Here is a 144,179-nt window from a genome sequence, read left to right as displayed (position 1 = left end):
CGATATTTTACCCCCCCAAACGGCAACAATACGATTCCCTCCCCCTCCCAGCCGAAATCGATCGTTAAGACGATCGAGGACACGATTCACATCCCTAATAAATAGTTGACTAATATGTGTACCACCCTAGAGGCTCTCTCTCTCTCTCTCTCACTCACTCACATCCATTTTGGGCATAACGCACAGCTATCGCAGTTCATAATGCTAGGAAAAGGTGTAGGTTTTGCCCGCGATAGCATGTATAACACATCATTATTCATTACCACATTTCATTTACTCCTCCAAAAATCTGCCCACCTGATGGACAGATAACGCATACGTTATAGCATTATCGCGGGCATTAGGGCCCTAATGCATTTTGTGAATGACCCTGTTAGCTAGATAAGTAGCATTTTAAGATTTATTCAGCTAAGTCCAGGCCAAACACTTTTAACATGTCATTGGGATGGTTTTCTCAGACTAAATCAGACCTTTCTCTGGAGTGGTGGCATTTTTTGAACTGGTGGTGATCTAGTCCATCCTCCTCCCTTCCTTTGTTCCGATGTTCCACATGAGAATTCAAACCTAGCAGGGTTGTCTGTTTGCTGAATTCCAATGGGGGAGGGAGCAGCTGCCTCTGTTTTTAGATTGAGAGCATGCAGTTTGCTTCCCATTCTTTTCTGAAATTTTGCAGTTGCAATTTTTAGTTTTCCTCCATCTCTCCCTCATTCTTTTTCTCTTGTACACTGATGGTTCTTGTTATGTTTATTTATTTATTTATTATTTTTTTTCTATACCGATGTTCCTGTAAGAATACAAATCACACCGGTTTACAATGTAACTACAAAAATTCGCTTAGGAGCGTTACATAGAACAGTGAGGCATATAAATATGGAATGAATTATAACTTAACGTCTCATAAACTGTAACTTATCCTATCATATAACTTAACATATCGTAAATAGCTGAAAGAACTGAGACAACATAACTTAACCAGACATTTCAAAACATAAAATGGCGTCTTAGAGGAGTGCGTGGGAGAGATAGCTATGAAACATAGTAGGAGCAAATTGACAGACTGTGTTGAACTGAATGGGGTGTCAGTTCGGAAGAAAGAGGGGAGGAATTAAGAGTTTGAGGTGGCAAGAATTAGGAGTCTGTGAAGGCTAGAGTCTGGAGTATGGGAAGGATAGCATTAAGAGTCAGGGAAGACTAGGCTGAATAGCCATGTTTTAAGTCTTTTTTTAAAGGAAGATGGACAATGCTCTTGCCTGAGGTCCGGAGGTAATTCATTCCATTGATGAGGTCCTGCTGTCGAAAGTGCCCTCTTTCTTAAGGATGATTTTGCTTGTGGGGCAAACAGGGTGTCTTTATAGGCGCTTCTAATTGGTCTGGATGAGGTATGTGGTGTGAATTGAATAGTGGTGTCGATGGATGTGAGGTTGTGTTTGGCTTTATGTATGATTGTGAGGACTTTGAAGAGGATCCTATACTTGATGGGTAGCCAGTGGAGATGCTGAAGAGTGGGGGTGATATGATCTCTTTTTTTGGTGTTGGTGAGGATCCTGGCTGCTGAGTTTTAAACCATCTGAAAAGGTTTTATGGTGTTGGCTGGGAGCCAGAGCAAGAGGGAGTTGCAATAGTCCAGTTTTGAAAGGATGATGGATTGCAGCACCAGTCTGAAATCTTGGAGGTGAAGGAGAGGTTTTAAGTTTCCGAGAACTTGTAATTTGAAGAAGCAATCTTTCGCGGTGGTGTTCACAAAGTTCTTTAGGTTAAGCTGGTTATCTAGGATCACTCCTAGATCTCTGACGAAAGGAGAGGATTTAATAGTTGAGTTGACCGAATGAGAAGAGGGTGGTGGAGTTGGAGGTTTGGTGAGGATTTCCTTTGAGATGATAAGAATCTCGGTTTTGTCACTGTTTAGGACCAGGTTGAGGGTGGAAAGTAGTTGGTTAATTTCTAGGAGGTAGGTGGTCCAGTGGTTAAAAGTTTTTTGAAGAGAGTCTTTGATCGGGATGAGGATTTGGACATCGTCTGCGTAAAGATAGTGGGATAGTTTTAGCTTTGTGAGTAGGTGGCAGAGTGGTAGCAGGTATATGTTGAAGAGTGTTGGAGACAGGGAAGATCCTTGTGGGACACCCAGGTTGGAGCGGACAGGGGGAGATTCTTTATTGTTGATCCTGACTTTGTAGAACCTGTTGGACAGGAAGGATCTGAGCCAACCAAGGGCAGGATCTTTGATGCCAATGTCTGTTAGTTGTTCAAGAAGGATGTTATGATTTACAGTGTCAAAGGCGGCGGACAGATCGAGGAGAGCGAGAAGATAAGTTTGTCCTTTTTCCATGTTTAATAGGATAGTGTCTGCTAGAGATATGAGCAGGGTTTCTGTGCTACGTGTTTTTCGAAATCCGTGTTGCGTGGGGGAGAGAATGTTGTGCTCCTCGAGATAATCTGATAGCTGTTTGTTGACTATTTTTTCCATGATTTTTGCAATCATGGGAAGGTTAGCTATTGGGCAGAAGCTAGATGGGTCTGTAGGAGATAAGTTCGGCTTTTTTAGAATAGGTTTGAGAATAGAGCGCTTAAGAGGGTCTGGTACTGATCCTTGGGATAAAGAGAGGTTAATGATATCTGAGATTGGCTTTGAGATGGTGTTTGGGATGTTGAAGAGCAGGTTAGGAGGTATCGGGTCCGAGGGTTGTGAGGCTGGTTTCAGTTTTTTTAGGATATTTTCTACTTCCAGTGATGATGTTGGTTCGAACACTTCAAGCATTGAGTTTGGTTTCGGTGAAGAGGGGAGGACGAGAGAAGGTGTTCCAGGGGGCGTGTGAAATGTGGCGGTTAAGTTATTGATTTTTTTTCGAAGAATTGTGCAAGTTCAGTGGCTTTGTTGAGTGCTAGGTCATCAGGAATGGTGGGGGGAGATGGCTTGGAGAGTGCCGAGACATATGCAAAGAGAGCTTTCATGTCGAAGATGAAATGGTGGATTTTCTTAGCAAAGAAGTCTTTCTTCATTCTGAGGATGGCGATCCTGTAAGTGTTAAGGAGGGATTTGTAGGCTGCAAGTGTAGGGGTGGATGGATTTTTTCACCAAATGTGTTCTTTTTTCCTTAGGTCTTGTTTGAGGGCCTTTAGGTATGGGGTGAACCATGGTTTTCTGTTCTGGGAGGAGGGGCATATGACTTTGGTAGAGGTAGGGCAAACTTGATCTGCAACTTTTGTGGTGATATTGATCCATGATGTCTGCGTTTGAGAGGTCGAGAGGAATTAGTTCCTTTGAAAGGTGGTAGTTGAGGTGGTCAGAGGAGCAGGGTTTTCTAAATTGTATGGTAGTTTTAGGGAAGGATTGAGGAGGGTGCTCTTTGATCTTCATCGATGTGGAGATGATTTGGTGGTCCGACCAAGGGACTGGAGAGCTGTCAGGCGTGGAGGAGATAGAGATGCCGTCATTGATGAATATAAGGTGTGGCCCGCTGTGTGTGTGGGGCAGGTAACTATTTGAGAGAAGCCAAGGTAGCTGAGTGAAGAGAGTAGCGTTTCACAGTTGTTAGATTGTGGGGAAGCAACTACATGCAAATTAAAATCTCCGAATATGATAGCTGGTTTGGTTGCGTTAATGTGTTTCGTTATCAGTTCGATGATGGGAGAGGGGTTGGAATCCAGGATTCCTGGAGGAGCGTAGATAAGACAAGATAAGATAAGATGTGTTTTGTCTCAGTGGTATGTTACCTGAATTCTGAATATTTTGGTGTGCAATTGGTTTGACATTTACAAGGATATAATGTGTGTTCAGGTTTGGTGGGGGAAAAGTGAGCACCTTGTAAGGCAGTGGCAGGTCGACATGGTTGCTGATCCACTTGTGAAATCTCCTGTTGAGCTGTGGCAGAGAGGTTTGGAGTGTGGCGGTCACCCACCAGAGTAGCCTGGGAAGCTGGGTTTGGCTGTAGGTAGCATAATATTGGATCGTGGCAGTAGCTTTCCCAGACTTGGGAAGGGGAGCTTTGCATCATGTTAAGTCTCATGTTGGCCTTGTTTATGGTTGATGTTGCTGTTTTGTGGGGCTTGGGTGGGGGCTTCAATAAACTGCAGCCATATTTGAATCTATTTGCTGTGTATTATATGTTTTTGGGAAGAGGAAGTGGTAGAGATCCAATTTGTCCCCAATGTACAAGATAGTAACATTCAATATTCTAAAAAAAAAAAAAAAAAAAATCCCTCTAGGAAAGATTAATGGTAACATACTTGACATTCTTATTTTGTGGGCATAAAACCATCTTGATTTGTAGATCTAATCTACCCATCATATTAAATAGAGGAAAGACTAATGAAAAAATGTATTACTCAGATTTAACAGCCTTTCTACATTGTAAAGAATAGTATTGTTCAATTTTTTTTTTAATATAATACCCACTTATTGTATTTAATAGCCTCGCGTTTTCACTGAGAATGAAAGCAATCCAAGAGAGATTACTTGCATAATGCATTTAAAAACATCACCAGAGTTTTCCAGGTTGATGCTATACCCTAAAATGTGGTACTAAGAAGATTTCAAATTGAAGAAGTTGGATTAGAAAGAATACTTACACTGATATAATATTCCTATACACTCATATGACAATGATAGCAATAGCTACAGGTTCCTACACCAAAATAAACAAAAGAGACAACACCTTTGTCTCTTACATCCTACAAGTTGGTATTTGGAAGAGATATGTGCGGGCCCGTGCCAGGTGCCCAGAGCCCTGGGTGACCTGGGGCAGGGCCTTGCTCTCGGCCGCACAGCCGTATTCTTTTTCTGACGACTCAGAACTGGCTGGCTTCCTGGCTGTCCCCGACTCCCCGATGATGGCGGCACCTGAAGGGGGGTGGACCAGCCCGGGGCTGGGTGAGCTACTGCCAGCACATCATCGGGCGCAGCCGGCCCCTGGCCACTTTTGATGATGTGCCAGCGGCCTTTAAGGGGCGCAGTGCTTCCCAGGGTGGCCCCTTTTTGCCGGCAACCATGATGCGGCCAGTTTCTCTCCTCCTCACTGTGCCAGCTTTAGCTTTCCTCCCTAACTCCAGCCCTCCCTTATAATTAAAAAAAATATATATATATATTTTGTTTTTTGAAAGAAGAAAAAAAGGGGGGAAGCTCTACTCACAGCTGGGCTGGTCGGATCATCAGCGGCTCCCCACCCCCACCCCCTCTTAAGGCCACTGGTTTATGCCAGCTGCTTGTGACATCCAGCAACTCCTGCAGATCTTTGCCAAAAAAAGAGAAGAAAAGAAGAACGGAGAAGAGGAGAGAGAAGAAAAGAAGCGGATAGCAGGCAGGAAGGAGCCTAGCTGCCACGAGGAGGCCATCTTGTAGACACATGGAGGAGTTGGCAAAGCTTCCCTACCCTGTGAGTAATTAGGATTTGCAAGGGCTTGAGGGGGAAGTTTTCCGCATGCAGAGAAGGGGCTGTCCAATGGAGCATGGTCAGTCTGATTGTTCACAGAGTCAGCGGACCCAATGCACACTCCGCAAAGCAGGGCAAAAAGCAGGGCTCAGAAGGATATGAGGCTGTACATGACGGACCCTGTGATACAGGAGAGTGTCTGTAATGAAGCACTCCTGCTGAGTGATGGAGGCAAACTGCGAGAGCCATAGTCATCCCGCAAGGGCAGGAGCACCACATCCAAATGTGAGGATGGAACCCCTGCAGATCCAGCGCAGTCTTTCAAGCCTGGGCAGGAGGTTCCCCTGTTGCCAGCTCGACAGCTCAGCAATCAAACAAGTGGATACATGCCGGCCAGCCCTCAGCTTCAGCCATTCTCAACATGGCCCTCCTTACAGCTCGACTTCCCTCACTGTACAAGTCTTCCCCCTGATGCAGGACTTCATAGCATCTGGCCATGTGAACCGTGGTATCCGCTCAGTAATTGGAGCATCAACCCATACATATATAACCTGATGTTACAGTGGTCCCCTGTGGGCTACCCAGGGGGTGTTCAGTGTCCTCCATTCCCATGGGCACAATGGCCAGGGCAACAAGACGGGTGCTCCGCACAGGAAGGTCGGCAGAGATCGGCCGGCACATCAGCTGCGAGCATCAGTGGTTCAACTGACACCAAGAGTAGGATGTGAAGCCACCACCCACCGACATGTGGAACCAGAGGTATAACGCCGAGAAAGCACCACTGCTACCAACGTCCAGGGTGAAGGTCCATTCATAGAAACATAAAAACATAGAAACTTAGAAATGACGGCAGAAGAAGACCAAACGGCCCATCCAGTGAGCTACTGTCAGCACATCATATTTTTTTTTCTCATACTTCTGTTAGTCTTGGCTCTTAGTAACCTTTTGGTTCTATTTCCCTTCCACCCCCACCATTAATATAGAGAGGAGTGTTGGAACTGTATCTAAGTGAATATCTAGCTTAATTAGTTAGGGGTAGTAACCGCCACAATAAGCAAGCTACACCCATGCTTATTTGTTTACCCAGACTATGTAATTCAGTCCTTGTTGGTTGTTGTCTGTATATAGATCCACTTTTCTTCATTCCCCCTGCCGTTGAAGCAGAGAACTATGCTGGATATGCATGAAGCATAGGTCTTTCTCCCCTGCCATTGAAGCAGAGAGCTATGCTGGGTATGCGTGAAGCATCGGTTTTTCTCCCCTGCCGTTGAAGCAGAGAGCTATGCTGGGTATGCGTGAAGCATCAGTCTTTCTCCCCTGCCGTTGAAGCAGAGAGCTATGTTGGGTATGTATTGAAAGTTAAATATCAGGCTTATTTGATTTGGGGTAGTAACCGCCATAACAAGCAAGCTATTCCCTGCTTTTTGTGAATGCAAATCTTTTTCCACATTTCCTCTTGCTGTTGAAGCTTACAGCATTGTTGGAGTCGCATTAACCGAGTGTATGTTTATTGAATAAGGATATTATCTTCAGGCAGTAGCCGTCATTCCCGCGAGCCACCCACTCTTCATTCACGTCCTCTAGACTTTATGGATCCACAGTGTTTATCCCACGCCTCTTTGAAGTCCTTCACAATTCTGGGCTTCACCACTTCCTCCGGAAGGGCTTTCTAGGCATCCACCACCCTCTCTGTGAAGAACTACTTCCTGACATTGGTTCTGAGTCTTCCTCCCTGGAGTTTCAAATCGTGACCCCTGGTTCTGCTGATTTTTTTCCGACGGAAAAGGTTTGTCGTTGTCTTTGGATCATTAAAACCTTTCAAGTATCTGAAAGTCTGTATCATATCACCTCTGCTTCTCCTTTCCTCCAGGGTATACATATTTAGATTCTTCAATCTCTCCTCATAAGTCATTTGATGAAGACCCTCCACCTTTCTGGTCACCCTTCTCTGGACCGCCTCCATCTTGTCTCTGTCTCTTTGGAGATACGGTCTCCAGAACTGAACACAGTACTCCAGGTGAGGCCTCACCAAGGACCTGTACAAGAGGATAATCACTTCCCATTTCCTACTCGATATTCCTCTCTCTATGCAGCCCAGCATTCTTTTGACTTTAGCTATCGCCTTGTCACATTGTTTCGCCAACTTCAGATCATTAGACACTATCACCCCAAGGTCTCTCTCCTGTTCCGTGCACATCAACCTTCCCCCCCCCCCCCCCCCCCCCCATCGAATACAGTTCATTCGGATTTCCATTCCCCATATGCATGACTCTGCACTTCTTGGCATTGAATCTCAGCTGCCATATCTTCAACCGCTCTTCCAGCTTCCTTAAATCCTGTCTCATTCTCTCCAGTCCTTCCGGTGTGTCCACTCTGTTGCAGATCTTAGTGTCGTCCGCAAAAAAACAAATCTTACCATTCAACAACCAGAGCATGACAAGAGTGGCCCCTGTGGAGGCAGAAGCTGCAGAGCAGAGCCCAGAGCAACAAAAGGGTGAGTTGTTGGGAGGGGTGGGCTCTTCTTCACTATCTCCTGGGGTTGGGGGGATGGTGGCACAAGCAGTGAAGAAAAAGAGGAAGGGAAAACGGAAGCGCGGAGACAGCTCCAGCTCCAGTGGTTCTAGTTTGACTTACAATTCTAAGAGTTCGGACTTGGAACGCACAGTGAAGCCGTGTACATCCAGGGAAGAGGTGACAAGATATTCTCCGGCGCTAATAAGTTTATCCCAGTTGGGGGAGAGTGTGTATAGGTCACTGCACAAGAAATAAGTAAACGGTGATACATTGGAAAGAAGACAGAGGCCATGTGAGAAGAGAAAGGACAAGAACGATGATCCTTCACCAGCAGTTACACAAAGGTTCCACGGAACATTATAAACTGGGTGCGAGCTTTCCTCAGAATGATGAGTATTGTTACTCTGGAAGATCCATCACAATGCGGCCCCATGCTCAGTTATGCTGACACCATCTTGGAGACTTACAGAGAATACGAAGGGTGGGCCTGGCTGAACTATGACAAGTGCTTCCGGGACTCGATGGAAGAAAATTGATTCATGTCTTTGGGGGTCGCAGGACATAAGCCTCTGGCTGAAACAAATGATGAATAAGGCGGTCAACATGGTTAGCCAGGGTTGAATATCGAAGAAACCTACCACCACAACAGCAGTTCCGATTGGGTTTGCTGGTGCTTTAACAAGTCATCCTGCTCCTTCAAGGCTTGCACGTTCAAGCACATTTGCTTGATTTGTGCAACTCCCCATCTGTACCAAGTGTACCAAGAAAGCAGCAACTGGGATTTCTGCCCCAGGGTAATGATGCTCAGAAATTTCAGAAGGCTCCCTCATCAATCAGACTTGACCAAATGCTGGACTGGCTAGCCCTATACACCAGGTGAGATGAGGTGAACAGGATTGAGCAGGGCTTCCGGGATGGATTTAGAATCCCATACCAAGGCTGTATTTGCAACATGGTGGCTAACAACACCCCCTCTATGTCGCATAACGCTGAGATCGTGCAAGACAAATTGAATGTGGAACTCGCTTTGGGCAGATTGGTGGGTCCTTTCCCCTCTCCACCATTCCATGAAATGGTGTTATCACCTCTGGCGGTGGTCCCAAAGAAGGAGCTGGGAAAGTACAGACTTATTCAGAACCTCTCTTACCCTGCAGGGTTCTCCATTAATGACCACCTGCCTCAAGAGGAATGCTCCATCCAATATACCTCATTTGACAGTGCCATATCCCTTCTGAGGAGGTGCGGCAGGGAGGTGATGACAGCAAAAACTGACATTGATTTTGCATTCCATCTTTTACCAGTTCACTCATCCAACTTCCCGCTGCTGGGATTGAAATTCCATGGGCATTTCTATTTCAACAAGTGTATGTCCATTGGGTGCTCCATGTCCTGCTCCTATTTTGAGTCATTCAGCTCCTTCTTGAACTAGGTAGCCGCGAGAGTGGCAAACATGGACAACATTATCCACTACCTAGACAACTTCCTGTGTTATACTCAGGCTTGTGGACCCTTGGGCCGACGGGAGGATGGAATACCTTGGGATGATGGTCCGTAGGTTCTCCCGTCGGGTGGCGAGGCAGGAACAGAAGGCGTGACCAGCTGACCCTCGGCACAGGAGACAGAGGCGAATGAGAAGGCCGACGAAGAGTGGTGAGATGAAGAAAGGAAGCGTGTCTTCGCCACTGGAAGTCTGTGATTCCAGCCACCACCAGCCACCACCATATATTTTCTAGGCATCAAGTTCGGCTCCGAGCGAATGATATCCAGACTTCCTGATAACAAGTTGTGAAAACTGCGAGACATCTTGGATCAGGCCACTTGAGCCAAAAAGCTCACACACAAGAGGTCCAGTCCATTTTGGGCTCCATTAATTTTGCAAACAGGGTGATTTCCATGGGAAGAGCATTCTTGCACAGGTTGTCAGCCGCCACGGCTGGGATACATTAACCACACCAATTTATCAGAACATCCAAGCCTATGAGGGAGGACTTATGCTTGAGGATTTCCTTTTTGAGTGATTTCAATGGGGTGTCCATATGGCAGCAGCCCCCTATATCCAGCTGCATCTTGGACATCCAGAAAGACGCTTCAGGAGGTTGGGGATTTGGTTTATACTACCAGGGTGCTTGGTGCATTGTGCCATGGTCCACCTCCTGAGTTGAGGTGGGGTTGACAGCAAGCATCACATTCCTCAAAATATTCCCCATGCTAGTAGCATTAGTACTATGGGCAGACAGGTTACATGATAAGTATATTGTTTTCTGGTGCAATAATCAGGCCGTGGTTTATGTGCTGAACAAGTAATTGGCAAAATGCCCCAGGGTGGCTGAGCTCTTGAGGCAGGTGGTGCTCAGTAGCCTGTCCATTAATACCACAATTAGAGTGCATCATGTGCCTGGAGTGTGCCACAGTGTGGCGGATTATTTGTCTCACGCTAAATGGACTTTATTTCGAAACCAGGTACCAGGGGCCAACAAGGTCAAACACCAGTACTGGAGCATTTATGGCACATTGAAATCCAACCATACTAGACATGCTGCAACGATCAGTGGCTCCCTCTACTTGGGATGCCTATTATAGGGGATATGCGAGAATACGCTCCTTCTTAAACCAGCACAGATGGGAGTCAGGACCTGTGTCAAATGACCTCATTGTGGCATAAGTATCAGGGCAAAGGACAGTTGATTGTCTAGGAGTGTGGTTGTGAAACAGTTGGCAGGACTTGTCTTTTTTATGGAGGCCCAGGTTTGAGGTGACCCTACAAAGGGATTTCTGGTAAAAAGGATGATGAAGGGTTGGGCTAGAAAAATTGGCACAAAAAAGAATGGGAGGCATCCCATAACACATGATTTGCTGGTAGAAATGTATGTTTTGCGCAACATATGAGACTCGGAATTTGAAACCTGCCTATTTTGCCTTGCTGTTGCGAGTGCGGGGGTATTGTCATTTGCTCTAGGGGGATTGTGAGCCCTTGGACCACGGCGTGGCTCAGGGAGGAGCCCCAAGACACACACTGTGGGAGGTGAGAGTGTTCAAGCACGGGCTGGAGCTGGAACAAGGCTGGACCAGGAACAAGACATGGAACATCAAGGACTGGAACTAGATAGGCTCAGACATCCACTGGACCTGCATGCACCAGTGAAACCCAGCAACACAATGCTACACATCTTGGAGACTGGAGAAGATATCCCAATATCAATCAAATAAGGTTACATGCTTCACTGTTCAAGGATTACTCACTTTCTATCCGTTCAACATATATGATTTTATATCGTTTCAGATTCTGAACAAGAATACCAATAGTCACAAAATATATTATGTATACAGCCCCTGAAGCAGCCCCCTGTAAAATGGCAAAACTCAGCCAGAGTTGGGCAATTATTGAGCAACTTGCCTCCATTACAATAAAGCAATTTTAAGGACTTTTCGGATCTATCCTCTTTTTGTTACCCAATCAATGATTGGATGCAGACATCCCATGCAGGTCAAGGACTCTTGACGGAAGGCCAGCAGACTGAAGCCAAAGTTGAATCCTGGCTGCAGGCGCCTCCTGCAGGTCGAGAAAAATAACCCCATGGAAAAAACCTGAAGACTGGCAAGAGTCAAAAATGAGTCCTTAAGCAGAGACTCATGGATCAAAGAAGTCTCCAGGAACAAAGCGAAAAGCTTGGGAGACCTGGGTGCAGGCATCTCCTGCAGGTCGTGGAAAAAAAAAAAAAACCCAAGCACAATAACAGATGCTCCAGAAAGGAGTGGATGATGGAAAACAACTGCAGGTACCTCCTGCAGGTCGTAAAAAAAAAAAAAAAAAAAAAATCCAGACACAAATTAAAACATTTTTGACAATTTATTTAAAATTTTTATTTATTTTTATTTATTTATTTTTATTTATTTTATTTATTTTTTTATTTATTTATTTATTTTATTTATTTATTTTTATTTATTTTATTTAAAACATTTTTGACAATGATCAGCAGAAAAAATCCAGGGAAACTTGGACAAAAATTCTTGACAAGAAACAAGGTATCAAAGGAGTCCAGAGAATGCTTGAGCCCACCACGAACACACCCACTGAACTCATGCCTTCGAATCCTGTTGTGAGCGTGGGGGTGTGGTCACTTGCTCTAGGGGGATTGTGAGCCCTTGGACCACGGTGTGGCTCAGGGAGAAGCCCCAAGAGACACACCGTGGGAGGTGAGACTGTTCAAGCATGGACTGGAGCTGGAACAAGGCTGGACCAGGACAGAGATACGGAACATCGAGGACTGGAACTAGGCAGGCTCAGACCTCCACTGGACCTGCATGCACAGGTGAGACCCAGCAACGCAATTCTGGTCTCAAGAGTAGCCCTCCGGCCACTCGGTAGTCCTTCCAGACCTGCTGCTTGGAAACAACAAATGCATGAAGCCAGAAGGAGGCTGAAGGCAGAAACAAGATGAGACGTGGAAGAATTTGGAAGACTCAGACGAGGACTCGAGGAACTTGGAAGACTCAGACGAGGATTTGAGGAACTTGGAAGACTCAGACGAAGACTCGAGGAGCTTGGAAGACTCAGACGAGGATTCGAGGAACTTGGAAGACTCAGATGAGGATTCAGGATTCAGGCACTAGTACAAGGTGAGTACTGCACTGCTGCGTGCCCTACACAGCCGCCAAGGCTGGTCGCGGACCACACCGGAAGTGAAGCAGACTCCAGACAAGAATATGGAGACTTGGAACTGGTAACATGACAAAGATTCAGGAGAGGCCTGCACCGATGTGCACCCTCACAGCCATTTGTGGCTGGTTGCGGACCATGCTGAAGTGGAGCAGGTTCTGGCTTCAGTCTAGGGAATGGACGGAAGAAGGAACAAAGAACTCTGAAGAATGGGAACAGGATTCAAGAGTCAGGATTCAAGGATTCAGAACTCGGATTCAGGAACAGACCTCAGCATTAAAAGCAAGGGCATTCCGGAGACTTGGCAGCAGACATGAAGACAGGCCTTGTGCCACGAAGCACCCTACACAGCCCCCCATGGGCTGGTCATGGACCACAACGGTGATACACCAAAAAAGGTGGATGAGCAGGAAACCTGGTAGCAGGACAAAGAGCCGAAGACAGGAAAATCTGGACTAGGACTGGAACATGGAACACCAGGAACATCAGGAGCATGAACATGGAACATCAGGACACTGAAGAGATGACGAAGGAACTCTAATGAAGAACAGGAACATCCACGAAGACCAGGAACCTCTAACATGGAACACGGAACCATCTAGACAAAGGCAGACCACGGAGGACCTTGACACAAGACAAAGGAAGCATGACCATGAAGATCCAATGCGAAGGCCCCGAGGAGAACAAGTTGAGCCCTTTAATAGGGCTATAGGAGTGACGAGGCGATGACATCATAGGGGCCGCAGGGCTTTTCCTGCTGCTGGTCCTTTAAATAAAATGCTGAGGCATGCACGTGCGCCTATGCAGGGCCCGAGGAGTGAAGCAAGTCGGCGTCAGCGGATTCCCTTCCACGAGAAGAGGATCAGCAGCATCTCCCCAGCCACATGGGGAGCCAGGGTGGACAGCCTCCTCCATGCTACAACAAGGAGACATCAGCGGCGGCATTCCCCGCTGGGGAGGAGGAGGTATCAGACGTGACAGAGCTTCCCTGCTGCACAGGAAGACAAAGTCTGCGGCAGCCCTCCCGGCCACGGAGCATGGCGTTGGCAGCGGCCAGGCCGCATTGAAGTGGCAGCAAGCAGCAGTGGACTGGGGCGGTAGTGGTGCGGTGGTCCAGGCCGTGCAGTAGCAAGGTCAGGCAGCGATGGTGATGACATCGGGCCGGGTTAGTGAGTAAGGTGAGGGAGCTGCTCATGGACCTTTCCCGTGGAAGCAAGCGCAACACTTGCATTTACATTCGCCTTCTTTGGTGCATTGCGTATAAGTGAGTTGGTGGCAGCCTCTAAGCAGGATGAAGTGGGTACGGGCATTCTTATTAAGAATGTGAAACAATCAGGTCAGATCATTAAAATCCAGTGGGAGCACTGAGAGGAGAGGATCACCGTGCTGGTGGCTGAAAGGAATCAGTAAGTTTTGCTTGGAAAAAGCTTTTTTAAAGTATTGGGGAGAAGTAAACTATTGGGTATATTATTTAGTGTGTTTTTGTATTTGTGCTTTTAATAGTCAGTAAGGTTGCTAATAAGCAGAAGTTAGTGTGTTTGTATTTTCAAACCCTCCCAGCCCTAGCTCATCTTTTAATTTATAAGCAGGTGCCACGTTCACACTAAAAAAAATAAAAATAAAAACAGGCTTTTAACTTCACTTCATGAACTTCCCATACCTTATTGAGAGCTTGATCATTCCCTTATAGGCCACTACCAGTCATATAGTGAATACACTAATACATTTAAAGGACACTAATTAGACACATTCCTACTCCCATAGCAACCTAAAACTTATCTAGGAACTGAACAAATTTGAGATGAAGGCAGTAGTCCAGCAGCAAGAGGGGGGGCCTCCCAGTCTTTTGCATCGAGTGTCACATGTATGATTTTTACCCGCCAGTGAGAAGTTGTACATGTGCATCCAATGCAAAGAGCTCCTGGAGGCTAGAGTGACAGACATGGAGGAGCTGAGGCAAACAGAGAGGTATATAGATGAGACCTTCAGGGACACAGTAGCCAAGTCCCAACTTCAGACTGGAAGCTCTGGTGCTGCCTTGGAGGAAGAAAGTGTCATGATCGGAAAGCATCAACCTGGTACAGCAGGAAAGGATCCTGTAGTAAGGACCTGCTCTCCAAGTGGTGCATTGTCCTTTTGTACCAAGGATGTGTCTCCCAGGGCTACTGCCCAGGAGGGAAGGGTTAGGTCGGCCGTCATAGTTGGTGATTCGATTATTAGGAATGTAGACAGCTGGGTGTCTGATGGGTGTGAGGATCACTTGGTAACATGCCTACCTGGTGCGAGGCTGGCAGACCTCACGTGTCATCTAGAAAGGATTTAGACAGTGTTGAGGAGGAGCCGGCTGTCGTGGTACATGTGGGCACCAATGAAATAGGAAAATGTGGGAGGGAGGTTCTGGAAGCCAAATTTAGGCTCTTAAGTAGAAAGCTGAAATTCAGAAACTCCAGGGTAGCATTCCCTGAAATGTTCCCTGTTCCGCGCGCAGGTCCCCAGAGGCAGGCAGAGCTCCGGAGTCTCAATGTGTGGATGATACGATGGTGCAAGGAAGAGAAATTCAGTTTTGTAAGGAACTGGGGAACCTTTTGGGGAAGGAGGAGTTTTTCCTAAGGGATGGGTTCCACCTTAACCAGGGTAGAAACAGTCTGCTGGCGCTAACCTTTAAAAAGTAGATAGAGCAGCTTTTAAACTAGAACAAAGAGGAAAGCCGACATTCGCTCAGCAGCGCATGGCTTGGAATGAGGTATCTTCAAAGAATACTAAAGCTCCTTTGTAGAGGTATCTACAAAGGATACTTAGAATTAGGGCATCCCAACTGGGAGGTTCCAATAATAAGAAAAGTAGTCCAAGTGCCTGTAATTAAAAACTCACCTGGGCTAAAAATTTCCAATTTATCCCTATCAATTAAAAAGCAGAATGAAAATACAAACAAAAAGCACACTTTGAAATGTTTGTATGCTAATGCCAGAAGTCTAAGAAGTAAGATGGGAGAATTAGAATGTATAGCAGTGAATGATGACATAGACTTAATTGGCATCTCAGAGACATGGTGGAAAGAGGATAATCAATGGGACAGTGCTATACCGGGGTACAAATTATATCGCAAAGACAGAGAGGAGCATCAGGGAGGCGATTTGGTGCTTTATGTCCAAGATGGTATAGAGTCCAGCAGGATAAAGTGCATGAGACTAAATGCACAATCAAATCTTTATGGGTAGAAATCCCTTGTGTGTAGGGGAAGAGTTTAGTCAAAGGAGTATACTACCGTCCACCTGGTCAAGATGGTGAGACTGACAGTGAAATGCTAAGAGAAATGAGGGAAGCTAACCAACGAGGACCTTGACTTTTACGGTCTGGGAAACAGATATGCATGGGGGGATAACCTATATGACACAGCAGATATTACCATAAGTTGCTGGGCAGACAGCATGGACCATTTGCTCCTTTCCTGCAATCATTTCTATGTTTTTATGTTTTCAGTTATTCCCATGCAGCTCACAAACACACCACTCATGAAGAAATATTTTTAGTGGTAAAGTAAGCTGGCTATGCAAACTTTTTCGCCATATATTCCAGATTTGTAAATGAGGGGAATAATGTGACCTCATCATCCCTCTATTTACATACATATGTAACCACATTTTGTTTTAACATGACTGTGATCAAACAGGAGTTTTCATTCATGCTAAACTTTTCGTGGTTAGCCCAGTTGTTAGTGTGTAGTAAAGCAAGGCAGTGTGTATGCTAATCATACCACAATTTAGTGAATCAACCACTGTGGATACTGATATGAGAAATCCCGAGTTTGATTTGCATTATTGCTTCCAACCTTCACATAGAAATCTTGATTTATTTGATGGCATATAAAAATTTGAAAGGGAAGAGTCACTCTTTTTACTCTTGTCCTTTGGGATTTATGGTACATTTTTCAATTAAAATCAAGTTAAAACATTTTTATTTCATGTCTTTAGGAATAATTATTTTCATAATATATCAAGGCAGTTACAAAAATGGCAGTGAACTACTACCAATTCTTGACAGATGTAGTCATTCCATATTACAATTTTCCCTTGCTACACACTTAAGGTGTTTATGGGAATTAAAAATATATGTACTCTGAATACAAGTAAGAAGCACTCCAGTGATAGGCACACATCAAAATCTCTTAGCTCAGCTTTATACCTCTTAGGTATAATGTAAATGGTGAAGGGGACGTAACTCTTCAAATATCAGGTTTTTATTAAAGAAAGCATTTTTTTTTTTTTAAATCAATCACAGGTGCACAGGAGGCAAAAGAAATGAGTGACATCTTGATGTCCTGTCTTCAGTAAGTCTACTCCCATGGCATTATCTTAGATGTACTTTTCATAACGGAGCTTTAATTTGCCTTGTTCTGGGTCAAACTATTGCGAAGGCTGAGAGGATGTATGTAAAAAAGGCATGCCTACTGCTCTGTAATTCACAGAGGACTGAGAATGTAAAGCAGTCATCCTTCACACGTTTCCATTCCAGGAGCCCCTTGGTTCAAAGTAGATCTACAAAGCATTTGTAATTACATATGGTGCTCTCACCAAAATAAAACAACAATCAAAATTATAGTTATTCATACAAGTCAGTGAATGCCAAGGATACAAACTAGAGTGCAATATTTTGAGCTGCTGCTTTTATGATAATTTTATTGATAGGACTATGTTTCAATAAACATACACACGGTTAATGCAACTCCAACATTGCTCTAAGCTTCAGCGGCAAAGAGGAAATGTGGAAAAAAGGATTTGCATTCACAAAAAAGCAGGGAGTAGCTTGCTTGTTATGGCGGTTACTACCCCAAACCAAATAAGCCTGATACTTCACTTTCAATGCATATAAAGCATAGCTCTCTGCTTCAACGGCAGGGGAGAAAGTCTGACACTTCACGCATATCCAGCATAGCTCTCTGCTTCAAGGCAGGGGGGAATGAAGAAACGTGGATCTATATTCATGCAACAACCAACAAGGACTGGATAAACAGATAAGCATGGGTGTAGCTTGCTTATTGCGGTGGTTAATACCCCTAACTAATTAAGCTATTTCACTTAGATGCAGTTCCAACACTGCTCTCTACATTAATGGCGGGGGTGGAAGGGAAATAGAATAAAAAAGGTTACTAAGAGCAACAGATAAGTATGAGAGAAAAAAAAAAGTGTGAAAGCTTGCTGGGCAGGCTGGATGGGCCATTTGGTCTTCTTCTGCCATCATTTCTATGTTTCTATGTTTCTATGTTAATATGCTGATAGTTTTATGTCTGTTGTTTCATTCTACTGTATTTGTGATTTTATACTATGGTTTTGGTTGTAGCACACTGAGCAATAACATGGGGAGGCAATACACGCGCTTGACTCGTCATCCTTTTCCCCCAAAAAAACACATAACACAAATATTTGGCATTGAAAATAGGCCGCAGTTTATTAACCTAACCTGAGCCCTTACAATCAATAACTTTATTAACATGAACAACATGCCTCTCCCCCTTTTGCCCCTTTTTCCTCCCCTTTTTCCTCCCCTTTGTCCGCCACCACCTCGCCCCAGTGGTGAAGTGCTGCCCCTCCCCCAATGACACCTACTCCGCCTCAAACCAGCGAAAGCAAGCTCTGACCATGAACTTTAGCCCCATAATTCACTGGCCATCCCGTGTAGCAGCCCCCCCAAACTACATGAGACACTCCCCTCCCCCAACTCCAATACACCAAGGCATTCCAATATAACCTGGGATCGGGATTCCGCCTACTGCGACATTACAACAGACTCCAACTAACACCCTCCACCCCGCAACAAACCCCAAGGGTGGGCGGGAGGGACAACTGGCCAAGTGCACCTCTTTCTGGCTGAGCCTAGTAGTTGTGGCAGGGAGCACTGCCACGTCATTAGCCTGCACTCATCAATTAGGATCTGAGGTTTGAATCCCCACTCCCCCACAGCCGTTAATCATCTCCCTCCCTTCCCTTCCTTTTCCTATTTGCTTGCCACCTCCTCTTCACTCCTCCCCTCCCTCCCCCTCCTAATCCCCCAGCCTGCCTGCCTGCCTTCCTTCCCGTAATGTTTCCCATGTTATCCCCACGGTGCTGGAGTGGCCTACCCTGCCGGTCTTTAACATGGGGAGGCAATACATGTGCTTGACTCACCATCCTTTTCCCCAAAAAAACCACATAACACAAATATTTGGCATTGAAAATAGGCCGCAGTTTATTAACCCAACCCGAGCCCTTACAATCAATAACTTTATTAACATGAACAACATGCCCCTCCCCCTTTCGCCCCTTTCTCCTCCCCTTTGTCCTCCACCATCTTGCCCCAGTGGTGAAGTGCTGCCCCTCCCCCAATGACACCTATTCTGCCTCAAACCAGCGAGAGCAAGCTCTGACCGTGTACTTTAGCCCCATAATTCACCAACCATCCCATGTAGCAGCCCCCCCAAACTACATGAGACCCCCCCCCCCCCCAACTCCAATACACCAAGGCATTCCAATAGAATCTGGGCTCGGGTTTCCGCCACAGACAAGACGACCTATGTCGATTTGTTCCCCCACTGCAGCCTCCTACCACCTGCTGATCTTCCTCTCTAACCACTCCTGCAGGGATTTATTAAAAAGGTCCATCCCCACATCTGACAAATGGACCCCATCCCCACTAAACAATCCAGCCTCCACTTCCCATGCCCATTGATGCCTCACCCAGAATCCCCCTTCCCACCTCATCCACTTTCCCATCTGCCGGTTCAACTTCTTAACGCTGTTATTCCACAGCGCCTCCTCTTTATTCTTTAAATGGGTTATAACGTCAGACCACCCTATCCTCACCCGCGGCCATCGAATCATTACTTGGCCCAAATCTTTTTTCATGCACCTGATTAAAATGAGGCATGATTTGGAGTCTATATTGTTTCCACCAAGGTGTATCAGTAGAATGTTGGGTACTCCCCACATGTCTACTCGCTCTTGCAGGAAGGGCAAGAGTTCATCCCACCCCATGCCCCTCCTACTAAACCATGCCAGTTTCCAACCCACATGCTTGAGGTCGAGGTGCTCTCCATAAGGGCATTTCAGCGCTCTTCTCTGTGCCCTGTGAATGTACGAGTGGCCCACTATCCAAATACACCCTGTCACATGCTGAACCCCCAGCCGCTCTGCAACAGAAGACACACTCGTTAATACTTGATGAGAATCTGCTAGAGAGTTAGCAATCTGATGTGAATCTGCTAGGGAGTTAGCAATCTGATGAGAATCTGATGCCTGATGGGAGGAGCAAGCAGATAGGAGTTAGCAATCTGATATGTTCCCCGTGAGGAGTTCACAGTCTCTGTTATAGTTGGGGATAGTTATGGGTGGATCCTTGGGCTGGTGGCAGATGACCACGCCCCTGGGGGAAGATCCCGAGAGGGACCACCAGTCAGGCTCAGAGTTTGGAGACAGACACACTCTAGTTCTTTTATTAAACAATATATTGAACTACCAGAGATGGCAGTAGTGATCTGGAAAGCCCGGCTGGGCTGTAGTCCCTCAGATACTGGAACAGCAATCCCTGGAGGCTGAGCTGTAGAGAAACTGAGATATAGTGAGTAGGCAGGGTATGCAGATGGTAACTCTCACACAATGTCCCAATAAAGTAGCCTTTTCCAGTACGAAGAAGGAGAGTGATTCCGTATGAAGAGCTCCGGTGCAGAGAGTAACTGATTCAGTTTGGCAAGTAACATTTCCCGGTAAGGGCTCTCCATGAATGGAGGATAATCATAGTGGGTCTTTCAACTTGATGAAGGGAATCCTCAAATATTCCACTAGACTTCTGAGAATGAAGTTGCCTCCTGCCCGCGAGTCCACCAGGGCATGAGTCTGAACCGTGACTGGTCCATAGGTCAAGGAGACTGGGAGAGAGAGCGAAGGAGAGGGTGCAGTAAAGACCAAGAATAGTCCTCCTATAGGACTTTGGCCCGTTTGTGCTTTTGGATGAATAGAGCATGTAGAGATATCGTGGCCGAGCTGACCACAGTACATGTAAAGGCCACTCTTCTTTCGAAATCTTCTCTCTTTGATAGTCAAGTGTCCATGACCAAGTTGCATAGGTTCATCTGTATCAGCAGCAGGGGTTACTGGAACCATCCGAGGTGTAGAGGCAGCACTGGCCTGTTTCAACATGGGTACCACCCTAGGCCGGATTTCCTTCACCTTGTCCCAGAGTCGTAGATCAATCCGAGTAGCTAAGACTATTAATTCATCCAGCGAGTCAGGTGTTTGGCGAGCGGCCAGCTCGTCCTTCAAACGGTTATCCAGGCCTCTTCAGAAGAGAGTCTTGAGACATCTGGGGTCCCAGCAAAGTTCTGCTGCAAGAGTTTTGAACTCTATGGCAAATTCAGCCAATGATCTGCTGCCTTGCTTCAAATCCACTAAAGCAGAACCGGCTACAGACATTCGAGCAGAGTCATCAAAAACGGATTTAAACAAGTCCATAAATCCTTCTATGTCCCACAAAATGGGGTCCTTGTGCTCTCACAAGGTAGATGCCCAAGACAAGGCCCTACCATCCAGGTATGAAAGTATGTAGGTGGTCTTGGAAGAGCCATAGGAAATAGAGACGGCTGTAAGGCAAAGTGCATGCAGCACTGGTTCAAAAAGCCCCGGGTCTTCTGGATTTCTCCGGAAAAGCAGATTGGAGCCGCCAGTGGTACAGCAGTTTTCAAAGTTACCTCCAGTGACTGACCTTCTTGGTTGGAGGTTGTGCCCCTTCTGTGTGTGTGTAGTTGATGAAATGCTGAAGTAAGTTTCTCCAAAGCGTCTTGCTGCTCCACAATGCATTGGGCCAGGCCCGGTATGGCCTGCAAAGCACTGAGTTGTGCCAGATCCATGGAGTTAGCACTCTGATGAGAATCTGCTAGGGAGTTAGCAATCTGATGAGAATCTGATGCCTGATGGGAGGAGCAATCAGATAGGAGTTAGCAATTTGATATGTTCTCCGTGAGGAGTTAACAGTCTCTGTTATAGTTAGGGATAGTTGTGGGTGGATCCTTGGGCAGGTGGCAGATGACCATGCCCCCAGGGGAAGATCCCGAGAGGGACCACCGGTCAGGCTCAGAGTTTGGAGACAGACACACACTCTAGTTCTTTTATTAAACAATATATTGAACCACCAGAGGTGGCAGTAGTGAGGTGGAAAGCCAGGCAGGCTGTAGTCCCTCAGATACTGGAACAGCAATCCCTGGAGGCTGAGCTGTAGAGAAACTGAGATATAGTGAGTAGGCAGGGTATGCAGATGGTAACTCTCACACAGTGTCCCAATAAAGCCCAGGCGCTGGATTGTATAGGCCCTTGAGGAGTGAGTACCTGGTTCCAGGGAAAGCTCAGAGAGAGAACGATGGCAACTCACTGATGTAGCTGATATAGTTGGTAGTGATGACTTCCAGGCAGAAGAGTATGTGAAGCAAGTCTGGGAACAAGGGCCCTCGAGGAGCAAGTACCGGTACCAGACTGTCACCTGAAAAACAAAGGAGAGAGCGAGGCCCCTGAGGAGCGGGTACCTCTGGTAAGTCCAAGGAAGCAGAGTAGCTTAGGTAGCGAAACCCTTGCTAACTCGATGTGTTAGCAAATACTGAGACCTTAAATATCCGTCATGGGTGACGTCATCTTCGGGGGACGCCCCTGAGGTTTGCGCCATTGCTGGTACTTCAGTCAGGGCCGTGCCGCTCGCGTGCCCCTAGGCCTCCAGGAACATGGCAGATAGCACCGTCGAGCTGGATTGGGAACACCCCAACACTTGCGGCAGAAGGACGCCGCGGCAAGCAATCTTCCCGCAGATGGAGAGGGAGGCGCCAGAGAGGTAAGGAAGGCGGACAGAGGACGTCGGGCACTGATGAACACAACAATACTCCCCGTAACCCTGGATCCCCTTCCCCTACCTATCTGCCCCGCTCCTACAAACGTACATATGCCAGAAATGCATTGAACCTCCATCGTCCAATGCTCTTAATCCTGGCGTCCGATATACCAGCTGATGCTGCAGATTTCGCCGCTCCAATCCTGAATGAGAGCTGTACCTATTCGCATCCCAAGCCAACCTGCCAATGACCAAACTTAACACTTTGCCAAACTGAAATCTGGTCAAAGGCAAGCCATCCTCGTGTACCAAAAATGAGCCCAATACCGCTGCACGCAACCCCACATATTCCTGTGCTGCCCAGACCGGACACACCTGTACACTCTGTGCTGGTAGGAGTGTAATAAACTTCCCTCTCCCTTTCTGATCTGTTTCTGATCTTGAGAAACAACATCACTGATGTCTTTCGCACTTGTACATACTGTGCTCGCAACCCGAGTTCCCTCGCACTTGACCGAGATTTTGCCACCAACTCGCTGATCCTCAGAGCTCCAAAAAATTGCTAACGAGAAAGCCACCCTAAAAAGTGCCTCCTCATACTGGACCAGCAGACACCTACCAACTGTTCCAACAAACATATCAAGTCCTCGTAACAGATTGGTCGTCTCGAATCGGAATAGTCTCCCCGTCCTCTTTGCCATCCCCCAAGTACACATAACACCCTAAAGCTTTACATCGGGTTCCCCCAACCCTTCAACTTTTGGAAGAAGGAGAATCCCGCCATCTGAGTTCTCACCGTCGCCAACGAATAGCCTGCTCACTTAGCCCCTGTACATGGGGGAGAATTTGTACCCAGAGCTTTGGGGAGGGGGGAGAGTGCAAGCGGAGGCGCTAGGATCTTTTCTGAGGATGTTAGGTTTGTAGGCATCTTGGGGGATGGGGGTACCGGGGAGGTGCGGGGGCACGATTATAGGATGGACCCTATAATCTAGTGTATTTGTCTCCTCAGGTTATGCGGCCGTCGAGTCTCCTGCACCGTCCGGAAGGGAAGCTTGGAGGGAGAAGCTGCTAATTCGGACCCTAGGATGGAAGAGACAGCTGGTGGGTCACAAGGACAGAGGAGAGGGAGAAATCATGTTCGGGTTATGTGGAGTGGCGGCAGGTGAATAGGTTATGGTGCAGAAACAAAAAGAAAAGAAAAAGGGTGTGAAGAGGAAGAGTGATTCCTCAGCAACATCGTTCAGATTCTAGTTCCACAGCAACTTCCTCCTCGGATGCTAGTGCAACAAGGGGACGGGTGGGGGATGGGGGTTAGGACCCAGCCAGGACATGGGTCATCCGGCTTTGGCATCCTTGATGGAGTTATAGGAAGGGGTTCCTAAGAAATTACGCAGAAGGATCAGGAAAAGGAAATATGTAAAAATATTCCAATTGCTGGAGGGCAGGATGGGAGGTAGGAAAGGGAGGAAGAAGGGTAAGAAGAAGAAGAGCGAGAGCGGGGGAGGTCCCAAGGTATCCAAGAACATCCTGAACTGGGTCAGGGGGTTTTTGAGGCTAGCTAGTGTGGTTGGGCATTACCAGCCCGGGCAGTATGGGGCGCTTCTAGCATATGGGGACAGCATCAGCCCAACCTTCAAGGATTATGAGGGTTGGGCATGGCTCAATTATGATGAAAAATTCTGAGACAAGATGGCAGGGAATCATTTCGTGTCCTGGGGCACACAGGATATCAACCTCTGGCTTACACAAATGACTAACAAGAGCGCAGGGAACATCAAGAGCGTAGGGACTGGAGCGATGGGTGGGACTAGCGCAGGAGCAGGCAATGTGAGTGGAAATGTTAGCTCCTTTCATGGAGCAGGGAACGCCATTAAAGGGAGTGTGGCGCAGAAAGGGGTCACTGGGAACGCAGATGTGTGTTGGAGATTTATTAAGGCAACATGTTTGTTCCCCGATTGTAAGTTCCGGCATGCTTGTTCTACATGTAACGGAGAGGTGTCCAAGTGTACACAGCCACTCAGGAGTGTCCCCACCAAAGGGGGCAAGCAGTGAGGGCACATTAGGAAAAGTGGATTCCCCGATAGCATTGGATCAGCTGGAGAGGTGGTTGCAGCGCTATCCAGATCATGAGGCAGCTATGTTTCTTTATTTAGGTTTCAGGGATGGCTTTAGGATTCTGTATATAGGACCTGGACATGGGGGGAGGGTACGCAATTCCAGGTCAGCATCGCAATTGGCAGACGTGGCCAGGCAAAAATTGAAAGGGGAATTGAGCATGGGGAGGATCGCAGGGCCTTTTCGGCAACCACCTCTTCAGAAAATGCATTTATCCCCGTTGGCAGTTATTCCCAAGAAGGCACCGGGAAAATTCCGGCTTATTTTGAATCTGTCTTACCCGTGGGGATCATCGGTTAATGATTTCATTCCTAAGGATTGTTGTTCAGTGAAGTTCGCCTCATTTGATGTAGACTTAGATATGGTGAGATCTGCAGGGTGCGGAGCCATGATGGCAAAGACGGACATTGAATCAGTCTTCAGGTTGTTGCCTATTCATCCTAGTAGCATGCATTTACTGGGTTTCTTTTTCGAGGGTCGTTATTTCATCGATCGCTGTTTGTCAATGGGTTGTACGGTGTCTTGTGCATTTTTTGAGAAGTTCAGTTCCTTTTTATAATGGGTTGCAGAGCAGTATACAGGAAATAATTTTTTTGGATGATTTTATGTTCATAGGAACCAGGGAATCTCTAGGATGTCAATGGTTGTTAGAGGGAGTTTTGCAGGTGGCGGCACAGTTGGGTGCCAATAGCAGCGGAGAAGATGGGAGGCCCTGCTACTCGAATCACTTTACTGGGAATAGAATTGGATACGGTAGAAATGGTATCGAGGTTGCCGGAAGAAAAGGTACCGCAGTTGCATCATTTAGTGCATAAGGTGAAGATGGCGACCAAGCTGACATTAAGAAAGATGCAATCATTGATCGTTTTTTTGAATTTCGCGTGTAGGGTGATACCCATGGAGACTAGGGATGTGAATCGGACTTCGGACGATTGAAAATATCAGACAATATTTTCAAAATCGTCAGAAATCAGGGGCTCCTGATAAGAGAACCCCACAATTTTGTTTTTGGGGTTCTCTTATCGTTTTGGGGGAGGGCGGGAAAAACGGCACACCAAAACAATCCATAAACCCACCCCGACACTTTAAAACTGTTCCCTTAGCTTCCCCCACCCTCCCGAACCCCCCCAAAACTTTTTACAAGTACTTGGTGGTCCAGTGGGGGTCCTGGGAGTCATCTCCTGCACTCGGGCCGTCGGATGCCACTAATCAAAATGGCGCCGATGGCCCTTTGCCCTTACCATGTGACAGGTATCCGTGCCATTGGCCGGCCCCTGTCACATGGTAGGAGCACTGGATGGCCCGCGACATTTTTAAAGATGGTGCCGGCCGTCCATTACGCCTACCATGTGGCAGGGCCTGGCCAATGGCATGGATACCTTGTCACATGGTAAGGGCAAAGGGCCATCGGCGCCATTTTTATTAGTGGCAGCCAACGGCCCCCGAGAGCGGGAGATGGCTCCCGGGACTTCCACTGGACCACCAGGTACTTGTAAAAAGTTTTGGGGGGGTTCGGGAGGGTGGGGAAAGCTAAGGGAACAGTTTTAAAGGGTCAGGTGGGTTTTTTTGTTTATCGGCTCAGGCGCAGGGAGCACTGCCACGTCATCAGCCCACACTCACCAATTAGCATCCGAGGTTTGAATCCCCCCCCCCCACAGCCATTAATCATCCCCCCTCCCTTCCCTTCCTTTTCCTACTTGCTCGCCGCCTCCACTCCTCCCCTCCCTCCCCCTCCCCCTTCCCCTCCTAATCCCCCAGCCTACCTTCCTTCACGCAATTTTTTCCATTTTATCCCTGCGGTGCCGGACTGGCCTGCCCCGCTGGTCTTTTATTTGGAAAGGTATGGATAAAGGAAAATAAATGCATTTTTAGTACAGCACATGTGGACTTATATATAACAGGGACATGCTTTTTAGCACATTTTATCATGGTAACTGTAGAAAAGTAATGCAAAATGTCAGCCATGGAAACACAGTACATCACCCTGGCTAACAAGGGTTATTTGAAACTTTTTCTTGTTTAAGATAGTCCTAGTGCTAATCCCTGAAGTAGCCATATTTGAAAGAGAATCATAAAACGTTCCATGCATACACATACCATGTTGCGCTCGGGGGTGGACCCTTGTCCTGGGGCAAGGATGGAATGGCTCCTGAAAGGGAACAGGAGGGAAATGGCCCCAGGGGGGCGGAGCACTGAAAGAGACAGAGGCTAGGTAGAGCTTCACCACTGGAAGCCAGAGGTCCCCCCGGGAGAAGCCCGTAGAGACCCAGGCCGCTTGAACTTAGGTGGGCCTCGCAGGGTCTCCTGGGAGAGTGGAAGTCCGGCGTGCCCACAGACACAGAAGGAGAGTAGTCGGGTTCGAGCTGGAGCAGGGAGAACCAGAACAGAGTTGGTGATGACAAGGCGAGGAACAGAGCCAGAATCTGGAGGCGAGGTCAGGCAGGCAAAAGGTCAATGTCCATAGGTCAGTCCGAGGAGTGGTCACCAAAGCAAGGGTCAGATACCGGAGGTCAGATGTAGTCAGGGACAAGCAGAGGTCTAGAGGCAGGCGGCAGACAGTTGAGCAGATCTGGAACAGGCTGAGGTCTTGAGGCAGGCGGCAGATAGACGAGCAGGTCTGGAACAGGCTGGGGGTTTTGAGGCAGGAGGCATACAGACAGACCAGTCGGGAACTAGCTGGGGTCGTAGACAGGCGGCAGACAGGCAGGCAGGTCAGGAACAAGCCGAGGTCAGTACCAGAAGTCAGTCCGAGGGTACTACCTGGGAAGGCAGATAGACGAACACAGGAACAGGCAGGACTCAGGAACGAGGATACAGGAACAAGACAGGAACGGAACTAGGAACAAGCAGGAACAAGCACGGAGAGAATCTAGCATACAAGCCGACCCGATTGCCAAGACAAGGAAGTGAAGTCAGGAACTTCCTTATATTGTAGATCAATCAGGGCGCACTGCGGAACCCAGGCCCGCCCTCGGCCCTACAAGTGTCGGGGCAGGCCAGGCGCATGTATGGGCATGGCTAGCATGGAGGAAGACGCCGAACCTCAGCGTGCGGCCTGGCGTGCAGTGGAAGGCCTGGCGGCAACCGCCGCCGCGGGACGCTGGGGCCTAGCTGGACTAGCAACTACCGCGAGGGAGATTGTCCCGGGACCCGCTGAGGAACTATGCAGGTGAGCGGTCCCATGCGCGGGACGGCCACGGGCGGGGCGCATAATATAACATGCATGTGATATCTCCTTTGTACCAGGGGGGGCTGTCAGAATAATATGGCAGCCCCCAGTAGAACAAAGGAGATATCAAATGAGCAGTTTCAAGATGTGCAGGTATAATGAAATAATTAAGAGTAACATTTTCAATGGATAAAAACAATTATGTTGGCTATAGCAAATTTTAATGGTTTATATTCAAAAGGGACTAACACATTTTTCTTACTTTGTGTCTATGGAGTAAATGCTTAGTACATAGGCCCCTAAATATAGGACAACTAATGCGCATGAGGTTTCCTTTAAAGATATTTTTCTTTGTTGTGTGTTTGATCCATGGAAAATTAATAAAACTCAGATCTTATATTATGAATCTGATAGGGGGCTTATCACTCTTCTTTACATGAGGCTAATTTCTTTTGTGCTATATATTATTGTTTGGATCCAATATACAGGTTTTTCTGTTCATCTAAATATTGCATTCAAGTCAGTGGTTCCCAAAGTCGTCCAGGGACCATCAGCTGATTGGGTTTTCAGAATATCCACAATGAATATGCATGAGAGATTTGCATGCACTGCTTCCATTTCATGCTCAAAGATCTCATTAACAATCATTATAGATATCCTGAAAAACTGACTGATTGGGAGACTCCTGAACATACGTTTGGAAACCACTGATTACAGCAAATTCACTCTTCATATTGACTACTTTCAAGTCATTAAAAATAAAATAAATATGCCTACCCCATAAGGATCTTGAAATAGAGTTACCTTAGTGGCAAACTGTTGAGGATGAAATTATTCAAATTTTCTGAAACCCTTATTATACTGCCTCAAAACAGATGGCAAGCAAATTGCATTAATACAATACTATATTGATGCTAAGAACCCGTTCAGTGACATTTCTTTTGTCACAGATTAAACAAGCCTAATTTCCAGCGGTGAAATGGGTGCATCATGTAGTTATGGATTATCTGTTTCTAATAATCACATTCATCAATTTTCTGCAAATGCTTTGGCACAAAAGTTGTGTCAATAGCTTTTATGGTAGACTCGTATAATTGCTAATGGTCCATGTTGATTCCTTGTGAAGCAAAATCTTTAATGATATCTCAAGCCATAATGCTTGACTTGTTTCATATTGGCTGACTATTCTGAATAGTTTATCATCCTGCTTTAGTAGCACATTTTACACCTCTGTATGTTCTTACATTTGCAGGCATTTTTCAACAGGTATATTTATTTAAGTCGTACTACATCTATCAAAGGAGGATATAATTATTTTAGTTAATTTCTCTTCCCTGGTATTTGCATTCATTTCTGGAGGCTAAACATCTGGTCATTTATCCTTGTGTGCTTGCAAGCTCAAAAATGCACAATTCAACCATATTTTTTTTGTGCAGTCAATATTTAGTACATGTATTCATGTTTTATTCTAAGATATAGCCCAGACAACTCTGATTGGACAGTTAAGGCTTTTGTAGCAAAAAAAAAAAAAAAAAAAAGAGTTGTGATAGCACCATCTCATTTCCCCCATCTTCAATATAGAAAAAAATGTGCTGGAGAAGCAGAGTTTTTAAGGGATAACTAAGTAAATTATATTGTACTCAGTGTGAAAATATACATTTAAAATTCATTTCTGAGCAAGCAATATGCAAAACAAAACATGTATTAAATATTAAAGTTGTATGACTTCTGGTTCGGAACCTGGAAATTGATTATGGTGATAGCATTAAATAAAGTTTAGAAAACAGGGACTTTTTTTTTAAGTTGAATTAATGATTTTTCAGCACCAACTATATAGGCCCACAGTTTTTAATGATGATGCACCTGATTAAATAAAAAGGCAAGAAAAATGAAAGTTCTTGGAGACATTAAAATGAATAATGACTTTAGATTTAAACCAAAAGCAATTTAGCTTTAAACATTTATATGAAATTAAATGAGCCATTGAATTTGCTATATAAGCAAGCATTAATCTTATCAAACCATGAAGACTGGAGTGTTACACAGTGACCCATTAATTCCAAATCCTAATACAAGGTCTGTTTAATGCTTACAGTCCATTAAAAAGTCATATCCCACATAATAAGTGATTTTTCATAAAAGTTTAAACCCGCAATTCATTTTTTTAGTCTTTTAATCGTTTGATAATCTCCCTTGACCAATCTGTTACTATAAATCGAACCCAGGCTGTTTTCCATTTGAAAATGCAACAACCTGAATGATTTACAGACTTTTGTTTGCATATTATTGAGCCTTACTTTTGCCTAATTCATACATCTGGCCCATGCTCTCGTTATGACATCTTCTGCCGAAATGTGCAAGTTCATCCTGCAAAGTGGAATGGCACAGTTTTTAAAAATGACACTTTATTTGATTCTTTCAGAAGCATTATGAGGCCTATTTACTAAAGCAGTTTAACATGCAATGTGAATTAAATGGCCACATTGGCAAGTGTTAGTCATCAAAACTGCATCAATGTGATTTAATGGTAATGCAAGAACTTGTTTGATGTTAACGCCCTCCAAAAAATGTACTATGTTAATAAGCCACATCGCATGCCAAGGCATTCAAATCAGTTCATTCATTTTAACCATAAAAGTTTATAGCTTGTGATGTTAACTGTTTTTGAAAGTGGCAGGGCTAATGTTCCTGCTAATGTCTCGGCCCTGAGTACCCCACCCAGTGAATAAAGGATCCTCTGTTGTTTGATGTATCCCTCCCCCAGTATCCAAGCCCAATCAGTTGGTGCTCCCCCCATCTGCAACCCCAACTTCTGAGAAGGGGGCATCAATATCCCCCTCCCCATCCCTCCCCCATCTTTCCTCCCATGTATCAGATTGATGACATCCATGCAGTATACAAGTCGTTGTGCTGGAGGTGGACCTTGGGCCGAGGTGGGGTTGACACTACCCGTAGGAGGTATCCTATGGGTCCCCACCATGAGCAGGCAGAGAGGGCTGATGGACAGAGGCCAGCTGGTGCTTCACCAATACCAGCCCTCATTCCCCTCGAGTTGAGCCTTTGGGTGCCGGGGCTGACTGGACTTAGGTGGCCTCCATCAGTGATGATCAATGGGTGGATCGAGGTAAGCCCAGAGGCAGCAACTGGTGTAGGTATCAGTCTGTACTGGACGAGGCAGAGTCCCAGAGACCCCAGTGCCAATAGGAACACATTCTGACAGAGGGCGCCTGTGCAAGAGCAGGCCGAAGCCTGAATGAACCACGTCCAGGACAAAGGCTGAAGAGGCATCTTTAAGCAAGCTGGGTTCTGGACTGGCAGCACTCTGGAAGCAGTGGCGAGCAAGGCTGAGGTCTAGATGAGGAGAGAGTCAAAGGATGGTCAGACGAAGCAGAAGTCCAGGGCTGGAGAGAAGCAACGACGTGGTCAGGCATTGTAGAAGTCTGGGGCTGGAGAGAGGAAACGGCGTAGTCAGGCAATGCAGAGGTCCGGGGATGGAGAGAGGCAACGGCATTGTCAGGCAATGCAGGGTCAAACCAGGTTAGCAATCCGAAGGAGAGATGAAGGAACAGGAACATCGGAATAAAGAAACAGGAACGAAGGCAATCAGGAACCAGGATCAGAAGACGCAACAAGTACTCAACTAGCAAGGAAACCTTTGCAAAGGCAATTTGAGAGAGCAGAGCCCGGCCTTATATACCAGAGCTTAGCTGATGTCATCATCCGGAGCCGCAGCTAGGTCTCCGCTGCGGGACCTATTAAAGGATCCGCTATGCACGTGCACATGCCTAGGGAGGGGCGCGGCATTGATTGAGACAGCGTCTCTCCACGGGCCATGTGGAGAGGCCCAATGTGGAGCATCAGGAACTGTAGCAGAGCCGGAGGCCCCAGGGGAGGCCCAAGAACGGAGCCAGCAGCCCACAGCCACCAGAGACGAGGGATCAGGTGCTGGATCACTTTGAAAGAGGTGAGGGGGCCGAGCCACGGGTCTGCTGTGGCCGGCGTGCGTAACATCAACTCCGGTTCAAAATATAACAAGGGATTTGTTCAAATATATCTAAGGCTCCCATAACTTGGAAAACACGTGAATACAAGCACAAAAGAAAAAAGTATAAGAGAAGAAAAGTCAACTCAACAATTTTATCAACTGCAGGTTTCATCTGTATCATCTGCGGTTTCAAGGATTTGTATCATCTGTATCATCTGGGTCAAGGATTTGTTTTTCATCACATCAACAGTGTACTGCCCTCAGCTCTCGATCCTAAGCTTGAGGGCCTATGCAATCAGTTAAACCTTATTCCCAGCTTCAAACACCAGACAAACTCAGTCCTTGAATACCAAACAACATTTATTTGAATAATGAACAGTTCAAATACTCATGGAATGAGAAGACATCAAGAGTAGCTACACAGAAAGGAGAGGCTGTCACAGCTGAGATAAGTTCTGTCTGGAAACTCAATAGTCTGAAGGAGGCAGCTGGAGCTGAGATAGAAGCTGTAGAATATGAATGGTGAAAAACAATATTTCTGCTTAACTTGAAAAAGGAGTCAGGAGGAAATGCAGAGAGCCCAGTTCCAACTGAAGGAAATCACAGGAAACAAATTGCCCAGGCATTCCTAGCACAATAAACTATTGAGAGCAGGCAAGAGAAAGAAGACAAAAAAAGTGAAAAGAAAAAGGAGGAATCCAATAAGGAATTTCAAATCATTCAAAAGACAACCAATCAAGAGAGAGAGCTCTCTACAACAAGTAGAGAATCCAAACTGTAAAATATCAATAAGATGAGATACTGTCCATGGGTGCACATCACCACAGGACACATAGCATATCAGAATTTTCTTGGGTGGAGAGAGTTGGCAAGATGGCGTGCTGATGGGAGCCATGATTTAGCCCTGCTCTTACCTTTTGCTTGGTTCCGATTTCCTTGTTTGCTATGCCTCCAAAACACAAGGGCAAAGTGAGGATTTTTCCCTCAATACCTACTTACTTTGCAGATTTAATCCTTCATGTCTCCGTGAGCTGGAAAAATCGGGAAGGTCGACCCTGCTGTGATGGAGAAGCATCATTTTCATTGGGGGTAAGGTTTCTTTCAGCCCCTCTGACACTAGATTGCCACTGGCTCGGAGAGATTCAGCTCCAAGTGTGCTGTTAGCATCACTGACCGATGATGTCAACATTTCAATGCCACAGGAGGGAGCACACAGAAAGCTGCGGGAGGGAGCTGTTTTGCCATTTTTACAACCTGGGAAGGAAGGAAGGAGTAACTCTAGTAATTGGCGCTTCAGTTGGCGGAGATCCCCTGATGTCCTCTCCTCCCAATGGAGTCCCTGTAACACCCGATGAGCTTACCATATCTCCTACCAAGCCAGTGGTAGTAACATTAGACACTATATGGGAACTTACTGCTGGGCTAACACAGGCTATCAAAAACTGTAAAACAAAGATTGATTTGCTTACTAATTCCTTGGACTCAAAAGTGAAGGCCCATGAAGACTTTGCAAAGTTTACATCTTTGGTTTGAAAACTGGAATGAGACATTCAAGAACTCCATTGGTTTAGTGAGGCATCTATTAAAGACAGGAATGCATTATCCAGAAGGGTTGAGGTCCTGAAAATTGGAACCGGCTCATTAATTTTCCTAAAAGTATGGGGGAACATCCTATGTTCACCTTTAAAAGATATTTGCATGAAGTTCTTCTTATACCTGATGCTGAGTTTCCCTCTATTAATAAGGTTTACTTTTTACCAGTTTTAGCAGGTGAAAGGCGTTTGCCCCAGGAGTCCAGCAAGGTTCCTTTGGATATGCAGAATTGAATACATTTTCTTGAACATTCTGGTTTAGAAGTTATAGATCATCCTTCTTTATTTGTTTCCTTAAAAGCTGAACAGGATATTAGTAAGTTAATATCTCACTACTTCCATCACTTAAATGCTTCTTTTCATGTTTCCAGATATTTCAAGGATAATGCAAGAAAGGAGAAAAGGGTTTCTTTCAATGACACAGGAAACTGTTTCTTTAGGTGCAATGTTTCTTTTGAGAAAGCCTTGTAAATGCATTGACAAAAAAGATAGTGAATGTTATATCTTCTTTATTCCAGAACAACTAAGAGTTTTCTTAGATTCTAGAGCCCAGTCGCAGTGACTATTATTGTCTTATGTATCTAGTAGTTAATGAGATTGCAGCTCTATACAGGTAAAGCCTTTTCAATTATTATGTTTCTTTTTTTAATTCTCTCCTCAGATTATATGCCCTCTCTTGTGGTATCATTAACCAAGTATTGAACCAACGATTTGTTGTTTCTTTATCTTTATTATTTCATTTCTTTCCCTTATTTTCCTTGTTGGACTATACAGTATTTCATATTTTTCTGAATGATGTGCGTATGCTTTGAAAATTCAATAAATTAAAAAAAAAACCAATTCTCCTGGGTGCAGCTGTATGGACATACAGTCCTAGGGAGCATGTGACCATAGCAGAAGGGGGTTCCATCACCTGTCCTCCCCCCCCCCCCCCCGCCCCTCCAGGTGTCATCATGCAGCCATGAGTCCTCGCTGCATATGGCTGTGACCAGCAAAGAACACCACGTCATCTGAAAAAGAGGTGGACGCCTCTCCCATTCCGTTCCCATCCCCCCTGCCCCCAGCTCACCACCCACCCATACACACATACACACATGCACACAAACTCTTGCTGCAGCTGGAGAGTCCAGGGCCAAGACAGGTGCTTCCATTAGGCAAGCTAGGCAATCAGCTAGAGTGCCAAAGGTTTGGGGTGGTTTATGCCAGCACCAGTACCACCAAAGAGACTGCTGTGCTGTGCTCTAGCCACTGCCATTGGTAGGAGGGAGCGCTGTGCTCGAGCTTCTGCCATTAGGTAAGCTGAGGGAGGGAGTGAATGATTGAAGGTTCACCTAGAATGCTTAATAAGCTCCCACTGGCCCTGCTCTGGGGCAACATTTGTTGCCAAATGTCAGTACCCCTAGCATTCTGGAGGAGTTCCCCCCTCTGATATTAAAGGCCGGCCAAAGTGGTGTCCCCCTCTGATGACACGGACACATGGGACTTCTGATGCCTTTGTGATGGTGGCAGTTTTGTGCGCTTGTGTCTAGGGGCAGGTGCCCATCTTGCCTGCACTTTCCAGCAGACCAGGACCCTTTGTTATTACCAGCAGCTTTTTTGTATGGGTCGCAGCAACACCTATTTTACTTTAAAATGCTTCCAGGTCCTTTGTTTCACTTTACTGTTTAAAATGTTTATGTATTTCCATGAAAGAACAGGGAAGGAAGGTTATTTTATATAGTAATATAGTAAACACAATGGTAGGGGAAAAAAAAGGCACAAATGGTCTATCCAATCTGCAAGATTTGTTCAGGACTGTAACTGCTGCACTGTGCCAGTTACCCACCACATCCTCTTTTTAAGTTTGTAATTGCATCTTTGTGCAGGTTACCCCAGTGCTTCATCACCATCCTATGCATCCTTTGCTTTTATCCCATGCCTTCTTGAATTCAGATACAGTTTATCCTTCACCTCCTCCACTGAAAGAGCATTCTTGGTATCTAACAGCCTTTTCTGATGCTGGTTTTGAGTTTACTTCCTTGGAGTTTCAAATCATATTCTCTAGTTTAAGAGCTTATTTTCCATTAAAAAACGTTTACCTCTGGTGCAATACTACTTCCTTTCAGGCAGTTAAAAGTCTGTATCATAGTGCCCTGCCCTGTCTCTCCTGTGCTCTAGGGTAATACATGTTTTAGATTCCCAAGCCTCATCTCATATAGCTTCTGATGTGGACCCCATGCCATTTTAGTTGTCTTTCTCTGGACTGACTCTAGCCTCTATCTTTTCTGAGGTGATCTCCAGTATTCCAGGTCAGGCTGCCGAAATCACCAAGGACCAGTAATGGGATATTGTCAGCCCCTACCCTGTGTTGGGAGGCAGAATCATTTCTGTTGGCTATGCCTCTCACTATGTATCCCAGTGTTATTGTGGCTCTAGCCACGGCCTTGTCACACTGTTTCAGTACCTTGAGATCATCAGACACTTTCATACCCAGGTTTCTCTCCTGGTCAGTGCATCCCAAAATCCTATATAGCTCATTTGGATTTTTTGCATTAAATCTCAACTTCTGTGCACCTGACCACTCCTCAAGTCCTTACTTAAAAATTACTTTTTTCCCCCATCTGTGCCTATGGGGAAAAATATTTAATAAATAAATTCTTTTGTGTCTTTTATATGAGTTAATTAGGGCTAATTGAAATGAGTTCTTTTTTTCAATTAGGCAGCTTTTGGCTGGAAAACTGACCAGTTAAGGAATACTTTTTATACAGGGTGGGCCATGGAAAAGTAGCCCGCTTCCAATACCAGTGCCACATAGGCAGGCTAATTTTCCATGGGCCACCCTGTATATGTGCTATGATGTCACCACAAAGAAGGGGCAATAATAAAAAAAAATATATTGTTCTTAATTTAATTATTACATGACCTCATTTGTATATGTGCTAAACCTCTTCCATGATTCCCCAAACAACTCTAGATTGCTTTAATCTGTTTGAAGGAATCATATAAACAATTATGTAGCTATCACATGCCGTTCACCTTTTTTTCCTCTATTTCCAGTAGCAAATAAATAAATCCTACATTGGTGCACCATTGTGAATTGGTCTCAAGTTGTTTGTCTGTTTAATGTTTCCATTGCTACTGTAGTACAATGTTCTTGATCTCAGTCATTTTTCACATTCAATGCTCTGCAAGGTTTTAGTCATGAATAGCTCTGCCTGTTACAGATGTCAGACTTCAGGTCTTTACCTCCTGCCTATAATTAGAGATAATGTATCTGACAAGAACTGTCTTTTTAGTGTATCACCAAGAGATTCCCCTGTTTGTGTTCATGGTGTTTATATTTAACTGAACTTGCTATCACATTCAGAGGTGTAACTCGATTTTTACTTATTGCATGATGGAAAATGTTAATTGAAGTCTGATCTGTAAGAATAAACTATAACAAACTGAGCTAAGGTTAGCTGGAATAAGGTCCCAGTTTCCCAGTTGAGAAAATGCTTCATGTGTCACAATTATTAATGCCATTGAAAGAAATTCGACTGGATATGAGTGATGGGAACATGTGACTTTATAGTGGATCGGTCTTAGCTGTGGGAAATTACATTTACACTCAGGGGTTTCTACACTGATGGAATATGTTCATTTTCCTGCTGAAGAAAGTAAATAATTCTAAAGGGGAAGAAAAAAAAGTTCAGCCTTTCAGGACAAGACATATTTGGTCTCCACATGGATGGACAATCTATCAGGCTGGAAATTATACAGCTGTGGATAGAGTTGGCTATTTTTCAACGGCAGCGAGCTGTTGTCTTCCAGTGACTTCTTGCAAACACAGACTATAAAACCAAACAATATCATTTTTCAGACACTTGGCTGGCTTTCCCGTAGCGTTTTGTATATCTAGTTTAAAGGCTGTTCCAAACAGAATCTTGAAGCGAGGATACGCTGCTTTGCTCCACTCTGTTCTCCTGTTTGCTTAGTCTCATTATTTAAAAGTACAAAGCTATAAAATGTACAGTCTCCTGGGCACTATGGAAATGTATCCAATTGGGACTGTGATCCTGTGCATGATATATGTTTTGCTCATTGCGTTGTTCTAGTTCATTTCTACGTTTTTTTTTTTTGTTTTTTTTTACTTCCTTTTTGAGTATTACAAAGTCCTCACTTGCTTGTTGACTGCAGTCTCCATGAAGATTTGAGATTGTAAATGGCGATAATCTGAGAAGCCTTTGGACTGAAGTGCACTAATGCATGTTCTGCTAGGGCACACACACAATCTAGTTTAACAGCTCTTTTTTTTTTAAATGTTGTTTATTTGTGTTATATATAACCAACATGATGAGAAGCATGAATAAGATACAAAACAGGCTGTATACATTCAGTTTGAATTTTACAAATTGTATTTTCTCCCCATGCACACACACATTTGGCCCTACTCATTCTCACCATATAACCTTAACTTCTTTGAGGACATCAAGTACAGACACCAATAATTGGCAAAGATACAGAGCAAACAAAGTATTTTCCCTTCTCACGATGAAAAATTGTTTCACTGATTTGAGTACTTTAAGCCATAACTGAAAATATCCCTTTAACTTACCGTATTTTCCGCTCCATAAGATGCACCTGACCATAAGACGCACCTAGGATTCAGAGGGGGAAAGTTAAAAAAAAAAATGGTGTGCTATACCGGCTCTGTTCCCGGGCGTCTGTACATCTTATGGAGCAAATTAGGGGAGTGCATAACATTTTTTTTGTCCCCTTTTCATTTTCGGGTCTGGGGAGGGCCATTTCGGTACACTCCCCAGATCAGAAAACTTTTATCATTCTCTTTCTGTGGGAACCCTCCCCCCTAAAAAAAAATCTCAATCCCAACCCTTTAAATTTAATTAACTACAACCCCCCACCCTCCTGACCACCCCCTCAAGACCTGCCAGAAGTCCCTGGTGGTCCAGCGGGGGTCCGGGAGCAATCTTCTGCACTTGGGCCGTCGGCTGCCAGTAATCAAAATGGCACCGACGGCCCTTTCCCCTTATTATGTCACAGAGGCCGACCAATGGCACCGGTAGCCCCTGTGACATAGAAAGGGCAAAGGGCCATCGGCACCATTTTGATTACTGGCAGCCGTCGTCCCAAGTGGAGGAGATCACTCCAGGACCCCCGCTGGACCACCAGGGACTTTTAGCAGGTCTTGGAGGGGTCAGGAGGGTGGGGGAATGTAATTCTTTTTTAGTTTTTTTTTAATATCTGCTCCATAAGATGCACAGACATTCCCCCCACCCACACACACACACACACACTTTTGGGGAAAAAAAAGTGCATCTTATGGAGCAAAAAATACGGTAACCGCTTGATGTGGATTAGTAATCTTTTTTCTTCATTGCATTTCATACAAGGCATTATGTTGCATCAGTCTAATCCATGAATTAAACATCTGTGGGGTAGATGGGGGGGTGCAGGGGTCTATCTGCTAAAAGACACTGCTAGCTGCCCTCCCACCTTCCTTGCGATCATAAATCAGGCAATATACAATGTGTATGCGCCTCTGAAATAGACTTTATTTATCAGATTTGGCAGGACAGAGCATTTAGAAAATAATAATAATTCCTTTCTTTAACATCCTGTCTACTAAGCACCAGTTTTCCCTAAAGAAATTCTGTATCATGGGTGGTAAAAAAAAACATGCCATAGGCCTTAGCCTGCTTTGATATAAATAATTGTGGCTAACTTACTTAACCCTGATTCTAATTCCTCTGTTCACCTCTGAAGCAGGTTCTGGCTGGAGAGCTGGAGAGTAGGGATGTGAATCGTTTTAGAACGATTAAAATTATCGTCCGATAATTTTAATATCGTCTTAAACCGTTATGGAACACAATACAATAGAGATTCTAATGATTTATCGTTATAAATCGTTAGAATCGTGAGCCGGCACACTAAAACCCCCTAAAACCCACCCCCGACCCTTTAAATTAAATCTCCCACCCTCCCGAACCCCCCCCCCAAATGACTTAAATAACCTGGGGGTCCAGCGGCGGTCCGGAACGGCAGCGGTCCGGAACGGGCTCCTGCTACTGAATCTTGTTGTCTTCAGCCGGCGCCATTTTCCAAAATGGCGCCGAAAAATGGCGGCGGCCATAGACGAACATGATTGGACGGCAGGAGGTCCTTCCGGACCCCCGCTGGACTTTTGGCAAGTCTTGTGGGGGTCAGGAGGCCCCCCCAAGCTGGCGAAAGGTTCCTGGAGGTCCAGCGGGGGTCAGGGAGCGATTTCCCGCCGCGAATCGTTTTCCGTACGGAAAATGGCGCCGGCAGGAGATCGACTGCAGGAGGTCGTTCAGCGAGGGTTCCGGCGCCTCGCTGAACGACCTCCTGCAGTCGATCTCCTGCCGGCGCCATTTTCCGTACGGAAAAACGATTCGCGGCGGGAAATCGCTCCCTGACCCCCGCTGGACCTCCAGGAACTTTTGGCCAGCTTGGGGGGGCCTCCTGACCCCCACAAGACTTGCCAAAAGTCCAGCAGGGGTCCGGAAGGACCTCCTGCCGTCCAATCGTGTTCGTCTATGGCCGCCGCCATTTTTCGGCGCCATTTTGGAAAATGGCGCCGGCTGAAGACAACAAGATTCAGTAGCAGGAGCCCGTTCCGGACCGCTGCCGTTCCGGACCGCCGCTGAACCCCCAGGTTATTTAAGTCATTTGGGGGGGGGTTCGGGAGGGTGGGAGATTTAATTTAAAGGGTCGGGGTGGGTTTTAGGGGGTTTTAATGTGCCGGTTTTGCGATTTTACGATTTTACGATTTTTCACGATTTTTCACGATATTTTACCCCCCCAAACGGCAACAATACGATTCCCTCCCCCTACCAGCCGAAATCGATCGTTAAGACGATCGAGGACACGATTCACATCTCTACTGGAGAGCATGGGCAGGGGAGAGGCTTGTTTCCTGGACTGGCTGGCAGAGCTCGCAGGGCTGGCTCTCACCATTCAGGATGGCAGGGAGATCTTGCTGGCTTTGGACCCTCCTTTTGCTTCCAGGGACACCTCGGCACAGGCTCTTGCTCTCAGGGTTTTCTCCCAGGGTTTGGGTTCAGGATTTGGGCTTCTTCAGGGGTCCATGCCTGCTCCCTTTTAGGCTTCTCGGTCCCTCTGCCAGGAGTTTCTTCCTCTTTCAGGCCTCGCTCTTTTCTGGAACCGAACTTCTTTTCTTTCCGGAACTGAACCTCCTTTCTTTCCGGATCTGGGCCTCTTTTCTTCTGGATAAGAACTTTTCTTTTTTCATCCCCCTGGCCCCCCGTCATACTTCTCTGCTGATAAATATATATAAGCTCATGCATACCCTCATGATGGGTGGAGGATCTCTTGCTGCATTGCAGGTCTTTTCTTTACTTTGAGGGGGTACTGGCAGGTCCCTACCCCCTCTCCCCCAGTTTCTTTGGGGAAGAAACTGTCACGTAGTCATCCCAAGCTGTGTCAGAGTATCAGCATTGTGTTAGGTTGTAGAGATGTGAATCGTGTGATCGATCGTCTTAACGATCGATTTCGGGTGGGAGGGGGAGGGAATCGGATCGTCGCCGTTTGGGTTTTTTAAATATCATGAAAATCGTGAAAATCGTGTAAATCGAAAACCGGCACACTAAAACATCCCTAAAACCCACCCCGACCCTTTAAAATAAATCCACCACCCTCCCGAACCCCCCCAAAATGCCTTAAATTACCTGGGATCCAGAGGAAGGGTCCCGGTGTGATCTTTTACTCTCGGACCTCCGGTGCTTGTAGAAATGGCGCTGGCGCTACCTTTGCCTTGTCATATGACAGGTCAAAGGTAGCACCTGCGCCATTTTGTTTTTTGTCCCCCGAGGTCAGGAGCGTAGGAGATCGCTCCCGGACCCCTGCTGGACCCCCAGGAACTTTTGGCCAGCTTGGGGGGGCCTCCTGACCCCCACAAGACTTGCCAAAAGTCCAGCGGGGGTCCGGAACGACCTCCTGCAGTCGAATCGTGTTGTCTACGGCCGGCGCCATTTTGTGCCGCCATTTTGCGCAAAATCTCCTGCCGTGAATTGTTTTTCCGTACGGAAAAACCAAAGGTAGCGCCGGCACCATTTCTACAAGCACCGGAGGTCCGAGAGTAAAAGATCACACCGGGACCCTTCCTCTGGACCCCAGGAAATTTAAGGCATTTTGGGGGGGTTCGGGAGGGTGGAGGATTTATTTTAAAGGGTCGCGGTGGGTTCTATGGTTGTTTTAGTGTGCCAGTTTTCCTGCCCTCCCCCTCCCCCTTCCCCTCCCCCTTCCCCCGATTTACGATTTTTTGACGATAAATCGGGGGAATTGTTATTGTATCGCCGCTCTAACGATTTTTGACGATTTAAAATATATCGGACGATATTTTAAATCGTCAAAAAACGATTCACATCCCTATTAGGTTGCTCTTCTTTGCAAAGTTGAGGGTCTGCTTGCCTGTCCCTGACATTCTGCTTAGGATCTTAAGTCATATTGTCTCTTCAGTTTCTTTATTTGCACAGGAACTGCAAATAGGCACATCTGATAACACATTTAATGCTGCTTAGAACAAGGCCTTTAGTTTCCACTCATGCAAGGGAGTTTAAAGGTCACCTGGGACTGTCAGAATTTATCCTCTTCATAGCCATTATAATTCATAACTGGTACATCATTGGTAAACAGGAGATATCGCCCTACACATCAATGTATCCACTCCTTTCCAGGACAGCAGAATTGTTTTCTTAGCCATTAATAGAGATATGGACAAAAACTACCTCTCCACTTTGTAGTCTCATATCTCTGTCATATAAATGTCAATAAAAGATCTTACCTGAGCGATCAATAGGACAGTCCAGAATCATTTCTAGGAAATTACACACTTTGTGGCCAAAAACCTTGCAGTTTGTACCACCATGCTGATTACATTTCAAAGATCTGTCATTGTCCCAAAGCTTCATTTTAATCTCCACCTCTCTAGTCACATAACTCCTATGGATCAACTTGAAATGAATTTCTTGCAGATTAGCTGCTAAAATATGTTTGTATATTTCTGAAAAGTGCTTGAATGATATCAGATTCCTCCAGCTTAATTCCCAGGTTCCTGCCCCATTTAGTGGTCAAAATAAGACACTTTTAACAATTTTGTAATTGTAAGTACCCATTATATTTAGAAGTGGTGTCAAAAAATGCTTCCACTTCCTCCAAGAACACAAGATTTTCCATTCTTCTTCTGCCCTGACTTCGGCAATAATGTCTCGTCTGCAAATATGAAAAATAATAGCAATTTGGAATGGACCAGTCTTCTTGAAGATGTTGGAAAGATAATGCTTTATCAGAGTGGAATAATTGGCCCATGCCATTTAGTCCCCGGTTAGTCCAATAAAGAAATATAGGGAAGCTAGGTCCCACGATTAAGTCCCTATTACCTGTCAAGGACAAACATGGCAATATAGATGTATTTTTGTCCTATATCCATCACCACCACTTCCATGTCTTTTTAAATGCACTCTGCCAAAATGGGATATAGTAAGAACTGATTGCCAGACCTCTAGGCAAGTGCAAAACATTAATAGGATTATACGGTAGAAAAGTCTCTTTCTGGGTCATATTTATTGCCAAGAGACCCAATCCTGAATAAATCAGAGGAGAGAAGAAACATTTTATATACTGTAAATAAATCAGGCAATGCCAATCCACCCCTCCATTTTTCTATTGACAACACATGTAAATGTATTCCAGCTCTTTTGTCATTCCACACAAATGAAGTGATTATGGACTGAAATCTAAGAATATCTTTTTGCCTAATCCATATTGGTAACATCTGTATATCTAAATATAAATCTAATACAATATTTTTGGTAAAATTACTATTTTGACTACTGTGCAGTGACCATTAAGGATAATGGAAAATTCCTCCACCGTTTCAAGATCACATCTATATTATCTAAACTTCTCCCAAAATTTGACTTATATATGAAATTCACAGAGTGTGCTAAATTGATACCAAGATATTTTATCTCCCCTTTCATCCAAGTAAATGGGAAAGGTTCCCTCCAACTATCTCTTAATGTCTCATTTAGGAGGAATGCATGAGATTTATCATAGTTTAAAGTGGAAAAAGTTCCAAATTTGTTGATTGTTTCCATGATAAAATTAAGGCTTAATTCCATATTCCCCACGAACAACAGCATATCATCTGCAAGCATGCTCAATTTGACCCTCTCTTTTCCCATAGAAATACCCTCAAATACGTCCATCTGCCTGAACTTGATTACCAGCAGTTCCAAAGTTAAGGTAACTAATAGTGGAGATAAAGCACAGCCCTGCCTTGTACCATGACCCAATTCAAATTTTTCAGATAGGGACCCATTTGTCAAAATCTGAACCCGGAGCTTACTGTACAACATTTTTATCCATGCCATAAAAAGTGACTCAAAGTTCAATTTTTCTAAGACGCCAAACAAGTAGAGATGTGAATCGTGTCCTCGATCATCTTAACGATCGATTTCGGCTGGGAGGGGGAGGGAATCGTATTGTTGCCGTTTGGGTGTTTAAAGTATCGTAAAAATCGTAAAAATCGTGAGCCGGCACACTAAAACACCCTAAAACCCACTCCCGACCCTTTAAATTAAATCCCCCACCCTCCCGAAACCCCCCAAATGCCTTAAATTACCTGGGGGTCCAGCGGGGGTCCGGAATGGCCTCCTGAAATAGAATCGTGTTGTCTTCAGCCGGCGCCATTTTGCGCCGCCATTTTGCAAAATGGCAGCGCAAAATGGCGCCGGCCATAGACCAACACGATTCGACTGCAGGAGGTCGTTCCGGACCCCCGCTGGACTTTTGGCAAGTCTTGTGGGGGTCAGGAGGCCCCCCCCAAGCTGGCCAAAAGTCCCTGGGGGTCCAGCGGGGATCCGGGAGCGATCTCTTGCCGCGAATCGTTTTTCCGTACGGAAAATGGCGCCGGCCATACGCGCCGGCTGAAGACAACACGATTCGATTTCAGGAGGCCGTTCCGGACCCCCGCTGGACCCCCAGGTAATTTAAGGCATTGGGGGGGGTTCGGGAGGGTGGGGGATTTAATTTAAAGGGTCGGGGGTGGGTTTTAGGGTGTTTTAGTGTGCCGGTTTTCGCGCCCTCTCCCTTCCCCTCCCCCTTCCCCCGATTTACGATTTTTTGATGATAAATCGGGGGAATTGTTATTGTATCGTGGCCCTAACGATTTTTGACGATTTAAAATATATCGGACGATATTTTAAATCATCAAAAAACGATTCACATCCCTACAAACAAGCAGGACAACTCCAGCTGATAAAACGCCTTTTCAGTATCCAAGTTGAGTAGCATCCCTTTCTTATTATTTCCCCATTTTGAATATACAGCTGATAATGCTTTGACCATATTTGTGGAGGAAAGCTGCCCCTTAACCCAAATGATCTGGGGCTATCAGCCCCTGAATTACAGCATTCATTCGTTGTGCCAATACTGCTGCCAGTATTTTAATATCCTGGTTAAAGAGCAAAATTGGTCTGTATGATTCAAGGTAGCCCGCATCTCTGTGGTAAAATTACCATGGCCAAGTTATGATCTGTCTAGAACCACGTGCTCTGTCTGAATGAAACATGTCTTTTAGGGGGGTAGATAGGGAGTTTCCCAAAATAGTGTAAAATTCAGGAATTAAGCTGGAGGAATTTAAAATGCAGGGCCAAACGTATCAGGCCAATTTCAGTTGTGAAATTACTGGCTGTATTTCTATCTTCATAAATGTAGCTTCCAATACCCTTATATGTTCCTTTGTTAGCCAAGGTATTTGTAAATGCTTAGAAAGCTCATTTCTATCTTCCTCAGATACCGGTCCACAATATATAACTTTTTATAAAAGGATTTAAAAGCTTCTAGAATAGCATTAGTTATCATGTGAGTTTTATTCCTATAAAAAAGATTTGTGATCATGTTTGGCTTTTACATTCCTAATCAAGTGGTCCAAGCATGTAATTTATATTTGTAAAACCAGATATTCAATCACTTGGGCTTTCCTGCTTAGCACTAAATTCAGTTCTTTTTTAATCTTACTCAAGCGCTCACTGTCATCTGGAACCGTTTGCATATGTATTTGTTTCACGTCCACCAATTGTTTATTAAGCTCCAATATTTATTATTCTCACTTTTCCATTTATGGGCACAATAAGAGATAACCTGCCCTCTTAATATTGCTTTGGCTGCATTCCAAAATATCCCTGTATCTGTTTCTCCTTATAACATTCCCAGAATTATTTAAAATACTTGACAAAATTTGTGTCATCATACAATCAAGGTGACATCCTCCATGACAAAGTAGGTGGACCACCCACTCCCATTGAGAAATGGATACATTCCATTGCTTGGTCTGTGAATGCAAGGTCCACCATATCACTGCATGTAAGCTTATCAAAGAAATTATTGAACAACAATATATAGACAATTTTTTAATAAACCTGGTGTGGATGAGAAAAATAGGAGTATTCTAGCTCATCAATATGCAAGGTTTGCCAGGCATTGAACAGATATAGTTCTTGCAATAAAAAAAAAAACTATCCCCATCTCAGCCTGATGTTTTTTTGGTGTCTTTGGGGGCTTGCGGTCAATGATTGGATTATCCATTATACAAAAATCCCCTCCCAAAATCAGAATATAATTCTCCCATCGAGACACTTTGGCTACCAAACTAGAAAATAAATTATGTGAGTAACAATTTGATGCATAAATGTTAAGCAAAATTATTTTTTTGTTGATATAGGGTACAGCCACCATGAAAATGGTGGCTGTACCCTATATCAACCCTATATATATATACCCTATATGTACCCTGTATATACATACCCTGTATGTACCCTGTATATACATACCCTGTATGTACCCTATATACCCTATACCGTACCTCCCACTGGAATCTGCCAACCTACAAGCGAGAATGGTGGATTTTTGTTAACATGGCCACCCTTTTTGTTTATCGGTAATGGACATGAAGTAGCATTGTCCCACCAACTCCAGGCACAATTTTTGATGTTCCTGATCTGTTAAATGAGTTTCTTGTATAAAAGCAATGTTTGTCTTTCTTTTGCGAAGTTCTATCGGCATCTTTTTTCTTTTTACTGGTAAATGCAACCCAACTATATTCACATAGCAAAGACCTATATCACTCATGTACGCTCAAATTCCAATGTTTTGCTGAATATAACCCCCGAGCCTAGGTTTCCTCCTGTCTTCCACTTTTATCTTAAAAGCAAATTAGAGACATCCTCTCAGGTGCATACACATAAGAACATAAGAACGTAAAAAAATGCCATACTGAGTCAGACCAAGGGTCCATCAAGCCCAGCATCCTGTTTCCAACAGTGGCCAATCCAAGCCATAAGAACCTGGCAAGTACCCAAAAACTAAGTCTATTCCATGTTACCATTGCTAATGGCAGTGGCTATTCTCTAAGGGGCGGATTTTAAGAGCCCTGTTCGCCTAAATCCGCCCGGATTTGGGCGGATTTAGGCGAGCAGGGCCCTGCGCGCCGGTGAGCCTATTTTACATAGGCTCACCGGCGCGCGCAGACCCCGGGACTCGCGTAAGTCCCGGGGTTCTCCGAGGGGGGCGTGTCGGGGGCATGTCGGGGGCGGGCCTGGTCGTCACGGCGTTTAGGGGGCGTGTCAGCAGCGTTATGGGGGCGGGTCCGGGGGCGTGGTTACGGCCCGGGGTGGTCCGGGGGCGTGGCCGTGCCCTCCGTACCCGCCCCCAGGTCGCGTCCCGGCGCGCTAGCGGCCCGCAGGTGCGCGGGGATTTACGCCTCCCTCCGGGAGGCGTAAATCCCCCGACAAAGGTAAGGGGGGGGTTTAGACAGGCCCGGGGGGGTGGGTTAGGTAGAGGAAAAGAGGGGAAGGAGAGGGGAGGGCGTTAGAGGATTCCCTCTGAGGCCGCTCCGAAATTGGAGCGGCCTTGGAGGGAACGGGGGTAGGCTGTGCGGCTCGGCGCGCGCCGGCTATATGTAATTGATAGCCTTGCGCGCGCTGATCCAGGATTTTAGCGGATACGCGCGGCTCCGCGTGTATCTACTAAAATCCCACGTACTTTTGTTGGCGCCTGGAGCACCAACAAAAGTACGCCAACGTGCCTTGTTTGAAAATCTACCCCTAAGTAAACTTAATAGCAGGTAATGGACTTCTCCTCCAAGAACTTATCCAATCCTTTTTTAAACACAGCTATACTAACTGCACTAACCACGTCCTCTGGCAACAAATTCCAGAGTTTAATTGTGCATTGAGTAAAAAAGAACTTTCTCCGATTAGTTTTAAATGTGCCCCATGCTAACTTCATGGAGTGCCCCCTAATCTTTCTACTATCCGAAAGAGTAAATAACCAATTCACATCTACCCGTTCTAGACCTCTCATGATTTTAAACACCTCTATCTTATCCCCCCTCAGTCGTCTCTTCTCCAAGCTGAAAAGTCCTAACCTCTTTAGTCTTTCCTCATAGGGGAGTTGTTCCATTCCCCTTATCATTTTGGTAGCCCTTCTCTGTACCTTCTCCATCGCAATTATATCTTTTTTGAGATGCGGCGACCAGAATTGTACACAGTATTCAAGGTGCGGTCTCACCATGGAGCGATACAGAGGCATTATGACATTTTCCGTTTTATTCACCATTCCCTTTCTAATAATTCCCAACATTCTGTTTGCTTTTTTGACTGCCGCAGCACACTGAACCGACGATTTCAATGTGTTATCCACTATACACCTAGATCTCTTTCTTGGGTTGTAGCACCTAATATGGAACCCAACATTGTGTAATTATAGCATGGGTTATTTTTCCCTATATGCATCACCTTGCACTTATCCACATTTGGATGCCCAATTTTCCATTATCATAAGGTCTTCCTGCAATTTATCACAATCTGCTTGTGATTTAACTACTCTGAACAATTTTGTGTCATCTGCAAATTTGATTATCTCACTCATCGTATTTCTTTCCAGATCATTTATAAATATATTGAAAAGTAAGGGTCCCAATACAGATCCCTCAGGCACTCCACTGTCCACTCCCTTCCACTGAGAAAATTGTCCATTTAATCCTACTCTCTGTTTCCTGTCTTTTAGCCAGTTTGCAATCCACGAAAGGACATCGCCACCTATCCCATGACTTTTTACTTTTCCTAGAAGCCTTTCATGAGCAACTTTGTCAAACGCCTTCTGAAAATCCAAGTATACTATGTCTACTGGTTCACCTTTATCCACATGTTTATTAACTCCTTCAAAAAAGTGAAGCAGATTTGTGAGGCAAGACTTGCCCTGGGTAAAGCCATGCTGACTTTGTTCCATTAAACCATGTCTTTCTATATGTTATGTGATTTTGATGTTTAGAATACTTTCCACTATTTTTCCTGGCACTGAAGTCAGGCTAACCGGTCTGTAGTTTCCCGGATCGCCCCTGGAGCCCTATTTAAATATTGGGGTTACATTTGCTATCCTCCAGTCTTCAGGTACAATGGATTATTTTACTCATAGGTCTGAAATTTCATTTTTTAGTTCCGTCAGAACTCTGGGGTGTATACCATCCGGTCCGGGTGATTTACTACTCTTCAGTTTGTCAATCAGGCCTAAAACATCTTCTAGGTTCACCGTGATTTGATTCAGTCCATCTGAATAATTACCCATGAAAACCTTCTCCATTACAGGTATCTCCCCAACATCCTCTTCAGTAAACACCGAAGCAAAGAAATCATTTTATCTTTCCACGATGGCCTTATCTTCTCTAAGTGCCCCTTTAACCCCTCGATCATCTAATGGTCCAACTGACTCCCTCACAGGCTTTCTGCTTCGGATATATTTTAAAAAGTTTTTACTGTGAGTTTTTGCCTCCACAGCCAACTTCTTTTCAAATTCTCTCTTAGCCTGTCTTATCAATGTCTTACATTTAACTTGCCAATGTTTATGCTTTATCCTATTTTCTTCTGTTGGATCCTTCTTCCAATTTTTGAATGAAGATCTTTTGGCTAAAATAGCTTCTTTCACCTCCCCTTTTAACCATGCCGGTAATCATTTAGCCTTCTTTCCACCTTTCTTAATGTGTGGAATACATCTGGACTGTACTTCTAGAATGGTATTTTTTAACAATGACCACGCCTCTTGGACATTTTTTACTTTTGTAGCTGCTCCTTTCAGTTTTTTTCTAACAATTTTTCTCATTTTATCAAAGTTTCTCTTTTGAAAGTTTAGCACGAGAGCCTTGGATTTGCACACTATTCCTCTTCCAGTTATTAAATCAAATTTGATCATATTATGATCACTATTGCCAAGCGGCCTCACCACCGTTACCTCTCTCACCAAGTCCTATGCTCCACTGAGAATTAGATCTAAAATTGCTCCCTCTCTCATCGGTTCCTGAACCAATAAAGCTATCATTTATTCCATCCAGGAACGTTATCTCTCTAGCGTGACCCGATGATACATTTACCCAGTCAATATTGGGGTAATTGAAGTCTCACACTGTAAACAGTTATAATCAAACACAACGAGGAGAATTCTCACTGAAGAGACGTCATGTAATTATGTTTTCCTTAATGTGCTATTACTGTTATACTGTTACTGTTATACTGTTACTGTAACAGTAATAGCACATTAAGGAAAACATAATTACATGACGTCTCTTCAGTGGTAATTGAAGTCTCCCATTATTACTGCACTACCAATTTGGTTAGCTTCCCTAATTTCTCTTAGCATTTCACTGTCCGTCTCACCATCTTGACCAGGTGGATGGTAGTATACCCCTATCACTATAGTCTTCCCCGACACACAAGGGATTTCTACCCATAAAGATTCAATTTTGTATTTAGTCTCATGCAGGATGTTTATCCTGTTGGAATCTATGCCATCCCGGACATAAAGCGCCACACCTCCTCCCGAGTGCTCCTCTCTGTCATTGCGATATAATTTGTACCCCGGTATAGCACTGTCCCATTGGTTATCCTCTTTCCACCATGTCTCTGAGATGCCAATTTAGGGGGTCATTTTCAAAGGAGTTACGCATGTAAATGTGACATACTATCGTAGCAATTTTCAAAAGCTATTTACTCGAGTAAAGTGCACTTACTTGAGTAAATCCTATGGACAATTCAATGGCATATATTGTAGCAATTTTGAAAAGCCCACTTACTTGAGTAAAGTGTATTTACTCGAGCAAAAACCAGTTTTGCTTGAGTAAATGCTTTTTAAAATCAAACCCTAAGTCTATGACATCATTCACTGCTATACATTCTAATTCTCCCATCTTACTTCTTAGACTTCTGGCATTAGCATACAAACATTTCAAAGTTTGTTTTTTGTTTGTATTTTCATTCTGCTTTTTAATTGATAGGGATAAGTTAGAATTTTTTAGCTTAGGTGAGTTTTTAGTTACAAGCACTTGGACAACTTTTCTAATTATTGGAACCTCACTGTCGGGATGCCCTAATTCTAATGCATCATTAGTATCCTTTAAAGATACCTCTCTCCGAACCATGCGCTGCTGAGCGACTGTCGGGTTTCCCCTTTGTTCTAGTTTAAAAGCTGCTCTATCTCCTTTTTAAAGGTTAGTGCCAGCAGTCTGGTTCCACCCTGTTTAAGGTGGAGCCCATCCCTTCGGAAGAGACTCCCCCTTCCCCAAAAGGTTCCCCAGTTCCTAACAAAACTGAATCACTCTTCCTTGCACCATCGTCTCATCCACGCATTGAGACTCTGGAGCTCTGCCTGTCTCTGATGGCCTGCGCGTGGAACAGGGAGCATTTCAGAGAATGCTACCCTGGAGGTTCTGGATTTAAGCTTTCTACCTAAGAGCCTAAATTTGGCTTCCAGAACCTCCCTCCCACATTTTCCATTCACACTCCTCATACAATCCCCACACTACCCCGAGCCTCACTTTTTCCTTCCTCAAACCTTCAGATACTCCCATCTCCATCATCTCTCAGCATCATTCAGGAATCTTCACTTCTTCACCGTCATATGCTTTCCATGGAATCTCTTGCACTCAACATTGACATTCCCAAACATTGCAGCATTAACAGCTTTTTTAACATGTTAATTAGCTTGCAAAATGCAAAACTCTATGCTAATGAGGTAATGAAAGGCAAAACTATGAAAAAACTCATTATCCCTTAGTGCACAATAAAATAATGAATGCTAAAATGAACAAATGTGAACATATAGCTGTTAACGCAAAAAAAACCCAAGGAGATGTAGTTTTGTGATAATGATCTGTATAATTCTGTAACTAATGCTGGGAAATTACTGCTAAACTCATTTGTACATCATCAACATATGCCATTAACACAAGCTAATTAATATGCATTAATGATTACCAGATCCTTATCCTCCCCCTGCCATAGAAGTAACTGAGTACCTCAGAGAAGGTGGTGGTCCTTTCTGTTCTGTTTCACCCTTGTACTTTATTTAAATAATATGTTAGCAGTTTGTATTTAATATCCTTGGTCCCCGTTCGATGTAACCCCTGTTCTATGTAATGTTTTTCAAAAAAGTTGTTTTGCTGTAAACCGATGTGATATGTATTTTTACATGAATGTCGGTATAAAAAAAGTTCAAAATAAAATAAATAAATGATTGTCAATGAACTTTAGTACATTGGCTTTTGAGTTAACAAAACTAGCTGCCACTATATAGCACAATGTCACATGTTTACTCTAAGCGCAGATCATGATATACAATACAACCATATTCAGTGACTGTCTTAATAAGTAGGACCGACCTAGCACCAAGCACATTGCTGGAATTTATGTAACATGAACCCTCTATATTCACATCACAGTTTGTTTTCTGATTCGTAAATGACGATCAGTTGTCTAAGAGTTCATTCCTTTTTGAAGATGGTGGTTTGGTGATGCAGTTTTTTTGCTACTGTGACAATTCAAGCATGGGTTTTAAAACTATATGGAAGAATTTAGGCTTTAAACATTTGGAGCAGAAAAAAAGATGATGATATACATTTAAAAACAAATGAGACTGAAATTCACTTCCATTTGTTTCAACAAAGGTGAGTTGTTCATCTCAGATGCCTTGGAAACTCAAATAAAAATGCACTTCTAAATCAGTTTTGGGACAACTGAAAGATGTGATGTGATAGCTGTTACCATGGTAGCAGAGTTTCCAGTCTCCCTGCAACAAAGCAAGAGGTCACAATATTGCTAATGTAAAATGAGAGATTCATAAAAATGTTATCGACTGGATGTTCTTGTGACAGAAATAGAACTTAAGAGACCATAGTTTTCAAGTGACTCCTGCAGCATGATCTTCAATGGAGTTTAAAATTAATTCCATTTGACTTTCAAACATTCATGCTAATGACATGAAGCTGATGGCAAACTACTGACTTCATCTGGAGTCCCCATGTTTCCTACCTACCTACTACTTATACCTCTATTTTTACTTTTGCTACTCCACCATTAATGATTCTCTGTGCTTGTCCCAAGTTTCTTTTAATTCCATTACCATTTCTGTTATCCACCACCTCCAAAGGGACACTGCTCCTTGTGCCAGACACCCTTTCTATGGCTACTGTTGAAAACAGGATACTGGACTTGATGGACCCTTGGTGTAACCCAGTAGGGCAATTCACATCTTCTTAAGGGATGTTTTTCAAACTGTCCACACTGGGGCAAAGACCACAAGTACTTTTTAACCTACAGGCTTTGCACTGGTTTTGAAAGCAAAAACACACTCATACTTTCTCTTTGATACAATGCATGCACAGTAGGTTGCACCTGTTTTGTTTGCGGGTAGATTTTTTTTTCTGAAAAAGCAAGCAAGAGATTTGAAAATGCCATCTATGCACGTACTTTTCTTCCTCCAACCTAAACATGCTCCTGGAAATGTCTTCTTACAAGATGGCTAAAAGAGAGTGCATTGTTCTGCAATGCGTGGACTTTTAACTGCATTGAGGGAAGGCAGATTTCAGATGTTGTTGTGAGTGCAGGAGAGTGCGGTTGCTTGCTCAAGAGAGTGAGCCCGTGTGCAATGGCACAACCCCAGGACAGCTCCAGGGTACACACCATGGGAGGGGAGCATGTCCAGGAACTGCCTGAACTTAGAACATAGCTTGGACTTGCCACATGGATTGCTCAGACCCCGGAGAACTTGTGGGCAAAGGAGTGAGACCCAGCAATGCCATGCTGGTCTCTGGGGTAGCTCTCCAACCACTCAATAGCCCTTTCATATCTACTGCTTGGGAATAGCTTGTGAGTCAGGACAGACAATGGCTGAGGACACAAGATATAGAATGCAAATGAAGGCACTGGAGATGTGGATTGCAGACAAAGGCACTGGAAACTTGGACAAGATGAAGGCACTGAAGGCGACTGGCACCACTGCACGCCCTACACAACCCAAAGGCTGGTCGCAGACCACGGCTATAGCAATGCGAGCATCGGCTAAGGAACAAAGACAAAACAGAGGCCCTGAGGGTAAATGGCACTGTTGCACATCCTACACAACCCGAAGGCTGGTAGCGGACCACGACTATGGTAATGCAGGCACCAGGTTCAGAAACAAGGACAAGACAGAAGTTTCAAGAGCAAATGTCACTGCTGTGCGCCCTACACAACACAAAGGCTGGTCGCCGACCATGGTTATAGCAATACAGGCACAGGGCTCAGGATCCAGGTGGAAGCTGGAACAAGACTCCGAAGATCGGGGACTGGACAGGTTCAGGAACTCATATTCAGGTTCAGGCTTTAACATCAAGGATGGACTTCCAGAGACTAGATCTAGATGCAGAAACAGGCTGAAGACACACGGACTGTCGAGAGACCAGAAACATGGAACAAAGGACATCGAGGAGCTCCCATGAAGACAAAGGCCTTGAAGAAGCAAGACTGGACTACTGAAGACTACTGAAGACTCCTGGAGGGTGAGCTGGAACAGGACTCCAGGAGCAGGAACTCCTTGCGAAGGCAAGGATCAGCAGACTGAGGAGCCCTTCTTAAGGACAAGCAGGCTGATATCATCTGAAGGGGCAGCTGCAGAGTGGCATCGAATGTAGAGGAGCAGTGAGATGGTGGTGCTTCCAGCCACATGGAGGAGCGGAGATAACGGTATCCAGCCACGCTAAGCAGGCCGGCACAATGACCCTGCCACAGGGAGACAGCCGAATGGCTCGGCACCAACAGGTGGTCGCTGAGGAAAGCAGCACTTCAGGCCACACCAGCAACTGGCAGCGTTCACAGCATTCCCTGCCGCGGGGAGAGAGCAGAGCTGGTGTCCAGCTGGCAGGGAAGGTGAAAGGCCATGCGCTGGCTTGTGCTGTGGTGATATCACAACAGATGTTTAAGCAGGTAAAATGCTTTCTACCCATGCAAATTGCTTTAAAATTGTCCTCTAAAGAACAGTGTACTATAAGGGCCTGAGGTTTCTGATATTCTACTCCCAGAAGTTCAGTTTTGAAACCCATGATGTAAATAGATTCCCATTACATGCCTATTATACAGTCTGTATAATAGTGATATGAATTAGCTGAAGTAAAATTATTTTTGCTGCACTGTCAGTATACCATCCCATGACCTGCTAAATAGTGCCAGTTATTCATTACTGTCCATTAATGTACACACCTACTAAATCTCCTAGGATACAGCTGTTTATATGTAGATAAACAACTATACATTTAGCAATGGTCCTGAGTGCTCTGGTGGCTTTTTTGTTTTTATTATCACATTCATATTTCTCATTTGTTCCTAATATATGTCAGATACTTAAGTTCATGTACATCTAGCCTTTCTTTCACCAAGCGCTTGACTAAAAATAAGTCTTTCATTTTTCACTGTGATAAATGAAATAATAAGGAATATTTCTTTATCCATAGCTAGGAAGTTCTATTAGCAAAAATATGATGTAAACTAAAAACGTTACCAGCAGTATTAGATGCAGACAATATAGCATATTCTACTGTGTAGTCTTCCATGCCATTGAAATTAGGAATGGGAAACCGTGTCCGAGCCCCAGCCAACTGATTTACACTGTCCAATGGCGTGCCATTGCAGCAATAGACTATCACAGCTTTATTAATTGCTTTATTTATTTTTATCGTATGAGACAATAAGATTGGGAATCTACATCCTTATATTAGTATTTCTGTGTGGAACAGGACCTGAAACTTAACTGACCCTGCTCCCAAGATCTGACTTTCATATGCAGATATGAACAGTTTTTACAAAATATTCAAGCTGAAAACTAACAGGCTTTGAAGAATATATGTCAATCTTTGACATGCCTGAATGTTGGCACAAACCACATGCATTATGCATTTCATGTAAATGTCATCCACAACTCAAAAATAATATTATGTGTTTTACAAAATGAGTATTTTATTCCACCATAGTAATTTATGTGCTTGCAATGTTTTGCTGTAGTGAAATCCTAAATATTCCCTCAAACTATCAACATTTTGGATCAAAGAATTATCTGATTGTGGCCCATTGTTTTTCAAGGCAATTAGAATGGTATACTATCTACAAGGGCCTAGATAGCAGATGTGTAAAATAAAAGACAGTTATGAAATGTTAATATTTTTCATGAAATTTTAAATATCTCTGCTTGAAGTCTAGATTGTAAAGGCAGTATGAGGTTATTTAGTATCCAGATATCCAAGAAAGAAATAAAAGAGATTGAAAAGGGCCAGGTTTTGTTCTGCCTTAGTGCTGTACTATAAAAATTGGTAAAATCAGGGTGGTTTTCCAAACCTAAACCCTGCTAGTAAGCCATGTGCATAATAAACCTAATGCATAATTTGGTAAAATTTAAGAAAAATATCCTCACTGCACAGGAGAGGTCTGGATGACTGTATTTCAAATTAAGATAGAGGTATAGCGGCAGATGCTGCATATTTAAGAAGCACTAATTTAAAAACATATCGACCTATTATGCCTACTTCATGACCATTGTTAGAATTCTGATGGAGAGACCATCATATTGCATGACTATTAGCTCAAAACTCAGTTCCACAGTCTCTCTAAATTTCATATACTATGTTGATCCTGTCCAATAGCCAACATAGGTCCCATATTTTGAATGTATCTACTTCAGTGGAATCTTCAAATTTTCTGGATATCTGAATTGTATTGGCTTACAGTCATGGCTTTTCTGCACATTAATACAAACAACAGCCATTTTATTTATTTACTGCTGGATGCTCATTTTAAAGAACTAATAAAGACTGGAGAATTTAAATAAACTTGCTTGCGGATTGGTGGAAGTCAATTGTATCTTATTCAAATAATGCTATACCAGTGCATAAACACATTTTTACAGATTTAAGTTGGACAATCATACAGTGCATTAAAGCATCTGCCAGGAGAGGAGATTTTGAGGCCTGATTTAAATTATTTCAAACAGTTTTGGATTTTGACTGGAGGCGTTCAATGATAAGGCGTTATTTGAATATTTCTTGAATGTAGTTGTACTCCTCTTTAAAGTAACTGAAAAATGGAATTATAAACCATATAAATAAATAAAAGAGCACAATGCCATGGAAATGAGTTTTGAGCTAACAGGTGTGCAGCATTCCAATAATCGTCATCATGCATAATAGGTGGATACTTTTTTTTAATTAGTGTATATTATAATTTTCCGCTTATGTGGTTGAATACAAGTAGCATATTTAAGAAAGCCTTTTAAAAATGAAGTTCCATTCTAAATGTATAACAAAGGGGTTAATCTTCAAAATGTTTACCTGACTTCAGAAGATAGCTGGGTAAACATCTCAAGTGAACATTATTTTTCCCATTTATCAGCTAAAATTGCCTTCCCAGATTCACAGGGTGAACAATTTTAACAGTTCAAAAATAGTTTCACAGGAGGCTCTTTGATTATTAGAAAAGTGGGGTGAGTAGTGGGTTAAGGCTTTGGAGGGGCCACTTATATTGGGTTAGGAGTCATGCCATGGAAATTCAATTTAATGCAGCCTACTAAGGCTGCAAAAGTATCTACACCAGTCAAGGTACAGTTACCTGCAGCATTAGGAGGGTCATGATAAGAATCTTAGGTATGTTTTAATGATTAATAAGGTCATTTGCATTTTTTTGTTATTTTCATGCACATTAATGTTATCAACCATTTCCTTTTATATTGGCTGCCATTCTGTAAACCTGAATATGAAATGAAGCCAAAAAATCCTGGGGTAGAGAAGGAGAGGTAAATTTAGATCTTTCTTACCTTTGTATGAAAAGCAGAGTTTCCATGCAAAGCTTTAAGCAAAATTAAGTGTTTTTGGTCAGGCTATAATGATAATGCTAGATACTAGCAAGTTTTACATTCTGGAATATTTCTTCCTGGTCTTTGTGAGCATATTAACATCCTGTATTATCTCATACTGTAAGTATATGTGTTGATTCATCATAGTCAGAGAGGTGCTTACTGAACTAATTGTATGCTGCTCCCTTCCCAAAAAGAATGACCCATCAGCTCATAAAACATAATTTCCTTTGGTAGCAAACACAGCCAGGCTCTTTGTACAGACGGTCAGAAGCAATGAAAAATCTATTTTGCTGGAAGTAGTTTCCTTGCTTGGAGTATAGGTAAAATGGTGGATATGTAGTAAACCATATAGTAGACATGCATTTTTATAGTAAAGGACAAGACAACTGTAACTTCTTTACATATTCATGAATCAGTGGGTAATATACATGAACTTAAAATAGAGATAAGGGCACATCTCAGCCAAGTGACTGAGCATTTATTTTGCTACCTATTGAACTTGGATTATTACTTTTATAACTAGAGAAGCTGATGTAGTGCCATATACACAATACAATGTAATGCCATATAGCTATGCCTCTTATTTAAGTAAAAATATACATTAAGTAGTAGTATTGCCTCATTTTAATCGCAATAATTAGGACATGGTTATTAGTATGTCAACATTGTTTCTTGGGACCCAATATGCATCCGCTTATCAGATAAGAACATAAGAACATAAGAAGTTGCCATGCTGGGTCAGACCAAGGGTCCATCAAGCCCAGCATCCTGTTTCCAACAGAGGCCAAACAAGGCCACAAGAACCTGGCAATTACCCAAACACCATGAAGATCCCATGCTACTGATGCAATTAATAGCAGTGGCTATTCCCTAAGTAAACTTGATTAATAGCAGTTTATGGACTTCTCCTCCAAAAACTTATCCAAACCTTTTTTGAACCCAGCTACACTAACTGCACTAACCACATCCTCTGGCAACAAATTCCAGAGCTTAATTGCCATTGAGTGAAAAAGAATTTTCTCCGATTAGACTTAAATGTGCTACTTGCTAACTTCATAGAATGCCCCCTAGTTCTTCTGTTATCCAAAAGTGTAAATAACCGATTCACATCTACTCATTCACTGATTAAATGGACAAATTAGATTAGACCAGGGGTGCTCAAACCAGTCCTTGGAGTCCTCCCAGCCAGTCAAGTTTTCAGGATATCGCTAATGAATGTGCATCAGATGTATGTGCATGCTACCTCCTATGTATGCACATATTTTTCATGCATATTCCATTAGGGTTATTCTGAAAACCCGACTGGCTGGGGATTGTCAGAAGACCATTCTGAGTACCCCTGGATTAGACTATATTGTCCTTCCCAATGAATTAATCAGTTTGTGTCTGTACATTTGAATTGGGTAACTGATGTTGAAACAATGCAAGTCTTTTAATACCTTGTTCTTATTTATTCTCTCCTGTATTCCAGCTCCAAAGTAAAGTTAATAGTCATGTACTCCAGTATGGATATGGATCAGGAAGATTTAGAAGTGAGGAATCATCTGAAAAACAAAATGACTTCCTAGAGAATTATGATCCTTAAAACTCTTCAGTTATGCGGGAGTGTGATAACTTGGCAATAGTGGCTTGACAAAGAGCCAGAAGGAATAAGGAGGCAGACTCTGGCTGTTTCTTTTATGTGCAATCTATTTACAGTGAAAGAAAATTCAAATAAATAAATGCAGCTCACCTTAAGTTCAGGTAGCACACAGACCACACATAGAAGGTCCTTGCATAGAATGGTTTCCTGTCTACTCCACGGAGCTTCTCAAACCCTTCTAGGCCCTGTTTTCTCATACACTGGTGAAGGGCTCCTCCCTTCACCCAGGAATCCTTATGGGTGTGGATCTTAAGGAAGACTGGGCGAGACAGCTGTGCCCAGTCCCTTAAGGCGGTCTGAATGAATTTCCGACAGCCACCCCCCTCAGCTTACCCTTATTTGGGGGAGTGCCTACCTGTGCTAGGGACACCTCTCAGTATAGGAAATCCACATTGGTGTTTTCCTTTCCTGCCTTATGTTGTATTTTATAGTTGAAGGACTCTAGGGCCTCACATTGGACTCCTTATTTCTATTTACCTAAGGAGTGGCTTGTGGTCCATTATGAGCATGAACTTTCATCCCAGCAAGTAGTAGCACAAGGCCTCCTTCTAAAACTTTTGAAAAACTCCTTTCCCGTGGCATCTGCTTCTGGCTAATATAAGCCACAGGATGTTCTTGGCCATCCTTCTCTTGGACTAAGACTGCTTCCAAGCCTACATCTGAGGCATCAGTCTGCACCATGAAGGGACTGGTTTGGAGCATAATGCCTCTTTCAGAGCCAGGATGGCCTTACCTGCTTCAGCTGACCACTGGACCTTCTCTAGTGCTTTCCTCACCAATAGCCTTATGAGAGGCTCCATTTTCTCTGAATAATTGGGGATAAATTTACTATAATACTCCGTGATGCCTAGGAATCTCTCACTTTTACGTTTGTTTGTCAGACTGGCACCTGAATGAAAGTCTCAATCTTACAGGTCTGCGGATGAACCTTGCCCTTCCCCAGGCTGTAGTCAAGATATTGGACTCATTGAACCTCCTAAGAAACACTGCTTAGGGCCAGACAACAGTCCTGCTTTTCTCAGACTGGTTAGCACGGCCTGGATTTGGCTTAGGTATGTCTTCTAATCTAAGCTGTACACCATGAGGTCATCCAAATAGGCAGCTGCGTACCCTTGATTTAGGCAGAGCAGGTGATCAACTAAACACTGAAACATTGCAGGGGCACCATGGAGTCTTAAAGGACAATGAACTGGAAAATTCTTCCGGGTGAGAGAACACAGTCTTCACCATCACTGCTGGTGTGAGAGTCACCAGCCAATACCCTTTTATAATGTCCAAGGTAGAGAAGAACTGGGCTGATCCCAGATGCTCAGTCAGCTCATCCACTCAAGGCATCAGGTATGTGTCAAGTTTTGAGACCTCATTGGCCTTTTTAAAATCAATAAAGAACCTTATGCTGCCATATGGCTTCTCTCCAATACACCGTTAGACTCATCTATGTCCCCAAGCTGATGCATCTCCTTCACTTTGGTCTCAATGACTCAGGATCTGGCCTTGGGAATCTGATTAAGTCATTGCTACACAACAACTCCAGGAGGCATAATGATGTCATTCTGCAGCAAGTGTGTACATCCTGGTAGGTTCAAGAAGATTTCCTTATTTTGCTTCACCGGCTGCTTTAAGTCAGCTGTCGGTGCAGTGGAAAGCTGCTCTCCTAAAGGAGTCTGGGTTTGGTCCACTTCAGTTCGACCTCTGGACCAAACTCTTCTTCTTGTACCACTCTACACATCCGTGGACCCACTTCTTCAGAAGGTTTATGTGGCACATCAGTGTTTTCTTTCATTTATCATGAAGGACTATTTTGTAATCCACGGGTCCTGTTTACTCCATAGAGTCCTTGCCAACAGGCTAATAGCTTGCTTTCTGAAGGACAAGTAGGACAAGAATGCAGTCCCCAGGCTGGAATACATTTTGGACCGTAGGGCGATTATAAGCTCGGGCTTGGGTAGCCTAAGCCTTCCTAGGCACAGGCAGGCCACCAGTTTTTTTAAGGCAATCCTGCACTCAGAGAATGTAGTCCATGAAGTTCTTCTTAGAGATTTTGTCATCTTCCCAAGTTTTCCAAGCTATGACCAAAATTTCTCTCAGCCTTCTCCCATATAGTAATTCAAAAGGGACTACAAATTAGAAACAAGCATGCAGACAAAACTGAAAAGGAAAACCTGAGAAACCAGAATCTGTGAACACTGGAATACTGAAGAAAAAGCAAAATTCAAATATATAAGAACTGTACGTTCCCAAAGATGGCATATTCCAATCGCTGAAAAGCAAAATAATTTTTTTACCTTTGTTATCTGATCTTATTTTTCTAATCAGTCCCTTTTTTTCCCCTTGTCTGTCTTTTTCTTATTCCTTTTTCATGGTCTCTTTTATTGTGTTTCTTCTCTCTCTTCCTGTCTTTTTTCCTTTCTCCTTCATACACACACACACACAGGCTCTCTCTCTCTCACATACACACAGGTACCCACTCCCTCACACATACAGGCTCTTACTCTTACATGCTGTATTTCACACACATGCTTCCATTCCTACAAACATAACACATAGGCTTTTACTCTCATATGTTGTCTCTCACATGAAGACTCCCATTCCCCCCTACAGACATACACAGACTCTCACTTTTGTTCTCTCACACATACACAGGCTCTTACATGCTCTCTCATAAATGCAGGCTCCCATACCCATACATACGTACAATTACAGGCTCTTACTCTCACATGCTCACACACAGATAGGCTCTCACATGCTATATCCCATTCCCCCTTACAGACACAGAAACAGGCTCTCACTTTTACATGTTCCCTCATACTCAGCTCCATATTCCCACATAAGCACAAAGGCTCTCACATGCTATCACATGCAGGCTCCTCTTCCCATTTTCATACATTCGTGCACACACAGACTCACTCATGCAGGCTACCATTCTCACACAAACACACAGGCTCCCACTTTCACATACTCTCTCTTATATTCACGCTCTCACTCCCACGTACACAAGTTCTCACTCCCACATGTTCTCTCTCTCGCACATACCCAAGTTCCATTCACCCTCCCCAAGCCTGGCTCCCATTCACACACACACACACCCCCAAATAGACTACCATTCACACATCTACCCAGGAAGGCTACCATTCACACACATACACACATGCCCAGGCAGGCTACCAGTCATACACACCACTAACCTCACCCAGGCTACTATTCACACACACACGCACACACCCAGGTAGGCTCCGATTCTCACACATATACACCCAGGCAGACTAACACTCATAGGCATTCACACACGCACACACACACACACACATATACACACACCCAGGCAGGCTACCAATCACACACACACACACAAACACAAAACACAGACAGGATTCCCATCAGGAGCAAAAGGGGGGGCCTGTTTTGCTGCTGCTCCTCGTGTGCTGCCCACAGTATTCAAAACTCACAGGGCTAACATATTCTCTATACTGATCTCGCGATGCACGAGATCAGCATAGAGCATTTACTGGCCGCACGTGTTTTGAATGCAACAGGACTGCCTCACATAGGGGGAGCAGGAGAACCGGCACTTTCTGGTGAGGGTTTTTTTTTTCTTCAACCACCAGCTTCACGGTCCTACTCATCTTCACGGCTGCCAGAGGGAAAGAGTGCACTGGCGGCCTCTTCCTATTCACGGCCACCGATGGGATGGATCCACCAGCAGCCTCGTGGGCCTGATCCACTTATCGGCCATTGGTGGGATAGGATCCACAGCATCCTTGTAGGTCTCAACCTCTTCTCAGCCGCTGCTTCCCTGGATGTGCATGCCTGGAGTGTCTGCTGTGACCCTGATAAAATAGACTGGCATTTATTATGAGGTTTTTTTTTCCTGTTTAACTTATCATTAGAATTATTTTGGTTTTTAATTATATTCTCAATTTCAGACGAGATTTTTCTCTATAACACTCTATATTTTCCATTTTTCATTGCTTAGTCATTTGATTTTTAGATACTTTTGAGCAACATCTGTTTACTGCAGTGATACCATGGACAGCATGATTTGAAGTATGATTAATTCTTCTGTTTTATTTCAAATCTTATAAGACCACAATAGCTCCTTAATTTAGAGAAGAAGTGTTTTTCTGGGTTCGTGGGAAAAAAGCTGAAGATACCGGAAACCTCTTTGGTGATTGACAGCTCTTTTTCACGCCCTTTCTTTGATTTAAAGCCCAAAAGAAACTGCCCGGGGTCAGCTAGCATTTTTCCTGACCATGGATCAACACGATGCAGGGAGATGAATAATGAGTGCTATGATAACAGTAAGTTTTGAGATAGCTGTTATTTAAATGTACCTTGTTATGTATAATTTGCATCAGTCTGAATTTTTTATATCTCCCAACATTGGCAGCTTTTCTCCCACATCATCTAAAGCATTTTTCCTCTTATGACGGTGTGTATATTTTGATCATTTTAGTTTTTCCTTGTTGCCAAATGTAATTGATGTGTGCTTAAAGAGCTCTTGGTCATTTCCCCTATATTTGATGTATATTTTTTTGCAGACATTGGGGCTCTGCTGATCCCATTTTGCTTGTGCCCCCTTGAAGAAGGAAGAAAATATTGTTTGACAAACTTATTACAATGATGTGGAATTAATTATATACAGCATCCCTCAGACTTCTACACAATAACTCTACAGATAAATGGTATTTGAGTTATTTATACACTGCAAAAACTGTTTCAATATATATATATAAAAAAAGGGGAATATGGAACTGCACAATAGTGGATCTTTACTTGTGCAATTAAATTCCAGAGTGACATGATTAAAAAATCAATGCACTTAAAGGGACAGCATTTGGAGCCCTAAATGATGTGTTTTACACAGTGCAATATGATGGTCATTCTTTCTATCTAAAAATTTAGTATTCTTTTCACACATCTTTATTTGATCAAGTGAGATTGTTTTTTGTATTGCTGTGAACCTGTGACAGGGCCTCTCTTTTTGGGCTGCTGGGCAATGCTGTTTGGTAGGGATGTGAATCGTTTTTTGACGATTTAAAAAAATCGTCCGATATTTTTTAAATCGTCAAAAATCGGTACAGTGCGTGATACAATAGAAATTTTCACGATTTATCATGAAAAATCGTTACTCTCGTTAGTGTCCATTTGGGGGGAGGGTGGGAAAACCGGCACACCAAAACAACCCCTAAACCCACCTCGACCCTATACAACTAATCCCTTACCTTCCCCCACCCCCCCCGAACCCCCCCAAAATTTTTTACGAGTACCTGGTGGTCCAGTGGGGGCGCGGGGACCGATCTCCCGCTCTTGGGCCATCGGCGCCATTTTGGCTGCCACTCAAAAATGGTGCCGATGGCCCGATTAAAAAAACCCCACCCGACCTTTTAAAGATGACCCCTTAGCTTCTCCCACCCTCCCGATCCCCCCAAAACATTTTTAAATTACCTGGTGGTCTAGTGGTGGTCCCGGAAGCGATCTCCCATTCTCGGGCCGTCGGCTGCCACTCATAAAGATGGTGCTGATGGCCCTTTGCCCTTACCATGTGACAGGGTATCCGTGTCATTGGCTGGCCCCTGTCACATGGTTGGAGCACTTGCTGGCCAGCGCCATCTTTAAAGATAATATCCGGCGCCAGATATTATTATGTTTATGCCTCGCTACCCTATTGTTTTTCGTTGATTATTGTATCACTCTCCAGTTGTTATCGTTATAATATCTTTCCTGTCTTCCATCTCCCATGTTTTCGCTCCCTGTTTAATGTAAATTTACCTTCTACATGGTTGTTAATTGGTTTCCCCTTGTTCTATTGTAAACCGGTACGATAAGACCTCGTCTTGAGTATCGGTATAGTAAAAGAATTTAAATAAATAAATAGATAAACAAATAAATAAATAAATTATATCATGGAAAAAACAAACACTGTTACATATATTCATTAGACTTTGCAGTTTTTCTTACAGGGATATGTTTGTGGATGTAGAGCAGAAAGATGGAATTAATCAAGCAGTCTTACTATTGAAATCAATCAGGTTCAGATTGCAACTTTAAAGAAAACTTCCTTGTTGAAATTCATACATGTAGAATGGGTGCTGCATGGCACATTTCTTATAAGGATTTAAGTACATAAAACAAAAAAATTATTTAATGAGAAGATCTGACAGAGACCCTGGTCTAAAATTTGTGCATTTTTAGATCTTTATGGTATGTACTTAACCATTACCTAATGTTCACTTTACCTCCACACATAAAACTATGGGTTGTAGTAGATTTAGTGATCAATGGTGTAAAATGGGATTTTCTTTAAGCTTTGGTGATATCATAGGAGAAGATCTAGTAGTATAAAGGGTAAGACTGTGAAGAGGGAGGGTCTTTGTTTATTTTTGTCTTCCTTTTGCTTAGCTCTGAGTTGAGCTGCTGTCTGCTTCCCTGGTGCAGAAACTAGTTGACGCATCATCTTCCATGGAAGAGTTACATTACATAACTTTACTCCTAGGTTAAGGCCTAGCTATCTTTGGAAGATTCACTACGAGGAACTGTATGGGGACACCACCTAAGAGCCCAGCCTGCTTTTGAACTCTCATGATTTAATCACAACTTCCGATGCTAAGTAAGTGATTTTTTTTTCATATGAATTGTACTGGATTATCAGGAATTAATTTCCTTTGAGGAGGGACCTTTTGTGGTGCTGCTAAAGTGTTGGATTTGCTGCTGATTGTCTGCTTGACTGTTCAAATCCTATGTAAGTGGAACTTGTGAAGACACTCGGTGGGGAAGAGAGGCAGTATGGGTTTATTAAAGTAATAGTGACTGTGTACTCTCTGCATCAACGACAGCAGGTGGCAGGAAATTTGAATCAAACAGTTACCAACATGGGCCCTGAACTTGGTGGTCGGTGAAACAGATAAGTATGGGAAAATAAGTGTGGGAACTTACTGGGCAGACTAGATGGGCTGTTTGGTCTTTTTCTGCCGTCATTTCTATGTTTCTATGTAATTGAGAGCATGGTCTGTTCACCACAAGGGAGAAGTTGCCCTATCCAATAAGAAGAATCATTGAAAGAAGCTTCTGGAAGCCTGGTCTACTACACCATCTGCTCAAACATTTTTTATTTTGAATTCACAGCACAGTGCCAGGAAGGATCTGAATCTCTCAGCATATGGTTTTTATTTTATGTATCCCTAGCAGGAATTACATGTCTGAAGAAGTTCATTTCTACTAGACAGAATCCTGAATTTTTATTTTTTGTCGGGGATGCCAGTTTATATAAGGGATGTGCTTTTATTTTCAAATGATATGAAAATGCCAAAGAAACAAACTGTTTTGTTTCATATTATTTTAAATTATAAAAGAAATGCTAACACTATTTCATTTTTATTTTGTTTGTAGTGTGCACTATTAGCAAATAATATGTACTGTTATTTGCTAACAATAGTCTTTCTGTCTACAGGTATTCCTGGATTCACAAGACTTCTAAATCTGCTAAGTTATTGTGTTGTCTTTGGTTTATGGATGGGACAGATTCAACTTAAGAAAAAAAGTGTGGAATCTAGACGACTTTTGTAGTTTGGAGAATAAAAATCCCTTTACTTCTGGCTTTGTATTTATTGGGGGGAAGGGGCTGGTTGAATTGATGGCCATAAGACCATTGTGCTGAGGCAGAACAGAAATTTTTTGTTTACAGGTATTCTTGGATTCAGAAGGCGTCCAAAACTGCTAAGTGAACATTTTGCTGTTTAAATTATTTTAGATCCAATTATAGAAGTTGTGTATAATTGCATTATTGTGTGCCTTTGGTTTTTGGAGGGGACATATTTAATTTAAGAAAAAAAGTGTGGAATCTAGACGGCTTTTGTAGTTTTGTAAAAGTAATAAACTCCCTAAAGTTCAGTGGATTAGATAAACTCACAATGGGCCGGATTTTAATAGCTATGTGCATGAGTAGATTTGGGCGCGCAACCCGGCGCGCACAAATCTACGCCCGATTTTATAACATGCGCACGCAGCCGCGCGCATGTTATAAAATCCGGGGTCGGCACACACAAGGGGGTGAAAACTAGTGCACCTTGCGCGTGCCGAGCCCTAGGGGACCCCCGATGGATTTCCCCGTCCCCTCCGAGGCCGCTCTGAAATCGGAGCGGACTCGGAGGGAACTTTCCTTCGGGCCCCCCCCCCACCATCCCCTCCCTTCCCCTGTCTAACCTGCCCCCAGCCCTACCTAAATCCCCCCCTACCTTTATTTTATAAGTTGTACCTGCCTCCAGGCAGGATTAGGTTGCATGAGCTGGCCGATGGCCACATGCCACACCCCGGCATGTGGCCATCGGCCACACCCCGGCCAATGGATCGGCCGGGGTGTGGCCGATCCCGGGCACAGCAGCAAATGGCTTGTGAAAGTATTGTGAATAAGTGTAACCAAAGTAAACTTACTTTTTCTTTCTTTCAGCCCTCTCTGCCCTCCTCCAGAGGCGCGCACCGTGGCTCCCCTGCCTCCCGGGGGCAGCCGGCGGCGAAAGTGGCTTCCAGCGGCCCCCGCCGCTACGCACGTCCGTAGTGCACGGGCACTCAAACCAGTGAAAGCACATGAACGGGCGTGCGTGACATCACGGCGTACGTTCATACGCTTCGCAGGCTTGAGCGCCCAAATTGACGGGCTCCCAAGTCAACGAAAGCACATGAACGGGCGTGCGTGACATCACGGCGTACGTTCATACGCTTCGCAGGCTTGAGCGCCCAAATTGACGGGCTCCCAAGTCAACGAAAGCACATGAACGGGCTTGCGTGACGTCACGCACGCCCGTTCATGTGCTTTCACTGGCTTGAGCGCCCGTGCACTACGAGCGTGCGTTCATCCATCTTCGCCGGCGGGGGCCGCTGGAAGCCGCTTTCACCGCCGGCTGCCCCCGGCTGCCCCCGGGAGGCAGGGGAGCCGCGGTGCGCGCCTCCGGAGGAGGGCAGAGAGGGCTGAAAGAAAGAAAAAGTAAGTTTACTTTGGTTACACTTATTCACAATACTTTACATGTCGAGTCGCTTCGGGAGGAGGGGATTTTAGGTTTTTAGGTTTTCTTTTGGTTAAAGTTGGGATCCACTTTCTGGTACCTGTCAATTCAAATGTCATTTGAAATGACATTTGAAATGACAGGTACCAGCGCACCCAGGATACTGTATAGGCGCTGTATAGCGCCTATACAGTAAAATGGATTGCGCTTCATGGGCGCGCGTTGGACACGCGTTGGACGTGGCTTGCATTTGCATGCCATTTAAATAGTGTATCGAGCGGTATGTGATTCGAACTGTGTGTGCAGCAAACGCGGGTGCGCCTGGCCCTAACGCACGTCTTTCTACCGCACCTTACTGTATCACCCCGAATGATGGGAAGCCAGTGCAATTCTTTAAAAAGAAGACTAGAACTCCCTTACTCTTTACAATTGTGCAGCCCATATGCCCTCCTCCACTTGCACAGAGCATTCAAATCCCAAGAATGAATAGATTACAGTGGGCTTTGGTAGGATATGACCTGTGATGCAGAGACACTCATTCTCTCGAGTGACACAAGTACAAAATGCCTTCTCTGTATTGGAAAATGAAGAAGGCCTAGCAATGGAGACATAAGTAGAATCTGAAAGGAAAGAAGAAACCCAATGCACATAGCAAAAACCATAAGAAAAAGCTCACTGTGCTGGAAACTGTAATCAGAGGCACTAATTTGGGAATTCTTTTCAAGAAAAATAATTAAATGCCTTCCAGGATTTTCAGCTGGTATTAATGTAAATCTAAATCAGATAGTCAATGCAATCAATAAAAAAAGTAAGGATTTCGAAGTTGATATCATCACCCATCTGGAAACCAATGACCTTGCTAGAAAGAGCATCCAAGTAGTTCAGAGACATTTCCAGACTCTGGGGAAGCAGATTAGACACATGGTGAAGACTATTGCCTTTTCATGGAAAAAAGAAGGAAAGGCTAAGTCATATAGATAATAGGGGTGTGCATTCAGTCCCTACGTATTGGCAATCTGCAACGGATGTTGCCATATTCGTTGTATTTGTGGGGAAATGAAACATATCACGATTCCCCATGAATACACAAATCTTCGCCGAATTATTCGGCCGCCTAAATAAATCAAACCCCCCGCCCTCCTGACCCAACCAAGACTCACCAAAACTCCCTGGTGGTCCAGCAGGGGATCTGGGAGCCATCCCCTGCACTCTCACACCCTCGGTGCCGGTTTCATCATGGCACCGATAGCCTTTGACCTACTATGTCACAGGGGCTACCGGTGCCATTGGTCAGCCCCTGTCACATGGCCATCGGCGCCATCTTGTGCTCCTACCATGAGACAGGGGCTGACCAATGGCACCGGTAGCCCCTGTGACATAGTATGGGCAAAGGCTATTGGCGCCATTTTGATTACTGGTAGCCGATGGCCCGAGGGCAGGAGATCACTCTGGCACCCCCACTGGACTTTTGGCCAGCTTGGGGGGGCCTCCTGACCCCCACAAGACTTGCCAAAAGTCCAGCGGGGGTCCGGGAGCGACCTCCTGCACTCCGGCCATCGGCTGCCAGTAATCAACATGGCGCCGATAGCCTTTGCTCATACTATGTCACAGGGGCTACCGGTGCAATTGGTCAGCCCCTGTCTCATGGTAGGAGCACAAGCACAAGATGGTGCCGATGGCCATGTGACAGGGGCTGAACAATGGCACCGGTAGCCCCTGTGACATAGTAGGTCAAAGGCTATCGGCGCCATGATGAAACCGGCACCGAGGGTGTGAGAGTGCAGGGGATGGCTCCCGGACCCCCCGCTAGACCACCAGGGAGTTTTGGTGAGTCTTGGGGGGGTCAGGAGGGTGGGGGGTTGTAGTTAATTTTAATTTTAGCTGGGACACGAATAGAAATCGCCATATTAACGCATCGGGGCGCCATACAGCCGAATGCAACGTATCTGCTCCCCAAAGAATCTGAATCCCAAATGCAATGTATGGCGTCCCTCTGCACATCTCTAATAGATAACGTCAATGCATGGTTCAAAACTAGGTGTAAGGAAGAAAGTTTTGGAGATATTGAGGGCTGGGGCTGTGTATGGAACAGTAAAAGCCTCTGTCTCTGGTAGGAAAAAAGATACTAAGTGAAAAATTAAAATCCTATGCCATAAGGCATTTAAACTAGAGGGCGGGGTGGCAGAAGGAAATTGGAATGTCATTCTCGACATCTCCACAAAGTCGGTGAAGAAATCAACAAAAATCAGCAGAATAGAGCAGAAACATTGTCTAAGAAGACCAGCAAGCTGGAAAGCTATGATCACAAATGCTTATAGTCTGAGCAATAATATCCCAGACCTGCAGGATCTAATGGCGTAAGCAGACTTGGACATTGTTGCTGTTTCAGAGACATGCTTCACAGAGTCTCATGATTGGGATACGGCCATCCCAGGCTATGACTTATTAAGGAAGTACAGAGAGGACAGGAAAGGGGGAGGAGTAGTTCTTTATGTCAAAAACAAAATCCAAGCAACTGAAATGGAAGGGACATGAGGTAGGGAAGAAGCATTATGGGCCATCCTAAAAAAAGAAGATGGTGCTTCCATTTACATTGATGTGGTGTACAGGCCTCTGATTCAGACAGAAGATCTAGACAGAGATCTGATCAAAGACATAAAAAAGGTAGGAAAGAAGGGAGAAGAGTGCTCATTGGAGATTTTAATCTTCTAGATATAGACTGGAGTATCCCTCTGCAGAATCTATAAGAAGTAGTGAGATAGTGGATGCCCTTCAAGGGACTTTGCTCAAACAAATGGTAATGGAACCCATGAGGGAGAAGCATACTTGAACAGGTGCACACAAATGGGGATAATGTCTCTAATGTCTGAGAAGGTGTACCAGTGATCATCAGAAGCTACGGTTCATATTGCAAATAAGATACAGAGAATTCGCCTGGAGACCCGAGTTTTGAATTTCAGAAATATGGACTAAGAAGCAGATCAGACAAGTGGTCCATACCAGCTTTTTTAAACTGCACACATTGGGGCGGATTTTAAAAGGCGCGCGAATAGCCTACTTTTGTTTGCGCTCCAGGCGCAAACAAAAGTACGCTGGATTTTAGTAGATATGCGCGGAGCTGCTAAAAACCTGGATCGGCGCGCGCAAGGCTATGGATTTTGTATAGCCGGCGCGCGCCGAGCCGCGCAGCCTACCCCCGTTCCCTCCAAGGCTGCTCCGAAATCGGAGCGGCCTCGGAGGGAACTTTCCTTTGCCCTCCCCTCCCCTCACCTTCCCCTCCCTTCCCCTACCTAACCCACCCGCCCGGCCCTGTCTAAACCCCCCCCTTACCTTTGTCGGGGGATTTACGCCTCCCAGAGGGAGGCGTAAATCCCCGCGCGCCAGCGGGCCTCCTGTGCGCCGGGCCGCGACCTGGGGGCGGGTACGGAGGGTGCGGCCACGCCCCCGGACCGCCCCGGGCCGTAGCCACGCCCCTGTACCCGCTACCAAAACGCTGCCGACACGCCCCCGAAACGCCGCGACGACCGGGCCCACCCCCGACATGCCCCCCTCGGAGAACCCCGGGACTTACGCGAGTCCCGGGGCTCTGCACGCGCCGGGAGGCCTATGTAAAATAGGCTTCCCGGCGCACAGGGCCCTGCTCGCGTAAATCCGCCCGGTTTTGGGCGGATTTACGCGAGCAGGGCTCTGAAAATCCGCCCCATTGTGTGGTCTCAAGTATCTATTATCTAATGTGGATTTTCTTTTTGTTGTACGATCTTTAATGATGCCACTGCTAGACTATTGCAATGCAGTGTGTTATGGTCTTCCTGCTATCTCTTTGCGTGTGTTCCAGCTTCTGAAGAATGCTGCTGCACATTTGATCTCAGGCACTGCGATAAGGGATCACATTTGTTCTACCTACACTGGTTGCCTGAAGAATCACGTGCGACATATACAATTGTTATGTTAATTCACATGTTCTTGGCCCTGGATTCTTTTCTTTAGGCCAATTGCTTTTAAAGGATCTTCACAGCATGGTTTTTTTATGTTCCATCCATTTTGCCTGTGCGTCTTGCTGAGACATGCAAGAAGGCATTCTCTGTTGCGGCTCCCACTATGTAGAACTGATTTCCGCAAGACCTGCATTGTTAACGTACCAAAACCTTTAAGGGGCTATTGAAAACATACCTCTTCAGACTGCCTTTTGCCTGATTAGTTGGTCACATTTATTTTATTTTAGATTTTAATGAGATTTCTCATTGATGTCATTTATGTTGATTGGTTTTTATTTTTTATGTTTTCCTGCAAAGGCCTAAACCTCTGGCATTAGAGGCATATAAATAGCAATAAATAAATAAATGTTATTATGGTACTAAATTGAAAACAAAATTTTAAAAAATGAAATAAAGCAAAAAAAAAAAACCTCCCCTCCCAAAAAGAATGAAATAAACTTTTGAGGGCTGCACACCTCCAGTTTATATTTCATAGTCTTTATAACTGATCCAGAAGTGCCTTATCTTGATGCTCATTTAATGTACAAAGCAGACCAACACTAAGGGGTAGATTTTAAAAGGTGCGCGCTGGAGTAGATTTGTTCATGCAACCTGGCGCGAACAAATCTACTCCTGATTTTATAACATGTGCATGCTGCCACGCGCATGTTATAAAATACAGGGTCGGTGCACACAAGGCTGCGCAAAATCGGCAGCCTGTGCGCGCCGAGCCGAGCTGCCATCCTCTGTTCCCTCCGAGGCCGCTCCGAAATCGAAGCGGCCTCGGAGGGAACTTTCCTTTCGGCCCCGCCACCTTCCCCTCCCTAACCCACCCCCCAGCCCTAACTATTTCCCCCCTCTACCTTTATTTCACAAGTTACGCCTGCTGAGGCAGGCGTAACTTGCGCGCGTCCCCCAGCTGCCGGTGCGCCATGTTCCGGTCCGGGGGCTGGTCCGGAGGCAGCGGCCACACCCCCAGAACACCCCTGGGCTGGAACCACGCCCATGACCCTGCCCCGGAACTCCCCCTGATGACGCGCCGGCCTCGACATGCCCCCCCAGGAAAGCCACGGGACTTACGCGAGTCCCGGGGCTTGTGTGCGCAGGGGGTGGAAGGGGCAGCTTTTCGGGGGTTACGCGCATATCTTACACACATAACCCTTTGAAAATCTGCCCCTAAGACTCTTGCTATAAACCAGGGGACTTGAAAAAATTTTCCTGCATGTCTTCTAATGTCTTCTCATTCAATTCTTATTAGATCTATCAGAGACAACCTCTAGGATTTTTCTATTTTCACTTTGCATTTTGTCATATATACAGGTCAGCGGGATCTTGGCTCTATGCAGAGCACATTAAAGCCCCATTTAGCTATTTCACATACTGCTCTTTGACCCTCCAGTAGATGTCACTATACTTGACATCCTCCCCTCAGGGACTGTGAATGCTATCTATACTAATAAACGAAGCTTGACCGACGTGCCGCAAATGCGCAGTAGAGACCAGCTCTACCGCGCATGTGCGGGCGAGCACATCGGTCTGAGCCAGCGTCAGAAAAAAAGAAAAAACAATGGCGGCGTCCAGTGGCAGCGGCAGCGGCGTTGGGTGGTGGCGTCCGGTGGTAGCGGCGGCGGGTGGCAGCGGCATGGCGGCATCCAGCGGCGGCGGCGTTGGGTGGTGGCGGCGTCCGGTGGTAGCGGCGGCGGCGGGAGGCAGCGGCGGCGGCGGCATTGGGTGGCGGCGGCGGCGTCCGGTGGTAGCGGCGGCGGCGGGTGGCAGCGGCATGGCGGCATCCAGCGGCGGCGGCGTTGGGTGGCGGTGGCGTCCGGTGGCGGCGGGTGGCAGCGGCGGCGGCGGCAGCGAGGGAGGACAGAGAGAGGGAGGGACTGAGTGAGAGGGGAGGAGAGAGAGGGAGTGGGACTGAGTGAGAGGGAGAGGGAGTGGGACTGAGGGAGGGAGGGAGGTGGGAGGGAGATAGAGAGGGAGTGGGACTGAGGGAGGGAGTGGGACTGAGGGAGGGAGTGGGACAGAGGGAGAGTGGGACAGAGTGAGAGGGGGAGGGAGTGGGACTGAGTGAGAGGGAGGGGGGGAGTGGGACTGAGGAGAGGGGGAGGGAGTGAGAGGGAGGGAGTGAGACTGAGTGGGAGGGAGGGACAGTGAGAGGAGAGGGAGGAGTGGGTGGGAGGTAGGGGGTGGAGGGGAGAGAGAATGAGGGGGAGGTGAGAGACAGAGGGATGTAGCCCTTTTTAACGGCGGTGGCAGCGAGGGAGGAGAGAGAGAGGGAGGGACTGACAGAGAGAGTGAGGGACTGAGTGAGAGGGGAGGAGAGAGAGGGAGTGGGACTGAGTGAGAGGGAGTGGGACTGAGTGGGAGGGAGGGAGTGGGATGGGAGAGGGGGGACTGAGTGAGGGGGGAGGGAGATAGAGGGAGGAGGGAGATAGAGGGAGGGGGGAGGGAGGGAGTGGGAGGGAGTGGGACAGGGAAGGAGTGGGACAGGGAAGGAGTGGGACTGAGGGAGAGGGGGGAGGGAGAGAGAGGGAGGGAGTGGGACAGAGGGAAGGAGTGGGACTGAGGGAGAGGGGGAGGGAGTGGGACTGAGGGAGAGTGAGTGGGACTGAGAGAGGGAGGGAGGGAGTGGGACTGAGGGAGGGAGGGAGTGGGACTGAGGGAGGGAGAGAGGGGGGAGGGAGGGAGTGAGACTGAGTGGGAGGGAGGGACTGAGTGGGAGGAGAGGGAGGAGTGGGAGGAGTGGGTGAGAGGGAGGGAGGTAGGGGGTGGAGGGGAGAGAGAATGAGGGGGAGGTGAGAGACAGAGGGATGTAGCCCGTTTTAACGGGCTTAACGGCTTGTCTATGTATAAACTAAGCTTGAGGTGGCATCTATTGGGGACCATGCTGTTTGCGCTGATGTAGCTGTGGTCATGAGGGGGCTCTGTCTGTTCCACAAATGTGTGCAAAGCCACGCAGCACCAAAAACCACAGTCAGTGGGAGGCAGTGGGACAGCAGTCCAGAAGGGACTTCTGTAATCTAAGACACAGGAAGAGGGCAAGGGGAAATGTGCTGGATGAATGAGTGCTGTGGTCAGGCTGGAGAAAGGGGACAGACTGTGCTAGGACTGAGATAGAGAAAAAGTATACTAAGCATCTCCAATCTCACATATGCCCCATTGCATTTGGTAATGGGTGTCAGCTTACTCTGTTTACTCAGCTGTGGAATCTGATAAACATGAATGGAGACGAAATTCGGGCCAGTCTGCCCTCCTGGGTAGCACTGTCGGGTATTGGGTTAACCTAAAGGACTTGCTTCTTAAGAAATTTTCTTCAGCAGCATGCTGTTTCCAGAATCTTAGAACTTCATTTTCTTTTGACTTACTGTACACACATGGAAGCCCAAAATAATACTGTATCTGAGGCTGGATAACTGACTATAAATTATTCAGTCAACTGATTTTATCATGGAGAAAAATGTAAATCACTGTTATACCGAGTTGCTATCCAGAAGTGTTCTGTCACACAGCTATTTTAACCTTGACGTGCAGAACTCAGATTTGGTTCTCTTTCCCTGATGTTCAGATGTGATAGGCAAAACCCATCCTTTAAATGTCTTCGTGGAGATATTTAGAGGAAGATAATGTCTCTGCATGGTGCTGGGTAATACCAAAAGTCTGTTCTATTCCAGTCTTGTGATTAGCTCCTCATTAGCAAAAGTCAGGCACCTTCATAGTAAGAGGTCGTATTATCATCATGGTAATTCACTCAGGTTCATTTTTCAATATACTAAATGTATTCCGCTTCTTACAGATAATAAATCATCTCAATGAGTTGACACAACTAACACTTCTGTAAATGTCTTTTGTTGCAATCAAAACAGGTTTTTTAAGCAGAGTTTCTACATTTTTTTTATATACTAGAGGAAAAATTACTTTCACAACTAGTAAACATAGTAGAGAAGTTATGCCAGGCATAGATTAAAACAAAGTTACTTATAATGCACAGATTGAGGACATAGACCATGGGATGAACAATAAAGGCATGCATTTATTTGAACATTAATAAAGGCAGAACCAGTTCTTAAAAATGAAATTCAAATGGCTGTGTTTTGACATGTATGCCTGCTTCAGGTGAAATTTTTAAAAATTATATAACAGGATAATGCCATAAAGAATGCCAGTCTCTTTCAAAATAAGTCTATGGTATTACTTTTTCCAAACTTTATGTACTCCTTTGATTATAGGTCGGAGACCTTGAGAGAAGGGGGGGGGGGGTTGGAGTCAGCTGGCAGAGCCAGCTTTGGTTTCACTGGTGTGTGTTGTTAAGGTCCCGGGCCGTGCCCCGGGACCTACACTTACCATGCGGCCGGTCCGGCCGCAGGAACGCCTTCCTTCCGGCCTCCCAGGCCGGAGACGCGGCCCTCCGCGGCGTCCTCCCTGCAAGGGAGACGCCGGCGCCGATCTGCGGCTGGCCCCGCCCCCTAGGCGCGCGCGTACCGGGGCTTCAGCCTTAAAGGGGCCAGCACGGGAAAACCCGGGAACAGCCCCTGATGATATCAGACGCTGCCGGGCCATTTAAACCCAGCAGCTGCAGCTGTACCTCGCCTTGCAACAAGGTTCCCTCAGGTCCCCTGAGTCTCCAGTTGCTGCGTCTGGACATTAGATCTTCTCAGCTGACTTCTGGCTTCTGACCTGGCTCCGTTCCCTGACTACATCTTCAGCGTCCGCCCCTGGCTTTGGTTTGTCTTCTGACCTGGCTCCGTTCCCTGACTACGTCTTCAGCTTCCGCCCCTGGCTTTGGTTTGACTTCTGACTTCTGGCTTCTGACCCGGCTCCGCTCCTGGACTCCAACTTCGGCTTCTTCCACCACCGGAGGTATCCGGTACTCGCAGGCCCAGAGGATTCTCCTAAGTCCCAGCGGCTCGGGCTCTCACGGGCTCCTCCCGGGGGAGCCGCGGGCTTCCGAGTGGGAAGACTCTTCCAGCCTCCTGGGTCCAGCCGTCCTCTTCTTCCATCTCTCCGGACGCTGCCCGGATCCTTGGTCGCATAGGGTCCCGCCTAAGTCCAAGAGGCCCGGGTTCCTACGGGCTCCTCCTGGGGGGACCTCGGGCTTCCAGTGGTGAAGTCTTCTCCGGAGCCTCTTCAGCGCCGCCTCCCAGCTGTGACGCTTCCTGTGGGTTCCCACAGTATTCCATCCACCGTCTCAGCCGGCCCAAGGGTCCACAACCGTAACATGTGTGTGTGTGTGGGGGGGGGGATAGGGAATTAGGTTGGATAGCCTACTTGGCTGTAATTTATTTTAATCTAGCACTGCTTAATTAGAATTAATCTTTGAATATAGCTGATTAAGTTAAAAATCTGGGAACATATTCCTGAATAATTTGAAATGTATGTTGACTGTTGCCAGCAGAGGTGTGGACACTTAGCCGAGGTAGGGTTAGCACTACCTGCCGGGATGTCCCACAGGTCCCCGTCGTCTGTAGGAAGAACTGGTTGGAGCAGGAACCTGAGCTGGACCTTCACCTGTACCCACCCTCGTTCCCCGCAGGTTGCGCCCTTGGGTGCCGGGGCAGACAAGACTTAGTTGGGGTTCCTGATGAAGAAGATCCCCACGAAGTCAGACAAAGAAGAGGTTGGCCAGGTTCTAAGTGGGTAGAGTCCAGGAATGTACAGAGGTCAGAGGCAGGTGGCAAGCAGGAAGAATTCGGGGGCGTTCTGAGGTCAGAGACAGGCGGCAGGCAAACAGAATCCAGGGGTGTTCCGAGATCAGGACCAAGACAAGCAGGACAGGAAGCAGGGCAGGAACACGGAGGCAGGAAGCAAGGCAGGGGCACAAAGCAGGATCTCAGGCGTACTCTCAGCAGAAGTTGCTCACCAGGAGGAACCTGTTGCAAGGCAAAGCAGATGGCCAGGATCAAACCCTAAATAGGACGCCGGTCCTGACGTCACTTCCCGGAGCCAGGGCACTTCCTGGTCCCAGGTCCCTTTAAGAGGTGGGGTGGGCGCCTGGAGGCCCGCCCACGCACGTGTCTGTTTGCGTCGGAGCCCCGAGCGGGGAAGGCATAATGGGGGCGACGCTGTGGAATCGCTGCCGAGGGACTGGCTGTGCCGGTAAGCGAAAACGGCTGCTTGGCTGCGCGGCCGGCCCGCGCAACATAGTAATATTCAAAGAGAGCAGCTTAGGTTTCAATGTTATCAGTTTATGTATACCCAGGTATCTTTATTCATCGATATTCAGCAGAACGTTTATCCTGTTGAATATCCCAAATAACTTATAAGCTTTACCTGGATCAGTTATCCAATGAATGCTTTTTTGAAAATTGATCTTGTAATGCTTATTTCAGTTTGCCAAATAAACTAAACCAAAATAAATATTAAACAAACGGAAAAACAAATTTTACAAAAACCTTTCAAATGAAAAAAAAAACAAACTCAAAACAACAAGAACTGGAAAATCAGGTACCAAAAGTGTCCTTAGGAGTCAGGGAGCCAAGCATCTGTCCAGAGGAGCCTTAACCCCCAGGAAAGGAAGTGAGGAGATCCCAGAAGTTTGTAGCAAGTAAGGATTAGCGACTCCCTCATGAAATCTCAGCCCCTGTTTTCTGGATTTTCAATACTGGAAGACTGTAAATGCATCTTTCCTGATTTGATTTGCTTTTTGTAAAGACTTATTTTTGGAACACCAATACTTTGTGTCTTCTTTGGGTCCTGAAGACGTAATCCTTCCCCCCATCAGAGGATCCATGACTAAGCCCTTGTATTGAGTGTGCAACCCAACTTCAACCTTCATCCTACCAACTGGGGTCCAATTGGACCCAACACACTAATGTGCTTCTACTATATAAACACCAGAAATTCTTTTCAGCTGCCATTTTAGGAATTTGTCACTTAGCCTATGGTAAGTCTGATTCAAATTTTATTCTAAGCTATTCTACTTTTTTCTTCCTACAGCAGCTATTTATTATTTGGGGTCCAAAAAGACCCCAGGATTTGCGACTTTCAATTAATCAATTTTAAAAATGTATAACTACTGATTCTTTGCATTTTCAATGATTCTTTGCATTTTCAGTCGGTAAAAATGTCTACAAGAGGGTCTTCTAGGCAGAAATATTCTCGGTATTCTGCAGTTGTTCTGAAAGCAGTTTTCGAGGATGACTCTGGTTTTGAAGATACAGACAACTCTGATGATGAGGTTGATCACATATCAGAGCAATCGGAACACAGTGACACCGAATCTGGTTTTCCATATCGAAATATGTAAAATATGAAGGTTAAAGCTGTACTTGGAAGAGGGGCTGCATTATATTTTTTTTCTGAGCCAGCAGATGGGTATAGTAATAGTTATTAGCCAAGTAAAGGCGTTTGTGGGGGGGGCGGTGCTATACACTGTTACCTACAAACACATTTACCACTTGTGCCAGATGGTATGTCCCAGAATATGATGAACCCCTCTTTTTAGTGCTGTAGTAATGGTGCCCACACAGATGTGCTTTAGAGCTTTAGAGCAGTGGTTTTCAATCTGCTCTTCTAGTATAACCTAGCCATTCAGGTTTTCAGGCTCTCCCCAATGAATTTGCATGTAACTAAGTCACTACCTGCAAATATATATATCTAATGCATATTGAGGAAATCCTGAAAATCAGACTTGATAGAGAGAGTACTCCAGGACTGTGTTGAGAGCCACTACTTAGAAGGAATGTGCCAGTTTGAAGCTGGGCTTTGTTATGTACAGTAGCATGTGTACTGAGTAGACAGCATATTACGCTTGCTGCCCGTGGGAGGCCTACGGCGCGGCCCTCTCACCTTCCCAGACAGAACTCAGCGCTCTCCTCTCCATCATTGGCAGCAGTTGGCCACCGGCTCTGACCTCGGGCCCCTGCCAGTGTCCCTGGTCCCGCCATGCTGCCTGGAACCTCAAGCCAGGATTCCTCCTCTGGACAGGTCTCTCTGCCGGTTCTGTGGAGAGATGCCGCTGAGTGCGCCGCGCCCCCTCCTAGGTTTGTGCATCCTTGAGCCTTTTAAAGCGCCTGTGGCGGGAACCTGGCTGTGGATCCAGATGCTGACGTCACCACTCTCAGCGTACATAAACCCAGGCAGTGCTCCTAAGCGTTGCCTTTGCAACAGGTCCCTTTTCGCTTGCGATACGGTAGGAAAATGACCCCATTAGATTGTAAGCCCTCTGGGGATAGGGATATACCTACAGTACCTGAATGTAATCCACTTTGACGTGCTGAAAAAAGTGCAAAAAGTGGAATATAAAAAAATCTAAAAGTAAAAGTAAATCTAAAGGTCTCCTCGGTTCCCTGTTGATCAACTACTCGTTGCCTTCAGAGATTCATCTCAGCCTTGTGTTCCTGTTTCCTCGTTATTCCTGGTTCCTGTCTCTTCGTTCCGACCCTCCTCCTTGCCTCAGATTGACTTCACGGACTTTGACCTTGCTTTGCCTGACTCTGCCTTATGACTATCTCCAAGTCTGACCTCTGCTATGCCTAAGATACATATAACATCACATGGGTAAACCACAGGTATAATTCTATACGAATAACTATACAACCATATACCTGTATATATTTCAACATCAATCTTTATTTATCATTTGATTCACTTTTTATAATTTAAGACCATAAACATTTAAAATTAAACCAACACTCATCAATCATACCACATTCACACACAAAATGGTAATATTGCACCAATAATAATATTGCACCTATCTCTAATACAACATAATGCCTATTACTAACATATTAAAATACATTCATATATTGCATATATTTATTTATTATACAATAATTATCAATTTGTATTCAAATCTATTTATTTATTTTTTATTTATTTATTATTTTTATATACAGACATTCATCTCAATTGAGATATCACACCAGTAGGCTATTTAATCTATTATTCAGATGATATTTATAACAAACAAACAACACCAGCACTAGGGGTGTGCATTCATATTGAACATAAATGTAAAACGCTACTTTTTTTTTTTTTAACTTAAAAAAGTGATAAGACATAAACGATCGGATTTCCAACTTATTCAACATAGCTATGTTGAATAAGTTGGAAATCGCGATTGTTAATCCAAAATAAAAATTTAAACCCTTCACCTTCCTTAATCCCCCCCCAAAGACTTACCACAACTCCCTGGTGATCCAGCGAGGAATGAGGATGCCATTTCTGAAAGCCTTTCCGAGGAGCACGTGACGTCGGCGCCACGTCAGAGTGACGTGGCATCACGTGATTCCCTGCGGGTTCGCGCCGGAACGCTCGTTCGGCCCAAAAGGAACTTTTGGCCAGCTTGGGGGTGTCAGGAGGCCCCCCCAAGCTGGCCAAAAGTTCCTTTTGGGCCGAACGAGGATCCCGGAAGCGACCCCGTGGGGAATCACGTGACGTCAGCGCCACGTCGCAGTGACGCGGCGTCACGTGATTTCCCGCGAGTTCCCTCCGGCACCCTCGTTCGGCCCAAAAGGAACTTTTGGCCAGCTTGGGGGTGTCAGGAGGCCCCCCCAAGCTGGCCAAAAGTTCCTTTTGGGCCGAACGAGCGTTCCGGCGCGAACCCGTGGGGAATCACGTGACGCCGACGTCACGTGCTCCTTGCAAAGTTGGTCAGAAATGGCGTCCTGACCCCGCTGGACCACCAGGGAGTTGTGGTAAGTCTTGGGGGGGGGGGGGATTAAGGAGGGTGAGGGGTTTAAATTTTTATTTGCACATATGGACATATACTCAACTCATTGAATTCTGTTTATGTCCATATTGACCGCAAATGGGACCCCCTTTGGACATATGGACATATGAACTTAAACTTTTGCTCTGCACATCCCTAACCAGCACTACACATTTTACTTCATTCCTTTCCCAACAGATTTCTTGAAGCTTTCTTATTTAGTTTCTTCTTTTCGTGTTTAAAGCTCCCTTTCTTTTTTTCTATTTAAAGCTCCAGACGAGAAGCTCTCGTTTCACCCAGATGGTTTCCTCAGGGGATCATTACCAAATCATTTCTCGTTCATTTTCAATATAGGGAAACTCTCTGTTGTACATACGAGTGTTTATTTAATGTGCTGTCTATTATAAAACATAATCATGAATATTAAGATCAAATAGCAAACGTACTAAAAAACGCTATTTATATCAAATGATACATTTTCCCAGTCACCATCCCTAAATTTCTTACAATTTTTTCACAGCATTCACCTCATAAATTTCTCTGTTCACCCCGTTTAGTATAATTTATCCAGATTCTTCCAACCAATGTATATATACACAACCTACCAATCCGCAAAAAATAGCATATCAAATTACCAAAATTTCAAAAGCACATCTGAATCACATCTATTTATTCTTTACCTAAGTATACTAACCTTGCAATTTAATTTACGATTTCACATCCACTTTTTTTACTCCACACTGCTCACTTTGCAAGCCTTCGGTTTAAATGCCTTTGAATACTTTCTTTAGTATACCGTCAAATTTCACGCTAAGCCTTATCTAAAACAAATATAATAAACCACTAGGGGTGTGCATTCGTTTTGAACTTAAATGTAAAACGCAACTTATTTTTTTTTTAACTTAAAAAAGTGATGAGGCGTAAACGATCGGATTTCCAACTTATTCAACACAGCTATGTTGAATACGTTGGAAATCGCGATTGTTGATCTAAATAAAAATTTAAACCCCTCACCCTCCTTAATCCCCCCCCCCCAAGACTTACCAAAACTCCCCAAGCTGGCCAAAAGTTCCGTGAGGGTCCGGGAGCGGACGTGCGGGGAATCACGTGACATCCACGTCACTCCGACGTGACGCCGACGTCACGTGGTCCATCGCGGTTCCGCTCCCGGACCCCTCGTTGGACCCAAACGGCACTTTTGGCCAGCTTGGGGGGGCCTCCTGACCCCCCCAAGCTGGCCAAAAGTGCCTTTTGGGCCCAACGAGGGGTCCGGGAGCGAACCCGCGGGGAATCACGTGACGCCGCATCACTCCGACGTGGCGCCGACGTCACGTGATTCCCCTCGGGTTCGCTCCCGGACCCTCGTTGGGCCCAAAAGGAACTTTTGGCCAGCTTGGGGGGGCCTCCTGACCATGTCCAAAAAGGATACCCGCTGTTGACTAGTATTGAATTCAAAAGATAAATTTTCATCCAATGTATTAATCCATATCTTAAATTCGTCCAACCTTGCACTAGTACCAACAAATATACAAAAGATATCGTCTATGAAATGTCTCCATACTTTTATCTCTCCCCAAAATTGTGAACCATAAATAAACCTACTTTCAAAACTAGCCACATACAGACATGCTACCGATGGGGCCATAGAAGATCCCATCGGTATACCTTTTATCTGATGGTAATACTGTCCTTCAAATTGAAAAAAAATTTCTTTAGAGCTGCAGTGGCTAACTGAATCAACAAGCATTTTTTCTTATCCGAAAAATCAGAGTTGTTTACCATCTCTTGTACAATTCTTACTGCTACATCCTGCGGAATGTTAGTATATAATGAGGAGATGTCTGCAGTAACCAACCACCACTCATCCTCTATATTGTCATACTGCTCCAAAGATTTAATAAAATCCGCCGAGCCTTTAACATAGGAAGGTATTTCTTGTACTTTAGGCTGTAGTAAATGATCAATATATTTTGCTGTGGGTTCAAATAAAGATCCTATTCCAGACACTATAGGTCTACCAGGTGGGGATAACAGACTCTTATGAATTTTGGGTACTACATAGAATACAGGGCATACTGGTGAACTTTCATAAAGATAGTCCTCTCTGCGACAGGAGCCTCTCCTTTCCAAGTTGTATTTGGGAAACAGCCCAAGCCACCATTACCACTCCCACTGGCAGTGCCCTCGCCGGCAGCTCAGCTCACAGCCCAGCAGCTCCACTCACTCTGGAACTCCACTCAAGCAAATTTGTGACGTGCAGCGGATGCCACGGAAAAAGGCGCGGAACGCCATCGTCACAAGGCTCCACTCTTCAATCCTGGAGATCGAGTCTGGGTGAGCACTCAGCACATTTGTCTCCGGCTTCCTTCCATGCGTTTGGCTCCCAAATACATAGGACCCTTTGTCATCATGAAACGCTTGGGTTACCATCAAGCTTAAAGATACATAATATATTTCATGTCTCACTACTAAAACCACTAGTACTCTCCATGTTTCACGCAAACCACCTGAACCTATGTATGCAGTTGCTGATGAAGATCCCATTTACCAAGTATGGGACGTTCTGGATGTCAAGTTCCATCACAGACGGTAGGAATATCTGCTCTCATGGGAGGGCTTTGGTCCAGAGGAGAATAACTGGGAACCTGCCTCCAATATCTTAGATACATTTCTCCTCCATCACGATCATTCAGGCAAACCAGGGCTCCCACAGGCAGCCGTGGTTGGGCCTCCCTTCCCTTACCCCTGGTCGCCTATGCTCCCTGCTATCTTCAGAACGCTGGATCAGGCCACGCTGGGGCCTTGCCGCGGGGTTGGGCCTCCCTTCCCTTACCCCTGCTCGCTGGTGCTCCCCACTGTCTTCAGCAAGACAGATCAGACCCCGCTGGGGCCTTGCCGTGGCGTTCTCTCCATGAGGGAGATGCCACTGAACTGCGTGTTTTTGGGTCTTCATGCCACTTTTGTGCTCCTTAATCCATTTATCATTGCCTTTTTTTTTTAATGCATCCTTTTCTGCTTCAGTCCCTTTTCATGGTGCCTTAGGATATTCATGCCACTCTTAGTGACATTCTTACTGTTCCCCAAAGGCAGCATGAGAGGAACAGCACATATGTCAAGTGTGATAAGAGGAGCAAAACAGCAGCAAGAGTGATGACACCCCAAGGCTTTAAAAGAGGTCACCTCTGTGATTGATATCCACACATGATGCTCTTGCTGCTGCTTTGCTTCTCTTATGGTGCCTTGGAGAACTCCTGCCACTTCTGGTACCCTTTTTCTTATTTTTGATGTCACTTGGTCACAGTCTTGGTGCGTTGGAATTCTCCTCCTTCTGATGATAGCTACCTATGCTTCATTAGAATTGATTAGAAAACCCCAATTTTGAAGCTCAAAATAGGATAAATTGCTTCCCCTATTGACTTTAATGGGAAATGAAAAAAATGAATGGAATAAATAGATTAAATTTTTTTTTCGTTTCAAACAAAAAATGAATGTGATCTACAAAATAAATGAAATGAAAATGTAACCTCTGCACATTCCTAATATACGTACTGACAATAATTTTCAAATCAATGTAGGTGTGTTAAGAATGATTATCATGCCTAGATTGTCCAGAGCATGGAGTGATTTTCAAATATGATGGAAAGCTTGCAGGCTGATGGAGATTTTGTTCCATGAGCCAGCAAGCATATTGTCAAAGAAAAACACCTATGGACTTTCTCTTCAAAAATGTGGCTCTGGCTAGACCCATGAGTGCTTCAATAGCCATGGGCTTTGCACCTGTTTGCAGCAGGAGTTGCACATGGGGGAGGGAGGCATCAGGCACAATACCCCACATCATTTTACATCGTGACTGGTCTGCCAGGATTAAAAAAAGAAAAAAAAAAAGGTTTTGTTTGCCACGATTAAGTAGTACGTTATCTGGGTACTTATACCCATATAGCTTTAAAACCTAACCACTTATATTCAGACATAGCCAGTTAGGTTTTAAAGTTATTTGATTACAAGTAGCTGGATACATTCAGGTGATAATATTTCATGGGAAGTTTATCCTGCTGAACATTTGGCAGAAGTCATCCAGCATTTCCTTTGCACTGCCATTAGTTATTCTCTTGTTGATGTCTACTTTTATTTCCTTATCTGATATTCTTGTTTTTTACTTCTTCACTCAGTCTCTCTATGCAGGTCTTCCTCATAGCTTATTTTCAATGTATAGCAATGGAGTAGTTATTGGGTCACTAGAGCCAGATGTGCTAAGCATCTTCCTGTAGTCAAAATGGGAAAACCCTCTGCACACCTGTCCCTAGGATAGTTAACTGAGGTAAGTAACAGCTGCAATTAAATTCCATGATTCACATTGGAATTAACACATAATGAGAAACACATTTTTTCTTTCTTGAAGATATAGGTCAGACTTTATTTTGAGCAAACTCAAAAGTCAGTTCATAATATTACTGATTTTTTTTTTATATCCACAGGTGTACAAATGCTGACCTCCCCCCCCCACACACACACACACTGTTTATGCTTAATGTATGCTTTCACATCTCAGAATTTCACTCTACGTACATTTAAGAATCAATGGAAGTTGAGAGTGCACCGTTTTGCTGGCCTAATAACACTCATCATGATGCACAAAAGAATCCAGTTTTCTTAAGACCTGGTTCAGCATAAATAACTCTGCATTACTGGATTGTCCCAAGAAAGCACAATTATATTTCTTTTGACTTTGCTACCAAATCTGTAATAATCAGCTTGCAAGTTTGCCTTTTTGTTGAGTTGTCAGTCTTCTCTTGGACATTTTGTTAAGTCGGATGATAAGATGACAGGAGATCTGGTGGAAAAGAATACAAATAGAAGTGTGTGCATATGTGAAATCCTGTTTTACGTTCGCATGCCTCCTATTTCAGTTCCTTTGTTAGCAGGAGAGGCAGGACCATACCTAAGGACCATGGCTGTCAGCATTCATTAGGACCAGTGCTTAATCTCAACCGACAGCATCAATGACGGAATCAGAGCTGGGAGTTGGCAGCATTTCAGCCGAGGGTTCTTCTGAGCTCCTGCACACTAGTTCAATAAATAATCCTACTGGGAGACACAGGGAAAAGTGTTTTGAATGATTTTAGCTGCACGTCACTACAAGGTTGCAACAACATGCAGCGATGCGCCTACTGACTAATTCCGCTGTGTAATGTTGCAACACAGATTTTAGTTCCATAAAAGCATGTAGGCCTCTATTTACATGCAAATGGATGCTATTCATGTGTGAACCACAGCAGGGATGGGCTCTGCCAGATGGAATGATTTTGGGTTGAGGCCAGACAGTTTGCTACAGTCTTTGAGGAAAATTTTCAACAGCATGCATAACTCAGCATGTAAGTCAATACATCTAAAGTTAAGCTTGTGTTATATAAAATGTGCAGCTCCTGACACACAGTTTATAAAATAACATATATCTGCATCTGAAAAGTACATGCATTCATGTCAGTACACTCAAATGTTTGTAATGAAATGGTGTGTGCAGTTTTTCTAAATATTTTATAAAAAGTACGAGCATAAATCTTATGCATTAAATAATTGTAACATATGCACATAAGTCTTTTATGCATGGAGGTAGGTATTTTATAAAGTTGGTCTGATGTATGTGCATATCTTGCTTATGAAAATACCTGTGTGCTTTCTCCCAAGCACAAGTTTGCTGAGACCTTCTCCAGTTCACCCTCACCCTTCACTACTTGCTCTAGACTCTCCAATGCGAAAACTGCAGACAAAAAAGATGTCAGATGTAATATATCCCTGGCTTGATTAGCAGGTGTAAAAGCATACATATGCACATACTACGTTTCTGAAATATATAAGAGTGCACATTTTTTCCAAACCCTGCCCTGGAATGCTGTCTTAATGCCTCTTTGTATGAGCATACTTTTCTGTGTGGTAGAGACTGCATGCGTGTACTCCAGCCCTTCTGAAAATCTGCTTGTTGTGCATAGAGCCCTCTCACGATAAGCTGATTTTTACAGGCACAACCTCAAAATATGTCTGAAAATTGACTCCTATATTCAGACATAAATAGCTGAATGTTGGGACTGGCAATATTTTTTTCAAAAAATGTCAGTATCTGAATGATTTTGATCCTCAAGTGTTCTGCTGGGTGAGAATAGAAGATAAAGAGTACTTGTATGTAGAGTTGTGAAAGAAATGCAAAATGATATTTTGTATTTCTTGATGTGTGTTTCTTCTTGTATTGGTAAGAGATGAATAGGACTCCATCCACCAAGAAGCCTTTGCTCAGGTCCTGCCAGCCCCGGCACCCAAGGGCTCAACCTGCAGGGGACGAGGGCTGGTAAAGGTAAAGGTTCAGACTGGTCTCCTGGTCCTGCACCGCCTACCAGCTACAAGCACCTTCCAAGGGTCTCCCCTTGGTAGTTCCAACTGCTCTCAAGCTGGCTGAATGGTCCACAAACCCAACACGTGGTCAACTACTCCAACTGATCAACCATACTTTAAAGAATCCTAATACTTGGAGATCTGGATGCGGGCACCTCCTGCAGGTAATGGGATCCAGACAACTGAAGAGGAGAGACAAGCAGCAAAGAAAAATAAATTGGCTAAAAGCAAGATATTAAGTGTCCAGGAAACTAGGGGCAAAAATTCTGGGCTAGAAACGGGTTATCAGAGTGTCCAGGAACTTAAGGCAAAAATTCTGGGCAAAATCAAGGCTAACAAAAATGATGTTCAGGAATTGGAGCTCGTCACAGGCACAGCTCACCGAGCTCATGGCTTTCTGATCCTGTTAGGAGCACGGAGGCACGGTCCTATCTCAAAGGAGGTTGTGAGCCTTTGAATCATGGCGTGGCTCAGGGAGGAGCCCCAAGACATACTACGAGAGGTGAGCAGGTACAAGCACAGGCAGAGCAGGAGCAAGGCTGGGCTGAAGACAAGGTGAGGAATATCTGGAATTGGAACAAGGCAGGCTCAGCCCTCCACTGGACCTACACGTACCAATTAGACCCAGCAACACAATGCTGGTCTCGAGAGTAGCCCTCTGGCCACTCGATAGTCCTTCCGGACCCACCGCTTTGGAATGATGAGTGCGTGAGGCCAGACGGAGGCTGAGGGCAGGAACAAGAAGACTCAGACGAAGACTCAGAATATTCAGAAGACAGACGTAGTCTGAGGATACTCGGACTCAGACAAGACTCAGACGACTCAGGATACCCGGAGGACTCATAGGATTCAGGTTACTAGGAGGTCTCAGGCGAGGATTCAGGAGAAAGTACTGGGTGAGTGCTGCATCACAGCGTGCCCTACACAGCCGTCCATGGCTGGTTGCGGACCATGCCGAAAGCGAAGCAGACTGCAGATGAGGCAATGGAACTTGAAGCCAAGACATGACGAAGATTCAGGAGAGGCCTCACTGGGGCGCTCTCTACACAGTCTTAGGCATGGATGGAAGCAGGCACAAGGAGCTCCGAAGACCAGGGGCAGGATTCAAGACTCAGGATTCAAGACTCAGAAGCTAGGCATTAAAAACAGGAGTCCTCTGGAGGCTTGCGCTGCTGACGAGAAGAAGGCCTTGTACCACAAGATGCCCTACACAGCCCCCATGGGTTGGTCATGGACTATGATGATGGCACACCAGGAAAGGTGAACAGAAGAGGGACCCAGGAATTGGATGAAGAGCTGAAGACGAGACGGACAGAGTAAGGACAGAAACATCGGACATCAGGAACATGGTACCTCTGGACACGGAACATCTGGACATCTGGAAATGGAACATCTGGACATCAGGAGAACTGGATGTCCGGAACATTAGGTGCACGGAACAAGCGACGAGAGCGCTCCGATGAGGGACAAGACCAGAAACATCAAGGTGAAGAAGCTCAGAAATACAATGATCATGGAACAAAGATCCATGAAGGCACAGGAAGACCACGGAGGACCTGGATCGGGAAGAAGACCACAGACACTGTGAAAACTGGATTCAAAGGCACTGAGGAACTGAGGCTGGGCCAGGCAAAGACTGATGACATCACTGGAGATGGCCGCGGGGCTTTTCCCGCCTCTGGCCCTTTAAGAGGAGCGCGCCTGCCGCCTAAGAGGAAGCTGAAGACATCAGTGGTGTCCCTGCCGTGTGGAAGGCCAGACAAACAGCAGCGACAGCGGCGGCCCTTCCTGCTGCTCTGGCAAGGATCCCGACAATGGTTCCAGCCGCATCGAGCAGGAGTTGTAGCAGTCCGGACAGCGGCGCTAGGCCACAGAAGAAGAAAGGCTGGCATTGGCGTCCAGCGAAAAGGTAGGGGACTGCCTGCGGGTCCAGCCACAGGCAGGATCCTAACATGGTGACAGTATCTTAAATGTCCAGGTAGGTGCCCACCTGAGCATCAGTGATCATCAGATGGTATGGTTGGATAAAACAGCCAAAAAGAAGGGAAGTCCCACAAAGGTCAAGGTTCTGGATTTCAAAAACACAAACTTTGATAAAATGACTACATACCTTGAGGAGGAGCTAAAAGACTAGGAGGAAATGAGTGAAGTGGAATAACAGTGAGCCAATATAAAAGGAGCTATAACAAAGGTGACAAACATTTATGTACAAAGAGTGAAGGTAAGAGAAAAAGAAAACCAATTTGGCTCTCCAAAGTAATGGTTGAGAAAATAAAGACATAAGATTGACATTCATAAAGTACAAGGGAACTCAAAAAGAAGAGCACAAGCAAGAATATTGGGTGAAGTTAAGGAAAATGAGGAAAGAAATCAGGATGGAGAAATCTCAAGTAGAAGAAAAGATCACCATACTGACAAAACATTTTTCAGATATATTAGAGAAAGGAGGAAGGCCAGAGGAAGCATTGTAAGATTGAAAGGAGAGAAGGAGCAAGGTATGAAGAAAGATGATGAAATCGTAGAAGTATTCAACAATTACTTCAGTTTGGTTTTCATTTTGGAAGACAGTGGAGAAGGACCATTGCTGTCTAGCAAGAGTGCAGATGAGAGTGGTGTAGATACATCCCCATTTACAGAAGAGAGTGTTTGGGAGGAACTAGCAAACTGAAAGTGGACAAGGCCATGGGGCTGGATGAGATACATCCCAGGATACTTAAAGAGCTCTGAGAAGTGCTGGCAGGACTGCTGAAGGACCTATTCAATAGATCCTTGGAGACAGTAGTGCCACAGGACTAGAGGACCGTGATTGTGATCCCACGTCACAAAACTGGCAACAGGGAGGAGGCTGGAAACTACAATCCAGTTGGTCTTACCTTGGTGGAGGGAAAATTAATGGAGAGACTGCTTAAGGAAAGGATAATGAACTATCGGCAATCCAATGGGTTACATAAAATGAAAAACCTGGGAGTGGATCCCAACGTGGTGGATTACAAATTGGCTGACTGACAGATGCCAGCGAGTAGTTGTTAATGTACATGTACTGATGAGAGAAGAGTGATAAGTGGAGCTCCTCAAGGATCTGTTCTGGGACCAGTTCTGTTTAATATCTTTGTGAGTGATATTGTGCAGTGATTAGAAGTTAAAATTTGTTGTTTTGCAGATGACACTAAGTTCTGCAACAGAGTGGAGTAGAGAGAATGAAAAGTGAGCCAGGAAAGCTTGAGAAGTGGTCAGATGTTTGGCAGTTGGGATTCAATGCCAAGAAGTACAGAGTTATGAATTTGGAGCATGACAATCCAAAGGAACCATAGTGCTGGGGGGAAAATACTGACATGCACGGACTGGGTGATGGTATCTGATGATTTGAAGGTGGCAAAACAATGCAACAAGGTGGTGGCTAGGGCCAGAGGGATGCTGGGCTGTATAGAGAGGTATAAACAGCAGGAAAAAGGAGGTGATAATGCCACTGTACAGCTTAGTAGTGAGGCCTCGTCCAAAGTACTGCGTTCAGTTCTGGAGAACTCATATCAAAAAGAATAAGGGCAGAATGAGGTCCAGAGAAAGGCAACCAAAATGGTGTGGGATCTGCATGGAAAGCCATATGAGATAAGACTGAAGGATCTTAATATATATATATCCTGGAAGAAAAGAGACAGGGGAGATATGATACAGACCTTCAAATACCTGAAAGGAATTAATGATGCACAAAATATCACATTTTTTCTGATGGAAAGGAAGCTGTAAAACAAGAGGTCAAGATATGAAAGTCCAAGGGGTAAGCCTTAGGAACAATATCAGGAAATATTTCCTTACAGAAAGGATGGTAGATGCACGGAATGCCCTCCCAAAAAAGGTCACAAAGACAAGAATGGTAATGGAATTCAAAAGGGTGTGGACAAACCTAACATATAACATTACATAGTAATGATGGCAGAAAAAGACCAAATGGTCCATCCAATCTGCCCAGCAAGCTTCACATGGCAGTAACTGCTGCTCCATGCAGGTTTCCCCCATGCATTCTGGTAAGGGTAGCAACTGCCACTCCGTGCAGGTTACCCTCATGCATTCTGTTAAGGTAGTAACTGCCGCTCCATGCAAGTTACCCCTATGTTTCTGTTAAGGGTAGTAACTGCTGCTCCATGCAGTTTACCCCCATGTTTCTGTTAAGGGTAGTAACTGCCGCTTCGTGCAAGTTACCTCATGTTTCTGTTAAGGGTAAAAACTGCCATTCCATGCAGGTTACCTCCATGCATTCTGTTAAGGGTAGTAACGGCCACTCTGTGCAGGTTACCCCATGTTTCTAAGGGTAGTAACTACCGCTCCAAGCAGGTAACCCCCATGTTTCTGTTGAAGATAGTAACTGTCATTCTGTGCAGGCTACCCCCATGTTTCTGTTGAAGATAGTAACTGTCATTCTGTGCAGGCAACCCCCATGTTTCTGTTGAGGATAGTAACTGCTGCTCCGTTTAGGTTACCTCCATGTGTCTGCTAAGGGTAGTAACTGCCACTCTGTGCAAGTTGTCCCCATGCATTCTGTTAAGGGTAGTAACTGCCACTCCTTGCAGGTTACCCCCAAGCCTTATGCTAAGGGTAGCAATAATTAAAATCCAAACCAAGCAACTGTCAAACCCATTACAAAATTACTGTTAGCAACGTTTATACAGGGTGAGGAACCTTCATGATAGTTCAGACAATGCTGCTTGTACATGCTTTGCTTTTGGACTTGGCTGTAGAAGCAGTCCTGTGTTTTATCCCTAATGTCTGCATAAAAGTCAAAGCTCAGTGTTGGATGTCGCCTGAATTCAATTACTCTTTTTCCCCTACCTTTGAAGCAAAGAGCGATGTTGCAGTTGTATCATAAGCATTAAAGCTAAATGGTTAAGGGGAGTAATCTCCTTGCCTTCTGTTAAGGGTAGTAACTGCAGCTCTGTGCAGGTTACCCCCATTCACCCTTTTCTTCATTTTCACCTGGACCGGATGGTATACACCCCATGGTTCTGAAGGAACTCAAAAATGAAATTTCAGTTATATTAGTTAAAATTTGTAACCTATCATTAAAATCATCCATTGTACCTGAAGACTGGAGGGTGACCAATGTAACCCCAATATTTAAAAAGGGCTCTGGGGGTGATCCAAGAAACTACAGACCAGTTAGCCAGACTTCAGTGTCAGGAAAAATAGTGGAAAGTGTTCTAAAGATCAAAATCACAGAACATATAGAAAGACATGGTTTAATGGAACAAAGTCAGCATGGCTTTACCCAGGGCAAGTCTTGCCTCACAAATCTGCTTCACTTTTTTGAAGACGTTAATAAACATGTGGATAAAGGTGAACCAGTAGATGTAGTGTATTTGAATTTTCAGAAGGCGTTTGACAAAGTTCCTCATGAGAGGCTTCTAGGAAAAGTAAAAAGTCATGGGATAGGTGGCTATGTCCTTTCGTGGATTACAAAGTGGTTAAAAGACAGGAAACAAAGAGTAGGATTAAATGGACAATTTTCTCAGTGGAAAAGGGTATACAGTGGAGTGCCAGATCATTTATAAATATATTGAAAAGCATGGGTACTAGGACCCATGCTTTTCAATATATTTATAAATGATCTGGAAAGGAATACGATGAGTGAGGTAATCAAATATGCAGATGATATAAAATTATTCAGAGTAGTTAAATCACAAGTGGATTGTGATAAATTGCCGGAGGACTTTGTGAGACTGGAAAATGGGCATCCAAATGGCAGATGAAATTTAATGTGGACAAGTGCATGATGATTCATATAGGGAAAAATAACCCATGCTATAATTACACAATGTTAGGTTCCATATTAGGAGCTACCACCCAAGAAAGAGATCTAGGCTTCATAGTAGATAATACATTGAAATCCTCGGCTCAGTGTGCTGCGGCAGTCAAAAAAGCAAACAGAATGTCAAGAATTATTAGGAAGGGAATGGTTATTAAAACGGAAAATGTCATAATGCCTCTGTATCGCTCCATGGTGAGACCGCACCTTGAATACTGTATACAATTCTGGTCGCTGCATCTCAAGAAGATGGAGAAGGTACAGAGAAGGACGACCAAAATGATAAAGGGGATGCTCCCCTATAAGAAAAGATTAAAGAGGTTAGGGCTGTTCCGCTTGGAGAAGAGTTGGCTAAGGGGGAATCGGTTATTTACTCTTTCGGATAATAGAAGGACTAGAGGGCACGCCATGAAGTTAGCATGTGGCACATTTAAAACTAATTGGAGAAAATTCTTTTTCACTCAATGCACAATTAAACTCAGGAATTTGTTGCCAGGGGATGTGGTTAGTGCAGTTAGTGTAGCAGGGTTTAAAAAAGGTTTAGATAAGTTCTTAGAGGAGAAGTCCATTTCCTGCTATTAAACAAGTTGACTTAGAAAATAGCCACTGCTACTACTGGCATCAGTAAGCGTGGGATATACTTAGTTTTTGGGTATTTGCCAGGTACTTGTAGTCTGGATTGGCCACTGTTGGAAACAGGATGCTGGGCTTGATGGACCCTTGGTCTGACCCAGAGTGGCAATTTCTTATGTTCTTAACCCCTAGTCCTTAGGGATTCACAGTGTTTATCCCATGCCCTTTTGAATTCATTTACTGTTTTCATCTTCACCACCCCTTCTAGAAGGGCATTCCAGGCATCCACCACCCTCTCCATGAAGAAGTATTTCCTGGTATTGGTTCTGAGTTGTCCCCCTTGGATTTTCATTTCATGATCCCTAGCTCTATAATTTCCTTTCCAATGGAAAAGGTTCAAAGATTGTGCATCATTAAAACCTTTCAGTATCTGAAGGTCTGTATCATATCTCCCCTGCCCCTCCTCTCTTCCAGGGCACACATGTTTAGATCCTTCAGCCTTTCCTCATAAATCTTCCGATACAGATCCCCACACCATTTTGGTCACCCTTCTCTGACCTGCCTCTATCCTGTCCTTATCCTTTTTGATATTCGGGTTCCATAACTGAACACATTACTCCAGGTGAAGCCTCGCCAAGGACCCGTACAAGGGTATTATCATCTTTTCCCTGCTACTTATTCCTCTCTTTGAAGCCTTGTCACATTGTTTTGCTACCTTCAGATTGTCAATACACTATCACCCCAAGGTCCCTCTTCCAGTCCATGCACATTAGCCATTCACCCTCCAGGATCCCTGCTGGTTAGAGAATGTAAATGAAGAAATGGTGTACTTTTTTCTTTACTACATCATTAGTGTACATTCAGGCTTGGGATTGACCTGCATGAAGCAGTAATTGCAATTGCCCTCAACAGAGGCTTGAGGGTGGCCTGAATGGAGCAGCAGTTGCTACTACCCTTAATAGAAGGGGGTGGTCTGCATGGAACAGAAGTTACTTCTACCCTAAAAGTAAACTGAAAAAAAAGATAAATACATTTAAAAATTGCTGGGCCAACTGGATGGACCATTTTGCTCTTTATCTACCATCATTCACTGTTTAGTTCTGATGTACATGCAAGCTAAGGGCCCAGTACATAGCCTACTATTCCAGGTCCATGCTTAAGAGCCTGAGAGTGCACCAAAACATGTAGGACATAGGTCCCTATGTAGAAAGAGCAAGGGGTGTGTGTGTGCGTGTGTGAGGTGAGTGTGATGTGTATGTGTGTGTGTGTGTAATTATTTAAAATGTTCCACAGAAAATGAGGATAATGATTCTCACAGCTGCAATGCAAATGCTGTGAAAATTGAGGGATTCTAGGTTAATTAGATACATGTATGACTGATGTATTTCCACTGGGAAGGTAAAATGTCCTCTCCCTGATAGAGATGGAAAATTTCAAAGCCATTCAACTGAGTATATGACTTTTTGAAAATTGTCCTGATTCAATCCAACTAAACATACATGCGGGGCTGCATGCCATGCATCTTCTTGGCTGGGGAGGTGAAGGGGAGGTATTCCGGGGGAAGGGGGCTGTTTGGGTTAGAACTGGAAGATTGCATACATGGATTGTAATTGCAAATCTGTGTGTGCTATTTTCTATAGAAATTTTACCCACAAAAAAAACAAAAACAGGTGCACAATTCCATGGGTACTTTGCTTTTAACCCTTGGCAGATTTCTCTTTCAAAAAAACTTAGTACAAGGTCCATGAGTACTCAGCATCTCAGCAGACCATCTGGAAGCTGTGTCCATAGTTCATTAAAACCGATGGACTATTTAACAGCTAGTAGGCAATGAATCCTCTAGGTTCTAGTACTTCATTGCCTTTGAACTGTAAGACCATATATATTTAGACTCACGTGCAATACAGAAGTGCTTGATCTGTGTAACCTTCCCTCCCCAATTCCACTGCCATTCCTCACACTGCCAGTACCGATCAAAATAAAACCCACAGTCAAACCCCTGCGGGCACTTACATTAGAGAGATGATATCAGGTCGTAATATGAACAACATTGCTATGAAACTCAGATGCAATTATTGACAGCCTTTTAGGAGCTTCCCAGGAGGCAGGCTAATGGGTCTCCCTTTGTCTTCTTTAACCACAGCACCTAGTGTAGAGCCAGAATATTTGCACAAAGAAAGGAGGTATATCTGTATTGCAAGCTCTGCTAAAGTGGATTATGAATAGGTTTTGGACTAGAGACAATGGCTTTTGTTTGCACTTGAATAAAAGCAGAGCATCAATCACCTAGTTGACACTAAGGGAACTGTGCACTAAAACTTGTATGGTATGCACAAAGATCTTAAGTGCACACTACACCAGTGTGGAAAAGATGTGACATTTACAATCTAGAATTAGCATATACGCTGACATAAATGAAGCAACATCAGATGGCAAAGACAGAAGATGCTTTAGCATGCATGGGGAGGGGGAATAGCCTAGTGGTTAGAGCAGTGGACTATGAACCAGAAGACCAGCGTTCAAGTCCTGCTGTCACTCCTTGTGACCTTGGACAAGTCACCTTACCCTACATTGCTTCAGGTACAAAACTTAGATTGTAAGCCCTCTGGGGATAGGGAAATACCTACAGTACCTGAATGCAAACCAGTGTGATATCTCAATTGAGATCAAATGCCAGTATATAAAAATAATAAATAAATAAATAAATGTGTTAAACAGTGTGAGATGCTCTCCTCCCCTCAGCTACCTACCTCACACTTGCTAAATCCTAAAATTTAACACCTGCCTCTGATCAGGTACATTTTTTTTACCTTGCACACTATTTCAAGAGCTCAGCTAACAGGATGCATTTGGGGTTATTAGGGCTATTACAGCTGAGAGGTAGGAGGTGTGGAGTAGGGGAAACTGGAGAGATGGAGGAAGGGGAAACAGTGAGGCAGAGAAGAGGCGAGAGAGGAGAGGAATGAACACACACTTGAGCGATTAAAAAAAAAATCATATTTATGTAGACAAGAAAATATATTTTCAAACTAATAGTTCATCTATGACAACAGTTTTTCAAACATTGTTATACACTACATAGAGCAGGGGTGGTCAATTCTAGCCCTCAAGAGCCACAAACAGGCCTGATTTTCAAGATATCCACAATAAATATGCATGAGATAGATTTGCATGCACTCCCTCCATGTATGCTAATCTAATGTATGTTCACTGTGGATATCTTGAAAACCTGGCCTTTGGTAGCTCTTGAGGACCAGAGTTGGCAACTCCTGTCATACAGTATAAATCACAGTATAGTAACTATTGCAATTAAAGGCCCATCACAAGTTCCAACTGAATGTTTTGATTGCACTGAAACATCACACTGCATGTATTCAATGTCCTGCAGGGTCTCAGAGGATATTATTCTGCAAGGCAGGTTTTCCAGTGATGATAAATCCTTCACAGAAGGCATCGAGTGGGCCCTGGGAGGGATGGTTTCCACTCACGGTTGAATGCCCCCTCTCCAGCCTTTCCATCATGGCCTTGTGTGGCTTGGGTGGTGTAGACACCAGAGAAGAGGAGAACAGCGTTCAGGGTGTTAACAATAGTGAGATTAGTTGACTGAAATTGTAATACTGGCATATGGTGATAGCCATTGCTTTCATTGATGTTGTTGGTCTGCCGATCTACAGGTATTCTGAGGCTTCAGCATGTACAGCATCTGTCTTTGTTGCCCCAACACTCCAGGTTGCTCATAGGGTATTGGGGGGGGGGGGTGTCTGGAGGGGGATTAGTGAAATGCTAATGTCCTTCTGACTCAGGTCTAGCAGTGTGAGTGAAATGAATGTGCTGGGGCTGGTACTTTCTGATGCCAGAGATCGGAGATAAGTGCTTTAAGTCTGGTTTTAACTCTTGCAGATGTAAATTCTCTTCTTCCACCTCCTCTTTTGGGGTCCAGATGATTTCCCACTTCTGCCCTGAGCAGTGACAACCAGGCCCACGTGCCAGACCTATTTTTATACAGACTTACAACAAGGGGGCTGAGTTATGAGGAAGAGAGGAATGTGCGGGCTCTGTTTAGCATTTACACATTTTTTTTTAGCCGTCTCATGCTACTGACCACAGACACTATTAGCGTAGGGATGATACAGCAGGGCTTCTCAAAAGTGTCCTGGGGACCCCACAGCCAGTCGGGTTCTCAGGATCTCCACAATGAATGAATGAATGAGATAAATGTGCATACCATGGAGATTCAGTATATGCAAATTTATCTCATGCATATTCATTGTGGAGATCCTGAAAACCCGACTGGCTGTGGGGGCCCCCTGTGCCAGTTTTATGGGTTAGCATGCACTGCTAGTCAGTGTGGCGAATGTCCAACCCTGACACCCAGGATAAATCAACCACCACAACTGAGCAAAAATAAACCATGCTTGCAGGCTCACCAGGCTTTCGGTCACACTGAAATCACTGTAAACTTGTGCAACAAACCCAAGCTGTCCAACGATTTTCCCAGATCTCAATTACTATCTGCTGCAAACCAAGAAAATACTGATCCGCTCTGCTCTGAACCATGAATAGTGCTGGTATCCCATGGTTCGTCATTGCTATCGTGTGCTTCACAGCACATTTTAGCCACTGAAAAAAACCAGGTGATTTTCAGCCAGAGGAATTTACCCAGGTAACTGCTCGGTTAAACAGGGAAAAATCTCTGAAAACTGTCCACCCCAATTTTAGCTCTCACTTGCAAAACAGGTTTTTTTTTTTAATCTAAAAGTTTTAGTACATAGGGCACGAAGTCCTTGCAGTTCATCATGGCAAGCGGAAAGCTCATGGCAGCCCTGTATAGAAATGTCAGTTTAATCTTAAGTGGTTTGACTATTCCAGATTTTCCTTTATTTATTTTTTTTATATGTTTAAAATGTATGAAAGAAGCACACTTAGCCCATAACAAACCGGTGCATGTCCAAGAGTTTTCAGAACGTCAGACGCTGAGCAGCTACTCACCCCAGGGGGGAGGGGGCAGCTCCACTCAGCTTTCCAATCAATCAGATTTTTAAGTACGGTGCACATTTCAGAAGAGCAACTCTTAGGTTTTGTTATCAGAAATCAGCACCACACTGGGAGGTGGAGAAGAACCCCATGGGAATGCTTTTTACAAAATAAGGTTTTGAATGGAAATGAAAAGGCAAATTTCAGGGTAAGATTCTTAAGAAAAAAAAAGTCTGGATTTATCATCTATAAAGGCTCAGGGGCTCGTTGTGATGCTTGCCGAAAATGTCCCCAGTTTAGCCTGTTTAATCTGAATGTCTTGGTTTTTCACCTTGATGACACTCCCCCTCCCCCCCCCCCCCCCCCCCATCCTAAACTACACCTCTCATTAACATTTGGACAGATCAGTCATTGAGAGGGCAATAAACAGCTACCCTGAGGATCCCACTGCCTCAGACTTTCCTTTCGAAAATCCCACATGCATGTACAACGCAGGTGCAAACTTGTGTCAGAAAGTACGTGCAGAGATTTAAATTGCTTTTGGTTAGGTCCAATGCCACAGCATCAGGGCCTGTACAAGAGTATTTGGCATCCTAGGTAAACCTTCTGTAATGCAATCTCCCTCCCCTATTTACCTATTGGTGGCAGCAGTGGGTCCAGCACAGCATTCCCTTCTTTGGCAGTAGGGGCTCTGGCACAGCATTTCTCGGGGATGCTGGTAGGATTCTGCCACCCCCAAAATTTTGCATTCTAGGCGACTCCCTAGTTTGTCTAATTGAAGCGCAGGCCCTGCACCAGGCTTTATGTCCTGGCCTGATGAATTTGGCTTGCTAAAAAAAAAAAATAAATAAAAAGCTGCAATGAACAGCTACAGAAACGCATTGCCCTTATGTATGTTTTATTACACAGTGGAGGGAAGAGAGCATGAAATCTAGAAGCAAGGTTCCTTTTCAACCAACCCCCAAAAATTACAAAGTTCCTAACCTTCATCCTGGATCATTGCCTAGTTTGTTCCTATTTCCTATTTCTATGTGCTGTGCCACATTAATTTCAGTTCACTGAAGATTCGCTGCGATGATATCCTGCAATAGCACCGCAGTATATCATGTGTTGCATACACACTGATGTGTATACCATTTCGATTTATACAAACTTGGTAATAAATGCTAACCTTGAATTGCACTTGCTGATAATTTGCAAAACTGATTAGCCCTTATACTGTCTGCTAAGAACAAAGAACTGATTATAGTAGACTTAGCCTGGGCATTTCACATTCCATAATTAGACAATATCCATTTAGCAGCAAGGTTCAATCTACTTTTTTTTTTTTTTTTTTTTTGCTGAAAAGAACATAATTGTCTCTCCCCACCCCTTCTATGTTCTTGATAGAATGTCCTTTTGAGTAAGGGCCCCGTTTGCATTCATTTCCTTATTATCTGTGGGCACTGAAGTCTTGAAACAATGAAGCCAATGGGAACTAATGAAAAAGCATTTTTCATGTTCGTTACATCTGAATCAACACTAAGTTGCTTAATGAGTTCAGCTCCACCTTAGGGCTGATTAAAGATATGAGGATTAAAATAATGAAACCAAATACATTATGAAAAGGACAATGGGTGGGTATCTAGTAAAACCAAACTTTAGGCTCTTACAATCCAGTCTTGCAAACGGGCTCAGAGGAAAAAAATAATTATGGGGCCAATGCACTAAAATTTGCATTAAAAAGTTTTAGCATGTGTGTTGGCAAAAATATTATGTGCTTGCTAAAATGACAGTTAATGAGCGATGTACTACAGTGTAGCTTGTATGAGCAAAAAAACACAGCCTTAATAGCATATTAATGTTGCTTGCACAGTATTCCATACAATTCTGGCTTCTATGCAATAACAGTGCCTGTGTGCTACATAAGTGAACACAGGAAATTCAGCATGTGTAGCCCTTTCTTGTCTCATGGATCAGCCCCCTTGCTGCTAACTGGCAGACAGGGCTGGTTATTGCTATTCAGGGCAGAAGCTGGAGAGTTTCTGGACCTCAGGAGAGGAAGAGAAGAGACTTCCTGGAGTGGAGAAACCAGACCAAAAGAATGAACTGCAGATGACCTGCCGAGGATGAGAAGGACAGGCATCAGGAGGTGCCTTGAGCAGCACCAGCACATCCACCCCATTGCCACCAGAGAGGAAAATCAGAAGGACATTGGAATCTGGACAGCTTCCCTCTGTGAGCCCCATGTAGTGCTGGGATAGCAATGGTGTGCTGACGGCAAGGTCAGGTGATTGACAAAACCAGAGGGTGCACTATTTCCCACTCTTCCCCCGTCCATTCCATCCAAGCCACTGAGAAGTGGCCATCTCAGAGGACCACGGATAGACAGGAGAGGGGCATCCAGCCTTGGGTGAGAAGAGATGGTCTCATGAGAATCCGTCCTAGTTCCCATTCAATGCCTTCCGAGAAGGACTTATAGCTCAACAGTTACAATTGTGTCTCCATTGCAGCACCTGTCCCGCAGACTGTGCTATCTGAAATCATGCAGATCATATAAATCAGTGTAATGTTTCCGCACAACCATAGCATTTAAGTAGAACTTTATTTGTACTAGTCATAACACTGCCTTATACATTGTGTGGTGTAAAACAATATTAAAAAAAAAAAATTGTGCACCTTTGGTTTGAAAATACAGTTTCTCATCTAAAATAAAAATGTGAAATTTTTTTTCAAGTGGTCGATTGGGGATCTTTCCTCTCTGTCCTTCTCTCTCTGTCTCACATGCTCCTTCTTCACGATCTCTCTCTTATACTCTACGCCACACTTTTAACAATATCCCTTGTTCTAACAGCCTCATCTCCATCAGTAGCTCCCAATGTATGCTGTTAGTTTGCTCTTGAATCAGGATGTATGCATGCTATCAATTGCACACCTGAGCTGAGGCAGGCATTAAATGTTAGACCTCAGTGTGTGTGTGCTAAATAGGACATGGAGGAGAACATAACAAACTAGTGCACTCTGGCATGCCTTCATTTCCATGCGAATACATGCTAGAGATGTGAATCGTGTGATCGATCATCTTAGCGATCGATTTCGGCTGGGAGGGAGAGGGAATCGGATCGTCGCCGTTTGGGTTTTTTAAATATCGTGAAAATCGTGTAAATCGAAAACCGGCACACTAAAACAACCCTAAAACCCACCCCGACCCTTTAAAATAAATCCCCCACCCTCCCGAACCCCCCCCAAAATGCCTTAAATTACCTGGGGTCCAGAGGAAGGGTCCCGGTGTGATCTTTTACTCTCGGACCTCCGGTGCTTGTAGAAATGGTGCCGGCGCTACCTTTGGTTTTTCCATACGGAAAAACGATTCGCGGCAGGAGATCGCTCCCGGACCTCCGCTGGACCCCCAGGGACTTTTGGCCAGCTTGGGGGGGGCCTCCTGACCCCCACAAGACTTGCCAAAAGTCCAGCAGGGGTCCGGAATGACCTCCTGCAGTCGAATCGTGTTGTCTACGGCCGGCGCCATTTTGCGCCTCCATTTTGCGCAAAATGGCGCCGGCCGTAGACAACACGATTCGACTGCAGGAGGTCATTCCGGACCCCTGCTGGACTTTTGGTAAGTCTTGTGTGGGTCAGGAGGCCCCCCCAAGCTGGCCAAAAGTCCCTGGGGGTCCAGCGGGGGTCCGGGAGCGATCTCCTGCCGCGAATCGTTTTTCCGTATGGAAAAACCAAAGGTAGCGCCGGCGCCATTTCTACAAGCACCGGAGGTCCGAGAGTAAAAGATCACACCGGGACCCTTCCTCTGGACCCCAGGTAATTTAAGGCATTTGGGGGGGGTTCGGGAGGGTGGGGGATTTATTTTAAAGGGTCGGGGTGGGTTTTAGGGTTGTTTTAGTGTGTCGGTTTTCCCGCCCTCCCCCTTCCCCTCCCCCTTCCCCCGATTTACGATTTTTTGACGATAAATCGGGGGAATTGTTATTGTATCGCGGCTCTAACGATTTTTGACGATTTAAAATATATCGGACGATATTTTAAATCGTCAAAAAACGATTCACATCCCTACTGCTGGCATATGCATGCTAATATCTTTTCAGACCAGTATAGCATGCCCACTAGGACTTCCGTGCACAGCACACTCTGTTTTTTGTGCATGTTAAACCACAGTCCTGAGCTTCCTGACTGTGATCCCCTTCCTCACTCCCTGCCCTCACCTCTGGGAATGCCATCCCCTCACTGCGAGTGTTACAAGTCTCAGTCTCAAGAAGCCCGTTCCTACTTCTCAGCACCAGGCCCGGCCCACAGCCCTTCTCGCTCCGGCCGTGCCCTACCTTCTCCCTGCCCTCCCCTCGCCCCCAGGAATGCCTCTGCTCAATCCGGGTAAAATTAAGGGTGTCGCTCCACAGCGCATGCGTACTTTTATCCACAGAAAGTTGTTTGTGCTTCCTGCCAGTTCAGTTTGTTTATCCCCTGCCTCAGGTTTTCTGCATGGAGTCACCCAACTGCTAGGGATCACAGATTCCTGGGTTCCACACAGGCAGACTCTGAAAGAAGGAAGCAGCTATCCTGAGGTAAATGTTTCAATAAATCCGCTTGATTCAGTCTCGGGCTTGATTTCTGAAATGCATCCGGACGCAGCTGCTAACTGGTAGAGGCCTTTCTTGAATCGATGTCACGGTAATGGATGTACGAAGGAGATGAATTGGTGCAGATGTGAAACTTTTGAGCTGCAGTGCCATCTGTCCAGGCTTGAACCCCCATCTACTGTCCATTTGCTCATCTTTTGTTAGCATTCATTATTCAATTATCTTACACATTACGTAAAAACGCTACCATTCACTCACCTCATGCTTTGATCAAAAGGCTGAAAACACTGGCAAGGCACTCTTACGAACTCACATCAGGAAATTTAAATAGCAATTGGAGATTTTGTGAGGGAATGTAATTGTGTAACAAACAAAAGGGGGAATGAGGGTTAGGGGTGAAGCCCGGTTTTGTTTTTTTCTCATATATAGTACCCTCATACTTTGCTCTTTGTACAGTCACCCCCTACCTCCATGCCTGCCACAAGGTGGAGCCAGGATACTGCTGACTTATTAGGAGATCTGCAGCCCTTCCAAAATGGCTGCCTCAGCCTGTCATTTCTTCATGAGACTGCACTGTGCTCTTGATCTCATGATTCTAAGAGCCGATGGAGAATCTGACCAACGGAAAAGCTGAGAGGACCAAGATTTGAAATCTGCCTGGGCTTTTTGGAGACAGAGAGTATGTCAGAAGAAATGCTGTCTGAAATTCTGCCCTTCAGTCCCGCTGTCCCCTGCAGGGATTTATTCAGCGAGTATCCCAATTACACTGGGCAGCAGGATGGCTTGGGAAGAGGCTGGCTGTAACTCACTAGGAGTTGTGCAACAGTTGTCTGCCAATCCCATATTGCTGTAGTTGTGGATGAAAGCTGCTACCAGGCCCCTGTGGACTATGACTGGAGGCCTGGTTCACTACAGCATAGGCACAGAGAATAAAAATCCCATAGACCAAAAGGAACAGTCATTTGGAGAATGTGAGTAATCCTTCTCACATACTTTCAGGGGAAGTTGTCTGTACCCAGCCCTTACATAAATCAGTGAGCAGACTATACTCCAGAGACATGTACCAGCACATTAAAAGCAGAGTTATTCATCTTTACCAGAAGTAAGCCTGTGGATTACAGTTAAACCCAAGTTGGAAGTTAGATTCCTAGTCCCACCACTGTATCCCAGGGGCAGAAGGGGGCACCAGCTGAATTCTTTGATACTTTATCATTGTTTGTTGCTCTTGTAGAGTCTGAGGGCACCTTACATTGCTGCCAACCCCCAGGGGGGTTAAGGGGCTACGGTATATACTGTACGTAGCACATCGATTGCCTTCTGAGAGCCCGGGGAAAATTGTATATATTACTGGGACCAGTTATTAGTGCGCATATATACTCTTGAGGATTATAGTGAGCTCACTAATAATGTCAAGTTATACAAGGCTGTGGCATCAGTAGATTTAAGGTTATAGTTTATTGCCCTAGGGCAGAATGTCACTAGAAACTGGTTTGGCTTTGTATTCATAGGTAACCCTTTATGTGCATTTCTTTTACTACAGCCCTGGTTCTTGATATAAATAAAGCTGCACTGTTTTACCTTGCTGTGTTCATTGGCTCACAGGTAAAGATCTGAGTACGAGGTTAGAATACTCATTTTAGAATAGCTCCCCTCAGAAATCTATTCACTGAGGGGGAATCCATCATTATTCAGACCGCACCTCTGAGTGGGGCTATATTTAAAGTAGCTAGGAAGCTGATGTAGCCCAGGCTTTCTATTGAACATGAGAGGAGTAAAGGGTTCTTCTCCATGAGGGGAAGCTTGCACGCCAAGACCCTTCTAATGGGAAATGCAACTTCGGACTCTCCTAGAACAAGACACATCACCACGGGATGATTTCTCCCAAAACTGTTCTCTGTACTTCAACCACTGTTTTTTGTTGGTTTTTTTTTTTTTTTTTTTAAATCTCTCTTTTTTTCCCTAAACAAACATTTCCAGTCTATCTGCAGTCTGTCCAATGATCTATTAGTTGGATAAACCTATCTTCCCATTAATTCATTACTACTATTGTTCTGTACTGACGGAATGACCATTAGTAACTCTTCAGACTTTAGAAAATCAAGCATGAGTCTCTCTCTAGTATTGAGTACTTTTCATTGTAATCCACTCCTGGCTGGCCATTCTTAGCTCACCCTGGGATTTTCTCCTCCCTCCCAGCACTGAATTACTCCTGGAAGCTCCTAAACCTCTCCTCCCAGTAAGTAAAGATCTCACTGGTTACCAAGACTTTTCTTCTCACAGAATTCCTCTTTCCCTTGCTGTCTGGAGATAAGAGGTTCTCATTTCTTTCTCAGTCACCCTAAAGCCAATTATTTCTGTCTGTCTGTCTCTCTCTCTCTCTCTCTCCCAATTGCTTTAGGAAAATCTCATGTGCACAGCCACCTGAGAAGTGGACCAGACTCTACCACCCCATCCCTTTGCTAGGTCATGGATTTAACTGTTATTAAGCTTAATCAAGCTCTGGGCCTTACTCTGACTCGGGGAATGGAGCACAAATCTTTTTTTTTTTTTTTAAGTTCTGATACTGCTAGTACAGTAAACACAAATTGTTCCTGTTGATTGGTGTAGCTCAGTTAATACAACGCACAATCCATACCAGCCTTTACAAAAAAATAATAAGTAATGATTTCTGGGAATACATTTTTCCTTTCTTACCTTTCTTTTTAACAAGAAGTAAACCAGTTCTTTGACAAGGCAAAACAGTAAACAAAGATCAGTGAGAAAACAGAAATTATTGAAGCCCTAGAAAAAGGGCTGCTGGAGGCTAGTTCTTCACACACTGGTGCTCGAGTTTCAGGATTACTGTGTGACGGGTCTAACTCTCCCGCTGGCATTCTTATACACTCTCTTACATTATTTACTTCTGGTAAAATAACACTCTATTACAGCCCCTTCAAGTCCCGCTGCTATTCTAGGTTCAAGAGGGAAAAAAAAATAGATCCTGCTAAACCATAATTCTCTGCTCCCTGCTCGTTAATGCCGCTCACAGGAAATCATTATTAAAAAGACGGATATGCGGCCGTTATTTCATGCCACATTTTCTGCTTCTTCTAGGGCTGGGTATCTGAGGTTCCAGCTTTCAGTCAAATCAGCTGGACTAGCTGCATTAGATCTTGTCAGGAAGTAACAGACGGAGCATGTTCCCACTCTGTGCTTAAAACATAATGGTTTATGAAACGCTTTCAGCTTCTTAAGCTTTTTTTTTTTCTGTTCACTAAAAAGAGAAGAGCAAAGCTGGTCTTTGCAAACCAAGATGATTTCAAAAACAGTCAGCTTTCAGGGTACCTGCAAGCAAAGTTTTGGGCTCGAGCAGGGTTAATAGCCCAAAGCTTACCAGAACCTTTCCCTTTAAACTGGCTCAGGCTCTTTTCCCATGCAAGATTATCAGACACGTATTTCTGGCTGCCACATCTGGATGCTGTTGAAACTTGTTCAGTTGGAAATTGGTTTCAACACATTTATTGGTTCTGGCGTGGATTACTCTGCTGTCTCAAGTCCCTAAAATATACATACCAGTCTTCATTATAAAAACTGGAAAGGTGCTACTACATGGTACCTGGGCAGATGATTTAAAAAAATATCAATGATCCAAGCAGAAATAGACTTCTGAATATAATGTCAAGACGATGTATGACCTCCATGGAAAGATAACACACAGTCTGATATATTCAGCAATTCCTGAGAAGTAAAAATGATTTGCATTTATACTGCACCATTGAAGAACATTTCCAACATGTTTTCCATTCATGGCATTTCAGAACGACGCATGTAGTCAATATTTGGCTTGATGGCCATGAGAGACTGACTTGCACTTTGCATGATGCCTCCTACATTGAGGTGGTTGAAAGAATGATGCCACTATTATTATAGTCTGTTTACAGTTGCAGACCAAATCTATATAAAGATACATTAAATGGCAATTTTTAAAATGTGTACATCAGGGACTATGCACACTTGTCACTAGTTCCCAAAGCAAAAGTACTCACATATTTTCTCTTTGAAAATTGCCACAGGCACAAACTGTGTGTGGTCGCTTCCACCTGCTTCTTTTGTGAAGGGTACAATTTTTCTTGAGAAATGTGCGCACATTTGAAAATTTCGTCTATGCATGCATTTTTCCTCTCTCAACCTAAAACTGCTCCTGGGAAGAGCTCCTCCCAATGTCACCCACAGAAATCCCTTTGAATGAAAATTAGCTTCCTGTGACTTGCATAGAAACATAGTAATGACGGCAGAAAAAGACAAGTGGTCCATCTAATCTGCCCAGCAAGCTTCCCAAGGTAGTGCAAGAAATCACCTTTAGCCACCATGCACTTAATACATTTATTTATGTAGGTTTTTATATTCTACTTTTTGGCACTTCAAAGTGGATTACATTGGTATTTTCCCTATCCCCTTAGGTAATAGAGAGTAAGGTGACTTGCCCATGGTCACAAGGAGTAGCAGACAGTGGGATCTGAACCCTGGTTTCCCTGGGTCATAGCCTATTGCTCTAACCACTAGACTACTCCCTCACTTACCCAAAAACAGAACTGAGCATCACTGGGAAAGCAAGCACTAGAACCTTGGAATCCTACTTTCAGTCCCATGGTCCAACCATACTCTCATCACTAGGCTGCCGCAGCAATGCATCATGAGTATACTTACTATAATATAGCAAAGTACAGCAGAATGGTACTGTAAGGCCAGTTGCTGAGAAATGAGCAATGACATTCAGTACGTCTTTCATTTTTCCGTTCTTATTGTTGGAAATAGCAGATAACAAAATCCAAGTTTTGTGTATCAATTTTCTCCTACATATACCCACTAGTTTGGATGCTCCATATCTTTAAACTCTCTTTCCTATCTCTTATAAATAGTACATAACATTTTAGTTTCATACTATTCGTAATATTTCATCCATATTGAATGGAAAAAAAAAGCTAGAGATAGGCCAATCCAAAATCTATAATACATTGATTCTTGTCCACTAACCTCACAATTATTCTAGAATACTATGCTCCCACAACTTATTATTCAGAAATCAAGGTTTATGGTTTGTGCTCATGGTTTGAGGATGGCTTTGCATGATTTGTGCATCATTTTTGGGAGGTTTTTATGGGACAAATTTATGGCATAGCAGTCCTTTATGATTTATTCAAAGGAAATATGTGGAGAGCATAAGGTAGGGACTCAAATTAACCCTCACTATGACTGAGAATTAAGGTATTCAGAAAATGTGGATTAAAATGTGTGATCAGCAGACTGTAGTCTATGAACCCTTCAATAGTTATGTTCACAGGGTTTGCTCTAAGTTAAGTGGTATACTGTGTGAAAACTGAACTGGTATCCTATTCTCTGTGAAAAAAAAAAACAAATTCTAATTGCTGTCCTAGTGAAGTATTTATTTCTTATGTTTTGAGTATTTTTTTTTATTGTGTATTAAAATTTTACTATTTTGATGATAGATTTTTATGGTTTCTTATGTGGAAGTAAGGATAATCAATTTTTTAATTACCCCTGAAGCAGACATCTTGTTGAAACATGACCACGTCGGGTGTATTGGATCCATCATTGTGCAAATTTTATGTTATTGTAAATATGCTGTTATTGATATTAAATTTATAATGTTTTCTCACACATATTTAATTATTTATTTATATATTTTATTATCTATGTATCTTTTTGTGTACCACTCTTGCTTTCACAGTTCTCTTTGATTCACTCTGGACCCTATTCCTGAGTCCCCTTCTCCCCTTGGAGTTTCAAAGCTCCCCTCTTCTTCCTGGGAGCTGTTTCTTCCTCATCTTCCAAATCCTCCTCACCTTCTTCAATCGCCTTCCATTCTCCTTCCCTCCCCTTGCTTTCCATCTCCTCTTTCTTCCTCCTCCTTACCTCACTTTCCAGCTCTGCCCTCACTCCTTCCATCCCTACATCCCCTCTCACACCCACACACCTTCCATCCTTGTCATTCCTTCTTCCCTCCTTGCCCCACCATACTTACCTTCCATCCCTGCTCCCATGACCTGACCAGCCTGGCCCCTCTGACAGAAGAGTGATGGTGAGGTTGTAATGCTTCTAAACTCCTCCTCCATTCAGGAACTTCCAGGTACAAAGACTTTTCTGCCAAATGCTTTCCTCCCAAATTTCCATGTTGCCTCTTTGCCTCCTCTTCAGATTCACTGAAGTAAATCCCCTTCCCAACTCCCCCAGATGATCCCTGTTCACTTGATCTAGTTATGGCATCAGGGCCCAGAAAGGAGACAGATGCAGCAACTGGTAAACAGATAAGCCTCTTCCTCTGAATCTGCACAGCATTAGCAGCAGTGCCCCCTGCTGACAAAGGACCCACACTGCCACTAGGCTGTTTCCTTCTTTCCCAAGAAACAGTCCAGTTTCTGCAGTGGACCAAACCAGCTGACTCTCTTCTGAACCTTATTCTGAAGTGATATTTTTTGTCCAGTTTTGTTTCAACAGGGATGCTCAAACATTGGTTCAGGTTCATTTCCAGTTCAGGAAAAACAATAATGGTGGTTAATTCCCCCACTGAAAGTGTTCTTGTATTTTCACAACACATACACTTAGCAACTTAAAAAAAAAGACATTCCAAGGGCGTTTTGGGGACATCGGTGGAAATCTACATTTTAAAAAATGTATGCACATAAAAGGCATGCCACTTAAGGGTATGCATCTATTCTAAGTTACAAGATAAGTCATCTTTCAAGCACAATATACATAGCTACCTTGTGTTTGAAAACTAGCTGGGTTTGTGAATTCCCTAGTGAAACTCTACCATTAAAAGTTTTTCGCCTGCACTTATGGATGTGGTTTCTGTATATGTACTGCATCCCTAGGTTGAGCAATCAAGCTTTACTGCTCTTCTTTCTGTTCAAGATTCTCCCTTTGATTAATGGATACATCTATTTTAGGGGGAAAAAAGATGCTTGAGAAATAAAAGATATACATCAAGGAGGTTTTTTGAGCACTTAAATATAAAAAAACGTATTGTCATCCATTTTATAAAAAGATATCCTGGGAGAATTTCCATAAAGTTACTTAAGGAAAAAATTGAAATTGTGGACTATTATCTATCCATCCTCATCCAGCCTTTCTTTCTGTGTACTGTGGATATATATTATTTTCAATTGACAGTGATCATTTAAACACCTGCACTCAGCCTTTCAAAATCACACTACCATCTCTATTATGATTACAGGTAATATTCAGGCGATAGAGAAAGCTAGTAGAAATACAGTTGAACAGAGTAAGGTTCATCCAGAGAAAAGAAATGGAAAGGAAGAAGCCTAGAATGTGCTGAATAAAATATAACTCTCAGATTTCATAGCATAGACATAGTAGGCCAGTCCCAGTCAAGCCCATTGCAAGTTTCCCCCCTTTACTTCTCTCCCTTTGCCCTTCCACCTCTCCTAACCCATCCACCTTCACTTCATTGAAACAAGACAAGAGGCAGGCATAGTGGGAAATAAAATGGCAGTAGCTTTATTAACTATGAGTCAAATGTACTAAACTGCATTATAATTGGCCAATAATACAAATAATCAACAAATGTTAATGTCATTACCTTCCAAAAAATCCCACATTAAATGCCTATTATATTAATTGCCTATTGTACCATGTGTAAACAAAATGTTTGTTGTGGTTTGAAGCAGTGACTTCATGTGCTATCCTGTTTGCTGAGCCATTGGGTGGCTTTGTTGAGAAGATTCAGGCAAGGTATGGAAACCTTACATGGAGGTTGGCCTTAGAACATGTAACCCCACCCCTGAGGAACACTTTTGGTCCTTGGGACTAGAAAATGAATTGTTCTTGAAAACCTGAGGGCTGCCTAGCCATACAGCAGTACCAGCAAGCTATTAGACCTCAGATTCTGTGCTTCAGATTTTAGGAGCTGTGACCTCTCCTCTTTTTAACAGAAGAGTGCATTGTGGGTACTACCCCCATTGGTCAATAAACTTGTGGCATTATAGCTGTGAATAAAGTATTCCTGAAGATCTGAAAAAGGCTGGAATGTCATTCTACTCTAGTTAAGAGCCTGACAATTGACAAGAACTTCAGAATTCTGCCTCCAGCTTTAAGAGCTGGCCCGAACCTCTGTAAGCTTCAAAGCAGAGGACTCAGAGCTGCACGGATCAGTGAAAAGAGAGAGAGAGAGAGAAAAAAAGAGAGTGCTTGTGTTTAGCCTGCAGTGGCTAAAATTAGATTTGTTAAGAGCTAAAACATTTAACCTTATCCTGACTAGAGAGCAGGGGTGGTTCTATCATGAGGCAGGATGAGGCAGTTGCCTCAGGCAGAAAAGGTTTGAGGGGGCAAAAGTGTCCTTCAAAACCCTCCGTCTGCGGCCACTTCACAGTGCCTTTAGGCGCAGCTCTGCCAACAAGTCTGAGGGGGGTCTCTATCCACCATGGTTAGGAAGAAAAAAAACATCAGCAGCATCATTTGGATCGGGCAGGAACTGCAACCACAAATGGCCACTTTTAATGAAGAACCAGGGAGGCGGTGGTGTGGTTTTATTTGACATGCCCGTGGGGGTGTCCCCCCACCCCCAGCAGGCAAGAAAAAAAACAGCAGTGACGCACTGTTGATAACCTGAAGGAGAGCCATGCGGTGCCAAAGATGACTGCCCACAGGATTCTCACCTTCCCAGGCAGTTAGGACACGGGGAGGAGGAGAGGCAATGCACAGGCAGTGAAGGAAGAGAAGATGATAGACAACTCACGCTTCCTCTTCTCTTCTCAGCGAGAGGGGAGGGAAAGGAAGGGGAATTGAGCTGAGCTGAATGAGTAAAAGGGGAGGGGATAGAGGAGAAGGACGTGAGTGGGAGGGAAGGAAGGGGATTGTTTAAGAGGGAAGGAGTGAGGTGAGAGGGGAAGGGAATAGGGGATGAGTGAGAGGGGGGAAGGGGAGAGAGAAAGGGGGGGGGAGATAGGGGATGAGCAAGCATATATTGTGGGGGATGTGAATGAGAGACCGTGCAGGGCCAGTAGAAGTAGGTGGCTGCCTAGACTGCCACAGTTTTGGGGGTGATACAGCGGGGGCAGGACTGTGATGATTGCAGCTCCCTGGTTCTTCCCACCCATGTGGACCCAACATAGGAAGCTGTCGCATGGAAGAAAGAGGCACAATCACTGCAACCAGAAGGAGCAGGAAGAATGTTGGCCCATGTGGCCAGAAGAAACAGCAGTAGCCTCTGCCCAAGGAGAAAGAGTAGTCCTATCGACTGCAAGTGCTATAGATGGACATTGCTAAAGCTTGTGCATTCAGGAGGGGGAGAGAATGTGTGTGTGTGTGTGAGCATGTGAGAGAGTGTGAGCAAGCCTGTGTGTGTGTGTGTTAATAAAAGAGAGGACAAAGTTTGTGTGCAGCTCCCCTCCCCCCACTCTTCCACAACAATCTGAGTGACTGGAAATCAAAAGTTCACAAGTATGCCATTTATTTTATCTTTATTAGTTTTAATTATTGGGTGTTTGATGTGTCTGCTGTTTTTAAATATTGTATTGATTTTTGGGGGGAATGTTTTTAACAATTTTTATGAGTTTATTGAATGTTCTATTTATCAGCTGATTTGAAATATTAATTTTCTTAGAATATTTTTAATACAATGATGTTTTCTATTTCTTGCTTGTATTTGTTTTCTGAGGAATGGTGATGATTCTGTTTTTCCATTGTTGCACTGCATATGGAGTCTGGTTTGTTGCAGGTTCTAGTTCAGTTTTTATCTGGATGTTTCTATTTATGATCTCTTAATTCTATATTTGATGAGTGTTTGGCTGTGTTCTGCAAGTGTGACTGTGGTGAGGCATTCTGCTAGTGAGTAGTTTCTATCTGGGATGTATAGCAGCCTGACTTGTTCTATTTTCCTAATAGGAGGTGTATAGGTGTTTTAGTACCCAGTGTAATATTTGTAGTGTTGCTTTTAATGGGTAGGGTTGATACTGTTTGAGTGCTGGCAGTTAGTGCTGTTTTGGTATGGAAAGTTTACTATATTATAATTTGTAATTGTTTACTTATGGCTTTCTGAGGGCCAAACTCGCACTTTATAATTGGCCTAATACCATATGTGTTGCAAGTCTCTTGCTTTTTTGCAGGATTTTCTGGTTGATACCACAATAGTGCATGTAAATATAATTAATATACCTGATATAAGTGATGTTTTTACCTCAAAAGCAGTATATGGATTTAACCTCTAGGAATTTAACCAAACCTTTTTTAAACCCAGTTATACTAACTGCTGTAACCACATCCTCTGGCAATGAATTCCAGTGCTAACTATGCACTGAGTGAAAAAGAATTTTCTTCAATTTGTTTTAAATGAGCTACTTGCTAACCTCTGATCGTTCTATGAGAGAATAAATAACTGATTTAAATTAACTGGTTCAAGTCCTTTCATGATTTTGTAGACTTCTATCATATTCCCCCTCAGTCATCTCTTCTCTAAACTGAACAGCCCTAACTTCTTTAGCCTTTCCATTCCCCTTCTCATTTTGGTTGCCCTTCTCTGCACTTTCTCCAGTGCAGCTATATCCTTTTGGAGATGCGGTTACCAGAACTGCACACAGTATTCTAAGTGCGGTCTCACCATGGAGTGATATAGAGGCATTATGACATCCTTTGTTTTATTTGCCATTCCCTTCCTAATAATTCCTAACATTCTGATCATTTTTTTTATTGCCATAGCACACTGAGCCAACAATTTCAATGTATTATCCACTATGATGCCTAGATCTCTTTCCTGGGTGGTAACTCCTAGGATAGAACCTAATATTATGTAACTACAGAAAGAGTTATTTTTCCCTATGTGTATCACTTTGCACTTGTCCATGATAAATTTCATCTGCCATTTGGAAGCCCAATATTCCAGTCTCACAAGGTCCTCCTGCAAATCATCACAATCAGCTTGAGATTTAACTACTCTACATTATTTTGTGTCATCCACAAATGTGATCACCTCACTTGTTGTACACCTTTCCATATCATGTATAAATATATTAAAAAGCACCGGCCCAAGTACAGATCCCTGAGGCACTCTACCTTTTTCCACTGTGAAAACTGACCATTTAATCCTATGCTCTGTTTCCTATCTTACAGGCCGATACAGTAAAGCGCGGCCGCAGTTACTCCATTTCTAACCCGCTGTATACTCACAATTTTGCCGTGTAAGTCTAACCCGCGATTCACTATCTGTTTTTACCGATCCTTACCGCTTCTTTAACTCGACGTGTATCCCTTTCCCCCCGCGGCATGTATATGAGATGTAAACGATCCGATTAGCTATTCCCTCCCATACAGTAAACTGCGCCCCGACTATCCCCTTTTTAGCCTGCTATCTTGCCGCGTCTTTAGCCTACTAATTTACCACCTACCCTGACCCTTGCGTTAGTGTGGTTCACTGGTTGCTCAGTATATTCAATTTAAAGCTTTAACCTTGGTATTTAAGGCTCAGCATGATCCTATACATTCCATTGCACTGTCTGTATTCACAAGAATGTAATTATCTGATTCTACCACCAAAAGCCGCCCAGTCCCAAACCAACCCAATCCACAGAAAAAAAAAATGCTTCTAGCACTTAGCTGCCCAGTCCCAAACCAAACCAACCCAATCCAAGCCCCAGCAGAGAGAAACAAAATTTAGCCGTCCAGTCCCAAACCAACCCAATCCACAGAAATAAAATGCTTCTCGCACTTAGCCGCCCAGTCCCAAACCAAACCAACCCAATCCAATCCAAGCCCCAGCAGAGAGAGATGAAATTTCACAGTCCCAAACTTTCCCCCAGCCCCCGCTCACCTGCCCTGGCCGTGGCCACGCAAGCCCCCAGCAGCAGCAGTAGAAGTAGAAGGGTGGCAAGAGAGAGCGGCTTCAGCAGCCCCACCGGCGAAGATGAATACGTGCACGCTTGTAGGTCCAATATGGGCGCTCAAGGCAGCAAAGGCGCATGCGCACATGCCGTGACCACCGACGTGCACGTATTCACTTTAGCCGGCGGGGCTGCTGAAGCCGCTCTCTCTCAACGCCCTTCTACTGCTGCTGCTGGGGGCGAGTCAGGAACAGGAGGAGTCCAGCCTCCCAGGGCACTGAACCTCAGGGCTCCCTACACAGCCCCCCCATGGGCAGGTCACGGACCATGCTGTCCCACTGCGCGCACTATACAACCCGCCACAGGTTGGTCGTGGACCATGTAGAGAGTGGGACAGGTTCATCACTGAGACTCAGAAAAGGACAGGAGTCAGGACATCACTTGGAACTCGGAACAAGGCTTGGAATAAGGAAAGGTGATCCGCTGGCTGGACAAGCTCCATGAGCCTGGAACTAGGAACACGAATAGGAACTCGAGACTTGACTTGGAACTTGGACTTCAAACTCTAGAAACAGGGATGTACTCTGAGGACTTGATCCAGCAAAGACAGACTTGGAAACAGGTCCTGTGCCAGGAAGCACCCTAAACAGCAGCCCATGGCTGGTCACGGACCACAATGCTGGCATGCCTGGAGGAAAGACAAGGGAAAATCCAGAAGACTGGAACATCAGGAGCTTGATTAAAGAATCAGATGAGACGAAAATTCAGAAGACCTTACGAGAGACAAACAGGAGATCAGGAACACACAGACAGGTAACATGACAGAGCTCTGATGGGAAAAGAAAGCCATGGGACTGGAACTGGACCAAGAGGATCAGGAGCATCCAACAAAGAACACAGAACCATCTAAACAGGAGCAGACCATGGAGGACCTTGCAGGACAAAGAGACCATGGACAACCATGAAATCCGATGTGAAGGCCTCAAGGGATGGAAGGAGAGCCTTTTATAGGGCTAAAGGCAGGACGAGTTGATGACATCATTAGTTGGGGCCATGGGGCTTTTCCTGCCTCTGGCCCTTTAAATATCCAAAAAAGAGGTACACACGCTCGCCTATACAGGAGCCCAGACAGGCAGGAGTCTCAGCATCAGTGGCGTCCTCGTCACAAAGGAGCCGGTTGGGCTGCCGCAAGATGACTGCAGGGACGGCAGTGTCCTGGTCGCAAGGGAGGAACATCAGCAGCACTTGGGCCGCGAAGACAAACGGCAGCTGCAGCTCCCAGCCGCTAAGGACCCCGGCGGTAGCAGGAGCCATGAAGAGAGGAACGCCAGCGGCCTTCCCACCACAGGAAGTAGAGCCCCAGCATTGGTGGCATCTGGGCCACACGGGAGCAGCCTATAGCAGCGGCCACAGCCACGGGAAGTGGCAGGGCCGCATCAGGCCAGAGGTGAGAGAAGCTGCTCGCAGGATGAGCCCCGTGAGTGGCAAGCGCAACAGCAACCCCTCCTCAAAGCCCCCCTCTTCAGCCTCTTCTCTTCGGCTGAGTACATGAAGGTATATCTTTTGAAGCAGCTGGGGAACTTGGGGTCCAAACACAGGATCTAAAAGTGCTTGGAAAGGAGCTAAAGCGATGAAGCATTTGAAACATACTGAAGACTAGACACAAATGCAATTAAAACCCTGAAGAAAGCATGACCCAGATTTAACTGAAGGCACAGGTGTAGTAATAGCATCTTGGAATATTAGTCCAGTTCTTTGGGTTCTTACTTGATTGAGACAGAAGATTGGAACATATTAGCATTGTCTTCCTGCTGTTAGCAGTGGCAGAGGTAGTTAGATTGGCGCATCATTGCTAAGTTCTTAGAAGTGGAAGTGTTGTACCAGGATAATGAGTGGCCAAACCTGCCTATTACAACTGCTCTTAGATAGCCATTGGTACTGATAGCAAGATGGTGGAACTAGAAACCACATTGGACAATACTCAGATGATGGTAAAGCTCATCTTGGAGAAGCATCATTGTACCCCTTAATGGTAGACACTGCAAGAAAAGGTTGATAGACAGGGTTACCAGCAGCAGGCATAACAACACAGGTAGATGAAATAGCCTATTTGATAAAAGGCAGAATCTCTCTTGACTTTTACTTCCTGTCTCCCAAGCAAGAGGCTCTAGAATAGGAAAAGCCTTGCTTTATGCAATTCTGGTGCAAGTATTGCATTCTCTTCCACTGTTGTAGAAGGATAGCCATTTTGATTCTTCATGGGGGGATTCCCAAGCAGATCTTAGGTGCAGTTGATGGAAATAAGAATCCTTGTAGGGACAGCAACCAGTGGGACTGGGGAAGTTTTTTGTTCTTCCTAAAGGGCAGTCTCATTCTCCAGGAATTAATCTCCATGTTCAAAATCGATGGTCGGCTCCCTACACAGCCTCGAATGGGCAGAGCCATCTAAACAGGAGGAGACCATGGGGGAACTTGCAGGACGAAGAGACCATGGACAACCATGAAGATCCGATGCAAAGGCCCCGAGGGAGTGAAGGAGAGCCCTCTTATAGGGCTGAAGGCAGAATGAGGCAATGACATGATTAGTTGGGGCCGCGGGGGTTTTCCCGCTGCTGGCCCTTTAAATATCCAAAAGAGGCGCACATGAGCGCCTATGCAGGAGCCCAGACAGGCATGAGTCTCAGAAGCAGCGGCATCCCTGCCATGAAGGAGCCAGAGTCAGGCCACTGCAAGATTACTGCAGGGGTGGTAGCATCACAGCTGCAAGGAGGAACATTGGTGGCACTCGGGCCACGAAGACAAATGGCAGCTGCGGCTCCGATACGAAGAACCCCAGCGGCAGGCAGGAACCACAAAGAGATGAACGCCAGTGGGCTTCCTGCAGGAAGCAGAACCCCAGCAGCGGCAGCATCCAGGCCGCAAGGGAACGGCCAATAGCAGTGGCCGACCACAGCCACAGAAAGCAACAGGGCCAGCATCGGGCTGGAGGTGAGAGAAGCTACTAGCAGGATGGGCCCTGCGAGCAGCAAGCGCAACAGAATTGCTCCATAAAACTCATTTATTCCATCCAGGAACTTTATCTCTCTAGCATGCACTGATGTTTCACTTACCCAGTCAATATTGGGGTAATTGAAATCTAGAAATATACAGAAGCAATCTTGCACATAAACAAGTCCACAAAGTCACTGGTGCAAGTGAAAGAATAAGGTTCCATTCAAAGGTATAAGAGTCTTTATTAAACCCAAAGTTTATAAATCTCTCATTTAGTACGGCAACTCCATACAGGTAGCAGCAAGAAGAATTAAAGTCCCCCGACACGGTCCCGTGTTTCGCGGAGGCTGCATCGGGAGGGACCAACAAAACGTTTATTCACATCTGTAAATATAATATGCAGTAGTAAGGAACGGAACAAAACTGCCATAAGGTTTATATAAAAAGATGTACATACCTCTTGAAGTTTCACAGGAGCGCAATCGCCCTCAGTGTTTCAAACATTTAAAGGACAAAAAGGCGCGAAAGGTAACTCTCGCGGGATGCTGTGATTAGTGAGCTGACACCTGGAGGACAGGCATCCGATCAAAATTTAATAAAACTGATACCATTCGATATCTTTATTTAGACCAGAAGGGGCGACTGTGTGAAGGGTATATATCCATCGCTGCTCCTTCCGACCCAGCATGCCGGCAAAGTCCCCTCCCCGCAAGGGGGGCGAGATCACCTCCAATACCGTGAAGGAAAGGGCATCGATGGAATGTGCCATCTCAAGCCAGTGAGACACCAGAGGCTCATCAACTCTAGAAGATCTTATATTAGAACAGTGTTCTATGATACGTGTTTTAACCATCCGGGCGGTCTGGTGCACACTGCCTCACCTGTGCAGTCGCCACCCCGGTTGGGTGGGCACCACCAACCCTGTGGCCACTGCACGATGTGTAAGCATACATCACCAGCATCTACATTCATACACCCTTTGACTGGACGGGCTTTCAAACTTAACTCTCAATCCAATTGCTGTACAAAAGGGGTGATCTATGTCATTAGGTGCCCCTGTTCATTGCTATATGTGGGCAAGACCGCCCGGATGGTTAAAACACGTATCATAGAACACTGTTCTAATATAAGATCTTCTAGAGTTGATGAGCCTCTGGTGTCTCACTGGCTTGAGACGGCACATTCCATCGATGCCCTTTCCTTCACGGTATTGGAGGTGATCTCGCCCCCCTTGCGGGGAGGGGACTTTGCCGGCATGCTGGGTCGGAAGGAGCAGCGATGGATATATACCCTTCACACAGTCGCCCCTTCTGGTCTAAATAAAGATATCGAATGGTATCAGTTTTATTAAATTTTGATCGGATGCCTGTCCTCCAGGTGTCAGCTCACTAATCACAGCATCCCGCGAGAGTTACCTTTCGCGCCTTTTTGTCCTTTAAATGTTTGAAACACTGAGGGCGATTGCGCTCCTGTGAAACTTCAAGAGGTATGTACATCTTTTTATATAAACCTTATGGCAGTTTTGTTCCGTTCCTTACTACTGCATATTATATTTACAGATGTGAATAAACGTTTTGTTGGTCCCTCCCGATGCAGCCTCCGCGAAACACGGGACCGTGTCGGGGGACTTTAATTCTTCTTGCTGCTACCTGTATGGAGTTGCCGTACTAAATGAGAGATTTATAAACTTTGGGTTTAATAAAGACTCTTATACCTTTGAATGGAACCTTATTCTTTCACTTGCACCAGTGACTTTGTGGTAATTGAAATCTCCCATTACTGCACTACCAGTTTGATTAGCTTCCCTAATTTCTCTTAGCATTTCACCTTCCATCTCACCATTTTGGCCAGGTGGACGGTAGTATAATCCTATCACTATTCTCTTCCCCAACAGACAAGGGATTTATACCCATAAAGATTTGATTGTGCATTTAGTCTCATGCAGGATCTTTATCCTGGTTGACTCTATGCTATCCTGGACATAAAGCGCCACCCTCCTCCCCGATGCTCCTCTCTGTCATTGCGATATAAATTGTACCCCAGTATAGCACTGCCAATTAATTCTATGTTATCATTCACTGCTTTACACTTTAATTCTCCCATCTTACTTCTTAGACTTCTGGCATTAGCATACAAACATTTCAAAAGGTGTTTTTTGTTTGTATTTACATTCTACTTTTCAGTTGACAGGGATAAATTGGAAACTTTTAACTCAGGTGAGTTTTTAATTACAGTCACTTGGACTACTTTTCTTATTATTGGAATTTCTCTGTTGGGATGCCCTAACTCTAATGCTAAATTCATATCCTTCGAAGATACCTCCTTCCGAACCATACACGACTGAGCATCTGCCAACTTTCCCCTTTGTTCTAGTTTAAAAGCTACTCTATCTCCTTTTTAAAGGTTAGCACCAGCACCCTGGTTAAGATGGAGCCCATCCCTTCAGAAAAGATTCCCCCTTCCCCCAAAAGGTTCCCCAGTTCCTTACAACACTGAATCCCTCTTCCTTGCACCATCGTCTCCATCCACACATTGAGACTCCGGAGCTCTGCCTGCCTCTGGTGACTGCGCGTGGAACAGGGAACATTTCAGAGAATGCTACCCTGGAGGTTCTGGATTTCAGCTTTCCACCTAAGAGCCTAAATTTGGCTTCCAGAACCTCCCTCCCACATTTTTCTATGTCGTTGGTGCCCACATGTACCACGACAGCCGGCTCCTCCCCAGCACTGACTAAAATGCTATCTAAGACTAGCACCAGCCTTGGATCCTGTGGTCTTCTCCTCTGTATCACCAGAGCTGTGTAGTGTGTGAGCACTATCCTCACTGGGGAATTGGTAAGTAAGATTATACCATAGGGATGCATGCACCTGGGCTTTTATTTGGTCACTTTTCTCATTTACATTTCTTTTGTTACTTTGTGCCTGTAATTTCATATGTGCATAGCAAACAAACAAAACTAAATGCACATCCTGATCATACCATATTACTGAAAGAGACTGGAACATAACTCCACTCTGATTAGGAATCTGACACCAGGTTACTCCTGCTGGTAATGCATTGGCATTATCTGTGGCGGTAATGTACGGCGTGATGGGGGGAGGCAGGGAAAGTGAGCTTGCAAAGCACCCACTAGTCTGTAAGCTACACAGATTTTGAAAATTGTTCCTGTTACCACCCCCCATGTTTAGGCACTCCAGAGACTACTGAGAGCAAGCAGGAAAATTGTAGAAAATGAGGAACTGGGGATGTATTCCTTCATTTACTAATGATACAGAGTGGTCAGACAGGGTGCATAGTCTTTTATCAATTTAGTGTTCAGAAGAATTTTGCCAGAATGAAAAAGAAAGAACTTTTGAAAATTAGAATTTCAAACTAATCAAATTTTATTTTCTGCTCCTCCACATATTTGTCATCACCTTCTCTCTCCTGATACACCTAGTGCAGTTTTCCCTGCCCCATTTGAATCCATACATAATTTTTAGCACTATTCACTAAAGAGTCAGTTTTCAATAAACCGCTGAGCAGAAAAACTAAGCATAGTAACACAGTAACGGCATCAGAAAAAGACCAAATTATCCAACTAGACTGCCCAGCAAATTTTTTATGGTACTAAGTGCCGCTCCATGCAAGTTACCCTATTCCTTATTTTAAGGATAATACTTACAATCAAAACCAAGCAACTGTCAAACCCATAAAAAAATTACTGCTAGCAACATTTTTATGGGATAAGCAGCTTCTTAATAATTCAAACAATGCTGCTTGAACGTGCTTTGCTTTTGGACTTGGCTGTAGAAGCAGTCCTGTGCTTTATCCCTTATGTCAGTGCATCGGTACTCTTGACATACAAGTTGGGGCCCAGTATTAGCTGCCCCCCGCTCCCCACTGTCAAAGCATTTGTGTGAAAAGCATCAAGGCAAATTGGTTAAGGGAGTTAAGGGTATTAACTGCTGCTCTGTGCAAGTTACCCCCATGCACCCTTTTCTTCATTTTCATCCTCTAGCTTTTAGGGAGCCACAGTGTTTATCTCATGCCCTTTGAATTTTTTGAAAGTTTTTTGCTTTCACCACCTCCTCTGGAATAGCAATTCAAGCATTTGCCATCCTCTCGGTGATGAAATATTTCCTGACATTGGTTCTGAGCCGTTCCCCCTGGAGTTTCATTTCAATGGAAAAGGTTTGAAGTTTGTGCATCATTATAACCTTTCAGGTATCTGAAGATCTGTATCATATCTCCCCTGCACGCCTCACTTTCATGGTCTAAATATTTAGATCCTTCAGCCTCTCCTCATAAGTCTTCCAATACAGACCCCACACCATTTTAGTCACCCTTCTTTGGACCACCTCCATCCTGTCTCTATCCTTTTTGAGGTTCAGGCTCCACTACTGAACACAGTACTCCAGATGAGGCCTCACCAAGGACCTGTACAAGAGCATCACCACCTCCTTTTTTCTTATTCCTCTCTTTATGCAGCCCGGCATTCTTCTGGATTTAGCTATCGCCTTGTCACATTGCTTCACCATCTTCAGATTGCCCGACACTAACACCCCAAGGTCCTTCTCCTAGTCCGTACACATTAGTCTTTCACCCCCATCACATACAACTCTTCTGGATTACTGCACCCCAGATGCATGACTCCACACTTCTTGACATTGAATCCCAGCTGATAAATCCTCGACCAGTCTTCAAGCCGTCTTCAATCACTTTTCATTCTCTTTACTCCTTCAGGCATGTCCACTCTGTTGCAGATCTTAGTATAATCCATCACTAGACAAACTATCCCTTCCGCATTGTCTCTCACAAAGATATTCAACAGAACTGGTCCCAAAACCAATCCCCATTCTTTCTTCAGAGTAGGTTCTATTTACCATTGCATACTGTCTCCTGTCAGTCAAGTTTTCAATCCATGCCACTACCTTGGCACCCACACCCAAGCTTCTATGCAGGAGCGTATCAAAACCTTTGCTGAAATCCAAGTAAATCACATTTAGCATTCTTTCTTTATCTGGTTCTCTAGTTACCCAATCAAAAAAATCAATCAGATGTGTCTGACAGGAACTTCCCCTGGTGTATTCATACTGCCTTGGGTCCAGTAGCCCATTAGATTGTAGATAGTTCACTATTCTTTCCTTCAGCATTGACTCCATTACATTTTCCCATCACCAAAGTGAGGTCAGCCAGCCTATAGTTTCCAGCCTACTCTCAGCTCCCACTCTTGTGAAGCAGGACCACCACCACTCTTCTCCAATCTCATGGCACCACTCCCATTTCCAGGGATCTATTGAACAGCTCTTTCAGCAGACCAGCCGTCACATATCTGATCCAAATTTTCAGTCAAATCTAAGGGCCAGATTTTGTAATCTATGCACGGGCGTAGATTTGTGCGCGCAAATGTTATAAAATCCGGGGTCGGCACGCGCAAGGGGGTGCACACTTGTGCACCTTGCGTGCGCCAAGCCCTAGGGGAGCCCCGATGGCTTTCCCCATCCCTCCGAGGCTGCTCCAAAATTGGAGCAGCCTCGGAGGGAACTTTCCTTCCTCCCCCCCGGCCTTCCCCTCCCTTCCCCTATCTAACCCGCCCCCCAGCCCTATCTAAATCCCCCCCTACCTTTGTTGGATTATTTACGCCTGCCTCTGGGCAGGCGTAGGTTGCGCGTGCCGGCCGCGATCCCCAGGCCCAGCGGCAGTGGCGAGGCCTCTGGACACGCCCCCGCTCCGCCATGCCCCGCCCAAGCCCCGCCCATTTTTTCAATCCCCGGAACATACGCGCATTCTGCGGCTTGTGCACGTCACCGAGCCTATGCAAAATAGGCTCGGCTCACGCAGGAGGGGGTTTTAAAGGGTTATGCGCTTATATTACGAGTGTAACTCTTTTAAAATCCGTCCCTAAATGTTTAGGTTTGCGACTGAAAATTTGTCTAAATCTAGCTGGATAAAATTTCCCCAGCTACATTTAGAGAAGCTGTTTGTGCAACTGGAATTGTCCAGCTAAATTTAGCTGGTTAGCACTCTTAATCCACACTGATCTGCTAACTCAAAAACCTGCACCAGGAATGCCTCTAGAGCTGCCCCTGTTTTCAGACTGGCTAAATTTGTACGTATTGTGAATCTGGACAGATAAATCAAGCTGGTAAATTGCAGGGGGAGGGGCGAAATTATGAAAGTCAGTTTTACCCAACATATAGCAGATATTAGCTGGGTAAATCTTTTGGGTGTCCAAAAGTAATTATTTTGGTGAGATTTTTTTTTTTTCATAAAGTGGAATTCTTATAGTGAATTAATTATGGCCCACAGAGTAATTTTCCCCTCACTCAAGAATAGGAACAGCAGTGATAACCTGTAGCCAAGAGACTGTCACTCTTTTCTGACAGCTGGCCAGTGAATGGTGCCAGAATCTGCTTAGTTCTCCAGGACTCAGGTGGCCTACAGTATGTAAGTCAGGATCAAGATAATAAACTCAAGTCACCATATAGTAGATTTAATGCTAATCATTTGGGTCAATTCCACAGCAATGTGTGTTCAATAAATGCATACTTAGAGTTGCAAAGCCTATAACTTCATATACCTTCTTGTTTAAAATATTACTGTTTCATCTCTCGTTATTTATTGCAGAGGCCAGCACATTCATCAAGTCTTCTCATTAAAATTTACTAATTAATGAACAGTGGCAAAACCCACACAAAGGTCACAGAAGCAATCTAAGCAAAGTTATCAAACATGCAAAATAGAAGGTGCAGAGTGTTTATAAAGTTCATTCTTGCCTTAATTATCAAATCTAATTACAACTCTGACATAAACAAAATGCAAAAAGCTCTCTTCATAAAAGGGAAAGTCAGAAGTTTAATAACACAACTAACCTTCTCCTTTAGTACATGCTGACCCAAGTGTACAAGAAGATATTACCAGGCAGGCAGTCATTGTGGTTGATGAGCTTCCTGACAAAAAAATTAAAGCTTAGCAATTGTTGGGAATCCCAATGCAACACGGAATTGGGTGTGAATGAAAAGCAGCCTTTAGCCTGATACCTGAACTTACACAAAGAAAAAAAGACTTCCCATCATATTTTTTTCATTTCAATATTTTTGTAAGTGACCACAATAAATGGCTTATTTTTCAATATCTTTTATCAGGTTAGAGACTACAGGCCCTTAATTACTGCTAGCTACATTATGTTTCCATTCATTTGAAAAGTTACAGAAAACATGCTTCATATTGCCAGTATTCTCTTATTTTGAGAAATTAAGTTTACATATAATGGAAGAAAAAGATATACAATATCAAAGTCCTTATTTGGCTGATACCATGCCCATTCCAAAGGTGACCACACAAAGAGTTGTGAAGAGTATTGATTAGAAAGCAAACATGCCTATATTGTATTCAAATGTAAAGAACACCATATCGTGTCCCATCAATAGCAATCAAGGTTGCAGAAAGGTTTGTTTCAGGTATAGAGTCCACTGTTTTATATACATATATATATATAGAGAGAGAGAGAGAGAGGGAGATAGATAAAACCAAATTAATACATCTTTGCTCAGTTATAAATAACGCTGTTACATAGTTAATCCAGTAGTAGTAGTAGTAATAACTACGTTTACAACAGAATGGAATAAGCACAGAGGGGATCCCTAGCTGTAAAGAAGTGAAGGGAAAGCCAAAAGCTGCACCATGAATGAAACTGGGCAGAAGAGATGGTCCTTACAGTCGTTATCCTGCATCATTTTCCATTTCTATGGTTGCTTATGGAGAAAGATATAAATTCATTGTATGCAGATTGTATTTTTGTTGATGTAGGCTGCATTTCTTATTTGATCTTCAACACCTGTAACATGCAATTCTAATTTCAACAAACACAATAGAAAATGTTATTTATGAAAAATATTAGGAATGAAAGTAAATATTTAATTTAGAGCAATGATCGTCGTTTGCATGAAGCAAACAATTGGGTTTTGCTACATGCAAAATCATCCTAGCAAAAATGTTGCACATAGTATTCAAACAATTCTTGCATGCTGTTGTAGAGGCCCTTTGGGTCACTACTAAATGGCCCTAGATCCCTGCCCTTGAGGTAAATACCATCCTTGCATTGTCGGTTCCTGGTACAGGGCTGCTGAGAAGGTTGAAGGAAGGAAGATGTTGCTGTCTTTTCTTTTCTTTTCTTGTCTTTTTTTTTTTTTTTCTGTTTTTGTCCTGGCCTTTCTGGGAGGTTCAGAAAGTCAGGAGGGAGCTACACCCCCTTTTAGCCTCAAATAAGGAGAGGTTGCAGTAGCCACAAAAGTAACAAGGTTTTTTTTCTGGTTTTCCATCAAGAGGGAAGGAAAATTTGTTTTTCTGTCTCCCTTCCTTACCCAGAGTTCAGAGTAAGGCCAGCAAAAGGCCTTTCCCTCCAGGGAGGTCTGTCTGCAATTGGAGAGGAATCCAAGGAAAAGGAAAGAAGAACATCTGAAGACCACCAAAGGAGTTTCCACCCCGGGGACACAGGTTCGAAATGACGACCACCACTGACTGCTAATTTGGGCCCTTTTTCTTACTTCTTGCCAGTGTGCTTATTTTTATTTTTAGCACACACTTTGCAATGGTCCCCTCAGCACGTTCCTTTCACACTTCTGCTACTTATTTTTGGCTTGCTAACAGACCTGGTTGATGAGCGCTTTCTTACTTTCTGCTCTCTTTTCAAGCCGTTTTTATTTCTCTTATCAATGAGTTGAGAAACTAGCTCAAACCATATTTGCCCCTTCTGGTCGTGCCGAGGTTACCATATGGTCTTTGTCTCATTGTCTTTCGTGCTGCTATGAGTCAGTATAATCAGTTGTAATTCTTGATGTCTCACTAAGGTCAACAGAGTGGTATGCTATGGGTGGGATGGAGTGGGTTTGGGGACTCAGGGGGTGGTTGTTGAAAGAACGGAGAGAGCGTGGCTTAGTTAACCTAGCACAGCTCTGGGATGATGGAAAGTTTTTAACTTTTGAATCTTTGACTCAGACTTTGATCTCCCCAAACACATGCATGCTATTTACTTACAATTACAAACTGCACTTTCCCCGTTGTTTGACTTAACAGCTCCTATCCCGGAGTTAAATGGGATGCAGTGTTATTTCTCTGACCCCGATGTCATTGCAAAGGGTACAACATTAGTTTATTGGGGGGTGCTTCAAGGCAAATTTGGCACTGACACTCCTTGCAGTTTGATTCGCCAGTGGAATGAGGACCTGGGTACATCTCTCACTATATTGATATGGAAAGCTTTCTGGTCCAATGCACACCGTGGTTCTGTTTGTCAATGATGAGTTGAATTAATGGTCAGACTGCTAAATAGAACATATAGAATGCCTGTCAGCTATTCTAATATGTTTCTGATTTCAGCCCATACTGCTGGTGGGGTTGTGGGGAACGAGGCACATGCATGCCTATGTGGTGGCTTTGTGTGGGTATCAGGCAATTTTGGCGTGAAGTGGCTAATGTCATTGCTCATATCAACGGTGTTTCTATATATCTTGCTCCCCTTACAAGCCTTCTTTGGAGGTAAGATTTAGTCCCCAGAAAGTTTAGATGTCTGGTGGGTCAACTGCTTTTAGAAGCCCACTTCTCTATTGCCACTTTTTGGCAGAGGAATCCAAACCTTGAGCATTGGCGGCACCAAGTTCATCATATTGAAAATCTTCATTATGAGGTTTAACATGAGCAGTTTAAATATAGAGTCATTTAAATATCCATACCATTCTTTCTTAGAGAATCCTGTAACCTAACCAAATGTACTGTATTTTTGTTTCTTGGCTCGAATTGGAGGTAATTTCTCCACTGAATCAGGATATACTAGACATGTGTTTTTTGGATTAGCAGTATGACATGTTCCGATGATAAGTGTATTATACTTATCCCTTCTTATGCTTTTTCTGTGTGAGTTGAAAATGTATAAACAAAGAATTACAAAAAATCGGGATGTAGCAACACTATATTATTTAGTAGGGATGTGAATCGGGCTTCGGACGATTGAAAATATTGTCGATATTTTCAAAATCGTCAGAAATCGGGGGCTCTCGCAAAACAATAGGAAAACCTCACAATATTGATTGTGGGGCTTCCCTTATCGTTTTGGGGGAGGGCGGGAAAAACGGCACACAAAAATAACCCCTAAACCCACCCCGACCCTTTAAAAGTAACCCCTTAGCTTCCCCCACCCTCCCAACCCCCCCAAAACCTTTTAACAGGTACCTGGTGGTCCAGTGGGGGTGCCGGGAGTTATCTCCCGCGATCTCCTGCTCCAGGCCGTCCTCCGGCTACCGGGCCGTCCTTTACCCTTACCTTGTGACAGGGTATCCGTGCCATTGGCCAGATCCTGTCACATGATAGGAGCACTGGATGGCCGGCGCCATCTTGTGCTCCTACCATGTGACAGGGGCTGACCAATGGCACCGGTAGCCCCTGTGACATAGTAAGGGCAAGGCTATCGGCGCCATTTTGGTTCCTGGCACCCGACGGCACGCGTGCAGGAGATCGCTCCCGGAACCCTGCTGGACCCCCAGGGACTTTTGGCCAGCTTGGGGGGGGCCTCCTGACCCCCCACAAGATTTGCCAAAAGTCCAGCTGGGGTCCGGGAGTGACCTCCTGCACTTGGGCCGTATTGTCAATGAAGAGAAAAGGCAAGGGGGTGGCTTGCTTGCGGGAATGACGGCTACTACCTGGAGATTAATATCCTTATTGAATAAACATACACACAGTTAATGTGACTCCAACATTGTTCTATGCTTCAACGGCAAGAGGAAATGTGGAAAAAAGGATTTGCATCCACAAAAAAGCAGTGGAGTAGCTTGCTTGTTATGGCGGTTACTACCCAAACCAAATAAGCCTGATACTTCACTTTCAATGCACATCCAGCATAGCTCTCTGCTTCAACGGCAGGGAGAATGAAGAAAAGATGATTTATATTCAGCATCAACCAACAAGGAATGAATTACATAGTCTTTGTAAACAAATAAGCATGGGTGCAGTTTGCTTGTTACGGTGGTTACTACCCCGAATCAATTAAGCATGATACTTCACTTGGAATACATATCCAGCACAGCTCACTGCTTCAACGACAGGGGGGAATGAAGTAAAAAGGATTTATATTCAGACAACCAACAAGGACTGAATTGCACAGACAGGGTAAACAAACGTGGGAGTAGCTTGCTTATTACAGCGGTTTCTACCCCACCAATTAGCTAGATACTTCACTTAGATGCAGCTCCAGCACTGCTGTCTGCATCGATGATGGGGGTGGAAGGGAATTGGAACCAAAAAGTTACCAATAAGGGCCCTGACCTCAGCGGTCAGAGTAACAGATAAGTATGAAAACAAATAGGTGTGAAAGCTTGCTGGGCAGACTGGATGGGCCGTTTGGTCTTCTTCTGCCGTCACTTCTATGTTTCTATATCAGACTGTTTCTCCCCAATTTAGTATAAAATGAAGATTGTGGGGACATTGTTAGCAGTGACACCGGTTCTTCTATATGGGAACATTCCAAGGAAACCCAACTCAGGTCATCCAAACAAATAAACCAATTCTTAATTCCCAGTTGTCGCTACAATATAGTATAAGTACAAATCTGGAATATCCAGACCTCCATACCCTCTAGGGAGTTGCAAAGTAGTAAGTTTAATTTGTGGAATTTTCTTTCTCCACAGAAAAGAAGAAATGGCTGCACCACTTTCCTTAAATTTCCATTTCAGAACATGACATGCCAAGTGTTTAAAAGATAGAAAAGCTGTGGAAGAACCACCATTTTAACCAAATATGCCTGTCCTAACAGAGAGAGGCAGGGGAAAATCTGTCCATCTGAGTAAATCTGCTATCCATGAAAAGGTTTACACTGCCTATTATGAGGATAAGGTTGTTCTTTTGCCAGCTCGCAGGCAGCCCCTCCAGCCCATGCATTCACCTAAATGCTACCGATGGACCCTGCTTCACGGCAAGGCCGCTGCTAGGACTTACCCAGATGTGCTAGGACTTACCCAGATGTGCGGTATGATCATAACTTTAAGGGCCCCATGGTGAGAATCCCCTTGACCAGTACCAGCAAATGACATCACACAGCTGGGTATTTAAAGCCCAGCCATGCAACAGATCAAAGCCTCAGCAATGGGTCGACTTTAGCCCTTGAAGTGCTAGTTGCTGCACATCTCTCCAGCCTGTTCCAGCCTTGTTTCTTAATCCTGTCCAAACCTCATGTCTCCTGCCCAGTCTGTCTTGCTCTCCTCACGACTGCTCTCCTCACTCTCCCCTCTCGGACTGACCCTTGGCATGGACCTTAGCCTGGCTCTCATTATTCTTGCTTGTCACCGAGTTCAGCCTGGCCCTGGAACTACTCTTCTGCCTACGCCCCAGAGACTGCCACCTAAGACCTGCTGGACTCCGGAATCCAAAGGCTCAACCTGAGGGGGAAGGGGTTTGTATAGGCAAAGCTTCAGTGCAGTCTCTGCACCTGTCTGCTCCACCAGATGGTAGTGAGGACCTACAGGTTCTTCAGTGTAAGTTGAGCCAAACTCACTCTAGCACAAGAGTCCACAATTCTAACAGTGATGCTGGTGGACAATTGTGTGAGCAGTACTGAAGCCCTAACCACCGGATGATGAGTAGCCCTTGTGGCTATACCCCCTCGATTGGCTGGGACTCAGTTATAAGGATTTGCTGGAAGCCAGGAACCAGAAGATTGTTCAGTCCTTTTGTTCTCCAAGCTTCCTGCTATTGAGATATCCAGTTGTTTAGCTTCTTGTTACTGGTTTGCTACAAGTTTCTGCTTTCATCTCCTTGATAACTACTTGCTTCCAGCTTTCTGTTGCCAGCTTTGTGCTATCCACTCACTGCAGCTCCAAACACACTTAAGATGAGTTTATTGCAAGTTCCTTGCTACAGAGCTACTGGTAACCCCAGATCCACCCTCTTGAATCTTGGCTACCTAGCTACCTGCTACCCTAGCCACTTGCAATAGCATTCTCTGCTATGGCGCTTCCTGCCGAGGTTCTCTTTGCTACCAAGTTCCTTATCCTGGAGACTACTGCTCCAGACTGGTTAATGATAGTCCCGTGCCTCGGACTACCAGTGACTAAATCCAGGCTGAGTGATCGCACCTGGGAGTAAGCCCCTTGTGGAAAACTGACAGCCATGTCAAACTTTGAAATAAAGCTTCTTGTCTTATGGTTTGATATCTGCAGAGGTATTCACAGGTGTTTCTGAATAAAAAGTAGTTTACATTTTCATTTTTCTCAGCTGCCAATTGGATTGAAATTGCCATATCCAAAATATCACTTAAAACGTTAAATTGTAATACAAAGTCATATTTGGGATTTGTAGACTGATCTTAAGAAGTGAAGGCCTTGGTTGTTAACAAGTATGTTGGTACCCTGGTAACTGAATGAAACCCATATATTTGCAAATTACAGAGATTAAATTTCATTCCTTCTGGACCCAATTCCATGGAGTTTGGAGGTATGAAAAAAAAAAAAAAAAGATTCACAGTACTTTGCTGTTTTAAAGAGCCACAAAACTTTTGTTGAAAATATTCTTGAATCAAATATTTCCAGACATTGGGTCATTTATGTGTCTCAGTAATTTGGAGAACTGAGTACTAAAAGCATAGTAACTGAAACAAATCAGAATGAGCTTATATGTCTAAAACTGTCATATATATTGACAAGTGAAGGATATGTTCTTTGATCTGTTGCCACATCCTTTCCTATCACATACAAATAGAAACATAGAAACATAGAAATGACGGCAGAAGAAGACCAAATGGCCCATCCAGTCTGTCCAGGAAGCTTCACACATTTTTTTTCTCATACTTATCTGTTTCTCTTAGCTCTTGGTTCTATTTCCCTTCCACCACCACCTTTAATGTAGAGAGCAGTGATGGAGCTGCATCCAAGTGAAATATCTAGCTTGATTAGTTAGGGGTAGTAGCCGCCGCAATAAGCAAGCTACACCCATGCTTATTTGTTTTACCCAGACTATGTTATACAGCCCTTATTGGTTGTTTTTCCTCTCCCCTGCCGTTGAAGCAGGGAGCTATGCTGGATATGCGTGAAGTATCAGTCTTCTCCCATGCTGTTGAAACAGAGAGCCATGCTGGATGTGCATTGAAAGTGAAGTATCAGGCACATTTGGTTTGGGGTAGTAACCGCCGTAACAAGCCAGCTACTCCCCGCTTTGTGAGTGCGAACCCTCTTTTCTTCTCCCCTGCCGTTGAAGCAGAGAGCTCTGCTGGATGTGTGAAGTATCAGTTTTTCTTCTCCCCTGCCGTTGAATCAGAGAACTTTGCTGTATATGCATTGAAAGTGAAGTATCAGGCTTATTTGATTTGGGGTAGTAACCGCCGTAACAAGCCAGCTACTAGGGATGTGCAGAGCAAAAGTTTAAGTTCATATGTCCATATGTCCAAAGGGGGTCCCATTTGCGGTCAATATGGACATAAACAGAATTCAATGAGTTGAGTATATGTCCATATGTGCAAATAAAAATTTAAACCCCTCACCCTCCTTAATCCCCCCCCCAAGACTTACCACAACTGCCTGGTGGTCCAGCGGGGTCAGGACGCCATTTCTGACCAACTTTGCAAGGAGCACGTGACGGCGTCACGTCGGAGTGATGCGGCGTCACGTGATTCCCCGCGGGTTCACGCCGGAACGCTCGTTCGGCCCAAAAGGAACTTTTGGCCAGCTTGGGGGGGCCTCCTGACTCCCCCAAGCTGGCCAAAAGTTCCTTTTGGGCCGAACGAGGGTGCCGCAGGGAATCACGTGACGTCGCGTCACTGCGACGTGGCGCCGACGTCACGTGATTCCCCGCGGGGTCGCTTCCGGGATCCTCGTTCGGCCCAAAAGGAACTTTTGGCCAGCTTGTGGGGGCCTCCTGACACCCCCAAGCTGGCCAAAAGTTCCTTTGGGCCGAACGAGGATCCCGGAAGTGACCCCGCGGGGAATCACGTGACGTCGGCGTGACGCGGCGTCACGTGATTCCCCGCAAGTTCCCTCCGGCACTCTCGTTCGATCCCAAAAGGAACTTTTGGCCAGCTTGGGGGGGGGCCTCCTGACCCCCCCAAGCTGGCCAAAAGTTCCTTTTGGGCCGAACGAGCGTTCCGGCGCGAACCCGCGGGGAATCACATGACGCCGCGTCACTCGGACGTGGCGCCGACATCACGTGCTCCTCAGAAAGGCTTTCAGAAATGGCGTCCTCACTCCCGCTGGATCACCAGGGAGTTGTGGTAAGTCTTTGGGGGGGGGATTAAGGAAGGTGAGGGGTTTAAATTTTTATTTTGGATCAACAATCGCGATTTCCAACTTATTCAACATTTATTTTATTTATTTATTTATTTATTTATTTAAAAAGTATTTATATACCGTTTTTTAAAAAAGAAATTTTATCAAAAACGGTTCACAGATTTAAAACCAAAAATAAAATAATCAAAATAAAATGGAATTTTTAAACTTTACATAAAAATTGGTATAACTAAACAGAATGCTAGTATATAAGGTTATTAAAAAATATAAAAAGTTTGGAACCATGGGCTTATTGTTTTGGGGGAAAGGGGAAAAAGGGGGGGAAGGGGAACGGGAGGAGGAAGGGGAAGTGGGAGAAATAGAGCGTAAAAATTATATGAGATAAAGGGAAGAAGGGAGAAGGGTATGATAGTTGGAAACGTGTGAATGAGCAGGTATGTTGTAGTTATGTGTAGTATAAATGGGATTGTAATGGGTGTAACTATGTTTAAGAGGGTAATTTCGGTATTGATGATTAAGTTTAATTAGAAGACGTGTTGAATGCAAGTTGAAAAAGATATGTTTTGAGAGATTTTTTGAAATGTGCAGGGTTGGATATCGAGCGAAGATGGTTTGGTAAAGTGTTCCAAAGTGTTGGACCGGCTATTGAAAAGGCTTTTTCTAGTGAGGTCTAATCTGGCTTGTTTAGGAGAAGGGATATCTAGTAAATTTTGGTTAAGTGATCTTAAGTGTCGCGTCGGTTTGTATATGCGCAGTATTGAACAAAGCCAGGTAGAAGTATGATTATGGTTATGAATTAAACTATGGATAATAGAGAGAATTTTGTATTTTATTCTGAACTTTATGGGTAACCAGTGTAATGATTGTAGAATAGGGGTGATATGATGACGTAAAGATGTTCTGGTTAGTATCCGGGCTGCAGAGTTTTGGATCAGTTGAAGGGGGTATAGTGAAGAGTCTGACAATCCTAGGAAGAGAGCATTACAATAGTCTAAGCCAGAGAAGATTAAGGATTGAAGAATGGTTCTGTAATCTCGGTAAAATAGTAGAGGACGAAGATGTTTTAACAGACGTAGTTTGAAAAATGATTTTTTTGTAAGTGAGGATATGTGTTGTTTTAGAGAAAGATCTGAATTAATGTTTACACCTAGGCTTATAGCAGAGCGTGTTATGGGGATAGTAACATTATTGATTGTAAGATGTGATGGTGGACCTAATGAAGAATCAGAGATGGAAGTTAAGTATACGAGCTCAGTTTTTGCTGGATTCAGTTTTAATCGATTGTGGGAGAGCCAAGAGTTGATTGTAGATAAGTATAGAGAAACTAAAGATAGAGTGTCTGACCAGGATGATTTATATGGGACAAAAAATTGGATGTCGTCTGCATAAATTTTGAACTGAAGATTAAGAGAGGATAGAATGTAGCATAAAGGAAGTAGATATATGTTGAACAGAATAGGAGAAAGAGATGAGCCCTGAGGAACGCCGGAATTAATGATATATGGGGAAGAGCAGTGCTGACTATAATTGACTTGTTGAGGTCGGTTGGAGAGGAAGGATGTAAACCAGTTCAAAACTGTACCTGTGATGCCTATGTTTTGAAGACCTGAAATGAGTATCTGATGATTAATGGTATCGAATGCTGCTGATATATCTAAGAAAACTATAATGTAGTCTGTATATGAGTCGAATGCACGGAAAAAAGTATCAAAAGAGGATAGAAGAAGTGTTTCTGTGGAATGACCTTTTCTAAACCCATGTTGATTAATATGAAGAATATTGTGCTCTGTAAGAAAATCGGTTAACTGATGAAGTACTACAGATTCTATTAGTTTGGCCAGGGAAGTAAGAGATGCTATAGGTCTGTAATTGTTGAGATCAGATGTATCTTTTGCTTTAGCTTTTAAGATTGGTAGTATAGAGGTCTTTTTTAAAGTGTGGGGGAATTCACCTGATTCTAGAGATTGATTAACTAGAAGAGTAAGAAAAGAGCAGGCTTCAAGTTTGAGAGCTTTGAAAAAGGCTCCAGAGCATGGATTATAAGGGGAGTTGGAGGGTTTTTGTTTGTTTATAATGGCTAGAATAGAAGTGTCTGAGGTAGGGGTGAATTCTGACCATGATTGACCAACATAGCTATGTTGAATAAGTTGGAAATCCGATCGTTTATGTCTGATCACTTTTTTGTTAAAAAAAAAAAAAAGTAGCGTTTTACATTTATGTTCAATACGAATGCACACCCCTACCAGCTACTCCCCTCTTTGTGAGTGTGAATCCTTTTTTCCACATTTCCTCTTGCTGTTGAAGCTTAGAGCGATGTTGGAGTCACAGTAAGCATGTGTATGTTTATTTAATAAGGGTATTGACTCCAGGCAGTAGCCATCATTCTGGCGAGTCACCCACTCTTCACTGGCGGCCTCTTGACTAAAAATTACACTTCTTGCCTGCATTTCCTTTTCTTAGAATGCAGATGCATTGTCTATATGTCAATTTTATGGGAAGGGCCTCTCAAATACAGGAAATAGATGTATTACATCAACAGATATGTCTATCTGTACCTCTTATGTAGAGTGGATCAGCCAGTAATACTGTAACAACAAGCATAACATGCTTCTTGTCTGCTTTGTACAAACACACCAACACCAAGATGAGCAAATTAAGGGGGGGGAAAAAAGGAACAAACTTGAAGATTGTGATACGTGACCAAGGGTTTTCAACCTCTCTATGCATATAGTAGAGTTACTAAGTAAGAAGAGAGATCTTGTTTAAAAGACCATTTGTGACCAGGCTATTAATAACATATCAGACCTTAATGCAAAAGGTTTAAAGCACAAGCACAGTGTAAAAATATATTTTGAAAATACATTACTAAAATCATATTGTTAAACAAATAAGCATTAACTGTTCATGGCATTGTAAAACACATTTGGCTTTGGTTTTCTCTTCTGGTGGACAAATTTATTATAATTATTGCTAAAATGCATAGCCTTCTTTTCTATTAAAAGTACACTAGGCAGATTGCAATAATCAAAACATCCAATTAAAACTCAATAAAAATAAAAAATCAGTTAAGACAAACATGTTGGATTTATTTGCAATACTAATGGTCTATGAATAGTATTTTAGTGCAAACATTCTTAAAATATTACAAAAACAAACCATTCAAGTTTACAGCTTTGCTTATGTATTTTTTTAAATTCTGCAACTGTGAGTAAAGTATATGATGACCACATGTCATTAGGGAAGTGCTTTCATTTCATGTTATTTTCAAAATAACAAAAACAAAATGAAATTTTATTTTTATTGCCCATTATTGCTGAAGAGCACATGCTATCTGTCAAAATAAAAGAAAACTAATACCCCGAATGAAAGAAAAATTGGAAGAGAACCTCCCCTTAATGAAATGTAATTATATGAAACCAAATTCTTTTGGCCTGCATATGTTGCACTGGGAGTGGACCCTTGGCCTGGTGCAGGATTGGTACGGCCCTCCGGTCGGACCCGGAGACCGCCTGCCACCAGGAGGCGGAGCACAGGAGGAGACAGAGGCTACCTGGAGCTTCACCAATAGCAACCCGGGGTTCCCTCAGGTTGAGCCCTTGGTTACTCAGGCCACCTGGTCTTAGGTGGGCCTCTCAGGGTCTCCTAGAGAGAAAGTTCAAGGGAGTGCCCACCATGAACAAGGGTGTGCGGTCGGTGTTCAGATAAGGAAGTCCAGAGGTCGCAGGAGGCCAGAATAGAGTGTCCGAGTGTAGAGCGAGAATCAAGGCCAGAGTCTTTGCGTAGAATGGTCAGCCAGGCAGGGTCGGTAGCAGAGAGCTGTCCGTACATAGTCAGAGTTCCAGGCAGAGGTTAAGGCAGGCAGCAATCAGAGAGTAGTCAGTGTTCCAGGCAGAGGTCAGGTAGCAATCAAGGAGTAGTCAAGAACAGGCAAAGGTCAGTACTGTGAGTTCAGTCTGAAGGGTACTACCAGGAATGGAGAGACGAAGGAGCAGGAGACGCTGGAACAGGAGACACAGGAGACTCTGGAACAGGAGACACAGGAGACTCTGGGACTGGCGACACAGGAGACACTGGAACAGAGAGACTGGAACAGGAGATACAGGAAATGCAGGAAGGCAAACTTGCTATCACAACGTGATCGACCCGATTGCCAAGGCAAGGAAGTGGGGTCAGAACACTTCCTTTTAAGCAGCAATCAATCAGGACGCGCCATGGAGCTGGTATCTGCCCCTGGCCCTTTAAGAGGCCAGAGGTCCGTGCGCGCACCTAGGTGGCGGAGCCGATGCCACGGAGGACGCCGAGCCCCGCCGTAAGGCCTGGTCTGGAGCAGGAGCACAGGGGAACTGGAGACACTGCGAACTGGGAGAGGCCATGGAGGGGACGTGCCTGGAGCTGGTGGAAGGCGTAGGGAGGTGAGCAGGCCAGGCTGCAGAGCGAACGCGGCCAGGAAGTGCAACAGCATACCTCTATGGCACAGAATTAACTAATGGAATTTCGCAGTATTTAAGAAAAAAGTAAAACAGAAGGGAAGGAAAAAGGTAAATCTGTAGTGTTTCTTGAACCAAACAAAAAATTGAAGATAATATGACTATCCATTTCTATAATTTATTCCATCTCTTTATTGCCATTGTATGAGGAGTCATTGCAGTTGGTGATTAAAAACCAACAAGAGAGACATAGTCATAAACATTTTAAGTCTGATCTGAACAAGGGACCTTTTTGGTCATTAGAACTGATACACTCAATCTCTCTGCCTAAAAATTCTCCCAGGATCTGTGCAGCTTTAATATTCCTTGCCAAAAAAAAAAAAAAAGTAATTTTAAAAAATCTTCCAGCTCATCTCACCAGTTGTTTGGACCAGATAACTACAATGAAGTTCCAAGCATATTTGGGTAGAATTTGACAACCAGAAAAAAATTAATACTTTCATTCCATTCTGTATCAATGTAATTATTTTACTCAAAACAGGATCTTCACGTAATCAAGACTGCCTTACTTCCATTAAAAATGTAGTCATTATTTCCCAAAGGTACATCCCAACTGTCATCCAGAAAATGTGAATGTCTGCAAGATATCTCCTTATCCAGGACAACTTTTTTAGTCTCCCTCCTTTCTATTCCATCATCTTGTGTAGATGAATAAACAAGATCTCCTCTTCATTCTCTCCACACCCCATCATTCTCATGCCTAACTACAAATCTCTGTAATGATCAGTTGCCTAAACATTCAGCTTGCTAGGTCCCATGCATAGCCTGCCAGACAGACCAGGCTATGTTTATCTATAAGGTGTATTAAAAAAGAAAAACTTCAGTTAAAATGAAGCAATTCAGCAAGATTCATTTATATAAGTGTTGTACCCATCGGTCGCAGACGGCTGTACCCTCTATTGCTCACCTTTTTTCTACCTGACTCAGTTCATTTTGGAAAGATGGCTGCCTCCGCTTCTCCACACCGTACCCTCCGGTGTCCCCAGTCCGGTATGGGTGATTGCGTTTGCCATCTTGCTCCAGGAGTTATCTAGGGCATGCATGTGCGCGCAACCCCGTCCTTTACATGGCGGGAACCTCGGGGGCGTCCCCACCGCATCATGTCACTAGCTCTGTATTTAATTTCCACTCACGATTCCTTTTACAAGTTAGCAAGGAATCCTCCATGCTGATCTCTCCACGTTACCAGACACTTCCGCTCTGTGTACTCTCACTCTAGGACGACTTAGGTACCCGATTCATGGGGGCCTTGCCCCACTCCTCCTTTCCCTCCGGGGTTACCTCCTACCAACTAAGATGCCTAAGGTACGCGCTCCTCGGGGGGCCTTGCCATGCTCCTACTTTCCCTTTGGGGTTGCTACTTACCAGGACGCCTACGGTACCCGCTCCTCGGGGGCCTTGTTCGTCTGGGACCTCTGCTCCTCAGGGGTTCCCTTCTACTACAACTACCAGCATCAGAGTGAGTACTGCTGCTCCAGTTCTGTCTTTGCATTGTCTCATCTCTCTCTCCATAGATCCTTGGCCTATCCCACACTGCGGACGACTACCGGATCTATTGGCTTCTCCATCTAAGCTTGGGCTCTCGGCTTACCCCGCTTCACGGACCACTACCGGACCCATCTCCCTCTTGGGACATGGTGAGACTATGGAACTGCCTTTTCCACCCTGCAACCTACAGATGGAACATTGCCATCTGGTTTCTCATCTCCTGGCTGGAATCATCACCCGTTCCTCGGGTCACCATCTACATTGCAGTACAATAAAGCTAATTCTCTGTGTCCATCTCTGCCTTGAGCTAGCCTATTTCTGCAAGTCCCCACAGGGCTCCTCCCTGTGGGAGGTGTTTGATCTTTCATTTGCAACATTTCATAGGGATTTTTCTATCCACCATCCCTGAATCTTCACATTGTCCTCCAGCTAACTTTACCTTTGAAAACCACTCTATTCCAATAACAAACTGCGCCAGAAATCTAGGTGTACTGATCAACTCTAAGCTATCAATGACTACCAATATTTCTGCTCTTGTTAAAAAAAATCCTTTTTTAAACTACATTTACTTAGAAAATTAAAGCCACTCCTCTTTCCCTCTGATTTCCATTCAGTTGTACAAGTATCAATATTGTCAGGTTTAGACTACTCTAATTCTTTATATCTAGGTCTTCTAGCTTAGATTATCCACCTTCTTCAACTTATCTAAAACTCAGCAGCTCACATAATTTCTAACATTCCTCGCAGAGAACACATTACACCAACTCTTTCAATATTTTCACTGGCTCCCTCTATACTACAGTATCCAATATAAGGTTCTTTCTATCATACACAACTTAATTTACAACCCATCTACCTTCTGGTTATGTTCTATGTTGACTTTACTGGCAATTTTGTCAACTGAGATCAATGTATTCTCGAAGTTCCCACAGTAAAATGGCCAGACTGGACCTGACTCGTAGGCGCATTTTCGATCGCAGGACCAATCTTGTGGAATTCACTTCCAGACCACATCCACCTCATTTCAAACTCTAAAGAATTCAAAAAAGTCCCAAGACACATTTTTACACCTTGCCTATAACAAACCTAAAGATCCCTAATAATTTTCCCCCCTTTTTACAATATGTTCAGTTCTATGTTTTCAGCACTTATTTATCTATGCATCTAGTTTTTACTTTTTTTTAATGATTGTTTTAATCTTTTGTATGTAATGAACAACTTATTATGTATGTACACCTATATTCTGTAAACCGCTTAAATCTATAACCCAACTTTATAGGCGGTATATAAGAATGTTTAAATAAATAAATGATGCTAAAGAGAATTCTATTTGATCAAGATGTTTTCTCAGTCCGCAAATTATTGATTGGTTTGTAGAAACCTATCCCATTGCTCAAGGCAGGTTTATTCTATATCCCATTGTTCACAGGCAGGTTTATTCTTTAGCAAAGCACTATGAGCAGAACAAAGATTTACCAGAAGAATATTTCTTAGCAAACTGGCATGCAATGTATCAATTGTGAAACCTCCTAGAACCAGCACAAGGTCCTTTATATGTCACAATAAACTAATATACTTTTTTAAGCTGAATCCTATTTGAAAATGATGGGAAAAGTAACGTTTTGTTACGATAAAGCCTCAGCTTACCACTAACTCATTCCCTAAATAAATATGAATCACTGCTGCTATGAATTCAACTTACCAATGCCAGGGTTTTATAAAATAGCCTAAAAAAACTGGGTGATTATGATTAATTTTTTATGACAGAGCATTGCTCAGGCCCAGACATCAGCCTTTATTAATAGCAATCATATGCGGCTTAAAAGGCAAGTAAGAGAAAGGCAAGATGTAATGCAAGAGAGAAACAACACTGCGACGATACCAAAATATATAGTTGAGCCATCTTAAAAGCTTCAGTTTATCTCTTTTGCATGTGTGACAGAATGCATGAAGATAATTTATCTGATCTTTTCAAATGAAGAGCTAACAGCTTAAAATCCTACAAGCTCTCCGTATGACTTTTAATTATTGTCTTATGTTTGTTTCATGAAAGAGGAATTTCAGCCCACCTGAAAAAAAAAAAACAGTATGATATAGATCTTTGCAATGCCATACAACTACTTGGCTCAGTCATAAGCTAAGAAGCATGTTCTGAAATGGTGTTTCCCAACTTTCTCCTGCAGGCACATCTTGCCAGAGGAGTTTTCATGATTGCCACAGTGAATATGCATGAGATGTGCAATCAATGCATATCCAAAGTATGGATATCCTAAAAAGCAGACTGGTTGTTGGTACCTCCGGCACAGGGTTGAGGAACACTGCTCTGAAATGGTCCAATGCGCAGGTAAGCAAGGTACCTGTCTGTGGTCATCTGTAAACTGTCCAAAGCTAAAACATCAGGGTATGAAGGATTGGGGCTATTCTTTGGGATCTTACCAGGTACTTGTAACCTGCATTGGCCGCTGTCGGAGAGAGGATGCTGGGCTTGATGAACTTTTGGTCTGACCCACTATGGCATTTCTTGTGTTCTCATGTTCTTCTAAAATTGCAATGAGAAATTCTTCACTGTCACAGATTGACTAAGGCAGCTCATCCATTCTGTGTGGGACTTTAGAATGTGGCATACATCACTGCCCTCCAGTGCTAAGCTAGGGTAGAGTTAAATTCAGTCTTTTCCATAAGATGACTACACAAGCAATTATTCTTTTACCTTTGCTTGCTCAGTGTTCAGTTATGTAATTTGATTTGTATCACAGTTTACAATGCCCCCCCCCCCCAAAAAAAAAAAAATTACTATATTCTAAGTTAATATTTGAAATTTTCTTCACTCCTTTTGGTAGGTAATTTTTAGCATCCCTGTTATAATTACTTCTCTTTATAATTTGTCTTATCTGCAAATTTACTATATGTGTTGAACTGCGGTTATATGTTTATCAATATAAGCATTTCCAATGTCATGGGATCATGCCACTGGCCACTCTCCCAGTCCAGCTGGAGTGACCCGCTTAGATCTACCAAAATATTTGTACAGGCAGTATACAAAAGATTTTAAGAAAAAACATAAATAAACAAATACATAAATAAATATTCTCTTGTGGCATAAGAAACTGAACCACTGATTAAGCCTCTGGAGATGCTTTTTCATGGTCCCGCTGCCTGACTCCTCCTTGCAGCTTCCCCAGTTCCACCTTCGGAGGCTCCTCAGGCCAGGTACTCCAGTCTCTTTTACCTATACTTTACTCCATTCCTTCTAGAATGTCACAACTACAGGTTCAAATCTCCTCACCCTGGTTGGTGAACTGAATTTAAACACACAGAATCCCAGATTATCTCAGTAGTTTAAAGTCGCCATAGTTTTACTTTACCGCGTTCCTTCCAGGGTGTCACAGCTACAATCTCAAATCCTCTCACCCCAGTTGGTGAGCTGGGCTTAAGCATACATAGTCTCAGTTTATTCTGGTAGTTTAAGGTCGTTATAGCTTTACGTTATCAAACCACATTAGTCTTAAACCCATATGATAAGAAAGTAACTCTCACCATAATCCTTTTGACGCTGTTCACAGTTGCTTCCTGCACAGCCTAAGCTTTGCTGCACTCAATGTGCCTGGTTCTTATGCCTGAAACTGCATTTACCCCATGGCAGTGTTCACTTAAAGCTCCTGACCTGCAGCCTCAATGAGTGTGTCCTCTTCTGCCGAAGGACTCCACCACTCATCTCCCAAGTCCATCAGCTCTGGCTCATCCTCAGAGCTGCTCATCACCATTTCCTCTGTCTCTTCATCTGCTTCTAGTAGAGCTCCTTCCTGTTCCTGCCCTGTCCCTCCTTCAGACAAACTCTCACCCTTCTCCCACCATGCCCTGGCTCTTTCTTCCTCTCAACAGGGCAACGCCTGGGAAGTTCCTCCCCCTCCAGAACCCCTGTGCCTTCTGGGAGTTGGAGTCCACCTCCTATTCTGATTTGTTTTACATACTGGATCTCCATCCCAGGTTTTCCTTGCAGCTCACCTTTTTATATTTTCTAGGAGAATATAATGCCTATTATACCATATGATAGAAGAAACATATATGTATGATAATGTGGGTCAAAAATTGAAATATCTAGGACTGTATTTTT

At 44.3% G+C, this 144,179-nt stretch overlaps 1 long non-coding RNA gene across 1 annotated transcript; it reads right to left on the bottom strand.

Moving 5' to 3' along the window:
- Positions 1 to 86,266: 86,266 nt before the first annotated feature.
- LOC115096084 lies at positions 86,267 to 143,865 on the bottom strand. The gene is made up of 4 exons (XR_003857953.1): positions 143,603 to 143,865; positions 87,397 to 87,488; positions 86,670 to 86,812; positions 86,267 to 86,561 (listed from the first exon to the last, which is right to left on the bottom strand). It is a non-coding gene; the product is annotated as an uncharacterized LOC115096084 (long non-coding RNA).
- Positions 143,866 to 144,179: the final 314 nt, after the last annotated feature.

Source organism: Rhinatrema bivittatum, chromosome 7 (genome assembly GCF_901001135.1).
Source record: "Rhinatrema bivittatum chromosome 7, aRhiBiv1.1, whole genome shotgun sequence".
Classification (NCBI taxonomy): domain Eukaryota; kingdom Metazoa; phylum Chordata; class Amphibia; order Gymnophiona; family Rhinatrematidae; genus Rhinatrema; species Rhinatrema bivittatum.
The sequence above is the reverse complement of the archived record's forward strand: the minus strand, read 5'-3'. Positions and strand labels throughout refer to the sequence as shown.